This window comes from Cyrtonyx montezumae, unplaced genomic scaffold, assembly GCF_038088225.1.
Source record: "Cyrtonyx montezumae isolate F1298 unplaced genomic scaffold, pur_monq_1.0 scaffold_2, whole genome shotgun sequence".
In the NCBI taxonomy this organism is placed as follows: domain Eukaryota; kingdom Metazoa; phylum Chordata; class Aves; order Galliformes; family Odontophoridae; genus Cyrtonyx; species Cyrtonyx montezumae.
In genome coordinates this window covers 61,159,641-61,303,819 of record NW_027071936.1, presented here as the reverse complement: position 1 = coordinate 61,303,819, position 144,179 = coordinate 61,159,641, and the positions used below count along the sequence as shown (strand labels likewise).

The following is a 144,179-nucleotide window of genomic DNA, read 5'->3' as shown; positions in this document are numbered from 1 at the left end:
TTTTCAGGAGACAAAAGAAAACACATTTTCTGAAGTGTTCCTTGGAGATATTTTGTTTTGAAGTGGTTAAAGAATTTTGAATGTGAGATAAGGGGTAGACACTGGCATGGAGCTAGGATAACAGCTTGTTCCTCCAAGGCTGGGATTAAATTGCAGGGAATGCTGGCACTCAGCCCAAGCTCAGCTCCCCCAGCCCCAGTGCTTGCTTAAAAAGCTAGAACTTGAAACATGTGCCTTGCACTCACTTCTTATCTTCGCCCTCCCAACTTTAACCATTGTTCATGTTCTCTGGCATTCACAAAGCCTGCATCTGGGTTTTGCTCAAGACAGTGTTGATAAGCCAGATGATGAATGTGGAAAAGTCCTCCCAGAGAGGGCTTGACTGAGGCTACCTTTGAAAACACTGGCAAAGGACTCCTTTGTTGTATTTTGCTCATCTTTGCCCAGCATGAGGGGCAGTCCCGTGTTGCAGAAGTCTCACTAAGTGAAGTTGGGATGCTCTGCTTGCAGATGATCCATTATTGGGTTGATAGTGTTTATTCTAGATTATGTCAACCGTTGTTTTGAGATAGCACAACACAAGACCTGTTCCACACGCAGTTCCCACTCTCTTTCCTTACCTGCTGTTCCCCTTTTTTCAGCTTGCAGATGATTGCAGTTAAACACTGAGCCAGAGGCTTGATGCAAATCACTCACAAAAACCTCCCCTCTCCATTTACAAGCACTGTTGACAGATACGAGATGTTTCACCTGTCTAAACCTAAACACACAAGCTCTCACAGCGATGGGTGAGTGAGGACCTTTATGTACTCTGAGTCAGCATGGAGTCACAGATTCAATGGGTCTGCAAACCAGAAAAGGCTGTGAAGCTCTTTATGTATGCCGACAGTGAGTGTCAGGACCTGTGTTTTCCTACATTAATTTATCACAGCTTATGTTCAAAAATGTTTTTCTTATTCATTAACTCTTTCATCTGTAAAAGGCCAGGATCTTCATGAGGTATTTGCTGCCACATTCCTGGGTCTCCCTGATTAATTGATGAATGCAGTAGAACTCGTGGCATCTGTGATAGAGGGGGCATCTTGATTTAATGTAGATACAACGGTGATTATCACCGGAGGTCTGTGGTGAACACAGAGGCCTGGTATGCAAAAAGGAAAAGATAGTGCCCTGAAAACCTTTGGTGCTAAACAGTACTTTTAAAAGTAAGGGAGGAGGCAGGAGGTGATGGAAATGTGGGTAAGAAATATGCAGTGACTTGTCTCAGATTGTTTAAGGCAGTGGGATACCTAAGATTGAACACAGGATTTGGCCACTCTTTAGCCTCAAAAAAGTCAGAGTAGGTGGACATATCTTGATAGGTACTTGAGCTATGTCCAGACTGCTGGCCTACTCACCCTGTCCTGGTAAGAAATGATGGACATTCTTGTCTCCAATCCAGCTGAACGCATGCTGAGCTGCAAAGATCCTTGGCTGGCTGCTAAACCAAATAACTCTTATGTGGGCAAAATTTGTGCTGTAGTGCATCTCATTTTGCCAGAGCAAATGCTGTAGCCTGTCTCAACTATCACTGATACCACATTCATAACTCTGCTTTGTCCTGTGATAAAGGCAGGTCCCAAATCTGGCATAGATAAGTGCAGTCAGTATCATTGCATAGGTTAGACTTTCCCAGGGGATAAAGGGAGTCGTAAAGATCACTTCCTAGTCAGCGTGTCAGAATGTACAGGGGCTGGACTGGGAAACCAAATACTCCAATAAAAAATGATAATAATAATTAAAAATTAAATAAAAATATAAAAATAAAACTGAAAGATCAGTTACAGGGTTTGAATCTTGATGTTCCAATGGTTCACAAAGAGTCCCTGTGTATGTTTTCAGTTAGATGAGTTTAATTTGTTTTAGTTTTTTCAAGACAAAATATGGATTTTAGCCTATATATTTTAAATACTTGTATCATAGAATTTGGCCTGTGTTGTCTCTGACATATTGTATATATGCAGCTTTATTTAAGTAACAGCTGGAATATGTGCACATATGTCATCAATCAAAGACTGGAGAGGGAAACGCATGAGCTGGTGCATTTTTGTATACTTGCTGTCATCACATTGGCGTAAAAAGAATTAAGGCTCAAAAAGAAAAAAAACTTGTTGTTCCATCTGACCATGGAAATCTTCTTCCTTTAACCTTATGCCCTGCATGGTTGAGCAACTGTATGGAAAAGTTTAAGTAGATAGAGCAGAGATCAAAAGGAATCCATCCATTATAAATTATTTGAGTCTCTTGCACTAAAAAAAAAAAAAAAAGGAGTCAGATTTTGTTTGTGTTCTTGTAGGTTGTTGTTGTTTTAACCTGTTAGTATTTGTTTCTTTAACTTCTTATTTTCATGTTGATCATGCCCCTCATCCAAAGCTCACTGAAATCATTAAGGCAGCCACAGTAAGTCCTATGGAGCCTGGATCCTTAATTGGTCTCTGTTGGAGAGCTGGGTAGCTGCTCTGAGAATGCAAATAAAAGTTGGAGGTTTGGGTCTCTGAAGGAAGGACAAATAGAAGGACAAAACTTAAAGGACCAAAGTGGATAGGGAAAATTGTGTGTAGCTATTCAGGCTTTGTATAAGGTGTCCAAATCCCATCTCTCTAGGTGTAATACTGGTGACAGGAATGAGTGGAGAGAATGGAGTACATCGTTTAGGAATGGATGAAATTCCACTTAAAGCAAGATGGTGTCTGACTTGGAAGTGATAACTTTGTTAAAATCACATCTCAACAGAAGAACAAGGTCCAAGTACTGGTTACAGTTCACTTTAGCCCCTCTCAGACAGCAGGGCTTTGAAACACTGAATTTAAGTTCAGATATCCTTTGTTCTTCATGCCTTACTGGAGAAATCAGTGAGGCATAAGAGAAAGACAAGAAAATTGTATTTATCTTCTGTATATCGTATCCACAAATCTACACTTTATCTTCCCTCATCCTCAGAATACAGAAGCTGACTTTTTGGAAAATACCCAAAGTTGATCTAATCCAGTTTCTTGACTCTGACAGTAGCCAGTGGCAAATACCTGAGATAGCTGCTTTAAATCAAGACTGCAGGCAAATCTGTAATAAACTTATCACTCACAATATCCATCTGCACTGCAAGAGTTAAGGAATGACTTCAGCTCTGAACCAGGAGTTTTACTAGCCCTTCAAATATACGTGCTTGTATGATGTGTAATTTACACCTTGGTATTCTTGGTATTCCTAGGAATGTGCATTTTGGGTCTGGGCTAAACAGCACCCTGCAGCACTGAGTGCCTCAATTCTTCAGTTTTAGCAGGAGACAACATTTCCTTTATACTTTTGCCAGTTCCTCAGAAAGTCATGATGCTTTTGTGTAGCAGCTTATTTTCTCATATTTATCTCCTTTTTTACAACAATTTACATAGGCACCTCTAGCTTAAGAAGCTCTGAGCTGGCAAAACAAATAGCCCCAAATGCATCTCAGCTGACTTTAAGCATCTCAGCAAACTGACCCAAGGATACGCCCCTGAGGTCAATCAAGATGTCATGGGCATGACCCTAGAAGAGCCATGCTTTCTCCATCACTGAAGGGACAGTTGAGGTTCCCAGCACCAAGTGCCATGACTCATGGCATCAAGGCACGTGCTTCACGAGCTTGCCTACAACCACCCTTACCTGAAAAGCTCTTCAGCACGTCCTCTTATGGTTCCAGTCTTGACTTGATGGAAACATTATGTCTAAATACACTCCCACAGCAGGGATCTTTCAAAAGGTGGTTATGGCAGATTGTAAGGAATCCTTACAAATGTACAGTAAAACCCTTGCAGATTGCATTCAGATTTGGTTTTGAAATGTTACAAAGCTCAGCAAGTAATACCAGCTGAGCTCTGACTTCACAACTTTCTCAAGTCCTGAAATGTAGCAAGTGCCAGATCATGTCTTTCCCTTTCCGAGTCGCTGAGTGGAAAGAGTGCTGCCATATGCTGTTCCCCATTAATACTACCACCAGTATGAGCCTCACACACAGACTTTCTCACAGAAATCCAAGGCATTGCATGGTCTGTAGGTGGATTTCTAGGACCCACATTTCCCTAGATGCATTTTCACTACTTGTAAATAATATTCTGTAACTCACTCTCTAAAAAGACTCAACATGGATGCCACATATTTCTACATCTCTATCCCAAACCTTTTTCTGGTAATCTGCTACAAATAACATCATTTCACTTGCGTGCAAGACTTTTCAGCCAAAACCTTACTCTGAACTCTGTGTACTGTTTCTGAATAACTTCCTCTCTCACTATCATCTTGATTTTATTCTTTCATGTGGAAAATGCTGTTAAATCTTTCTCCTGGAAAGAGTCCAGCACAGGGCCACAAAGATGGTGAAGGGCCTGGAGGATCTCCCCTATGAAGAAAGGCTAAGTGAACTGGGTCTGTTTAGCCTTGAGAAAAGAAGACTGAGAGGGGACATGATCCAGGTTTATAAATATCTGAGGTGTGGGGGACAAAGTGGCGAGGCCAGACTCTTTTCAGCAGTGTGTGGAGACAGGACAGGGGGAAACAGACAGAAACTGCAGCACAGGAGGTCCTGTATGAATGTGTGCAAGAACTTCTTTACGGTGAGGGTGACAGAGCACTGGCACAGGCTGCCCAGGGGGGTTGTGGAGTCTCCTTCTCTGGAGATATTCAAGACCCGCCTGGACACCTACCTGTCCGACCTGATGTAGGGAACTGCTTTGGCAGGGGGGTTGGACTCGATGATCTCTTGCAGTCCCTTCCAACCCCTATGATTCTATGATTCTATGAAATCCATGACTTGACTTTGCCATCACCAGCATGTACTGGCCTTTATCCAGTGGCAGAATGCTGCTAAATCATGTGTGCATGGACTTTTTCTGTCACTCTGCCTACAGTGATTGATAACATTGTTTAATTTAGTATATAGTTAACAATAATATGGGATGCTTTCAAAAGATAGGAATAAAAGAAAAGAAAACCTTATTTCCAGGAGGCCATGGTCATTTCAGAGATGAAATGTGAAAGAGTGTCAGGCAACAAATAAGCAGGACCTAAGAAAAGAGAGGATGAGCTCTGTGGATAACTTTGGTCTTCCACATGTCTTACAGTCTAGGCTGCAAGGCACAGCTCCTCACAGAGTTAGAAGAGCATTAGATGAGCCCAAGATCTGCGGTTCAGAGAACTAGTGTAAATTGAGATCAGTTCTGCTGTCCTAGTGTAAATGATGGTCAGAGTTGTAACCTGTATTTCTGGCTCTACCTCTCTTTGTAGCTAATGTGAGATTTATGCCAACAGAGTGCTCAGGCATGAACAGCCTCTTCAGGACAGCTGTCATGGCACTGAGCTTGCTGGTGTTTAAGAGGTGGCTGGACAGTGCTCTGAGACATATGGTCTGATTTTTGGGTGGTCCCGTGTAGAGCCAGGAGCTGGGCTCTGTGGGTCTCTTCCAAATCGGAATATTCTATGATTTTATGTTAGAGGAAAGAATTTTGAGGAAGAAGCACCCTGACTTCTAGCTGATGTCATCACCTGCATGCCTTAGCTTCACTCAAGAAAGTGAGATACATGGGGTGAAATATAAACCTATGTATTAATGGTTATATTTCACCTTCTGTACCACATACAGACATCAGCATGCTGTGAACAATTTCATACCTGTACCCACCCTCCAAAGCATGTTTCCTCTCAGCTTTTTATGTTTTAGCAAAATGTCTGGGCAAAGAGTGAGCGATGATTTCCTTCTATTGTTGCCGCCATCCTCCACCACCCTCAAAATTATTAATTCTAAAGGAAATTTTAAAAAGCTTTTGTTTTAGAGTTCCCTCCTTCTAATTGACTGCATTGTACAGAGATCAAAGCACTGTTTTTAGTGGGTCTTAGTAAGCAGGAGTTTTCTGAACAGACTCCAAGCTTTTGCTGTAGAGTGGGTCAAGATGACCTTTGCTTTCTCCCCCCTCTCACATTCATGTTAGTGATTATTAATTCATGTTAGCTGTCATGACTTAGACTTGATTTTTAGATCAATTATTCCTATATCAATATAATTTTCAGCCAGAGTGGGAGAGTAAACATTGCTCCTAAATTGCACACATTTAAATCAGAGTTTTAGTTTTGTTCCAGAAGTGAGAATATACCTCTCAAAAGCCTTTTGATGGATATATTTTACCTCTACCAGCTTTTCATTTGAGAGACCAGAGCGAAGGGGAGAGCCCACAGCAAGCTGCCACATAAAGGATCCAGATTTCACATTTGGGTGTCCCTTTTTCCTAATGCAGTACTGCCAGAAGTGAGTAGAAGCAAATAACAGTTTATTATATATTCCTGAACACAGAACTCCAATGCTGAACTTGAACAGAAATATTCATCACAACAAGGAACATGGCAAGGAATATTTAGAGACCTAAAAAGTAAGACCAAGTAAATTTTACACATTTTTATACAGATAAATATTATACATTTTATGCGGGGAAAACCTCCCGAAGTGTTAGATACTAATCTTGGCTTGACTGTTCCCTGAAACTCTAAATCACTAAAAAAGGAAAGGAGAAATCTGCCTTTATGTGCCTCTCAATCTCCAGCCAAAACCAGATGAATGCTTCCTCATTTAATACTCAGTAGAATGTTTTATTTAAATGTACCATAATGTGCTCAGTGTTTCTATTACATTCAAATGCAATTTGGATGGTTTAAATCCTGAAAATACCATCACTTCGGAGGTTTGTTCAAGCTACCCAATACATCATATTGCCTTCTACTGCTATACTGGGGCATATTTTGTGGAGGGACAGTAGTCCAAAACAGTATTCATGTCACAGTAGTTTCCCAGTTTCAGACTAATTTTTCCCTAATTTTCAAAGTCTGCAACAATCCATCTGGAATTTTACATCCATGATCTTCTTGAAGAACAGGCCTTTCTTTCTGGAAAGTTTGAAGTAAAAATGGACAAAGCGCCTTTGAGACCTGGAGGTTCAACAAATGAGGTGTTTTCATTCTTGGAAAAGTTGCCCAGTTTGTGTTTATTTTGGCTCATCATATAGTATATGGCTAAAGCTACAGACAACCGGGGAGGATCAATGTTTCTCACTAGCTTTTAGTAATGTTTAGAGACAAGGACAAGAGGCCTGGCGCAATTGATGCAGTTAAAAAAATGAGCCAACACGCTTAATTTAAAGCTGAAAATCTCCACAAGGAAGGCCTCTGGGTCCAAGAACTGAATAAATTACATTTGCCTAATTGGACATGACTCCTCCTATGGTACTCTATAGTGATTTAAAAAGGAGGAAAACTGCCACATCCAAATTAAGTGCAACACTACTTTTCCACTGATTCACTTTGTCCTTCCTCCCTGACAGAGCCATCTCCCAAGTAGAAACTGAAGTCCTGCTGGGCTGCATCTCTTCCCCTGGTGCTCCCTGTCCGTCCCAGCAGTATAGTCAATGTTCTGCCTCAGCCTCAGATTCCTCACCACATATCTTGAGTTTCATCAACATTATGCCTATTTTCTTCACCTCATGACTCACGGGGCGTCTAGTTACTTCTGACATTTTTAGCAACTCTAGGCTAATTTGCCCACTCCAGCCATCCATTTGTAACTAAGCAAAGATGCAACCTGGCTGAGGAAGTTCCAGGACCAAGAGCTGTCAAATCTTGTTTGCTGTTTACTCATTCCTACACACTTAGGCATCTACTGCTAGCTGAGATTCAGAAACAGGATAGTGGTTAACAGAATATTTGTTCAATCACTCTTATGTTCTTGCATTCTTACAATGCATAATTTGTCTATCCAGTAATAAATGTAGCTCTGCATGAGTGATGAGGCCGTATATTTCCAGGAAGAAGGATGTTTCTCCTGTTAGGTGGAGCACTGATCCATGTGTGTTTATAAGCTATCCTTCGTATCTTACTCACAAAGGAAGCGAATTTGGGACTGTCTGCTCAGCAAAAGGTGTGACTTCAATCACAATAGCTCAGTCCAGTCAGGCTCTTAACAATAGCACAGGCCAAAAGGGTGACCCTGGTTTTAGCAGTGGCATCGTGAGCAATGGTCCAAGGACAATTCATATGAGGTCCTGAGCACTACTACTATTTACTCAAAAATCTGGTGTACAGTCTCCTGCTTTCTGAAGCATTACACTCAGTGTGAGTTCCAATCTAAGGGCATTTCAATGGCTAAAGCCGTTCTACACTTCTATACACCACTTTGTAATGATTACCAACATGTAATATATACAAATGTTTATATAATGATAATAAAACTAAGAATATACTTTTCTTTTCTAATGAAAAATATGTTCATGTGGCTATGCTAACAGTATTTGCCTGACCTTGGCCCATCTCCTTCAGTAAATATTGTGCAAAGTGCTTCCTAGGAAGAGTTCAGGACACCAAAAGAGTTTGAAAATTGCTGAGATGAATGACAGATAAAACAAACCACCCTCTAAATTAAAAGCCAAGGTGATGGAGGAATACAGTTCTTCCTAAATGTGACACTTCACAGCTGCAAGTTCACCTGTGCTGGTTGTACATACATGAACGCCAGTGAATTAGCAAATCATTTACAAGGAAGAAAAAAATTCATTTCAGGTTCTGGATGGGAGTACAGACAGAAGAGGGGTGGTATAGTCAAGACCTCTGTCACTTCATCTGCAGCCTTCTAGGCAATGCAACCCTTTTTAGTTTACCACATATGCTGCCTGGATAAAGAAGCTATTTCTTACAAGTGGTAAGGTACTCTGCCTCTGGAAAGTCTCAGTCACTTGGAAAAAGAAGTGGCAAATGCTGGCTGTACGAGCATAGTCATTTTTCCATCACCTATGTTGAAATTTGTTTTCCGTCTCCAATCTCTTTGACATGAATGTTCTGATTTAAACAAACAAACAAAAAAAAAAAAGTGCACATGCAGAGGAATCCAATAGCAAGAAAACATGCTTAATGTGTTCATCTGAGTGGTGTCATAACCTCAGTATTTTCAGGGCTAGCCTCCTGCCAGCTCCATAGTTGAAAAACTGTACACAAAGCCCTTCAGATTCCTGAGATTACCTTAAGAAATCATGAGACGGTTCAAAAGTTAGCAACGGACTTCTCCTAATTTGAATTCTAATGATTAAAGTATCACAGTTTATATTTCTCAGTTTCTTGTTTGCAACTGACACTTATATTTTTGTTTTCATGAAAGATGAATTTTTGTATAGTTGCCCATAGGAAAACAGTCATAAAAAATTCATGAAGGTTAGTAATTTTGCTTTATCTTGCAATGTTCTGGTTTTACTAAAGGCCCATTGACTGTTACAGAGATGTATATGAAAAAAAAAAAAAACCCAACTTTCAGTTACAAAAAGAAAGCTTCTAGACATTAACATCATGCAGAAATACTTGCATGTGTGAAGCTGAGAACTGAATGGTGATTCAGATCTTAAATCACAGAATCACAGAACTGTAGGGGTTGGACGGGACCTCTAGAGATCATCGAGTCCAACCCTCCTGCCAAAGCAGTTCCCCAGACCAGGTTGCACAGGTAGGCGTCCAGGTGGGTCTTGAATGTCTCCAGAGAAGGAGACTCCACCACCTCTGTGTGCAACCTGTTCCATCATCCCCACTGTGAAGAAATTCCCACGCACATTTGTGTGGAACTTCCTATGCTTCAGTTTGTGACCATTTCCCCTCGTTCCATCATCACACACCGCTGAGAAGAGTCCAGCCTCGTCGCTCTGCCTCCCACTCTTTAGATGTTTATAGATGTAGATCAGATCCCCTCTGAATCTTCTTTTCTCAAGGCTGAACAGCCCCAAGTCTCTCAGCCTTTCCTCATAAGAGAGGTGTTCCATGACCTTTACTATCTTTGTGGCCCTCCACTGGACTCTTTCCAGGAGATCTGTCTTTTTTGTACCGGGGAGACCAGAACTGGACACAGTACTCCAGGTGAGGCCTCACCAGGGCAGAGTAGAGGGGGGAGGGTCACTTCCCTTGACCTGCTGGCCACGCTCTTTTTAATGCACCCTAGGATCCCATTGGCCTTCTTGGCCACAGGGGCACACTACTGGTTCATGGCCAACCTGTCATCCACCAGGAATGTATGACAGCAAAGTGTAACAATTTCTGAGCAAATCCCTTAGAAATGAAGGCCCTTGGGTTAGGACATTGGTGGTGCTCCAAAACACCCAGCTGACTGGGGAAAATCTGCTGTGCTGTTAGGTGCAAGAGCAGCATGCCCATTATACATTATACGTACTGAACAGCAGCAAGTACAGGGAATCTTGAAAATTGCTCGGTTTCAATCGTTCTGTGCAAGGTTTTTCACTGCGAAGCTGTCCCATGCCCTTGCACACGGCAAAAGGTGGGCTGAGAGAGCCACAGACATAACTGTGGGCAACAAAGTCCCCAGTTTGCATGCCAACATGGCAGCACAACCTACATACATCTCAGGCAGCTGTGAAGTCTGGACCCTAAAGCTACCTTTTAAATGGCAGCAAACAGAGCAATTTTCCAGCAGGACTGGGGCTGCAGCAAACTCCCAGTCTTATCAAGGGAAGGGTTCCCAAGCCCCAGCAGTTGGGATTGAATCCCAAATAAAGTAATCTGGGATCAAGCTGCTCCTCCCAAGTAAATACTTAATCTGCAAATTGTGTTTTCCCACAGCTATCCAGCTTCTGGAAGAAGATAAATGTCACACACTTTTGAGCCTTGCTGCGTGGAAGATGGCTGTGGGAAGCCAAATTTGGTGCTTTCAGAGAATCCAGGAGCATACAGGCAAAATAGCCTCACACACAAACCACAGCTAAGACCTGAGCCCAGGTCTTAAAAGAAGAGCTCTCACTATAAAGGCAACAATAAACTAAAGGCTGCACCACATCCTTGCATGTGAAAGCGGAGGTTCTGCTATGTGTACAAAGCACCCACAATGTGTGCTTCAAGATCTCTGAAGTCTGTTTCCTTTTACCACTCATTTGAATCACCAAACAGGTTTAAGCCTTCAGCCTTTCACTTCTTCCTCCTCCCTCTGCACTTGGCACTGGTGAGGCCACATCTTGAGGACTGTGTTCAATTTTGGGCTCCTCACTACAAGAAAGTCATTGAAGTGCTAGAGTGTGTTCAGAGAAGGGCAGTGAAACTGCAAAGGGTTTGGAGTGCAAGCCTTACGGGGAGTGGCTCAGGGAACTGTGATTGTAAAGTCTGGAGAAGAGGAGGCTCAGGGGTGACCCTATACCTCTCTGCAATTCCCTTTTCAGGAGGTTGTAGCGAGGTGGGAGCTAGCCTCTTTTCCTAGGTAGAGGCAATAGGATGAAATGTAATATCCTCAAGTTATGCCAGAGGAGTTTCAGGTTTGATATTAGGAGAAAATTCTTCTCAGAGAGTGGTGAGACATTGGAACAGGCTGCCTAGGGATATGCATGGCATCACTGACCCCAGACGTGTTCAAGAAACCTGGAGACGTGGCACTGAGGGACACAGTCAGTGGGTGTGGTGGGGATGCATTCATTATTGAATTAGATGATCATAATAACCCTTTTCAACCTTAATCATTCTCTGATTCTATGAAATGTGTCTTCCTTGAGTTACATGTACATTGCGTATGTCTCCAGCATTCCCACCAATGCAGGATTGACATGGGTCACTTACACAAATACTTCCAGAATGCAGCGTGGCACCGTAATTTGGGGACTGTTATCCTGTATCAGTGATCTGGAGTAACGTCTTTGCTTGGCACCTCATCTATAAACTCAAACTGAAGCTCTTTTGAGGCAATCACAGGGAGGGAAGTGATAGTCTCATTCTACACTCACCTTGAGTACTGTGTGCAGTTTGGGGCTCCACAGTACAAAAAGGACTTAAAAGCTATGTAAGAGTGTCCAAAAGGAGGGCAACAAAGATAGGGAAGGGTCTGGAGGAGAAGATATGTGAGGAGCAGATGAGGTCCTTTGGTTTGCTCAGCCTGGAGCAGAGGACCTGACAGGAGGACTCATGGTGGCTTCAGCTCCTCACAGGGAGCACTGAGCTCTGCTCTGTTTCAGCAACAGGGCCTGAGGGAATGGCACGGAGCTGTGTCAGGGGAGGGGCAGCTGGGGGTTAGGGACAGGGTCTGCATCAGAGGGCAGTGGGCACGGAATGGGCTGTCCAAGGCAGTGGGCACAGCCCTGTGCTGCTGGAGCTCAAGGAGCATTTGTACACTGCTCTTAGACACACAGTTTATGTTCGGGTGGTTCTGTGTGGAGCCAAGAGTTGGACTCAGTGTTCCTTTTGAGTCCATTGCAACAAATGATTTTGTGATTCTATGATTCCATGAACTTGTGTGGAGCCTAGGTATGTGTCTGGAGCCTATCTCTGAAGGACAAGTCCAGCACCAGGCTCCTGAGGCAGCAAGCTCAGCCCATGCTTTCTGAAAGCTGTGTAAATGAGTTTGCCTATGGAAGGTCAGATCGCTTCTCAGCTCCTACCTCTTCTCACAAGGACCTCAAGTGAATGATCCATGAGCTTATATGTCTTCACAGTGCAGAATCTTGAAGTAAATTGTAATATGGCTTTTAATACAGCTATGAACAGCATCTCCGTATTTACTTTAGGCTGCAGAAGGGCTGGGACTTGCAGTGTCTTTGGGCTTGTGCATTTGCAAATTGTTCCAAGCTACACTGTGGCTACAAAGCCTCTTCAAATGCAGACTGGAGCTCCTCATGTGGCCACAGGCCTGCCAGCAGGAAGGCCAAATCCTGCTGCTGAGGAGGAATGCGGTTAACAGCCATGAGATGGAGCAGCCTCAATCCATTTTCCCAGACTTTTATTTGGGGGATGTTTTTGTTTATCCAGCTCACCCATTTGCATTTTCTGCTTTGGTATTTCATCTCACAAGAGCTTGCTAGGCAGTTCTCCGGGATGTGAGCATTGGCACAGTACAGCCTTCCATCAGACTGGAACTCTTCTCCAGTTTTGCAGTGAGTCACTCCAGCACTCACTACTTCCCTCTTTTCATTTTCCCTTGTGCACAGTGACATTTGTGAGACACAAAAGGATAAAAGTCCTCCTATGAACTGCTGGGCGAGTGCTGACACTTCTTGCCATGCAACTGATAGGGCGACATTTACAATAACAAAACCTCATAATGAAGAGTTCAGGAGATTGTTAGAACTAGAGAAGAGACATTTGCTCAGCTGGGAGTCTTCTGGAAACTTCCCCCAGGGAACCAAGTTCACCCTGCGTTCCTTCTCTTGAGCCAAATTACTTTTATTTTGATCAAAGCACAACTTCCAAAAAGGCATTCAGTGTTGACTTGGAACTGTCTTGCTTCCCCTCTGCAGTTTGCTCTATGGGTTAATCAGCTTTGCTGTTTTAATTATTTAGTTGCATGCTTTATCTCCCCTGTGAATTTGACTGCCCTTAACTTCCAGGATGAGCTTCTTTCTGGTTCTTGTTGTGCTGTTTTCTGGCTGATCTGAAAAGCCGTAGTGCCCAGTATCTCTGGAATGTACTTGGACATCCAGGCATAGGATGATCACCCCAGGGGAATCACAGGTCCAGTTCTGGAAATATTACTGCATAACACTGCAAGCGTTCACTCATCTTTCCTTTTTTTTTGCAAGACAGGAGATCCTGGAGACTACTCTGGAGAGGGTTTCTATCTTCAGCAGCTCTTCCAGGAACCCATCCCTGCCCAGAGAGCATGTGGGCTGTGTTATGGAGAAACAAAGTGGCAGAGGATGGTGATCTCACTCCAGAACCAAAGCATTCATGCAGGAACCAGTGTTTGTTTTCTTAGTTTTATTTCCCTTTACGTGGTTGATCACCCTTCCCTATTTGCACAGGTACATCTGACCTCAAGGTCTGTTGCCTTCAGTATCCTGTCCTTTCTCTCTGCTTTATAGACCACATGTTCCTGGGAGAAATATCACAGTGCCACTGCCTTTACACAGCACCAGAGGCACGTGGAGATTTGCATTCCCAGCATAAGATAAGCTACCTGTTGGAGGACATGTGCTTCAAGTCCTTCCCTGGTGCATACTTTACACACATCTGCTACCTGGCTGATCCAGAAATGCTATGTGCAGGCTGGAGTAAGGCTCTGTACTTCCGTTTCCCCAGCCATCAAGAGCACTGCAGCAAGGTTATTGGTGTTTTTCATGGGAGCACATACTGTCTTGGTGGAAGTGGGACCAGAGAGTTGGGGAAGAGGTGCTCCTGGGCCTAAGCAGCATTGCTCAGATAAGAAATTGCTTTGGTTGTCAGCAATTCCTCTTCTATATTTCTTGCCCGGGATCTGACATCTTCCTCAAATTTCACAGGGAAAGCAACAGAACTTTTCCCATGGCAAAAAAGACACTTTGGCAGCAAATGCAGAAAGCTCCCCCTTTGCAGCCTATTGGCAATGAAACTTCACACCCTTTCACTCAGAAATGGACCAAGGATTCCTTGCATCAATTTCTACTGTCTCAAAATCCAGGTTGGTTTGTTGAAATAAAAAGTAAACATAATGACTTTAATGGGATGATCTTGCAGGGCTGTTGGCTGACTGAGGCCACCCAGCTAGAGTTCAGTGTAAGACAGCCTGTACCTTATAAGGCCAAGAGATGAAGGCATTTAAAACAGAAAAATAAAGGATCTGAACGTGTTATTTAAATCATGGTACAGGCTATTTTTTTAATTCTTTTTTTCCCCTTCTGGTTCATGACAAAACCTGAAATATGTAAGTGAATGTAACGTCTAACATTTGTTAAATCCAGACTGAAGGCCAGCCAGATAGCACTGAAAACAAACTGTGAATATTTTAAATGGAGTGAGATATACATGATGGAGTAAATAAAGGGCACATACCATGTAAGAAAAATTGGACAAAATTCAAATGCTATTTGTCTTGGAGAAAGGTTTCTGAGTAGAGCAGTGCAGCTTAGAAACACTTGCGTGTGCATTATGGTCCATTGTGGTCCACCAGCACTGGGGGCAAGGGGAACTGTATTATTAAAATACAAAAAGAGAGAGAAAGCACCCAGGTATTTCATGCTAGTAGGTAATCCTGACTCCAACGTGCTAGGAAAAAATAACAGAGTTTGTATTAAGCAATAGGTGGAAGTTGTCCAACATGTCAAGATTTCAATGCTACTTCTAGGTCTTAAGCACCAATAAAACAAGATTCTAAACTGCTGAAGGCACGTGTCTAGCCCAAAATGCTTTTCATTTCCTTATCAGCTCTTATTTTTACTGATATGACACTTTTAGCTCTACATAACCCCAGTCCAGAGATAGCTCCATTTTTTTCTTGTTTTGTCTTTCTTTGGGTGCTATTTTAGTTGACTCCACTCTGAAAATTGAAACCATTGAACTACCATTTCTGCTGTGCACAATACCAGTTTTCCAGTATTTAAAACCTCTCTAACTCTGCTGTGAATTCAGAATCTCATCTATAATAAAAGATAGCATGTAAGATGGAAAATAATTGACTGTATTTACCCATAAATCAGGAGTTTGCTCTGTGCATGCAATAACCAAACTGTATGTCTGGGGATAAATTGCTCATGAGAAAAAAATGGACATTAGTTTTAGGGAAATGTTAGGATCTGGGTTTGGAGCTGTCAAATAGAAGTGATAGCTCAACGCTCCACTGTTATGTCAAAACTTCCATTGGTGGAAATTTTGAGGCTCTCAGTGGAGTTGAACAAGCCACCTTGGGAATTTTGCAGGGAATTTTATTCTTGCAAGTACTTACAGATCAGCAAGAGGCTTGACACTGCTCTACCCATGAACCCCAGCTCGAGGCCTAGTGACAACCCTTTCCTCAAACCTGCTTCATCAGTCCTCTCCCTCTGCCAAAAACTGACAGCTCCTGGCAGCATGGCTCAGTGTGGCTGTTGGTTTTAATCACGCTGTTTGATTTCTGTTTTCACTTCATGTTCATGTGTCTGTTGCCCATGAACTCTGCATTTTAATAGCACGTCACAAGAGGCGTTTAGATGCACTTTGGTGTGCGAGCAGGGAATGCTCATTTGTCATCTTCCACAGTTTCGTGCATCTCTCGCCTGTCCGGCCATCTCCACGGGACCTGTTTGCAGGGGTGGAGGGCAACAATATTTTTCCAGAGAATTTTCTCTCATTCAACTGACAGGGGTCTTTGTGCCCCCTCATGGGAGTCCCTCTCACCCCACACTGCCCTTGGAATGAAAAAGCAGAGAAGCACACTGCTTAAATATGCATATAAAGCTTTGCTGCACAATAGATTAACTGCCATCAGCTTTCTATTTAGTGTGAGGAAAAACAGTAGAGATTTTTAATTGATAATTCAGAAAGACACCCCATTGAATGGTGTTAATAATTACATCTGCCTATTCTGAGCTCTTCATCTACGCTGGGGTAATAGAGCCTTGTCCCTCAGGGACTGGAGCCCAGCTGAGAAGGCGGGACACCAAGCAAAGGAGTTGTAATTTGTATTTTGTCAACAAAAGCTGCTTAATCCTCCAGAAAGGCATCCTTCAGAGAGGCAAGCCTTTGTCCCAGGGTTTTCAGAGTGGAAGGGGGGGTTGGGGAGGAGAAAAGGGAGGGAGGGGATGGAGAAGGAGAAAAGGGAATTACTGGCCACATGTAATTTATGGCTGAAAAGGTTCATTTATAGCTATCCCACCGTTGTATGCTTAGCCTGAGACACCACTAGTTTCTCATTCTCTCATCAAGTTTGCCTTTTGTGGCTATACGAATGGTAATGATTTGAGGAGAGGTTGGTCATGGTTGTTAAGAGTCATCTAGTGTGATCAGAACTGAAGTCTCAAATTGATATTCATGTTTAAATACATTTCAGCAGCATGAAATTTGGGATCTCTGCAATAATCATCTAGGATCAGCCAGTCATAATTCAGACATATGCATATATGTATTTATTAGTTGCACTTCATTTTGTTTTCAGTAAATTTCAGGTGGCACAAAGGATTTTGAACATCTGTTAGAAACAATTAAGTGTACATAAGGAATAAATAAATAATAAAAAGATTAAAGCTGGAATCCCAGAGCTGAAGTCCTCTGAGTTTTGGTTATCTTAATGTAACATTTGTTTTTGCTTTTGGGTCAGATATGAACCAGAAGATACTTTGGTATGTACATATATTGTATGTTGCAGTATCAGTCTACTGATAGGTGCTTGGTCAAGCTGGAGTTAGTAACACGTCTCTCATTGTAATCAGCTCTCACAGACTTTGAGCACAAGCTGAAGAAATATCTATGGAAGCAAAACTAAAAGAGGAAGTTTTTCTTCAGTATGGGAAAGGAAATAAGTAAGGAGAAAGGGAAGTCCATATAGGCATGGGGGAGTAGTGAAGGTAACATACAAGATTTGAATGTAAAACACAGCCTTGACTACAATGGGTTTTCTCCCATTTCTCATGAAGAAAGTGACCTTCTTCAGGAGATCAGATCAAAATGTGCAGGGCTTCTTTCCTTTCATTCTCCCCTTTTTCTCTTCATCTTTCTAAATGAAATTGCACACCCCACCATTTATACAGATGATGTCTTTTTTCTGCTTCAGAAGGAAATTTTCATAGAAACTGTAAGTAATATGAAATCACAAGCGTTAAGTTCAAGACTAGCTGACAATTTAGTTTGCAGGCTTCCATTCTCTACATGATCTTCAGGTTAAAGGAAGAGCGAAAGCAGCAATGAAGTTTCTGTGATATAAAATAAAAGGTTCTTTACAAACCATGTCAGTAAATATTTATGCAACTGCCTAATCATTAATTGATTCACATGACATGTCCCTGCTACACACATTCAACAGGAAACTCATGATCCAAGCAATTATTCTTCTCCCTATAATACATACTATGGATGGTATTTTTTTCACTTGAAGGCATTTTCTGGGAGTTCGATGGGAATTAACAATTGTCTCATCACTCTCATTGCACTACCATCATTGAGCACCCAACCCTTAAAACCTCATGAGGTTTTGCTCAGCCTGTAAATCTCTAACGTTAATGTCCTGCTACCTACCCAGTCTATAAGAGGATTAGAGAACCTGTTCATCAAATAGAGAGTTTAAGGCTGTTTCCACATCTCTGAAGTCTGTCTAGGATTTTCTCAAGTTTCAGCACAGACTTGAGCTTCATAAATGCAAACAGGCACAAATAGTAGCAGTACATGCACAAGGACAGTGCACAAATCATTTCCGGAGTCAATCTACTGAAGGAAAGTACTAAAGTAAAATCATTACCCAGGTAATGAATTCATCCCTTCTGCATCATCCCTGCAGTTCAGCAGGTATCTCTTTGGAGCAATTGGTTGTCATACACTTTTAACAGAATATTAGAACAGCAGATTCCTGCTCCAAGCATTTCTAACCACTTTTAAATCTTTCATCTGAGGCATTTGGGGCAGGTTACTACCTAGTTACTAACCTTGGGATTGAGTAATCTCTCCATGTCACTGCCTGAGTCTTAACTGGAAAAAAGAGATCATGATGCATCTCACTTTGGTAACTGAAATGGATGCTTGAGACGCTTTTGGGTGCCTGCGGTGCATATGATATTTGTTCATGGTAGAGTATTGACTGATATTGATGTATGCTTGTGTTGATAGGCTCCAACCCCAGTACCTGGCGTTACACGTCTACATCCAGACGTCACTCTTTGTTTAATCCCTTTGGTTGTTTGGTAACTATTTGCTTTACCTTTCTTTGCTTTTATTATTAGTGAAAGGGGACCAGTACATCCTTAATTGTTAAAAAAATAAGAGTTATTTTGTACCTGAGAAATCAGAAAAATGAGATAAGAACAGTATATTGAGGGAACCATTCTGTGTTTACAAAGACACCAATCACCTGGTAGAGGTGCTGAGATTGGACCATGTCTAGACAATCCCCAGTCACTTGCTGTGCTTTTTCCTGGTTTATAAGCAAATCCAGAACAGACAACATTTTTCTCTTATTGTTCACAAGATGATGACCATGCATCAGATCATGTACAAGCCAATTAGCCAAAAACCTTTCACTCAAAAGATCAGATTTACCAAAACATGGTGCTCTACCACCTGAGCCTGTGAGAGGATGACTTGGGTTTTACTCACAGAACAAAACCAGCTAATGTTTCTGTTGAGCCAAGTCTGTTTAAGGATTTCACATGCAACAAACCAGCTTCAGCTGCAAGGACTGCGACAGACTGGTGAATTCATTTCAACATTTCAGTTTGTATAATCAGAAGGGGAAAAGAAGATACTTTCAGCAAGGGAATTACATAGCTGTGCTTATTTGCTCCGTGTTCCTTAGGCAGCATGCCAAAGGGAATTCTTTGTCTGTGTTTTACTTTTTTGGTCATGGAGGAGATGAGGAAGAAGACAAAAACTGGTTTATTCTTTCAAATGTTGCTCATTGCTAGGAGCTGGAGTGGTCATTTCCCAGGCTTACAGGACCTTGTCCACTACAACTTTTCTGGGATTTGCTACATTTCAGGGAAGAAAGCATATATTGTCATGAAGAAATCAGGCTTAAGGTTATTCCCAGTTCTCCTATCTGCTTCCTGTATTAACCAGGAAAACCATTTTACTCCTACTACACATTTCATAATCAGTTCTTATCTCACTGGATGACATTTTTTCACTGGTTATTTCTGTTCCCTGAGAAGTGATTTTCCACAGAAGTAGCCTGTTCTCACCAAACTGCCAGCACTGCTGCAACTTTCCATCTTTTTTTCCTCCCACACTCACTCATTATGAGATCCTTGTGCTGGGACCACCGGGCACCTCCCTGATCTCTGCATTCACTCCTCACATCTCAGAACATGCCATCTCTGCCCCAGATTACCCAAGCACCATTTGTGCTATGCCATGCATTGGCTTCTGCTGGAAGCCCATTTCAGAGCCACACTGCTCAGGTGTTCTATTTTCCTGGCAATGTCTATCAGTGACCAGCTTGTATCTATTTGTTCTCATGCCAGTCCTGCCTTTTGCTTTAATAGTTCTTTTCCCTCCTTTGAATTTACCTCCCCAATGTAATTACAGACAGCAATCATGTCCCATTCATCTTGCAAGGCTTAACAAACCCATCTCCTTTAGTCTCTTCTCATAAGACAGTCTTTCCAGGCCCTGGTTATGCTACATCCTTGTTGCTTTCTCTGCACCTGTTCCTGTTTGAATGTATCACTTCTGATAAAGTCAAAACAGCTTAAAATCACTGAAAAATCCTCCTGTCTGAAGTTCTGGGCTTCATTAGTTTTCAGACAGAGACATTACAATAGGCTTTGATATTGTATTATAAGAGCTGTTAACAATATATTTCCAATTCGGGTATAACCTAATTAGTACTCGAAGGACCAAAATACTCAATAAAGCGGCTGTTCTGGCTGCCCTGGAGACATGTGGCCATGATTGGCACGAAGCAGATGGTTGCTCTGCCCACAGCATTGCTCCATTCACTGCTGAGGGAGAATCTATTTATTTAACTCTACAAGTTAACCTTTATTTCTTTAGGTTTGCCATATCATCCATCAAACCGGGAGGATTGCTTTTCACAGGTGCAAATGAGTCATCACACATTTTCAAGCTTGGAAAGCATTCAGAAAATTAGGGGCTAAAAGTAAAAAAGAAAATAAACAAAAAAAGAAAACACACACACAAAAAAAAAAAAAAAAAAAACAAACCCTGAACTAAAAAAGAGAGTGAAGAAATTACAGTCTTATGGCCCTCAATGGGATGTGCAAGAAGCAGGGATGGTTTTTCTTCTACAGCAGGTTTTGTGCTGCCTTCTGAGATCCTTGTCAGCAAACGTCAGAGGCTCTAAAAGCTGAGCCCGACTTGCAATGAAACAGTTATCCTGTTCTTAAAGACAGGATTAGCTCCCCAAAGTGGAGCAGAGAGCCCCTCTGCACTTTTTAACACCTCATGAAGAGATCTGGCTGCCAACAAAAGGAAAATCCTAATGTGTAAAAAATGCATAATAATAAGGACTTTGGCTGAGTGGAATTCCATCACGGATCAGATGAAATTGCCTTGTGCAACTCGCTGAGGGCTCCGTGCTATGCTAAATGACCTTTGTACCATGTAAAATGGGCACTGCACAGGATGCGGGAGGACCAGGGGCTGGGCTGCTCTTTTCTTTTCCCCCCCTATGGAGTTCAGGCTTGTCAAGAATACAACAAAAACGAGAGGGAGAAAGAGAGGGGAAGAAACGTCCCATTGAATTTTTCATGAATGATTTTTGTCAGAGGAGAAGGAACATCTGTGTTTATGAAGGGTCTGGGGTGTGGGGTGGTGACACGGCAAAGATGGGATGTGACTGACTGGTCCTGGGTGCCTGAGAGCATCTGCAATGCCCAATATGAGCTGCAGTGTAACCTGGGCTGCAGTTTTAAAATGCCCTGCCCTTGCCTACCTGGACTTAACTGCTCAGCACTTGTGAATGGACAGCCGATCTCCGGAAGATTTAGGGGTGAGGTTTTGGAGTTCTGGAGTAGGTGCTGATGCTTAGCATACTAAAAATCAAGGCTTTGATGCCTCAAAATGATGAAAATTCTGCAAACATCCTTTCCATTGGTGGTCAAGGAAGGGCTGTTGGATTTTTATGACTAGGTAGAATCATGTCAAAAGATGTTGAGGCCCTGGAGTGTGTCCACAGAAGGAAGGGTGAAGTGTCTGAGCCTCCCTTGACTTAGCCTGGTAGGAGCCCTCTTCCCTTTCACCTGCAGGCTCTTCTCTTTCATCTACAGTAAGAGCTGTGATCCTTTTCATAAAGTTGAGGGGCAATTTTACCTAACAAATTTCCTCTTACTGCATGGCTGAGGATGCCTTTGAGTTTTCCTGCATTTTATAAGATGGCTTTGGGTCTTTTACGATAAGCCTGAAGTTTGTTATAGGGAGTGGGGGAAGAGTTCCATGTTCCATAGCATATGGCCATTGCTATTGAAGGCATAACTACTGGAATAGCTATTTGATTGTGGCTTTGGGCCTGGATATATGGTGCAGAGGTACGGGTGGTTAAGGGGGACTGGGATTAGAAGTGAAGTCCTTATTGCCAGTCATTCCTCCATCCCATTTACTTCACTAAGGACTGGGACCAACGTCCTAGGAGCTGTGCAAGCACATTGCAAAAACTTCTACCTGCCTACGCTGCTGCTAATTAAGTGAGTAGTACAAGATGCTCCCATAATAAGAGAAAGAATAAATAAATGTCCAAAAGTGATGAGAAGATGCCAAAGATACCTCAACGTGTTATGTATATCTATTGATGTGGAATATGGATATCTGCATCATTTGCTCAGTGGCTGCTCATTTGATCTGTCTATGCATCAAGTTTCAGCTTTCCCAAGGATTCACCACTCAAACCATGGTCAGATTTCAAAATAAATGTTTTTCACCAGAGCTCACCGGGTAACAGCCCCTGTGAATTTGCCCAGAAGGTTGGTGAAGAGCTCAGGAGGAAGCAGGCCCATCACTGGCACAGAACACCCAAATATCAGCCTCTGGGTAGCTGTCAAGACTTGTAGTCTTGATGTTGCCTGTTGTTCCCAAATAATCCCATACTGCCCCACACCTACACACCTGCATATCCCGAAATGTGAACAAGCCTGAACAGGCAGTGATGAGTATCTGATCAGTGGCATCAGATACTCAAACTGCTCCAGCCTCCTGCCTCAATGCCTCTATTAAGCTCTTCAAAGATGCCCCTAAGTAGAGTTAAAATCTCTTATCATAGCACAACCCTGAACGTCAGGTGGCACAAGGAAAAGTCAGCCAGAGAATAGAAGTGGAGCTGGTCTCCTAGCTGATTTTTCTGCCTGCTGCACTGTCCTTGTGCATGACTTGAAGCTGTTTATTCACTCTGACTCCAAATCTCTTCTTGCCTATCTCTGGAATTCATACTGACCTGCCAGGAATTTTTCATGAGTTAATTTGGTTTGGGAGCCTTGGAAGAGCTGCTACTGAAACATGAAGGGGAATTTTTTTTCTAATATTATTTTTATTTTGTAGTAAACCTTGTTCCTTCCCCTACCACTCACTCTCCACCCACTGCTCATGACCAAAAGGTAGCTCTACTCCTTCCAGGATGAGCAATTCCACAAACCTCCCTTGAACTTTCCTCTTGAAGGGCTAGTATCAGATTCTGTTGGAGATCTGATCCATCTGGAGATAACAGGAATATTTTATCCTTTCCAGCAGTTCATGCTCTCTCCCAGACATTCTCAGTGCTGAAGAAGGGAGAAGCCTCCTTCTTGTAAGACAAGCAGGAAAAAAATGCCCTGATTCATGGGAGACTGCTTTAGAAGGGGGGTTGAATTAGATGATCTCTAGAGATCCCTTCCAATCCTTATAATTCTTTGATTCTTTTTATGATGATATCAGCAACATTTGACCCATGTGACATCTGGTGCCCATTCCATAGTTGAGATGGCCACTGAACAAATACAGGGAGCCCAAGCACTGTTTTTGCAACTCTTCCTTCCATGCTGGGAAGCATTTTGCTGTTAATGCAGGGCTTGATCTGTAGGCAAAAGCTAAGGAAGATGGAAATACCCTCTACTCCACCAACGTTGCCTGTGGTTGCACACTCAGACTCATCCTGGTAGCATCAGAGTGCTCCACCTCCCTGATCCTATTAAGTGGTCCTGATACCTCCTGGTGAAGACCTGAGAACTGTTCCCAGATCCACAGCAGGACATGAACACCCTTTATTCACCATGCTAATGGTGCTGCTCTGCAGACACAGAACATTCACCCACAGGCACTGCACCGGGCAGTGCTCCACAGCACCTTCCCCCATACCAAGCAGTCCCTGCACAGCAACCCCTTTCTTCTTCAGTTCAAAGTGCCCTGGCACTTCATCTGGAAAATCCTTTAAATCTACATTACCTCTGCCTTATTTAATCTTTTCGGAAGCACTGACATCCAGTGCATGAAAAAGAGATTTTAGGTTGAAAGGAAAGCTGCCCCTGATCGCTTCTTGGGGCTAAGTTACAAACTGAATTGGAAACTGGAAGGTGAAAAGAATATGTTACCTTTTAAGTGTCACATTTTCCTCAGAAAAAAAAAAAAAGGCCTGTTAACTGAGTTGTTGTAGAAGGAGTAGAAATAGCATCAAGCCAGTATTCTGTGCTGTGTTTTGAATGCCCCTAAACAGGTGCCTTTGGGTCTGGATTTGTTTTTGCAGAAAAAGGGGCCACCAGACCCATACTGTGGTGCAGAATGTGAAAATCTCTCAAACTGCAAGTAGGTTAACCTCTTTGTGGCGTAGCACTGAAGTGCAAGCACCCAGTCATTGCTCACAGCCCTTCACAGCACAAGCCAGATTCATCCTCAGCATCAGCAGCACAGAAAGGACCCTGGACTCACTGCAGATATCAGAAGGAAGAGCAGAGGGGACTTCTTAGGCAGCACCAATGCAGAACATTATATTATTATAGCCAAGGAATGCAAACCACAGTGCTCATTTGTTTTTAACTTGAGGTGGCAGACTCTATGCATCCCATTTGAAGGCTGTGCAGTGATTTGTTGCAGAAACTGCCCTTCTATGCTGAAGGACCCACAGCAGACAAAATACAGCACGTTTTCATCCCTGTTCTCATCTCTGATACTTTCAGCAAAACTTTCCTTCTCCCCAGACTCCAACTGCCAGTTGGTATGAGAGAAGCAAGCAATAGCTGATCTCTTGGATCAGCTCTCCCATGCCAGGGACAAGAGACAGCAAAGAAAAGTGAAACCACAGAGACTGGTTTCTTCCTAGGCTTAGTGCAAATGGCGCTCAAAGATTGCTTTTCCTTTGACATTGATCGACACATCTTCAGGAACCTTTCACGAAATCATAAAATCACAGAACCATCGAATCCTTACAGTTGGAAAAGACTTCTAAGATCATCTAGTCCAAGTGTCAAACCATCACCATCTTGCAATTTAAACCATGTCACATTAAACCACCTCAGTGTCACATCTACCCTTTACTGGAAAATCTTCAGAGACTGTGCCTCCATGACTTCCCTGGGCAGCCCGTTCCAATGCCTTACCACTCATTCTGAGAATAATTTTTTCCTGATACCCAACTTGAAAAGGATGGTGGATGGGTGTTCCTCCATGGCAGTTGCATGGAGATGAATTTTGGAACCATGTCGCTACTCACCATCCCACCTTGTGGAGGAGGTCCTGTTTACGCATACTCTGAACCTGCAACTCATGATGCACAGTGTGATGCTGGGTGGCAGCAGACCAAAACCAAGGGACCAATGGCACACAAAAAAATGGTGACACAGCTGGAAGGTCAGCATATGTCCCTGGAAATAACACCTTCTACAAGGGAAAGCACTCCCACTGAACACCCATTTTTCCACTCTGACATTTACCAGTGCTTCTTAATACCATCACCACAGCACCTCAAACATAAAGCTCATACCTGAGGCTGCTTGAGGCAGGACAGCTTTGCTCTGACACCAGACAGACAGGTGAGCGCTGCTGGTACCACTGCTCCTCCAGGGCAAGGACTGCCTGATTTATCTCCAGCCAAATCCTCCCTGATGTAAATTGTAGAAGCTCTCTTGGCAGAGAGCCCCTTCCCCTTATATAAGCTGAAATATTGCCCTGTGAGATTTAGCTGTGACTGTCAGACTGCTGAGCTGTCTGTCTTTAGCAAGGGCCCCAGTAGAGGAGGGAGGAGTTGCATTTGGACTGTTTTTGCCTCTCAAGGTGAATAACATAGGGCATTCTGAATAGAAGTACCTCTGCTCTGCTGTGCTGAGACACTTCCTCAAATGCAAGGAATTTGATTGGACTCTATAAATGATTTTCACTCTTGAATGACTGAGACAGATTTTTTAAGGAGAGGAAGTTTATGTTGCTTACACACAGATATGCAACGTGGGTCCAGGTGAACCTCATGAGGTTCAACAAAACCAAGTTCAAGGTCTTGCACCTTGGTCAATATAATCCCCACTATCAATGCAAGCTGGAGGACAAAAGGATTGAGCACAGTCCTACGAAAAAGGACTGGGAGGTACTGGTAGATGGCAAGCTGGACATGAGCCAGCACTTCTTACAGCCCAGAAAGCCAACCATATCCTGGGCTGGAGGGTGAGGGAGGTGATCCTGCCTTTCTGCTCTGTGCTGGTGAGGCCTCACCTGGAGTACTGCATCCAGATGTGAGTCCTCAGTACCAGAGAGACATAGACCTGTTGGAGAGCATCCAGAGGAGAGCCAAAAATAATTCAAAGATGGAACACCTCTCCTGCGAGGACAGGCTGAGAGAGCTGGGGCACTTAAGTCTGGAGAAGAGAAGGCTGTGAGGTGACCTGATTGCAGACTTTTGGTAACTGAAGGGGGGCTATAATAAGAACAAGGACAGACTCTTTGGCAGTGTCTGTTGTGATAGGACAAGGGGTAATGGTTTCAAACTGAAAAAGAAAGAAGAGAGATTTAGATTGAATAAAAGGAAAAATTTTTTATGATAAGGGTGGTGATGCACTGGAACAGGTTGGCCAGAGATGTGGTGGATGCTCCATCCCTGGAGACAGCCGAGGTCAGGCTGGACCAGGCTCTGAGCACCTGACTGAGCTGTAGGTGTCCCTGTTCGATTCAGGAGAGTTGGACTAGATGGCCTTTAAAGATCTTTTCCAACTCAAATGATTGTATGATGCTTCACTGGGGTAGAGTCTATATCCCATCTCACAGTACAGCTGGGATGCTCTTTTCTCTGCCTGTCAGTGCAGTGAGGAGGCAAATTGCTGACTGTTCTCACAGCCTTCCTCAATGAATGAAGTCATTGCAGACTCCATTTCCACCAGGCTGCAGACACGATCCTTACCTGCAGACTAACCCCTCCCCCCAACCAAAAAAATAAAAAATAAAAAAAAAAAAGAAAGAAGGGATTTAAATGTGAGATGCTGAGCAGGGTAAACCCTAGTTTTACAGTAAAGCAGTCCCCCACCATTGCTGTCATGTTTCTCAAGGGCTGAGTACCATTGTTAGAGAACAATGCAGCATTTTTATAAAAGAGGAGAGCACAGTTAATAAGTTCACTAACTGAGAAAAACGCAGCCTTTTAATATCTTTCTTTGTCGTTCATGGTGTGAGAGCCAGCTGTTACTACTGGAGTGAAATTCCTTGCTGATTAGTCTTTTAAAGGGCTTCCCAGATAATTAAATAATGATTTCTCCCCCCATTCATTCCAAGTGACAGGAGAGCCTAGCAAACCTACTAAGCACGGAAGGGCAGCATGTTTTCCCAAGCCTTATAGGAGCTTAGCTATTCCGTGGCTAATCCGGTCCTTAAACTTAGTGCAGATCCCCATACCAAGCAGAGGGCTGCTCGCCTTCATGGTGCTGCAGGGGGTACTTGGGTTCTGCTGCCTGAAACTATGAAAGCTGGAGGCTGTTTTGAAGTAGCATTCAAGAAATATCACAAGAAGAATGTCCTGAGCTGGGCAAACAAATTAAGATTTTTTTTGCCTGAGTCTGTGGTGGAATCAAGCCTCTCCTGGGCTCTGTATGAGCTCAGTGATCATAGAATCACAGAGAGGGGTTGGAAAGAACCTCAAAGATCATCTAATTCCAACCCCTGCTGTGAACAGGGTTGCCCCCCACCAGGGCCCATCCAGCCTGACCTTGAGCACCTCCAGGGATGAGGCAACCACAGGCAGCCTGTGCCAGAGCCTCATCACTCTCAAGAAAAGAATTTCTTCCTAGTATCTAGCCTTAATTTCCCTCAAAGTTTAAAGCTATTACCCCTTGTCCTACCACTATCAGACTGAGTAAAAAGTTGGTCCCACTCTTGCTTATCAGCTCCCTTCAAGTACTGGAATGCCGCAATGTCTCCCCAGAGTCTTCTTTTCTTCAGGGTGAACAAGCACAATTCCACCAGCCATTCTTCATAGAAAAGGTGCTCCAGCCCTTTGACAATCTTCGTCACCCTCCTCTGGACCCAGTGTCTTTCTTGTGCTGGAGGGCCCAGGCATGGATGCAGTATTCCATGTGGGGCCTCACAAGTGGAGGGTTACTCCCTCACCATGCTGACAATTCTGATGCTGTCTGGTCTGCAAGAGCTCACATCCAGCTTTTCATCCACCAGGACTCCCAGGTCTTTCTTTACAGGGCTGCTCTCAATGAGTTCTCCCAGTCTGTACATACATCAGGGATTGCCCTGACCCAAGTGCAACACACTGCACTTCACCTTGTTGAACCTCATAAAATTCATGGGCTCACTTTTCCAGCCTGTCCAGGGATGGCATCCCTTCATTTTGCTGTCAACTCCACCACTCAGCTTGGTGTCATCAGCAGATTTACTGAGGGTACACTCAATCCCACTGTCTATGTCACTGATAAATAACATGGTGATGTTGAAGATGAATTCACCTCTCTCTTTCCCTGACCTTACCATCAGATTTCCAATTTCTGATGTTGAGGTTACATCACCATTTGTCTGAGGTTGTTACTCTGGATTTCCACCACAGCATAAAGGTTGAAGAAGAACTCACATGTTCAGCAGTGTAACAATGGGGTAACTGCTGATAAATGCAGGATGCAGAAGTAGTATGCTTCTCCTTGGATAGTTGCACCCTGACTTTGTTTCCACTCACTTCAGTTTTAGAAGCTTTTTATCTCGTACTTTATTAAATCAGCAGGATATTTTCAGGGTTCAATATCTCTGGAAAAAAATAAGCTCAGAAATTTCTTATTTTCACCACCAACATAGAACACTTTTCCTTTATACATATTTTGCCAAAGAACAAGACTGGTTTGTAGCCTCAGTTCTGCTGAAACATTTTTTCCAGTGAACAGATGCTTGTATTTAATTGAAAACCAATCAGAAATATCAGCTTAGACAGAACAACATTGACCAACCATTTAAATATGGGAAAATGAACTAGTGAGGTTTGCCCACTCATAATTAATAATCTGTTCCCATAATTGAGAGTCTGTTTAGGGGCAAGATAGGGGTGGGATGGATAGAAGGGAGCAAATATTTAGGAAGTTGTTATCAGCAACACACTTTCATAAGAATCTAGCAAAAAAAAAAAAAAAAGAAGAAGAAATAAATAAACGGTATGAATTTTATTTTTTAGCTGAGAACCATCTGGCTTTCTTGGCAAGGAGAAGACATACACTATTAGCAAAAGAATTTTTCTGAAGAAGTTGTTCCAACCTAAATCCAAGCCACAAGGCAAATCTGGGCATTTGGAAATGTTATAGGTCTATCAGCACTGTTATAACCTCTGGATTGACAGGTAAACTGAGGCAGAAGGTGGTTAGGTGACACTAGCATGGAACAAAACCTGTCTGTGGTAGAGGTACAACCACTTCCCTTCTCTTTGCTTTGATGGAGAAGGACGCATCACCCAACTGTAAAGGAAAATGGAGATGGGGGGTGCTCTCTGATGGCAGATTTTGGATGAACTTTCCCCAAACCTGCAGCCTTGGAAGCAATGGGCATGGCAAACCTCATCATGAAAGCCTGCCTGGGGGAGGATTCTCCTTTAGAAAACTTGCATTTAAATAACACTGAGCACTTAGCCTGACAAAAGGCAGGAAATTCAAAGCAAAGGGTGACACTCTGTCCTTAACTTACATTTTTATGCCTTTTATTCCTTTCTTCCCCACAGTGCAAATCAAGGACAGGAGGTCAAATTGATCCCCCTCGGAAACTCCCCACATTCAGCGGTGCTCCTCCAGAAATGTTTGGTGGCCCAAATCACCAACTGGAAAACCGTGGTTTTCTGGAAATAGGAACCTTAGACAATAATGTGCAGATTGATGCAGCAGAAGACTTCCGCAGACACCCTTCTCTGGGGGACACGGGCTGCCCAGCATCACGGGTCCCAATCCCATACCCCCGGAGGAAAGGTTAATGCCAGCCAGAGCTGCTGGGAGAGACAGGATGCTTTGTAAACCGATAGTGTTCCCTTTGATCTGAGAGTGAGGGAAGGCAGAACCTTTTGCCGATAACCCGTGGAAAGAGAGCATGAAGGCTGAGCTTCAGCAGAGGTGAAAGAGGAACTTCTTTTTAAAGATAAGTGTTTCGAAACCCCTAAGCTGAGCTCCCCGGGTAAGAGATATCTTCTCTACTCGCAGTTCTCTTCCAGTGAGAGATGGGTTTTACGTGTGAAACCATTTGAAATTTAAAATAAATAAATAAACAAAAGCATGAAAACGAGGCAAATTCGAGGAGCTACAGAGCAGAGTCCCAAGAGGTTCAAACCGAAGGTCAAAGTGCTAATTCGTTTTTATTAGCTGTGTCCTTAGGAAAAAGAAGGGAAAAAAAATGCTTCTAAAGCATCACACTCAGCCCATCAAGACAGTGCTGCAAGGAAGGTCCCTATCGATCTGCCTGTGCATTTCTGAAGACCTGCAGTGCAGGGTCACAGTGGGGGACACCATACTGGAGCAGTTTGACTCTCCTGAGCCACAGGACAGCATGAGCACCTCTCGCTCTGCACTGGTGCAAATGCAGCTGGAGACCACTCTGTGATAGCTTTGGAGGAAGAGTGGAAATAATCCTCCTTGTGCTGCGAAACACTGCCGTGATGAAGTCAATCCAGTCTCAGCCACCACACCCAACTCCTGTGGCACATACATGGCACACAGCAAGGTCTCATGCACAGAAAAGTGGCTGTTACCAGCTGTAACCATCTCAGTGGGGAGGAATTTATTCAACCATAGCAGTGTTGCCCTAAGCATGATCCACATCAACACTGTCCTCAGGCTCAACTCCTGCATCAGTGAATAGCCATCAGCTAAGCAAGGGGACTTTCATACAGAAAAAGAAACTCTCCAAAGGGGTTGCATTGCCTTTCCAAAATGAGCCTCCAGGTAAATAATTATCCCGGGCTGCATCTTGGCCTTGCCAGTCCTTTTGATCCCTTTTCAACAGCACCAGGAGGGGAGTGCCAGGATCACAGTGATGCTGTTCGTGTTGGCAGGCAGAGCTGCATGTCCACATAACTCCCCTTCTGTTCACCCCCCCAGCACAGCCCTGACACTGTGGCTAACAATAAAAGGCTGGTTTCTGGTGCCTTCTCATAGCCAGCTCCCAGCAATCTCAGCTGGTGGCATACTGATGAAGCAACATAACTCCAGATGTAGGGGAAAGATATTGTCTTCAGCTTGGGGATTTGGGGTGTGTTTGGGGTTGATTTTGCCTTTTTTTTTTAACTACTAGGGGAAAAAAATGATAATCAAATCTCTTTGCAGCTCTTAATTAGCAAAGCGAAGTAGCAGTGCAATAAATAATTAGCATAGGGAACTTCCCTTTAATATGAGACCACAGTTCACTACACAGGGAGATTCAGGCACATCAGATCATGCAGGGGCATTCAACAATCCACCACAAAAGCAGAGGGACTCCTCCACGTCCAAATGTTACTGCCGTCCTTATATTGCACTATAAAACCGGGGTGTCAAAAAGGCTAGAGATTTTACACTTCGTGTCAGAGTTTTATAGTCATTAGACTAATTATGTTGGTGTTTTTACCACCTTTATTCTACTAATTAGCCTAAAAGCCAAACAGGGACATCATTACTTTACACAAACAGGCAATTATTGGGCTATAAACACACCCTGGTCTGTGTTTGGTGCAAGGAGGGAGCGCTCCTAATGCTCTCTCTGTGGTGTCTGCCACAATACCAGGCATTACAGATGCACTTGACTTCAGTGCTGTTGACAAAGAGGCCTCAAAGCTGCTGATACACGAGAGAAACGGGATATTTGTTACCTCCCTACGAACAGATTAAGGAAAATGGCAGAGCTCCAGGTTCAGCCCATGCATCGCTCTTTCAGTGCCAGGGTAGCTTGGCTTTGTTTTGGGTTGGGCTTGGTCATGTATTTGCTTTCCTAGAAAGGGACAGCTTAGCGAATGGAGCCAGAATAATTTGTTTATGAGACACCCATGAGAAATGTTTTATTTCCAAGAAATTTGGTCTCCTTGCAGGCTACTGGGTGAAACATTAGCTAGGAGTTTCCGAGACTTGTCATTGCCTAGAGCCCTGTGAAATACATCTGCTTTGTCCAAAAGGGCAATACTGTCCCAGGTTGTACTCCCTGGCAGATCCTACTGCTGTTTTTCTCCAAGCTGGGCTGGTTCAGTAAATGTTTCCAAAAACCAGTGACTGCACTTCATTCCTCCTCACTGTATCTGCTGGCTACTGAATTTTGTTCTATGGCTTGATGCTTTTTGTTTTTAAGCACCGCCTGCATTTGAAATTAGTCTAATTTGCAGGAGGAAAACTAGTCATTGTTAGGAGAAGCAGAATGTGCGTCATCTGGCTGTGGTCACAACCAGCAAATCTCTTCAGTGCTGTAGCTCCTCATGGAAACCACAGCAAACCTACTTCCAGCCACCCTGCGTGCAAGGGATTGATCAAGAACGTGTGTGAAATCCCACATGCATGCCCTGATACTACCACACTGATAAGATCAGTAGCATCAAGGTCTAATCATTTTACTTTATTTTGCCTCCACAAAGGTAGAATCATGTATCCATAGAGTTGTTTGAATTGGATGGAACATTTAAAAATCTTCTAGTCCAACTCTCCTGCAATGAACAGAGACACCTATGACACCATCAGATGCTCAGAGCCTGTCCAGCCTGACCTTCAATGTCCCCAAGAATGGGGTATCCACCATTTCTGTGGGCAATAGCTACGCCTCAGATGAAGTTGAAGACTTGGACCTATCTTCGACGACATGTAAATCCTAAATATTGACAGTTAATTGTCTTAAAGAGGCCACTGGGGTTCTGGTGACCTTTGGGCTGACAGGAGAAGACCAGGGCGTTTTGAAAGGGGGATCTCAGGCAAAGCTAGGAAAGATGTGGCACCTCCCAAAATTCCCCCCCAGTTCCCTGAGTGTAACAGTTCTCAATTGTGATATTATATTGAAACACAGCATTATTATGAACTGTTAGATAATAAATGTGCTTAATCTGAGGGAGCTCTTGATTTTTAATCTCGGTTGAAATAATCCATGTAATTAGTCTGACTTCTAAGGCTGAAAACGTCTGTTTTTCCCTAAATAAAGTGGTGGATACTGAGACCTCTCTAGGTTGCTGAAGGACTCTGAAATCCTCGTGTTTTCACCATACCATCGGTTTTTTAAGCCCTTTCCCTGAAAGACTTCATCAGGGACTCCCACTTCGAAACTGATGACACAATGTGGTTCATTAGAGTTAAATTACACTTGAAGTAAAAAGTCAAATACTCAGTACTTCACTAATGTTTTCTGCAGAACGACTCTGGCTGCCTTTACAGAGCACGTCGGATCTTTGACTCTAGAGTTCCTTGAACTAGCCAAGTTTTTGTTTGGTTTTGTTTATGCTCCATAAATCCATTTAAACCGAGCTATAATGGTTATTTTTAAGCTATCTCTGAAATGTTTTTAAGTGACTTCTGTAATACCCAGCAGAGCTGGCTGCTCTCCTTTGGAAATAAGAAACTGCATCTCCAGGGAGAAAGGCGAACTGAACAATGTCTCCTTTAAGCAGCCCCAAAGCACCACATTTCCAACTAAAAGGGAATTTAAATGTGTTTCGGCATCAAAGGTGGATCCGACCCTATCATCCAGGGACTGTCTTGTTATCTAAGCGCCCGCATATCAGGAGCACGATAACATTGTGTGGTTCACAACCGCTGCGGGAACGACATATTTTCTGAATTAACCTAGGCTTGGATTTATATAAACTGCCCGTGATAACATCTGGCCAGGACCCTCTTTTGAAAACGCACAGAGATCCTTCCCTTCTCCTTACAGGAGCCTGTAGGATATATTAAAAAAAAAAAATCAAATCAAAACCGGGAGGGGGTGGAATAAATAAGGGCAAAGTGTACATCTCTCCCTGGGAACCTTGCGCTTGGTTTTGGGATGCCCATCTCGCGAAACGTTCAGCAGCCAAGGTAGAACAATGAAGATGTCAAGCGGTTTCTCGTGAGCGAGCCGCTATGTCTTGTCATGCTCGAACACGAACGGGGAAAAAAACGTCTTTATTACCCAGAATGGTAACCTTGAAGTGCAGCGGCTGCTCGATCCTATAACTTTCCCATTAGAAGAGGGCGCCCGCAATCCTAATGAGGCACAATAAGTAGATTATGAGAGTGCCTTTGTTTTGCTAAACAGCAGCTTTTCTGCACAGAGCATCACAAAGGTGTGCGGGGGCCTGCTGCTCGGGGCCGCTGTGACCGATACGCCGATTTGTTAGTAGGGCCGGGGAGAAGAATTGAAGAAGACAGCACCAGTGTGCAGCGGAGCCATGGGGGGCGGGTGCCAGAGCTGCCGAAATTAGACTCATCGGTACAGAGGCTCTGCCCATTGTATTCGGGCTATAAAGCTGTCAGAGCAGAGCCCGGTTGAATGTTCCCTTATTCCTTCTCTGGCGCTTCCTCCGCTCTCAGCAGAGCTAAGCCCCAGGATCTTTTGTTTGCACGAGAAACCACTGGCATCTTACATTTATAAGGACTTTCAAGGCCTCTGCTCTGATAAATAACTTTGTCTAGAAAATACACGGGATTTGGTTGTTTTTGGGCTTCTTTTAATTGCAAACCAGCTAGTGAGCTTGTGCGCTCCTCAGAGAAATCACTTTGCACATAGATCATAGAGCCGTTTGAGTTGGAAGGGACTGTTAAGGACATCTAGTCCAACCCCCCTGCAGTGAACGGGGGCACCTACAGCTCGGCCAGGTGCTCAGAGCCCCGTCCAGCCTGACTTTGAGTATCTCCAGGGACAGGGCATCCACCATCAGGGCAACCTATGTCAGTGTCTCACAACCCTTATTGTAAACAACTTACTCCTTATATTTAATCTAAATCTCCTGTCTTTTAGTTTGAAACCATTTCCCTTTGTCCTATCACAACAGACTCTGCTAAAAAGTCTGTCCTCTTCCTTCTTCCTTTGATACTGAAAGGATCAGTGTCATTTAACAGGCAAAAGAGAGCCTTTGGCCAGGCTGTAATCTTGCCACCTTCCATATTCATTTCAATGTATGGATGAGGAAACTGCTCCAGGGGAAAAAGCTGGGTCAAATTCGGAGATGTGTGAAAGGGCTGGCTGTGGGGGAAAGATGAGAGGTAAACGGTGGAAACAGCAAGTGTGCCCACCACCACTGAAATGGGCTTTGTAGTAATGTTACTGCTGCCATTGGAACAGTCTGTCCAGGGAAGTGTGGATTCACCATCCCTTATGGTTTTCAAGAAAGAGGTAGATGTTGCATGCGTGGGGTAAATAACTCCCAAGGATGGTACTCCGCAAAGAAATAGTATAGATGATGGTATATCTTGAGCAGTTCTATATAGATAGGATACAAATAATACGAAAGAGAGGATTGCTCACCTTCAGGATGACAAGGCTCACAGAGGACTCCACGTGGAAGAGATCTCCAAGAAGAAATCCTTCCCTGGTGGTGGTCAGCCATTAAATGGGGTTTGGGAGAGGTGGAGCCAGGCTCCATCCCTTCCAATCACACAGGTATATCACCTCCACCTGTGTGCCCATGGCTGACTTGGTGCTCACCTCAGGTGACCAATCAGTGGTTCAGGTTGTGATTCAGCAGTTCCCATACAGCATGTGGTCAGGAGTAGTCACAGACATAGGTTTCTGGTTGGACTAGATGATCTTATTGATCTTTTTAACCTTTATGATTCTGTGATTCTATGATTCCTGCGCCATATGGATAGGTAGTAGGTATCGGTAGTGTCTGGACCAACTTGCATACTACCCCTCACCCTGCAAAATTTCATGCATTCAGTTCTTTTGATGGATGTGTAATTACTGCTGGGGAGTTTCCCTGACAGATATTGGTCTAGAACTGCACCTGAAATTCTGTCTTCCTGTTGATTTAATATGTTCTGAGTTTTCTAACCCCTCAGAACCGATGCAAGTGTTCCTACTGAATGATGGCAGCAAGAATGAGAGGAGGATGTTTAATCTGCAGTTTGTCACTAAGAGTTCCTTCTTGAGTACAATCACTGATAACTATTTTAATGCTAGTATTAACCCATTATGGTCTAAGATCCCAGTATGTGAACTGCTGGATCGAGGCAGGTGGAAATTGGGAAGCTTGCTCCTTTCCCAAAAAGGCTGAGCCAAGGCTCCGACAGCCAGATTTTAGATCCAGACAGTGGAAGTCAGGTAACCAACTGTGCCACCTTAAAAAGCAGACGTTGTCATATATCTGGTCATTTCTCACAATTCAGGGAAGAAGACTTGAGTACTTGGTCATGTCATTCAACATTTGAACCAGTGGCTGAGATCATCCCTGTCAGCTGAAATAAAATACAGCAGAAATGTAATGGAACTGACTAAAGTTATACCAAAACTGATGTACACATTCAAAGATTTTAGATGTCACATATCTTCAGTCTTCATAAAATGGTTTGTGTTGGAAGGGTCCTTGAAGGTCATCTGGTCCTAACCATCCTGCCATGGCAGGGACACTTTCCTAAAGCGCCATCCACATCGAAAACCTCAGAGATGGGACATCTACAGCTTCTCTGGGTAGAATATTTTCTGTATTTGTCAAAAAAAAAAAAAGAAGAAAAAAAACCAAAGCAATGCTTTCACACCTGATTAAAGCAGCTAGTAATGGTTTCCACCAACATTAAGGCATGTTACAGGTATACTGCTGGGGCTTGCCAGTCCTATGTTTGCTTGCTGCAGTCTTGGTTTGGACCCAAGTTGTAATGAGTGACTGAAAATGCCTTTCTGGGCACATCTTCAAAAAATTAACCCCACGGTCTTTTCTATAGACTGTATCCAATGACATCTGGAGGATTTTCCAGAAGATTTTCTCCTTGATCTCTGCAAACCCTGGATGATTTTATTTATTTTTTCTCCCACTGCAGCCCCTTCCTTGCTCTGTAAGAGGTCTCATTCCAGCACTTGGCCAGGGATAAGGGCCATGGCACAGCCTCTACATCTTGGCAAATGCACTGCTGAACATCACAATACAGACAACATTATTTTTCAATCCTCTCTTTCCATGTGATCCAAAGAAGAAAATAAAATATTACAGCCTGATACTGAGAAACCAGGGCAGAACTCTTCAATGTTATGATGACCAAGGTCATCAGCATGAACGAAGACACCTGCATTCTACAACCCTGCAGTCTACATCCTTTGCTCATGAGAGCTCTTGCTGAATCCTTTGAGAGAGCAGGAGCTGCTGGCACCTTCCAACATAGCCAAGTGCTGCCTCAGACTTCCCGAACTTCTCTGTGGAGCATCTAGGGATATTTTTAGATAAAAGATATTGTGGAAAATAAATCTTTCTTTACAACCAGTTTTATTCTTGGCAATGGGTGGGCTGTTGGAAAAGGGACTGTTAGAAAACAAATCAGAATCTGCAGTTTTGTCCAACAAGGAAAATTATTGTCCAAAATCAAGCATAAAACTTAACAAGCAAAGAGCACTATTGGATTTAATGGCAACAGGAGCAGGCAAAAAAATTATGACAACTTGCTCCAAGCTCCTGAATGCAGCCCTTATTTACCAGAACCTTTTCATTTTCTTTATTTTCATATTTTAAATGGCTTTGTTTTATTTTTAGCAGCGATCCTGTCTTTTTCTGTTTTTCTGATATTTTCCTCTAAATAATAATTGGTTCCTTTGTGGCAACATTTCCATGCTGGCAGTGGTGTGTAGTGCTTTCTTGGAGGTGGCAAGAAAAAAGGGAGTGATTTGTTTGAATGGCTTATTGTTGAGTGAATGCAAATATCTGCAGCCACTGGAGCAAATAGGAGCAGGGATTAGGCGCAGGAAGCTAGCTGAGTGGCACAGGCCATCTGTCCCGGTCCTGAGAAAAGAGGAATCTCGTTTGCAGTGTATGCTAATTAGTTAGCTGATTGGCTCAGCTGTCACCCTTGCAGAGTGAAAGTGCAAGGACACAATTAAATGCATGTCTATCTATGTTTATCAAAGCACGTGCTTCTAGGCTGCATTGGTTTTTAGGTATAATTTTGTCTTCTCAGGGACCACAAGCATTCTTTGCTATTGTGCCCACAAATGAAAGAGTAAAAAAAAAATAGAGAAGGAAGAAGAAGAAAGAAAATACCTTAATTAAGACATGAGCTGAATTGTTTGCTGAAGCATCTCTGGCTGCATTCTTTAATGCACTTGAAATTACCCATTTGCATCAATAGGCGTTAGCTGAATTTATTTCTATTCAAATGTATTCCCTTGATGTTTCTACAGAAAGTGGTAGGTTTGGAAATACATGTATGACAAGTTTGAGCTCCCAAGGTTCCCCCATTCAAACACAATGTCAATATCCTACACTTAAAAGGGACCCGTTATTCAAAGTAAAACACTCCCTGGTTTGAGGTGCGTTTTGTTTTTGTTTTCATTACATTGACATCTCCAAGGCAGCATCCCCAGTAACTTTCCTTGGGAATAAGTTGTCTGCTTGCAAGCCCCAGGGAATTATTTCTCATGGTGTCATTTCAATTATTTTTGATTTATTTGTTTACTGTGTTCCAGCCCTTGTCAATGCACAATGGGTCATGTCTCCCCCTCCACCAGGGCCCTGCCTGCAGGGTTTGGGGATGTTGTCAGAGCCACCAGCCCCTGTACTGTACCTCATGTGTTTTAGGGTCTCCCACAGAGAGGGAAGGCGAGGAGAGAAGACAACAGGTCAGGGGCGTGGGACCCTCCTTGGTACAGATGCTGGCACTGACATTCACCCAGAGGCATGAAAGAGCTGCTGAGGTTTCCAGTCACAGAGCTGGAGGAACAGCTAGGAGCTGCTCTTCTGAGCTGATCTGCAGCAAGGGAAGATTTTTCCTTACTTGCCCTTAGAAGAGGAAACTGTCACCGAGCCCACTTGGCTCAGGCAAGTCCCAGGGATAGAAGCTGCACAACCAGGCTGTGCTCACAGCCCTGGCTTCTCAGGGCATGCTTGGAAAGGAACATGAGGGGAGAAGACATATACATCTGTCCTGTCCTTCTGATGCTTTGGTTAGATTTGGCCACTGTAACCAACCATCTCCAAAGGGAGATGACCCCTTTGCTGTGCTGTGCACGTTGCCTGCATGTGCTTGCCTGCAGGGACTGCCCAGAAGGCAACAGGCTGATTCACAAGGGAAAAGAAAGTGCCAGGAAATACCTTAATTGCAAAAACAAAAGCAAATGCATTTTAAGGTTCACTAGTCAGATGAAGGGGAGATGTTCATATCCAAAAATTGAAGATCCCAGTTGTAAGCGTTGTAAAAGGAATACCTGTATGTCAACAGCTCGTGTCTTGCCTGGGAAAATGCACTCTGCTAGGAGCTTGGAGCAAGGCTATAGGGTATCTGCATGGTGATAAGGCTGTTCCCAGCTAATGGGCCAATTTAAAATCCTAGGATGTTTGAATATATGTGCAGAAATTGCTAAAACATGTAGCAACCTCTGTGAGAATGCTTGTGATACATTCTTTTCCTGTTTCATGAGAGTCACACCTTGATAAGCTGTGAGTTTTCCTTCTTCCCTTCCTCCCTTCCTCCCTTCCTCCCTTCCTTTCTTCCCTCCTTTCCTCCTTCCTTCCCTCCTTCCTTCCTTCCTTCCTTCCCTCCTTCCTTCCCTCCTTCCCCCCTTCCTCCCTCCCTCCCTCCTGCTGGGATTGGTAAAACCACTCTTTCAGATGCTGGATCCCAACTGGAGAGACACCTAGGCCATGTCACCAGCGTGACCTTTGATGGGTGAGGAAAGCTGTCTTGGAAGGATGCTCAACTCCTGGCAATATAAATCAGACACACACACTCCCTTGGATATATTCCTCCTTTTCTGCTCCTGGCCACCAATACCTTTTATAAGTCTCATACTCATCTGGGTTAGACATATATCCTCTTCTTTTTTTAAGACAAAGGTTTAAATCAGATATATTTATGGAGGATCAGCAGATGGCCAGCAAGCTGTGAAAAAAAAAAAAAAAAAAAAAAAAGGATAACGATATCTGTTAAGCTTACAAATTTGAAAGGAGAGTTCAAGCAAAGCTCCACAACACCTGATATAATAAGTTTCTGGATGTCTATTTTCTCTCTGTGAAACTATTCTGTGCCTCCAGTGCACAGAGGGCGCAGGGGTTCATATGGGTGCCATCATATCAGCATCTAGGCACTTCTGAGGTGCCCTTGCATTCCCCCAAGTGCCCCTTTGATAACCAAGGCTGTACTGAAGATTTTGTATCAAAGAGGGGAACAAAGGCTTGGGTTTGGGTTCAGTGTGGCAGGGGAGACAAGCCCCTGGGAGCCACAGGGTGAAAATAAAGAGGCAAACTAGTGAGGCTCAAGAGGGCAGATACAACTCAGGACCATGAGACAGAAATGAGGAAGAGGAAGAGGAGTGAGAAGACTGGCTCACATCGTGGTCCCAGAGGTGTCCAACCAACGCAGGATTGGGATTATTCCTTTTTACTTAGCCACTTTACAGTGTATCCTGGCAAAGGGATTCACGTCATGATTCTGCAGTACTGTTTCTGCGATCAGCACTGGCCTATAACCAGTTTCAGCTTTTAAAACCCAGTGAGCACTTCCACCACAGTAGGCAAAGAGTGTGACTAAACTGGGCTCAGAAATGCATCAAAGGGCTGACAGAAGCCCTAGTTAAGACAGGTAACATCGTGTATTCACATCAGCCAGGCAGAGCAGCCTCTGAGACTTCCCCCTCACTAACACAGCAAGCACAAAAACACAACTTGTCCTCTCTCCAGAAGCCTTTAGGACACATTAGTCAAAATGTTTTAAAAATACACTTTTCCTTCTAATTTAAAGCAGCATGTTGCATCAGGTTGCTTTGGAGTCAGAGTTTTTACAGGCAGAGTCCAAACCCCTGTTTTAATAAGGGATTTAACTGATGGTGAAAGGCCACAGAACAGATCAGCTCAGCACTGAGGCAGGGTCCCAGCACTGTGTGACACCTCCTTGCCTGCATCCCACTGAGGAGGCAGAGAAAGTTCATCTCTAGAGCTAGTCAGCCCTTTCTGATCGTTGCTCTTAATTGCACTATAACTTGATTCTGGACTTCCAGAAAATTATCCTGATTTTCTACTGCCTTTCATGGACATTTATATCAGCACAAATTGAGTGCTAAGTGGGTGTAAATCAGTACCAACTCCTGTGCTGAGATTTCTGGAACAGGAGCTTTTCCATACATTTTTCTGTAGCTATCTAGAGCATACAGCTTTTCCTTCTTTAACATTACCTGCAGGACTCCTAGCACAGGGAGCATACCATTTCCCAGCCTGTCCCCAGCAATGAAACTCATGCCCACACATGATTTTCCTTGTAAACCATTGCCACCTCAATTTTTAATACTGTTTCCAGCACTAGTCAGTAGCTCAGCATCTCCTTCATCTTCCAGGGCAATTGGCAGCACTCTGCATTTCATTTAAGAGCCCTCTTGTAACAGCCAGGGTTTTCCTCTGAAAAAATAAATAAAGCTCTGCTCCTCACTCCTGGGAGACAAACTAACTCTTCCCAGAACACAGTGAGAATCAAAGCTATCTGGAAAAGCTTGTTTCTTAAAGAGGACCGGTGAGGTTATTTTGGAAGATAACCGCCGGAGGTTTTGCAAGGCTGCTAATATCCAAAGCTATCATAATATTTGAGCCTCAGAAAATAGGAACGTCTGATCCTGAGCAAACAGCCTGCAGTAATACTGAATGGGGAAAGGGAAAGAAAACACTTGTTGTCTTTTGACAGAGGGAAGTGGAGCTGCAGTAGCGCTCTCCTCAGCTGAGCACATGGGCACAGCAGAGATCAAAAGCTGAGGTGCAAGTGCTCCCAGTGAGGAGCCTTTCATCTGCAGCAGCTCTGCAAGCGTTAAATGATGAAAGTCCTGCAGTTTGACTGGGAGCGATGAAAAACTTTCCTCTGGACCTTGCTTGCAAGTGTGGCTGTTTGGAGAACAGATTGAAATTTGGGGTTTGCTTTCTTTTTCTCCCCCTCCCCCCCTCCATCTTTAGGACTTGTTATGCGTGTTATGACAAACAGAGGTAAGCCAGCTGTGGGTGGAGGAGGCCTCTTGGTCCCCTTCACAGCTATGTGGTGTGAGCCTGAGGGTTGCAGCCCAGCCCCTTCAACCAGGCATATTTCATCTTGATAATTCAGTATTTGTATTCAGTTTGAGGTCCTTCACTACAGGAAAGGACATGGATTAGTGATGGGACTTGGTAGATCAGGCTGATGGTTGAACTTGCTGATCTTGAAGGTCTTTTCCAACCTGGAAGAATCAATGATTCTACATGTGCAGGTAGAGTGGTCTTATTGCTCCCAAGTAAAACATCTTGCATTTAACCTTCTCCTTCCATTGCAGACCTACAGAGACATGTGGAGGTCTCCACGGGTGCAGCCAGAGAAGGAAACAGCCAGACCATGGCTTCTGCAGGAAGAAACAGGCATGCAGCTATTCAGTGAATTCTCGCAAATGATGGTTCTGTTCTCAGAAATCAGGATCTCTCGACATACGCCTCACAAACAGGAAAAAAAGAAGGCAGAGAAGGGGGATACATTCATGGGATAATTTATTCACGATGAATAATTCAACCAGCAGAAGTGACTACTCCAAAGACCGGGTCAAAAGTTGAGTGCTTGAATAAATGAATTGCCCTTTCACAAATATAAAAAGCAGTAATCTCAATATTTATCATTTGCAGACACACAAATATTCCAGAACAACATTTTCTAGTGAGGTGGGGAGGGGTGCTAATAATAAATTCTATTGATAACAGGAGTTATAAAAACAAATAACAACTGACTGGAACATGTTTATATATGAAAAGTGACTTTTCAAACAAACTGTCAACAGTGGGCTGCATTATAAGACTATTAGGAAATAGGAACTCTGTAAATAACTTGCCGACCCAGGCAATTACTGAACCTACTGCCAGTAAATAAGCATTACCTTGGAGAACGAAGCAAGCTGTCGCAAGCTTGGAGACATATGGTGCAGGCTCAAGCAAAGAGGTTGGAGATCCCCAGCTGAGACCAGACGCACAGGCGACCAAAGTGATAAATGGGAACCCTCAGAGGGCTGGAGGGTGGTTCTCGTGTTCTGGTCTGGTGTCACAGCCCTAGAGGAGCTCTGACCTTTCCTTGGCTGAGCGCAGTCAGGGTTTTGTAGCCCCCATTGTCCAAAGACATGGAGTGAACACCCTCCAGCCTGAACAGTGTGGCCACCACATTGACTTTTCACCAGGATCAGCCACATCCAGTCTGCTTCTGCCTGGGCAAACACACATTAAATGATCAACTTTTAATGTGTTTTCCCCATCTACCCTCTCAGTAAGCCACCCATGAAGGCTTGCTGTGCTTTCTTGCAAAGACATTGTTTATAGTTTCTCCAGGATTTAATCCCACAGGGGGGCATGACCACTGTCCCTGATGCTGTTATAACTTGAGTAGATGTTGAGGCCCCACTGCACTCTCCAAAAGGATTTTTTGATGGAATTAGAAGCACTCCTGCTATAATATCACAGCAAACCTGATCATTTCGGGTAATTATGAATGCAAATCAATACAGAGCTCATCTGAATTCACCAACTCATTTCACCTGAATTAATGTCAGTGTTGCTTGTTCATGGCTGATGAACATAACCATTCTGAGGAGTTCTCTGCCACCTTGCTGCCAGCAGTGCATGAGCTTCAGTTAAACATAGGGGAATGTTCTTTAGTGCAGTTTGAATTGATCAAAATGCGGGTGCAGGTCCTGTGGGCTTAGTCTAATGCTGAAGTCATGCCTTGAGATTGCATGAAGGCACTAGGTGGGGAGTGAAATGGAATTCCCAAAGTGGAGAATGAGGCTGATGAGAGACAGAAGCATAACCAGCTTGGGTTGCAGCTGAGGTGCCCCTCCCCATTTGCAATGTCGGTGCAGACTTGAACCCCCCCAGATTCTGCATTCCTAATACTTCCTCAAAGAGAAGCCACCTCCTCCAGTCACCCCTGAAAAACAGCTTGGTTTTATTGAACTACAAAGGACTGCAAAACACCACCCAGATGGTTTGACAATGCAGCCAGGGTTTATGGCCTCTAGCAGGACAGAGAAGCAACTCTGCTGGGGCAGGGGCCTGGGAAGGCTACTGGGTTGAGCTGAGCTGAGCTGTGCTCTGCTGCCAAGGAACATGAGCCATAATTTGCTAGCCAAGGTAAGACTTTCACCCCACAACTTATGCAATCACAGCACAGTCTCTCTGTCCAACTGCAGGCCTGGATTACAAGAAATTGACTTGAATATTTCTATTTTTGTGTATTTATTAATTATTAATTATTTTATTTTTTCCAACTTGGCCTCAGGAATAACAAACATAACAGTATGAGAGCTGAGAGCCTTAATTTCTGATTACATTTCTACAGCTTTATCTTGATAAGGACTGTGGATACAGGGGAGGCAAATAGTATTCCTACGCTATAAAAGAGGTACAGGGGGGGAAATGTGCTCCAGTAATTATAGAAATGGTCTGGAGTCAGAAGGACTCCGCTATGAGCAATTAAAAGGAAAATTAACTATAAGAAAAGTTTTCTTTTGGTTTTATAGCTAAACCCACAAATAGAAGAAATACTGTACACACAAAACTCCAACAAACAAGCATGCCTGATTTTAATGAGCAAATTGAAGGGCTTGTTTTATGGGAAATGTAACATAATAGTCCCATGGTAAGGGAGCCTATTTCTCCTCTGCTCTGCACTGCATGCAGTTATTCAAAGCAGTGTGAAGAGAGTGTAAGATGCTACTGACACTGAATTTCTTTCTTGCATCCTCCTCTGGTCATATTCTTCAGCCCCTGAAGCTTTTCTGCAAGATCTGCAGGCTCTTGAGGTCTTCCCATATGCCTTTGGTTTCCATCTGCATGAGGGTCATGCAGCACCAGCCATACGAGTCAGCAGCTGCGTCCCTCACCATCCCTCCCCATACGCACTGCTGTCATTTACTGAGCTCTCACTCACCAGTCCAAAATACAAACGATACTTACAACCCCCACCCCCTCACCCTTTGCCCCAGAGACTAATCTGTTCTTGCTTGCTCAGACTTACTGAAATGAATAGGCAACTTGGTGTTTATAAATACAAGAGAAAATAAATAACTCATTTGACAGGGAAAAGTTCTTAGGTCTATATAGCAAAAGTTATTTCTAACTGATGCCTTCCACCCCATCAGTTTCAAAGAATCAATTTGTTGGCAACTTTGTTGCTTCACACAAAGAAAAAAAGACTTTTTCTTTAAATTTCTTGTTTTCATTTTTCATTTCATTCTTCTTGTAGGCAAAAGCAGAGCAGAGACAAGAGCAGCATAGCGCAGAAGAGAGAAAGGTCTGAGCCGCAGCCGAGAGTGAAAGCAATAACCTTCAACGCTGGCTTTCATCTCTCATCCTGTATGATACAAGACAGTGATCTTAGTCAGATCCACACTTCTTCTCCTTCATTTTCCCTCTTGTCCTCCTTCCATCAGATCAAGCAACCATAGAATCATAGAATCATTAAGGTTGGAAAAGACCACTAAGATAACGCAATCCAACCATAGGTTCATAGGTTCATAGGTACATTAGGTTGGAAAGGACCTACAAGATCATCTAGTCCAACCATCCTCCTATCAACTCCTCCCCACCACGTCCACTAACCCATGTCCCTCTGTGCCACATCTACATCAGTGATCTCACTGACTGTGTCCCCTTTCCTGTATCCCTTTGGATCTCTGGACTTTGAGCTAGTAAGCAAGATCCTACACTCATGGGATATGCCAGAGCCTTGGATTGCTGAGTGAGAGGACAGTAAAGCAACACCAATTCGGCACAGCAAGTATGCCAGAAATCAAAGAGTTTGGAAGATAACATTTGGATTGCAAATTCAGGGTCATCTGAGCTAACGATTTCAGTCAGAGAGAAAAGAAGAGAGAAAAAAAAAAAGAAAAAAAAAAGGAAAGAGAAAAAAGTAGGAGGGGAATTCTGAAAAAAATTGAAACATATTGTTTCAACATCTTCTAAACAAAATAGATTGTTTTCTTTCTCAAACACAAAGATGTTTCATTTCAACATCTTCGCATTCATATCTCAAAACAGCTTTTTTGTTAAAAAAGAAAAAGAATATAAATTAAAAGAAAACAAGCTTGAATGAAAAGGTTAAGAAACCCAATAAAATATTTTGGGTTTGGATTGAAGAAACTATTTGAGTTTGACCCTACAATAATTCTTTCCTTTTTTTTTTCAGTTTCTCAAGAAATCTCAAATGGTTTGCTTTGGTTTGACCTAAAGAAATGTATTTATCATTCCTGAAACCCAAAATCAATTGTTTATGTGGAACAACAGATAGCTCCCTGACACCTTTTTCTTGGGGGAATTAGGAAGACTAAGAGGGTTAAAGATAACATTGAATTGGCTGTGAAGGGAGTTGAAATGGGGTCTGGAATTTTTTATCAGTCAAAGTGGTTTGGTGCCAACACAGCCACAGTGCCCTCAACACTTAAACCAGAAACTGGGAGACATGCAATCTTCTATTAGATCAAAATAAAAGATCTATTAAAAAATGATCTGTACACACAAGACTTACTTTGCTTGTACACACAAGACTTAGTTTGCTTGGAGGATGGAACCTGGTCACTGCTGAAGCACAGCCCTGTCCAGAGGGCATCATAGCATCCTCACCAGCTTTTTTGACATCTTGGAACAAAAAACAACAGGACCACGCTCCTTGGCTTGCCCTCTTCTTGTGAAAACAAGGAACAAACTCAATTCCTGCCAAGCCTATTGAAGATGTCAAGCATCCCGTCCCAAGTATGGTGATGACGTGGAAACCCCAGAAACGGGACCCAGCCCTAGGTTGCACTCCTTGCTGTGCCATGCCAGGAACTCTTGCATACATGCTATTCATTTTGATTGCGTAATGCTGAGCTGTAAGATCTCGTCAGCTGCTATTCATTACACAGGCATAGCCCTTCTTGAATAGAAACCATAGCAGAAAATAGATCTTGGGATGTAAAAACTGACATCTTGAATTCATAAACTGAGCGACAGCATTCTTGTTTAGAGTCTGAGGGTGGCCTGTTCTGAACTTGCGTACCAGATGAATCTAACCTCAGAGTCAGGATGACTCCAGCAAGTATCATTACCCTCAAGCAAAGAAAAGAACATGACTCAAGTTGACATGATAGAGTCGCTACAAAGCGCCCAAGCAGGGATACCAAGTCTGATCCTGACATCCATCCAGCACCATCGCCCTCCATCTCCTCAGTGCCACAACAGCAGAAACAAATGGCCTGGGCTGCAGGCAGGCTGCTTTGCTCACATATGCAGATTTTCTGAATAGGGAAGTGACTTGGAAAACCCCAGATGCTAGGAAGAGATGGACAAATAAACCAAGCAACCATTCATTTCCACCAACCCCACTACAATCAAACCAGGTCTGTGCCTACTCCAAGCAACTACCTTGGATTGGTAGGCCAGTGGCCCTTTCTGCTAACACAAGGCTTAAGGAAGGAAAGTTCTGAAGCAGCCTTCATCCGAACAGCAGGCCTATAGACACAAGACCTTGTGAAGCTGCAGTATGTCTCAACAAAGCCGTGACAACTCCAGCCCCATCACCGAAGTTGCCTCTTTTTCGCTGATATATAAAATGAGATAAAGGAGATAAATAATTCCTCCCCAGGTAGATAGAAACCCAGCTGCACTTTTCAGAGGGCAGCTGGCATGAAGGAAGAAGAGCAGCAGGAATCAATACCCATTATATCCTTCTCCCAGAACTGTGTAAAAGAGAGGTGCAAGCTAGCTGATTTTCATTAGGCAATGGGAAAGCTGGAGGAAAGACTCAGTGACCTCTCGAGGACATTTACAACTTGAATTTTACAGTTTTATGAACCTGTTTCATTAAAACATGGGCTTGGAGAGATTGGAGTACTATGCCAGACTTCCTGTATGAGCCCAGACAAGATATCTAACCTCTCCCTGCCTTTACAAAGCCAGCATAATGTGTATTAGTAGTTCCATCCATGTTACTGAGGTACTTGGACAACTGTGCTGGAGACACACAGCAATGCAAGTCCCTTTCACACCTACTTGGTAGGAGGGAAGAAGACAAATATACAACATAAAAACACATCCTGTGCAGCAGCCTGGATTAAACATGTTGCCACTGGGGTCTGTCTGTTTATTCTTTATCGACTCTCTCTACGTGCTCCATCTTTCCTCACATATTTTAAATCTGCATCTAATCCAAGTACTGAATCTATTTATTTTCTGAATACTTTTATTCCTCTGAACAGTGTTTTTTATGGTGGGTAGCCGTTGCTGCAAGCAGTGCTGAAATGAGGCACTTATTGGCTACAGCTCCAGGGATTTTAACCGGATATCTGCCTTTGTTTAAATTAAGTAAATCAGGATGTTTCCCAAACACCATACGGACAGAAGTTTAGACTTCTACTGAAATAAACTTTTTGACCTCATTTCAGTTGGGGATATTCCTCCAGCAGCAGCTCCCCTGCTGGAGACACCAGTCTTGCTTCTCTTGAGGGAGATGCCTACCCTTATCGAGGTTAAAGATACTGCTCGAAGACTGAGATACATCCCACCTTGCAATTTTTTATCAAATGCTTTGGTACAAGACTAGTTTATGTACTTAAAGACATACTCATCCATACTCTCAGACGAAAAAAACCTGCAGCCATGATGGAGCACAGCTTCAGACATTGCTATAAACATATCTTTGATATGATATTTGATTGAGCTATGAGTTAGTGGATATTGCCTTCACTTTTTTACTTGGTGAGGAGTTTCTAATTGCTCAAAGCCGGACATAGAATTAAGTCAAAATAGAATAGCAATTACTGGATCCTTTCTTGCCGTGATACCTTTCTGGAAGCCCAGAAGTTAGTCATGTAACTTCTATAAGGAAGAACAAATGTCAGATGGACAAATCTTCCAAGTCAACCCATGGCCTTTGCAGACTAGAGAGAAAGTCCCAACAACTTTATGAAGGATCTGTGCATCCTGGGACATGCAGCCTGATTTCATTCAGTGTAGCCAACTGCAGTGAGGCAGCTGTAGTACACACACACTCAAATGAACCAGCTGGGGAGTTTCAGCTCACCCAAAGGAAACAGAGGCTGCTTCAAATATTGATGAATAAAGCCTATCAGAAATTGGCCAAATTATTGGGAATGCTGATGAAACTAAATGCAAAATAAGCTGCAGTTGTGCCCAGCACTGATATGCTCTGAGCCAGCAGGAGTTCTAGTGTCCTTCAGGCAGAGGCCACTGACAGAAAATAGAAACTGCTGATGAAATTAATCATTAATTCCCTTAATTAAACAACCAAGGAAAAGCTTTGTCATCAAAGGTCCACCTTAGTCTTGTTAAGGAAGCTAATATTTATAATACAAGGTTGGGAGAAGAACAATCTCCCAAGGCCAGATTTGGACAGGTTTCTTAAACCTATTCCAATTTGAGCCTTCAAGGTGCTCAACTCAGTCATCTCAGTGCTTCACTCTCAAACTATTTCTTGAGTTTTAGACTTTCAACCACTCCTTAAAGTTGTCTGGTCTATGTAAGACACAAGGTCCTTTGCCTTACAGATGATGTTAGTAAAATAGGACCAGCAGTGTTTACTTTAGTGTACCTACAGAGGTCACTTGGCTTTGAAGACCTTCTTAAACATGCTTTATCTCAGCTAATACCATTGTGGTCATTCAACCTGGAACATCTCATCGTGTTCTTCCATCCCAGCAAAATGAATGAGTGTCATTAATGCTTTAAATGAAGGTGCAGAATTAATGTGATGTAAATGCTTTCACACAGGTACTGACATCACAAAGGATGTTTTCCTTCACGTCTCCTCCTTGGCACTACCCAGCACTTCAGTGAGAAAAAAAAAAAGAACACACAAATGCAACCCAGGTCTGTTGTGGCTCACCAGTATTTTCTTATATTGCTTAGGTTTTACTAGCAGTGCAGTTTTCTAGATGAAAGCAGTACTGACATATAAGCATGCTCAAAATGTTGTACAGATCAGCAAAAAAGGACGTTAAGGAATTAGCTATAAAAAAGTAAACTTAATGAGAATCCAGGTAATGCCTAACTCGACATGATATTATAAAGCAAAGGAATCACAGTGAGACAGTTTACATATCTTGGCAGCGATGTGCAGCTCAGTAGGAATGTCTGGAAGGAAATCACATCCACAGTCAGCACAGCAGTGTTAGCAATGTTAACCAAGATGTAAGCCTCAAAAATTCACAGCCATAAGTACCACCATTCTGGCTCTTGTATGTTATCCCCATGTTAGCAAATGGGTAGAAAACCAGATAAAGCTTTCAGAGGTCCAGCCAGCTAGCCCAATGACTTTGGATGCAAATGCCTTGGGAAGAATGGTGTACCTGATTTAACTGAGTTTATTGAAGAAAGTGGAGAACTTCATCAAAGGCTCTTCTGTAGAGGAGATAGCCAGCAAACACACATTTGAACATGCTAAGCACTGCATCAGCAAAGCCTAGCTCGGCAGTATTGTGCAGTAACTGCCCACATCCTTCCTATGTTCTTTGGGTGGGTTCTGCTGCTGCTTTCCCTGCATCTGCTGGTATGGATGCCTGGTTTGAATCTAAGGCAGAAGTGTCTGCTCTGTGTTACGGACACACCTGTGATGGCAGAGTGGGCCCTGAGAATTCAACAGAGCTGAGTCTCCAGCATCACCCAGTAAGGGAAAAGCATGTACCCAATGTGTGCTAACACTGAAAGCAAAGCGTCTGCAGAGGCCATCCTGCCACCAGACAACTGGAAGAAAACACAGATGGAGGCGGCTCTAAGCCACTCAGTAAAACAAGCTGGGAGGGAACATTTATGATGCTTGAGTAACTCAGACACGCAAAGAGCTGATCAAGCTAGAGAGGGGTGACCAAGAAATTGCCTTAAGCCTCTGATGGTGAGAGAAGCATTCAAATTCAGATTTTTCAAAGTCTTGTAAGTGGACAAGCAGAAGAACTGAAGACAAAAAGAAATAATTCACTTTTTGGCTTGTTTCCACTACTGTCCTTCAGTGTTTTCTGCGCTAAAAGTGACTGAAGCTCAGCTGGATAAGCACAAACCAAATCCAAAACCAGACTGCTTTATGAAAATATGTCTACTAGCCTCTCATTTGCAACTATTCTGATGCTCAAGCCTATGCTGGATTTTAAAACCTGACAGAACTGGGGACAGGGAGCAAAGGGCTTCCCAGGCTCAGCACTGCCCTGCATGATAGCCCTTGAGCAAACATGCTTTCAAGGGCAAATGCCCTATCTTTTTCTTTCACTTCTTTAATCTTATCAGTACCGCCTAAACCTGGTCTAACAGGCCATCCAGGGGACAGCAATTGCCTCAGGGGTGGACATGCAACTGGAGAGCACCAGCCAAGTATGCAGATGGTTGTTATCTGCAACAGCCTTGCTGTACAACAGACTGAGCCAGGACTCTCTGGCCATCTCCTGAGGAAGAGTGTGCCTCAAGAGCACGGCATTTGTCTTCACCCTTTCAAATTTGGCCTCTGCAGAGGCTGCCTTTGATCACAGCATCACCGAAGCCTCGCCAGATGAAATTCTACCAGCCAGACCCTCAGATGTGGCAGATCAGTGCAGCTCCCCTGAGTGACTGGAGTTACGGCATAACCCCCCTGCAGAGGATCCAGCCCTGTCTTACATTCAGCTTGAGCACTAGTGATAAATGCAGTCCATTTTGAATGCCTTTGTCCATTTCTCTGGAAGAATGCTGATTGTGAAATGGGACTTTGAGATGCTAACAAAATCCTGAGACAAGCAGAGAGAAATAACTACAAACAAACTAGGCCAAAGTGTCTCCTCAAGCAGAAAATCCACAGCATCCCAGGGAAGTAGAGAGAACATGTGAATCCATCTCATTGCTTTAAGAGGAAGATACATGAGCAAAGGCCATCTGGTACTACAGAGGGCAACTGCTGTGACAGACTCTGCAGCACCAAGCCATAGTGTTGCGTTGGTGGGTGGAACTGATCCCCTGTAAAAAATATACCCGTTCCTCCTCTGCCTGCTCAGTTCTCTGTGCTTTCTTGAACCTTCTCTAATTTCTGAGAAACTTGCCCCAGGCTCATTTTCTACATCTGCAGTGTCTTTCACCTGGAATTAAAAATGGAGCTGATGCTGGCAATTCCTTAAACTCAGCGTGAATATGAAGAGGTGAGAAGTGAAAACTAACTTGCCATCAATTCTAACGCAAACAAAAAGAGTCAACTTCATTGCTTGGTCACAGAGGTATATTCCTCAGGCCCTGCTCTTTAATGCATCCTTGGAAAACCAAAATAGTAACGCAGACCAAGGTGACACACATAGAAAATGACAAGGTGATCTGGGCAACGCAAGACCTCACTGTTTTAGAAACCACCACATTCTTCTGCAGATCTCAACATGGAGATCCCATACCTCCTCCCCCAGGTCCTCTCTCATAACAGGCCTTGTGCTCCCCATAGCCATGGGGCAGGTGATGCTCCCTTGCATTTCTTTCACCCAAACAATGCTGTGCCTTCTGACTTATATTTGCAAATAGATCTTCTACAGTTTTTCATCATCGGGCAAAAAGATAAACACTCTTGGTTGCAAACAATGTGCGTACCCTAATGTGCAAGCCATGTCATAACACAAAAACCTCTCTGCCTGCTAAGTGTGTGGTGTGAGATGATGAAAGACTCTCCTTAATTCAGCATTACTGGAGAGGAAAGATAGAGAATTAGGATGGAGCAAGGAATCCAATGGCAAGCTATTATTTGTTCCCTTTTAGACTACCATTGGCCTGAGGTCATGGCCCTACACTGTGGCTTCTACCTGGATAAGCCATTGACAATGTGAGCAAACTACTTGTTTCGTTTAATTCAGATATTTCATAGAATTATAAAATCACAGAATGATAGAATCATTATGTTAAGCCATGACATCTTATTTTAAAACGTGCTTACATTATATTAATATTATTTTTCCAATCTGTTAACTACATGTTCAGCCCCAACAGGACAGGTATTTACAAGGTTTCTGAAATCTGCCCAAGTCTATTTTCATAAGGAAAACATATTTTTCAAAGCTGTGGTGAGGTAGGAGCACATATAACATATTTCACACATTGTAAGAGACCGAGAGAATTAGAATTTGAAGTTGGAATATTATTTCATTTCCTAACACAAAACTCATGTATTCTCTTCTCCTTTATCTGAACACAAAAATCTTTCTGTAAAAAATCCTTCTCATAACCAGCCATTGGTCTGACTTCAGACCTCTCAGTAATGCATATAATTTCCTCAACAGTCAACATTTATTTTCAACTGAGTGAGTCAGGCTACAGTTAATTTATTGGCTGAAATCAACATTTAAAGTTGGGTATTTTGAAAGATAATGTATAACTGGATGAAATCCATAGTGCCATGATTTGTCTGTAGATAGTAATAATACTTATGACCAATAATTGTCATCATTTGTTGTGCTTATCCCTCAATTACAGTGTTATGTCATATATTTCTGCACAGCCAAAACTTGTATTTTAATTTTAGAACTGTCTCACAGCATACCGTGAAAGAAATATATGAGTAAAAAAGTAGCATATTTTAGTCATCTAGCATGTTTCTCCATCGACCTTATCTTTAAAGAAAACCATAATTGGATAATCTTTACTTAATGTAAACTTCTGAAAGCTGGAAGCCATTTCAAGATTGCTCAGATTAACTGCGGCTACCTGTGAGAACATGCATCGACATTTCTATGAATTCAGGGAGGATAAAACCAAGTATCTCTAGTATTTATGAAACTATTTTGGCAAAGAAGTGACTGGAAATTTGTCACAAAGCCTTCAAGAAAAAATGATAATTTCTCTGTGTGTCCTTGTCTTTCTTATTACCCTGTGAGTTGCTCAATTTGCTGGGAGCAAATGCTTGTTCTCTTTTTCTGTTGGTTTGCAGACAGAGTGCTGCCTGGCTCCCAGCACAGAAAGGAAGATATTTTCAAATTTTGGACTGCTTGATTTAGATATGCTTTTTACATCTGCAGATATCTCTTGTAGCCTGGCTGCACAGCTGTCTGGAGAAATCAGGCTGGCAGTGGATCATCCATCCCCCTTGCGCTGTGTAGTGAGATACAAACTATTACAAATATTTTCATATTTCTATGGTTTGAGGCAACAACAGCCACAGTGAAAATATGCCCTTTTCAACCAACTTCTTACTTGTGTTCTCAATTGTAAGAGAAGCTAATATATTCCTGGCAATATGCAACCCTTTTGTCTTAGCCATGGCATATTACTAATACTATGCTTGAGTTTTGGGAAACAACACACATTTGCAGTCCCAATTGAGTGACTTGTGTGAACATAGAGGACGCTGCAGCTGTCCCTAGTTGCTCTTTCTGTAGTGCTCACCTCTGCATCCTCCCCCACTCCCACACTGAAATCAAGGCTTGCGCTCCAGAGCCGGGCTGGAGACATTCCTACGATCAGCACTGTTCGCATGCTGCCTCCCATGAGTCTACCAAGAGCAATTAAGAAGCAATTAAGCAGCCATTTATGTGTAAACTACATTAAGTCTTTCAACAATTATTGCTCTTCTCCCGATTCATTTAAACTCTTCTCCACTCCTTGCATCAAGTTTGGCAACAAATGATTAAGTGGAACGACTTGATTTGCTCATTAAAGTTCCCAGTTAATGTCATAGTTACTGTCCACATAGGGATATCACTAAATAAATTGAAAATACCTAAATACTATTTTGATTATGCCTTGGAGCAAACTTCTGTCACCCTCACCACCAGGCCCACAGATTCCAGACACTACAGAAGATGAAGTAGACAGTCTGTATAAACACATGGGCGAAATATATATATATATATCATATTTAGTTACAGAAAAACAAATACATAGCAGTTTTCAGTCATTTTCATTGTAGTCTGTGGGTCTCTGGGGTACCCTGACTTCTTCTGAATGGTCTACAAAACTTTACAAGAAAAATGAGCCTATTGTCAGTAGGCTTCAATTTAAGTATACAAGGGGCTGAACCTCTGCTGGAAAAAATGTGGATGTCTGCAAATGAAGAAGATGGAAAACCACTGACTAAAAAACACTGGTTATTCTGGCTGCATTTTTTCGTTATATTTTTAAGGAAGACTAGGATTTTGCTGTAGATATGCCTTCAGAAGTACCTATTTGCCTCCTGGTAGTACTGAAGGGCATACTTGGGTATGATTTGCAAAGAAATTGATATCTTTCAGATTTAAACATGTTGCGTCAATGTGAAACAGTGGTGGGCACTGAGCTTGACCTCGAGCATGTTTGGAGAAATGAAGCTTTCAGTGTCAGCAGCTCAGAATCAGAGAGACAGAGGTGAAATCTGCCCCTGTCATTCCCAGCTCTTTTCCTTGCTCATAGCCAGATCCTTTGGACGTTGAGCATCCAGGATCTCTCCATTATCAGTGTAGAAAGACAGGCACCATGAGAACCAGTTTAAGTTTAAAAAATTGTACATTCAAAGCATCTCTCTCTCTCCATTGGCCATAGAGATAGCCTAAGTCCATCAGGTTCCTGACCCATGCTTTGCTAACTTCACCTTTTCAACTCATGCAGAGAAGGGCAGCAAACTGTTGCATGGCAGGAGATGCTCAAAGAAGGTGTGAAGCTTCCAGAGCTATGCAGTTAATGGTAAATCTGAGAGTAAACTGTGGTTCTTCTCCATAAAAACAAAATACACCTTTGACCAGCTGGTCAATCGTTGACAAAGTTCTCAAGACAGGAGGAGGTACCTGGCATCCTGTGCTTCCAAATGCTCATCAATGATTCATCCGATCTATTGACTTAAACAGGAATTAGTGAGACAAGCATGGCAAAGTCTCACGGGGTTGATCTCAGAGATACATTTGTCCCCTGGCACTTTTCTGGACACTTTTGAATGACTCAGTGTTTCTTTTCAGAAAAGATAGAGGTAATCTGTGTCAGCAGTAGATACAAAAAATAAAAAATAAAAATGGGGCAAAATCCAGCAGATGAAGGAGAAGAACCAATACGTTCTGGATAGATGAACAATTCTATCATCTATGATATGGTGATAGAATCACAGAGTCAAAGAACAGCTTGGGTTGGAATGGACCTTAAAGGTTATCAAGATCCAATTCCCTCTGCTATGGGCCAGGTTGCCAGCCACTAGGTTGGGCTGCCCAGGGCTCCATCCAACCTGGCCTTGAACACTTCCAGGGATGGGACAAATGATGGAGGGATAATACAGAAGAGAATTTCTCAGGAGGAGCTTCCAGTATTGAACTTGCCTCTCTTCTAATATGCCTGCAGGATATTTTGCAGGGGGGAAATCAGTCCTTTATTAGAAGTAGCCACCTGCCCATCTCCAGCAGAGCCACCAGGGCACTCTCAGCAGCCTCATGGTGCAGCATGTGCTGCCAAGGCTGCTCACGCACAGCAAACCCCGATATAGCTTGAGCAATCAATTACCTTCCTAAGAAACCCGCTGCTAGAGCATCGCAGTGTTCCTGGAATGTTTGGAAATACTTGTCAAAACACGACTCTGGTTTCATTGTTAGTTCTATTAACATTCAAACATTTCCCTTGTTGATTAAAGGCACTAACTCCACACAACATCTTAAAGTCAATACCTACCTGCCTCCTATCCAATTTCTTATGTAACTGCCACTTTCCACACCGCAAATGTTTTTCTCTTAATGATGAATGAAATGATTTCTGCCACAGTTACTACACAGAGGCCCTTCATGGCTGGTGGAGGCCAAACCCTCCCCAACCACAGGTTGCATTCTTTGCAGTGTTTGATCTGGGCATCAGCATGCTGCAGGAGGGGATCACATTTCTACAATAGCACAGGGTCCCTGAGCTCAATATCACTTTGCTAAAATGGAGCTTGACATGGTCTCACAGCCAAAAGCCACCGACCAGGAGTTGGCTTTCAGGAAGGCTGCTCACCCTCCTGGGTTTGGCAGTGATGGTTTGTGATAGGACAATGACACTCAGCCATCACCAAGAGCAGCTGCAGGAGTTACCTCTGTAAACTATCCTGAGACCCTTGGTTGCTCTTCCACTGCAAAGCTGCTGGATGCGCACATCAAAGCTCGAACATGTGTGCATGTAAGAAGCTGCTCAACACTACAGTACAACTTATATGCTGAGCGCAATAAAAGAGTTAGAACAGAAGTAATAGATTTAAGTTGCACCAGTGAAGGTTCTAGTTGGATATTAGGAAAAATTTCTCAGAAAAGATGATAATGCATAGGAACAGGCTGCCCAGGGAAGTGATGGAGTCATCATCCCTGGAGGTGTTTAAGAACCATGGAGATGTGGCATCGAGTGACATGGTTAGTGGGCATGGGGGGAATGGATGGATGGTGGGACTAGATGATCTTAGAAGTCTTTTCCAAACTTAATGGTTCTATGATTCTATGAATATATGGCTGATCTGAACTGCTGCACTCTGGAAAGATAAAGCCACCGCGGGGACTACAAGGAGATGGCTGTACAAGTGGGCCTGTCAGCGTGGCAGGGCTGGAGGCAGGCACTGCGTCAGCTCTGCCCTGTGGAGCACACAGGCAGTATTAAGATAGTGCAAAGAATGAGCAATTTGTCCCTGTGTTGCAGCCTCTGCCTGCAGTGAGTTAATGTGCCATCCCCATCTCCTCCCCTCTAGGCTCCAGAGCGTTGCTGTCATTTACTCCATGGACTGGGAAAACCCAGTGACTGGCATCTCAGAGGAGGGGATGCTCGGGGACTGGCCCTGCTGAGTCAGCAGTATTTGGGGATCAGCTGGAAATCTGTGCTTCTCACACCCTCCTCAGGCACTCTCCAGGCTTTTTCTCACCGCTCCTCCAACTGTTTGCTCTCCAGACTGCCAAATTACTGTACCTCTGCCAGCACCTCCCCATACACGATTATTGCAGCACAGGCATGAATCTCTACGGCTCGCTCTTCTTACTTCACTCCAAATTTCTCATCCCTACAGCATTCAGACTCATGCAACCACATCTCTCTGTAATTCTGATCAAACTCGCTCAGCACATTAAATCTTATACTTAAAAGTTTAATCCACCAAGCTCTGCTCCAGCTTGTGTTGATTTGGGCACTGCTTTCTGCAGCACACACTCTGCATGCCACCCCCACTTGCATCAGCACACTCACTAGGACCAAGGGCTTTGGGACATCTCACAGCCCAGCCCGTCCTCATATTCTGGATGAAGAGGAAGAATGGATGGCTCCACGCACTTGCAAGGCTCCCCCAAACCCCCTCCCAGGTCAGTCATGGCGACAGGCTCAGATACTGAGAGCATCACTAGTATGTGGCTTATGGCAAGTGCTAAAAAACGACAAAGCACTCCCAGAGTCTGTACTTCATATCAGTTCTACACGTGCTGCCTGGTGGTCACATAGCAGGAAACTTAAAATGTCCCGGCTCCAAAGGAAAGCGTGAACCTAAGTCCTTCATCAGGAGCACCCCAATCCCCCTTTGACTTCCAGTGGAGATAAGATCTCAGCCTCATTTTTCCAAAAAGCCACCTCGGTGACAGCGTCATAACCATGTGGTATTTCCACGTGTGCTTTTCCCTCCATTGTTTTCCTTTAAGCATGCTGGTGTCACCGGCCAGGGTCTGTCTGACATGGAGCACTTCCTCTCTGCACTCACACAATGCGGTGGTATTGAGATGTCAGACCCCCGCGCTTTATGAAGGTGTCAGGACAGAGCCTGTGAGCGCTGAGCTATCCCCAGCTCCATGCGCATCGCCGGGACCCAAGCAGCCTGGAGCTTAGCTGTTACGCTCAGCTTCTCGTGTATTTGGGCTCCCGATGCCAAGCGTTCCCATCTCTGATATTTGCATCTATTTTTGGTTGAGTGAGGCGCTGCGTCAGGGGATTAGAGCAGCGCCGTGATTCCTCCTACAGCAGCGCTGTGATTTCTTCGCGCGTGGAGGCAGTGAGCGGCGTGCATCGCTCAGGTGGGGTGGCTGTGGTGGTGCGGGAGATGCCCACAATACCCCACAAGGGAGCTGCTCAGACGCCGGTAACACTGAATCAGATTTTGCCACAGCGCAGAGCGCGAGAAGGTCGTGATTCCTCCTGTGGGAAACAAACTCCGGGTCCTCGGTGGGAGGAGTGCTGGCGGCTTCACTTTGGGGTACAGAGGACGAGTCCCCTTTTCACCACGCTGAGCCCGAGCGTTGCCCTCCCGGGTTGCCCCGACTCACAGACCCCTCTCCAGCTCAATCCCCCCCCCCGGCCTCCCTTCAGAAAGCACACCCTCGCCGTCACAGGGCCACGAAACAAAAACAGCGCGCGGACGTGTGTCCCGGCACAGAACTGCCGCGGCACCCGCAGCCAACCCACTGCCTTTCGCTTCGCTTCACCCCCGGAATAAAAAAAAACCCGCGGGCTCCCCCTCCCCGCTCCCGCCTCCCCCCACGGGCCCCCGCTGGGCCAGGCCGCGGAGCGGAGCGAGCGGCGGGCGCGGCCCCCCGCGGCGGCAGCGGGGCGGGGCGGCGGGGCGGGCGGCTCTGCCCGGCGGGCGGGGACAGCGCGGCCGCCCCGCTCCGCTCCGGAGCCGCCGCGGGCAGACGCAGGAGCGCCGCGGCGGCGGGCGGGAGGCGGCGGCTCCTCCATGCGCGGTGCGCGGCCGGCCGCGGTGCTTGCGCAGGTAGGGGGGGGCCCCGCTGGGCTCAGAGCCTCCCCGGGCGCTCCTTGGATTTCCTACTTTTTTATCGCTATTTTTTTTTTTTCCGACTTACTACTTTTTCTCTTCCTACTGTTTTTCTTCTGTTTCTGTTTCTTCCTACTACTAGTTTTCTTGTAATTACTTTTAAAGTACTGTTTTGTCCTTTTATCACTTATTTTCCCCTTTTATCACTCATCTTCCTCTTTTCTCACTCATTTTCTCGTTTTTAATCACTACTTTCCCTTCATATCCCCGTTTCCCCCTTCTGTCCCCGTTTTCTCTTTTTATCACTTATTTTCCCTTTTCATCGCTTATTTACCCTGTTTATATCACTTATTTACCCTGTTTATATCACTTATTTACCCTGTTTATATCACTTATTTACCCTGTTTATATCACTTATTTACCCTGTTTATATCACTTATTTACCCTGTTTATATCACTTATTTACCCTGTTTATATCACTTATTTACCCTGTTTATCACTTATTTACCCTGTTTATCACTTATTTCCCCTTTTTGTTGTCACTAGTTTCCCTTCTAACCCCCGTTTCCCCCTTCTACCCCCATTTCCCTCTCCTAATCCCGTTTTACTCCCGTTCTCCCTTTTTATCCCAGTTTCCCCATTTATCCCCATCTTACCCCCGTCCTCCTTTCCATCCCCTTTCCCCTCTCCCTCCCACCGCTCCAACCCCGGGAGGACCGTGCGGAGCTCCTCCCGCCTTCAGCTCCTCTCTCCCTCTCCCGGCAGCACAGCAGCGGAGCGGAGCGCTGAGCGGCGGCAGCATGCGGCCGGGGGATGTCTGAGGCGGGCGGCGGTGCGGCGGCGGCGGCCTCGCTGCCCCGGAGCCGCGCCGGAGGGATGCGGGCGGCCTGGGGCTCCGTGTGGTGCCTGTGCCTGGCGGCGGCCGTCGGAGCGCTGCCGGCGGCGCGGCGGCGCGGAGCGGAGCGGAGCGGCGGACAGACGGCAGGTACGGAGGGCAGCGTTGGCGGGGCGGATGGGAACCGCCGGAGCGGGAGTTATGAATGAACGAGGCGGGATCGTGCGTGGTGGTGCTCGGGAGGGAAAACGGTTTTGGAGCGGTTGCTGAAAAGGTGCTCGCGGTGCTGAGTGCCCTTCGGGGATTTGTGCCTCCGGTTCTTCGCGGCGTTTGGGGTAGGGGATGCTTTTTTCCCACCAGCAGTCGCAACTCATTGACTTAGGGAAAAGAGGCGATGGGGAAGGGACCGCTAAATGTTTCCTCTCGAGGAAAAGTCGGACAAAAGCTGCTTTAAGGAAAAAAATCTTTTAGGGTGGGTTTGCGACTTCTTGCTGATCCGACTCAGCTGCTCCCTGAGCCCCTGTTTATTTTTCGAAGCCCCCTCGCAGCCCCCTGGCTCCGGGGTTGCATGTACCCGGCAGAAAGTTTCCATTGTTTGCCATTGGGTTTCAGAGCCCCCGTTGCCAAAAAAGTGACAGGGGAATAAATGGGCTTCGCGGAGGCCGGGGGTGGGGGCATTACTTCCATACTCCTTTTGGTTAAAGCCATAAATCATGCCGGGGGTTGGTTTTGTTTTCGAGAAAGTCCTAATAAAACCCCAGATTCTTAGTGTAACTCGTTTGGCTCATTTTTCACAGCCAAAAGAATTGATTTATGGGGCAAACACGGCAGAGAGCACGTTGAGGTGGGCGTCCCAGAGGAAGCGAAGGGGCAGGGAGCGTGTGTCAGTCTCCCCATTGTCATTTGGGGGAGAGTTTGGGGGGGTTAACCTGGAGGAACATCACTGCTTTGGGATTTCCAGTGGAAATCAGAGAACTGTAGAATTGCTTGAGTTGGAAATTGTCGGGATGAGGCTCTTTCGCTGCTGTCGGTGACCATATGGGTGTCAGTATCAACCTGACAGTGGCCATGTGGGTGTCACTGTCAATCCCAGGGAGTGGGATGAGGATCTGAGCTATCTGGGCTCCATTCCCCATGTGCCACCCGATGATGTCCCAGAGGGTAACACAGGCCACGTGCACGGGGATGTGGGAAGCCCGGCATGGCCCAGCCCGCAGCACCCACTGGAGGGGAAAAGGTTGTGCAAAAGAAACTGTAAAGAACATAAACCCTCCGAGCTGGGTAAAAACACATTTTGCTTTTCAGCCTTTGAATGGAATGGTAAAAAGCAAATTCTTTCTCCTGGTCAAATGGGCCATGGGGTGTTGGCTCATTACTGAGGGTTGTTGTTTGCTGGGCTTTGCGTTTACAGTCTAAGGCCTTATTTTCCATAAAGGGGCTTGGAAGGATTTTTCCCCAGTGATCTAATTCTCCACACGGGGCTGTGAAGGCTGTAACAGCTACTGCTTTGTGCCTATCCCCAGCTCCATAAAACACACATTGAGGGGAGGCGTTCTGGAGGTATGTGTGTGTTTGCTAATACGGACGCGCGCTGCTGGCGGAGGTAGAGGGGTGCAGGTTTTAACATCTCCGCGGGGAGGTGTTGGGCTGCTGGCAGGAAGGAGGCAGATGGCGGGGCTGTTGCTGAATAGAAGCTCAACTCAAAACACCAGGGGCCTCATCTGGGCTGAGTTTCTCCCCTCTCCCTTTCTCGAGGCTGCCGCAGGAAGAACAATGTCAAAATTTTCCCCCCTCCCCGTTGTGTTTTTTCTCTTTTTTTTTTTTTATGAATGAAAGCGGAGAGGCAAGGCAGGACTGAATGTGTGTGTCATTCAGGGGCTATGGCAGAGATGATTAGGGAGGTCAGTGAACTCCTTTGCAGCCCTGAGCATGCGGTCACTCTATTCAACAGTCACAGAATAGACATCCCTATAAAAAAGCCCGTCCAATTTACATTAGTATTCAGATAAAGATATTACTGGGTACGATTTGTGCATGTCAAGTGACGCTGCTTGCTCTGAGAGCAGGGCTGACCAACGGCAGCGTTTCGCTTTGCAAAACTTGTCATACCCATCCCATTTCCCAGAACTGTGTACAGGAGAAAAGGGAATTTCTGGGATTCTTGGTACCGGTGCTATGGAGCTGTGTGTGCGCTTTGAACTCTGAGGTTTGTGCAGAAGGCTGAGCTCTATTAGGAGCCAGGACTGATGGTCCCCTGGCTGTGGTCACGTTGTCACTGAGCAGAATATGTGAATTCAGGTTCCAGCACAGCAAGGGCACACAGGAGCTCAGGTGACTTTCCCATTTGAAAGTGACTGGGGATGCACTGGTTGGGGCTGATTTGGCGATGGCAGAGGTTCAGGCTGCTCTGCTGGGCTTTGTGTACCCAAATGTTCCAAAGTTCACCCTAAATTGCCATTTTGCTGAGTGAGTGCCACACGGCACCGGTGCAGTTCCCTTCAGGAAAGTGTTCTGAAACCATCTACAAAGGGCCCTTTGTAAATTGGTAGTGCACCCGATCTTGTGCCCGAGATCTGACATCCTTCAGATCCAGTGCTGTGAGGGATACGGTGCTGAGATAAAAAGTTGGTCCATTTGTTCTCTAAGAGTGGCTTCAAAAAAAAGGTAATGAAGTCCTTAATTTTGAGTCTAGCATATTTTACTGAGGAATGAAATAAGAGGACAGAAGAAAAGGTGGTGAAATACGGCTTTTTTTGGTTGTCCCTGACCTAGCAAATAGTGAACCAGTGAGCCTGTGGCCGTGCAGGGACTGACTCATTATGGCACCTGATAGCTGCTGTATAGCACTTCATATTGACAGGGGTCACTCCAATTAAATCCGAGGGGTTTTTTTTCCTTTTAATTAAGACTTTATGAACAGCTACTGGGTAGGAAACGTGATGAAAGTAAATCTGAAGGTTGTGTAGCGAAGTGCTGATCTGCTAATTAAATCCTACAATTAAACTAAGCCACTCTGACCAGCACATTCACTTTTATGACTCTCCCCAGCACATCGGAACTGTCAGGAAGTGTCCCCCATCAGCAGCTTCAGAATGGGTTTTGGGCTCTGGGCTGCAGCACCCACTGCCCCAGGACCCATCCAATTCAGTTCTACCTGGACAAAGCTGAAATGTTGCGGGAAGCTTGGAGAGTGCTTCACCATCTATAACTCTGGGAAACAAAGTTTTTCTTCTTTAGTGAACTGTGATGGCCAACTGGGGGACATTTGAGAGGGCAGGAGCCCATGCCAGGGTTTCAAAGGAGCAGGAGATGTGGTCGCATCGTCCTCAGTGTCTTTGGTGCTTTGTAGTATATCTGTGGATACTGATCAGGAATGCTACAAATTTACAGTAGTTCTATTAAGGATACAGTGAAATCCCCTCCTAGTTGGATGACTTTTTTCCCAGCTGGGCTGAACCCAGAAGTCAATTAAACCCATTTGATTTTTATTTCCTTTCCCCATCTGAGAGGACTTCCTTTTCTCCCAGTGTGCTGCACGCTCGTAACTTTCCCCATGCCCTACCAGTCAGTCGGTCTGGCTCTGCATTCCGTTTTGTCGGCTTTTTGAAGCAGCCTGCTGACTCAGCACCCTCCAGTGGGGAAGTCCCCCGGCATCCCCTGAGCAAACTGCGGGCTGAACCACGTCTGAAGCCATGTAGGAGATCTTTCATTGCCTTGTGACACCCAGGCTTTTTGTCCTGGGCCTCCTCTGTTGCTTATCAGCTTACTGGTGGCCACTATTGGGGCTGTTTATCTGGTGATCTGGTGTAAAAATGGTGCTTTTTCTCTGAATTGGAGCTGCTGGCCCTTTTGCCCCTTCCTGATAGCTTGGAGCTCAGGTTGCCAAGTGCCAGAGATAGGTTATAGAACTCTGGGTGAGTGGAGAAAGGTTTTTATTCTCGCAGTGACAGCACTGAGATCCCGATGTGCCTCCCCTCGAAGTATCAGCTCCTTGGCTCAAATGACCAGGAAGTTTCCATAATATCAAAAGCAAACAAAAACTGTGTGATAGCAGCGGAGTAAAACCTTCAGTAAACTTGGTAGTTAAAATGTGAAAGGTAATGAGATGTAAACGTGCCCCATATCACCCTGATTAGGAGGGGTTGCACTGCCCAGGTGGACTGAGAGGTTATATCTTATTTTTTTTTCAGCTGCGACACTCAGGTTACACAATTTAGCAAAGTGTTTTTTTTAAGAATCACAGTGCAGCAAAGCGAGAAAACACTTCTCCAGTAACTGCTTCAGTTTCAGATGTATTCATCTAAAAAAGGTGCGGTATTCATAGCAGAGGGGGAGTCAGCTTTAGCAAGCTGGCATTGTGTTCCCAAAGCCACAGAAGTGGGGAAGATAAAGTCTTGGTAGACTAAAAAGGTTCTATTAAAACTTGGCAACACCTTGGAGTTTCTTTATCACGCAGAAGCGTATGCAAAACAATTACCATGTGCTTACATGCTCAGCATCTGTGAGAGTTTGGGGCTGTGCCATGTCCGCAGGTTGCGAGGGGTTAAACGTATTAATGACTCAGAAGCAGAGGCTTCCAAGGCTGCCGGTGAGAGAAGGACGCAGGCTGGGGCTGCTCTCTGTGGCTGCAAAGCTTTGTGTACTGCCCCACAATGAGTGCCTGCACCCGGTCCTAAGAGTTGTGTAACGCATTCTTGCACATTGCAGTGTATTTTTATTTTTATTTTTATTGCTTTTTTGGTGGCATTTTCCTTGGGAAAAAAACACGTATGCATCAATCGAGGTTTTTATCTAGGGGCAGGGAGATACAGAAGATGCTTCTGGATCTAGATGCTGAGGTCAGTTCTTACCAACTCCATGCTTCTCCTGTTTAAGGGCTGAAAATATAGAATCGGAGTTTTTATTTTTTTTTTTGTATGCTTGGCAGAGTTTATAAAGACCTTTCACGGGCAGAAGTTTCACTGTCCGCTGCTGCCTGTCATCCAATGTAAGTCATATCAAGGTCCTCATCTTGTGCCTGTTAAATCCCAAGCAGAAGTTTCCAAGGAAGCAGGTTGGAGCCCTTCACAGATGATGGTTGAGCAGAAATAGAGGTTGTTTGGAAAGTTTTCTAATGACCCAAATGAGGAAACTCAGGTAGTGGGGATGTGCATGGCTCTACCCGACTGGGGCTGTCCGCATCCCATCCCACCCTCGCTGTGTACCAAGTGAGGCTAGCTCTTGTCTCCAGCTCCATCCTGGATACCAGTGGGTGGCATCACAGTGATCTGATGTCATCTCGTGGGTCTGCAGGAGAGCAGGAGTTGGTGACATTTATGGTAAAGCAAAGGCACTCAGCAGTAAACCCACTAGGAGCTCCCCTTTTGCTTTGTGCAGGCATGGAAAACCACTTTTCTCAGAAGATTATGGTAGGTTTTTTTTTTTGTTTTTGTTTTCCCTTCTGTTCTACTCCCTTTCATGTTCAGAACTCATGAGCAAGAAATTCCCTCCCAGCAAAATATCTCAGCAGCTTATTAGGAGACTGTAGGTCTTGAAGTAACCTGGTGATTGGATTTTTTTTTTCCCTAAATTTTTTTAACTTCTCTGTATAGATCCTCAGGGCGAGAATTTTACTGCTAACCAGTAGCAGGATCTGGGCAAGATGAGCACTCTGCTTCCCCAGCATGTGCTTGGGGTATCAGAGCTAAAGATGAGGAGGGAAACCAGTTGCAATGGGAAGATTAAGGAGTTCGGTGTGTGCTGACAACTCATGTGCAACCCAAGATAAACCCTGCGTGAGCCCGTCTTTAATTAAAAGAATGATTGGAATTAAGCACAGCACCATCTCTGCTGATCCGTATCATGCGCATCCCTACGAATAAAGCATTTCTGGGGAGGGAGAAGAGAAAAACGCCAGATTCTTATCTTCCTTTGCTAGCCAATAGGTCTGCCTTTTGAAAGGGCATATTTCTCTGTCTTGGAGTACCCGGGCATGTTGACAGTAAACAACTGTCACTTGGCAGTTTATGAAAGAGGGGGAATGTTGAAGAAAACATGTCCAGTTTAAATAGTTATGTTAATAGGCTGAGGATTCATGCAGGAGTGAGGCAGGCGGTAAATGGAGGTGCATAACTTAGCTGGAATTTACTGTGTAAGACACGAGCTGCAAATGAATACAGTTGGAACAGTAGGGAACGCTTGCAAAATCAAATAAAAAATGCATTCATTTTACAGCCAGCGTGTTATGCATGCTCCCACAGCTTTGCATGAAAGAATGTTTTTTTGTTTGTTTTGTTTTTCCAGGGAAAACTCAGAAAGCCTCTTTTTATGCAGCATGGTGGGTTGGGTGCCTGGCGAGTGGAACCGCAGGGCTGGGAGCCCAGAGCTCCTTGGCTATCACCTTCCTTGCTCCTTGCAGCCTCCTTCCTAAAACTGAAGGAAGAGCAAGCTGTGAGGAAACTCAGCCTCCCACTTTGAAGACTGATAAATAACATAAAAGAAGGCAAAAAAAAAAAAACCCAAAAAGTAAGAAACAGCAGATGGTGTCCTCTCTGTGTCCCTTCCTGAAATTTCTCCAAATTCATCACCCAGTTTCTTCTTGCAAATGGGATGAGTGATGATCGAGCATGAAGCGTTCCTTCCTGGTCAGCCCAAAGGCATCAGTGTCAGCAGTGTAATGGGTGAGTGCTCAGTGTCGAGCACTGAAGATCTGTAATCAGGCATAAGAAATAAGTTTCAGGCTTTCCAGGCTGCTGGTTTCCCTGCCTTGGAAGCAAGGGTGTAAGCCACTGTTTTAGTGCACTGATGTTGGTTTTTGGATACCCTGTAAACTCACATTCCTGTCCTGGCCCTCCTGTACCCCTAGCTTTCAGCCCTGCTGGGATACAGTATAAATACAGTAAATACCACAGAGCTTAAGAGTAGACACTGTGTTACAGTTACCCCATGTCTTATTTAGTGCTGGGGCACCTTGCCCCTGGAACCTTCTCTTGCCATCATTTCTCCTGGGTGACCCCACACTGGATAAATGCTTCCTTGGATGAGGTGTTAAATTGTGTCAGGGGAGGTTCAGGTTGGATTTTGGGAAAAAATTTCTTCTCAGAAAGAGTGGTAATACAGTGGAACAGAGGGAGATGGTGCAGTCACTGACACTGGACATGTTCGATAAAGGTGGAGACGTGGCCCTGGGGGACATGGTTAGTAGGCATGGTGGGGATGGGTTGATGGTTGGACTAGATGATCCTAGAGGTCTTTTCCAACCTTAATGATTCTGTGATTCCATGAGTCTTTGCATCTGCGTGCTGTGTAAGGGAATGGCGTCGGTGGAATTGTGTTAGTCCTGGCAGAAAGTGCCTGAAAGCTGCTCAGGCGTTTTCAAAACCTGTGTCAATGTTTGAAGTGAGATTTTCATTCCCTCTGCTCCCCTGCTCTCAGTGCATAGCAAATGAGGTGCAGACAAGTGATGCAGCCTTTTTTGGAATGGCTTCACCCATTGCGTGGGCCTGGCTGTTTTGGGGTGAGGAGGAGTAGCTGTAGGAGCAGCACACAGCAGGGAGGAGGACATGACTTTGAATTAGCTGCTGATCCTCTGAAAGGAGCTTGAGTCCAGGCTTTGGGTCACTGTATTCAGAGGCCTCACTTCTTAGGGGAAGAGATGTCTACATGGAGAAATAAGTGAAAATATGAGCAGGTTGTCCAATTTTATGTCTGTGCAAGTGCTGCCGTATGGTGGTTCATCCACCCATCGCACCCATTCTGCCCAAGGCACCCCACATGGAGCTTGCTGTCTGTGCCTGACTTTCTGACAAATCCAGGCTGCTGGTCTTGGTTTTTATCTTCCAAGCTTTTTGTCAGTAGAAGAGTAATGGCTGTTGGCTTCTTCCTCCTCCTTGCCCATTGCAGTGCTCAACCCTGCTGCCACATCTCTCAGGGAACTGTGGGCACTTGTTTGGAGAGAGGAGGTTTTAGACATGTTTTTGTTGGTGAAACAGAAAAGCAGGGAATGTCACTCTGTGGAGGATGGGGACGGGAAGAGAGAGCCTGAGGAAGGTCCCACAGGCATGAGGACTAGCCATGCCCCAGTACAGGACCCTCTGCAAAGCATGCTTTTCCTTACAGTGGCATTAAAATAGCTGCATGTGGAGGTGTTGAACCTGCTGCTGGCTTTTCTGGAGCCCAGCATGGCTCAGTACATGGTGGACAGTGATTTGGGAGCGCTAAAACTGTTTGAAGGGAGTGGGAACTGAGACATGCATGACTTCCTTGAACTCTCCCTTAATTTATTACGTGCAGTCCAAAACCTGCTGTAATAGATACGGTTGCACGAGACCATTAAAAGTCCCGTTCTGCTGAACCTGATGCCCTGTTGTTGCTGCTGGAAATGATAAAACACCACTCTTGGGCAGGATGGTATGCAGCCCTGTGTGTGTGCCTATGCATGTATGCTGGTAAGTCCTGCTAATTTAGGGATTGTTTTCCAAGTCTGTTTTCTATAAGTCTGTAGACTTAATACAAATAAAGAGCTGAGCAAGTTTCCTGTGAGAAGCACAGAACAAACGCTAGCGTGGGATTCAAATGCACAGAGGTGAAAACACAAATGTATACAGAAACAGCAAGTCAAACAAGCTGAAAAAATACTGTTAGGTTGATTTAACAGAGCAGTGAACTCCAAACCTTCTACTCCCTTCAGCAGCCTTCTTTACAGAAGAGAAATAGAAGAATTTTTGTCACCCACTGTTTTTACCGTCTCTGAAGGGCAGGAGTCGAGTTTAGTGCAAGGACAAAGCATTGCAGTATTAATGAGATGTGCTTTCTAAATAATAAAATCTGGGTTTGCTGCTCGGGATTTCAGACTGAACTGGCTCAGACTTCATGAACAGGAGATTAGTGTTGGGCTCCTGCAACTTGGGTACCTGGCACTTCCATCCCGCTTGAGGCACTGAAATAACAGGCTTGTGTTTGAAAGATGCTGAGCCAGATCAGGCTCTGCATTTCAAGCTCTTAAGCACTCTTAAAATCTGGTTATTCATTTTGATGCCTAGATATGGATTTCTGGGCTTAATCACCGACCTTTGCATTTCAAATGTTTGCCCTTTGTTTTCTTTGCTAAGTATGCAGACAGAGTGGCCCCCAATTTTTTTTTTTTCCTTTACAGAGCTTAAGACAGCCGCCAGAGAAGCCTGGAAGTTCTGTCTTATTACTGAGAAATAGGGATCTTTGAAATATACCATTTTATGTAACTCCAGGGAAGCTTACAAAAGGGGGGAGCATTTACTTATTCATGTAAACATGATCCGTAATATATCTAAACCTCACAATCAGTTGGAAAAAAAAAAAAGCCCACCAAAACTACCTGAAACCTTTGCCCTCTCTTAATCCATGTACAAGAGGGTTTTTTTTTTTAGATGTGCTTTTTTTTCCCCCTGAAATAGAGGCAATTGATAGGCTCATAAACAAATACCAAACATAAAGTCCTAATCTCCATATAGCAGGGCCTGACCCTTTTTATGGAGAGAGAAGGTAGAGGGAGGAAACAGGGCCAGGAGTTTGAGGTTTAATGCTTATTAAAGTTTTAGTGGGTGGGAAAATGCAATCAATAAATTTTGTTTAATGCCTCGAAACTGGTGTTGGTTTTCACTGGCTACACTGGAGAGTAGTTTTCATTTTGAAACTAGGACACTCGTAGTTGGAATGACAATTAATGTGAAGTGAATATGGTCCCAGTTGGAAGCCGGTTTTTGAATAGCATGAAAACTCCCCCAACCTCCCATTGCTGGCTCAGGAGTATGGTAGCTTCCGTTTTTAATTAGCAGGCCAGGCAAAATTTAGCTCATTGTGTCATTCTGTTCCTTTGGCCAAATGGCTAGCTTGGGTTTCTCCATCTTGCTGTCACGAGGCTGTTCTTTTCATTTTTCTTCAGTTTTGGTGCGGGGAGGAAGGGGGGCTTCAAGATCCTTAAGATTAAAGCCATTGTTCTGGGGTATTTACAGCCAGCTGCCTGCATTAAATGAAGATTAGAGGAGTGCACATTGGAAGTGCAAGGGAAATATGGAGGAGCTGGGATTTGTTCGCTGCATAGCTGTGAACCGAAGGGGAAAAGTTGGAGTGGGCTTTATGGCAATTATTTTTTTCTGCCGCCGTGTGATCTCCAAACCCACTTCAGGGACTCATTGCATGTGACCGGGCTGAGGGTTGTGGTGAGGCTCCAATCCTTTGCATCCTGTACAGGGTTCTTCTGTGGTGAGCCTCAGCTGGTGGGCCTGGTGACTACATAGCGTGTCAAAAAACTCATCTGCAGAGGCACTGAGAAAGGTGGTGAATGTTTGGCAAGAATTCACTGAAGTCTAGAATTCAGCCAGGAAGCTGAAAACTTTCTCCAAGCTCAAGAACTCCAAAAGCGATAAATTTTTATAAGTTCATAAGTTCATAAGTTCATAAGGTTGGAAAGGACCTATAAGATCATCTAGTCCAACCATCCTCCTATCACTATCTCTACCCAACTACTAAATTAAGTCCTTAAGCACCTCATCTAAACGCTTCTTGAACAGCGCTAGGGATGGTGCCTCAACCACCTCCCTAGGCAGGCCATTCCAGTGCCTGACCACTCTTTCAGAAAAGAAATGCTTCCTGAGGTCTAATCTAAATCTTCCCTGGCGCAACTTGTGGCCATTCCCTCTCGTCCTGTCATTACTTATCAGGGAGAAGAGGCCTACCCCCTCCTCACCACAACCCCCCTTCAGGAAGTGGTAGAGTGCTATAAGGTCTCCTCTGAGCCTCCTCTTCTCCAGACTAAACAATCCCAGCTCCCTCAGCCGCTCCTCATAAGACTTGTGCTTCAGGCCCCTCACCAGTTTTGTTGCCCTTCTCTGAACACGCTCCAGGGCCTCAATGTCCTTCTTGTAGTGAGGGGCCCAAAACTGAACACAGTACTCGAGGTGGGGCCGCACCAGAGCTGAGTACAGGGGGATGATCACCTCCCTGCTCCTGCTGGCTACACTATTTCTAATACAGGCCAGGATGCTGTTGGCCTTCTTAGCCACCTGGGCACACTGCCGGCTCATGTTGAGCCGAGCATCAACCAACACCCCCAGGTCCTTTTCCTCTCTACATTCTTCAAGCCATTCTGCCCCAAGCCTATAGCATTGCATGGGGTTATTGTGGCCAAAGTGCAGGACCCGGCACTTGGTCTTATTGAACCTCATCCCATTTTGCTCAGCCCAGCTGTTCAGCCTATCCAAATCCCTCTGAAGGGCCTCCCTACCCTCAGGCAGTTTGACACATCCTCCCAGCTTTGTGTCATCTGCAAACTTACTGAGGGTACACTCAATTCCCTCATCTAGGTCATCAATAAAGATATTAAACAAGATGGGCCCCAAAACTGACCCTTGGGGGACACCACTCGTTACAGGACGCCAGCTGGACTTAACTCCATTAACCACTACCCTCTGGGCACGGCCCTCCAGCCAGTTCTCCACCCAGAGAAGAGTGAACCTGTCCACACCACGGGCTGCCAGTTTCCTTAGGAGAATACTGTGGGAAAAGGGTTTTGAAGGGTTTTAAGAAGGAAATTAGGCTGGAGAGGAGCAGACAAGGATAAATAATTTTTTTTTATCAAAACTTAAAAATATTCCCAAAGATTCAGTCTCTCTCTGTGTGCCTTGTGGATCATTCATCTGTATAAAGTGTAGTTCTGGTTGCTGATTGCCTCCTGCATGTCACCTGTAAAAGCCAGCTGACGCTTTCAGAGCATGAGTTTGCTCAGGACCTCCGCCGCATGGGGGTTTTGATCATTTCAGCATGTTGCTGGAAACCTGTTCTGCTTCAGTGCAGAATGGGGATGAGTTTTGCTCTGGCCACTGGGAAGCCCCAGTCTGTGCCTCAGTTTTCATAGGCCTCCATTTGTTTCAGAATGAGGTTGTTGTGGTTTCTTCAGTACAGTGGTGAGCTTTTTGACATTCCTCAGGCACAAAGTGTGAAACCAAGCCAGGACAGCCCTGTGCAGCCAACAGTTTTGGTTGGAAGTCCTTTCTCCCTTACCAGTTTGTCACTCCCCATTTAAAAGCAAAGGCTGAGTTGTCCATCAGTGAATGAGAGGCAGGCACCAAGGGGATGGCCTTTGGTCATGGTCTCCTCTGCTCCTCCTAGAATTAGTGCAACAAGTGTCCCATCACTCTGCATTGCACAGGAAGCTGTCAGGATTGACCATGTTTGTCCAAAAAGGTTGAGTGAGATGGAGGACATTTCACATCAGTTTTAGTTCAGAAAAAAAAATTAAAACAACAACGCATGCAGAACTGTAGAGATAGACGAGGGCTATAATTGGTAGTTGATTCTTTTTTAGTTCGTTTTGCATTAGAAACTAATGAAAGTATGGACAAATTTTAAGGAAAATATCCATCAGTGTCTGTTTCTTTAAGCCAGCAAACTCACAGCTAAAAGCTGTCTTTGGGACAGCAACGAAAGCTTTGTGTTCCTGGGGTTTTGCATTCCCATGTTTGTTGGATGTAGCCTGGAGACCCCGTTGATTTGTTCTCTTTTTTACTACTTCGGGCTTTGCCAGAGGGAAATCCTCCTGGCTAAAGTGTTTTTGTAACTATTTTAGCTTTGTGACGATTTATTTCTCCTTCTAACTCTCGGCATCTGAATTGGGTGATTTGAGAAAACAGTCCATTAAAAGGAGGATACTGTAGAGTCCCAATGAATCCTGTTTTCTACTTGGCCGGTGGAACAGAAAGCTAATTGCCAGTAGTAAATCCATTCAAAGGAGGGCTGGAGGGAGGGAGAAAAGCTAATATTCCTCCTTGAATGCCATTTAATCTCTGAAACCTTTCATGCAGATGTAAATTAGGATTTGCACAACAGAGTCAACAGTTGCTCCGTAGATAAGGCAGATTTGCAACATCTGCTTTTCCATTTGAGGAGCCCTTCCAAAGTCGCTGTTGGAGATAGCCAAGCTAAACACTAGAGACTTTTTTTCTCCCATAATCTCTTGCTTTTGAGAAAAAAAAAAAAAAAGAAAAAAAAAGCTTGTATCTTGAGAACTAACTCTGGTCATCATTCTGCAGTTTCTCTAGAAGAAAGGTTAGCTTTCCTTCTAATGTACAGATACATATATACATATATTTATATATAAGCAATGCTGGGAGGTAATAGAGTGCAGCACACTTCTTAAGGTCTTTGGAAGGAATATTGGTTAACAGTTGCGTAGATGCTGCAGTGGTAATACTAAATAAACAGTTTACCTGTCTGTTATTAGGAAAGCTATTTTAAGCTTTTCCAGGGGAACTCCCAACTCTACACCAGAGCAAACTCACACAACAGGTGAAAGATAAAAGTGACCCTTTCAAGTGACTGAGGCAAACTGTCTGCGGATGTGTTTTCCTAAAGGCAGTTTTCTAAATCACAACTTAAGTTTTTACAGGAGGGACCAAGTCAGTTCACTTCCAGAAGTGTCCAAACTTTGGGGAGAAAAAAAGAGGTTGATTCCCATTTCTGGTAACAAGGCCTGATCTTCCCAGCACAGAAGCCCTCAGCTCCCAGTGTGAGGACACACACAGTTAAAATGGCAAATACAGTTTGAATAGGAGAACACGAGCCACCAGAGAGCTTTTTGGTCTGTGTGAAAGAAAAACCTCCCTGGGATTTTTTTTGGGGGGAGGGCACCAGCCAAGGTTCAGGGCAGAGTTTTGGGGAGCCACAGGTAGTCCAAGAATACCTCCATTCACCTCCTCATCCTTTCATGCCTGAAAAGTCAAACCCCTTGAGCGTATCCTTAAGCACCTGGAGCTCTGAATCATAGAGAAAGTGAATTATCACTGGGATGAGCCAAGCAGCTACAGAGACGATATAGCTTACCCTTAGAAGTGAATTCACACAAAAGCATTTTAGGGTTGCTGGGCCAGCTGCTCCTGTTGCGGAAGATACTTCTCAAATTGATTTTTGCTCTGCCAAAAGGTCCAAAAATTGCCACATTGCTGAAAATTCCCTCTCACTGCGGTTCATGTGCTGTGGAGAGCAGTGGTAGTGCTGCAAACACAGAGCTTCTTCAGAAGTGTCTCCTAGTGATTCTCACCTCACTACTGCTTCACTAGTGCTAAACTAGTAAGTGGTTGAATTTGTGTCATACCTTGGGAGTCCACAACCTGAATTCCCTTTTCCTCACAGAGAGCCCGTTAAAGCCGCAAATCATTAATCCCATTGCTGCTGGCAGATAGCAGAGAGGACTCTTGTAACCCATAGAGGGGCTAATCCTCAGTAATTCACAACTGTGGAAGCACGTGCTGTCTGCTGTAGGTTTGAAAAAGATGATGTTACAGTCAGTTATATACCTGATGGGAGTTCCTTGTAGGGCAGTGGCATGGGGTGGGCTTTTGTAACCTGACTTGCAATAGAAACACTTCATAGAATCATAGAATGTCTTAGGTTGTAAGGCACCTTAAAATTTACCAAGCTCCAACCCTCTGCCATTGGCTGGTTGTCCCCACCAGATCAGGCTGTCCAGGGGCATGTCCAACCTGGCCTTGAACACCTCCAGGATTGGGGCAAACACAACTCCTCTGGGCAGCAGGGCTTTAGGAAGGTTTAAAGGGGTTTGCTGCTTGCGCACAGTGTGGATGATTTGCATAGGACCCAGGTCTGGTGCTTGAGTGATGGCTGTTGTAACTTCTGTCTCTGCTTTTGCATTTATCATATTTGAAAGCTGGATGAGGTATAATAATAATAGCAAATCTTCATTCTCTGAGGTTCCAGTTAGGCAAAATGCTGAAGCACATTCAACTTTTTGGAGGTCTGTGACTTGGGTCCTGTTTAGCTTTTATCTATAGAGAGAAATTTTAAATGCAGTGTAAAGAGCAGGAAAACATCAATACCATGCTTCTTTTCAAGTAGCCACTCCCTGAAATCTCTGGATATTGTACTCAGGAGGAATGAAGTCATTAGGACTGAGGTGTGCATCAGGATACCTGCCGAGGACCAGCTCATCTGGCTAGGGGCAGAGGTGTTAAAGTGAGCGAGAGATGAAGTTAATTTCCACAGAAGAAGCTGCAGACACCAATTGTTCTGAGTCTAAAGTGAATTTGCTCTTCATTTTGGTATTCCTTAGTGATGTTTTATAGAGCTGCTTTGCTATTAACGCAGGTTCATTATCACTTCAAGAAAAGAGTGACTTCCTTTTAAACAGCTAAATGGTGTCATGTGGTCTGTATTCAGTCCAACCTTGTTCCTGTTCATAGGTTTAGAGTACTGTAGGGTGATGCAGAGTGAATACCCTGAATAAATAGTACCCAAACAGTATAATGAAGGTGGACATTATATTTTTGGATGGATTATCCAGATGGTATAAAGACACCTGATAAATTAGGAAGGTCCCATCTGGAACTCCATGTAGGAGGGATCTCCAACAGGAGAGCCTTTCCTAGTGGTGGTCAGCCCTTAAATGGGGTCTGGGAGAGGTGGAGCCAGACTCCACCCCTTCTGGTCACACAGATGAATTGCCTTCACCTGTGCTCCTGCTGCTGACTCAGTGCTCGCCTCAGGTGATCAATCAGTGGTTCAGGCCATGATTCAACAGTTCCCATACAGGTACAAAAGCCAAAATACCCAAGTCTGGATCTTTGCCTAAAGAGGACAAGTAAAAGTATGCACAGTGCATAGAGGAATGGTGCAGCTGCATGGGGTTTGTTTTCCAGTAGATTAAATTAGCAGCAGCTTCCATTTGAGTCAACAAAGATCAGCACTCAGCCCTGAAAGTGCAAAGCTGAATGAGGGACTTCTAATCTAAAGCCAAAGTTGGTGCCATTGAGAAAATCCTTATAGTACAGAGAAAGAAGGCATATCCTGAAATTAGCAGCTGAAACAAAAAGTGCTTCTTTACCTGGTGCTGCAAGTTTCTTCTTCTGAAGCACATTTTCCCAAGGAGCTCCCGGGTGGGAAGAGACAGATAATGGGAGAGCACAGAACTGTAACAGAAGCTGCTCTGAAAAGAGGGAGATGCTGATGCTCCTTTGGCTGCCTTTTTTTTTTTTTTTTTTTTTTTTTTTTTTACTAATAGCATATACGTTCGGGGAAAATCTTTTCATTAAAAATAATAAAAAGAAAAAAAGAAATTGAAAAAAGAAACTCTTGTCTGTATGCACACCACAGCATTCTGGCCAAACCCAGAAATATTTGAGTTGGAATTGCTGCCAGAATGTCAGGGAAAGGTGCTTTGTGACCCCAATGTGTGTGGGCTTTGCCTACTGTGGGATGATACCTCCCATGAAATACTACATTTTCAGCCCCTTAGAATTCATCAGTTTCACCATGTATGACTACTGACTGAAGTATTTTTAATTTTGAAGTTCCACAACAAAGAAAACTTGTATGACAAGAGGAGAAAAGCAGTACATTTTTCTTTTATTACCTCCTCCAATTCTTTGTCTTACTAGCAGAAGAACAACTTGGAGACAGTTCATCATCAGAACTCCATCCTCAGATGTTCTGAGTTGCTGTAATCACATTGGTTTCACAGTTAAATTCTAATCTATTCATATATGCATATGCAGCAAAATTAAGATCTCTATTCATATCTGATTATTATCAGAGGTAAAATTGGGCCACCTGAGTTTGAATCATGGGAATAGATCTGTTTTGCATTACTTATTTATTAGTTATATGATCACAGCACCAGAGAGTCTTTGCCATGAATTAGGGTCCCTTAGTGTACAAAACCAAGAAGTCCTGGGAGAGCATAACATCTCAAAACTGGTGTAAGCTGGAAGAAAGCAAATGGGACATGTAAAGAGAAAATGTTGCCTGGCGTAGACAAGGCAGTAGTGATCACGCTGTTGGAATATCTGGGTTGAGGGCAGCTAAGGAGGACTACGTCTTTTTTAAAATGATGTAAATGAGGAGGAAACTTCTGCATATCTGAAGTGAGTTTATACATCACTGCAAAATGAGTCTGAGGACTGTCAAACTGTCATACCTCGTGTTTCTTTGTGGAAGACTTCTGAGCTCAGACCTTTCCTCTTGTCATTCTCTGTTGTAAAACGGAATTGTGCAGCCCACACACCACTAGTTTGAGAGTCTTCTGCACACATGGAAGCATCTGTAGAGCAAATAAAGACACTTTTTAGAATACTCTTTTGTTCTCTGACACATGCTTTTCTTTACTAATTTCACTCTCATTTTCCCTTTGCAGAATATTTGAGGAGTGAGACCGCCTTTCTGGAAGAGTTGGTGTTTGGAAGTGGAGATACCATTGAACTTTCCTGTAACACCCAAAGCTCTTCTGTGTCAGTTTTCTGGTTTAAAGATGGCATTGGGATTGCACCTTCCAACAGAACTCATATTGGACAAAAACTGTTGAAGATAATCAATGTGTCATATGATGATTCGGGGCTGTATAGTTGCAAGCCAAGACATTCCAACGAAGTCCTGGGAAACTTTACAGTGAGAGTGACAGGTATGTGCTGAAATAGAGTTGGTTTGCTGCTTTTTGGTGTTTGAGTTTCTTTTTTGTGTGTGTATGTGTATTTTTGCCCCTTCACTTGTTCAGCATAACTGGTGATTTGCAGGTTTTTGTCCCTTCTTATCTGGCCTTTACCTCCACAGCGAGTCCTGGCAGTAATCATTCTGACAAAACAAAAAATAATCACACAAGAATGCTTGTGTGTTAGTACCAAGTGTTAAAGCTTGGTGTTGAGATTGGGAGAGACTTGGAAATGGCACTGGTCAGATTAAATCCCACATCCCCCGTAACACTCAAATGAATGCAATGCTACTTGTGCCTTTGAAGTCTTTTGCAAGTGAGAGAAATGTGGCTCAGGGAGGTTAAATGACTTTTTCTATTTAATCTGGCAGCTCAGTGGCAAAATTTGATGTACAAGCTGGAGATTTCTAAAACTGTTTCCTTATTTTAGAATGGCTTGTGTTGGAAGGGACCATAAGATTGTCTGCTACCTCTTCCTTCCATTCCATTTGTCACAAATGACAAGTTTGTTTCTAAAGTACCTTATCTGCAAACTGTGTCTATGTAGAGTATGTGCTTCTTTAGAGGAACTTACTGCTAGCCATGGTGCATTAGCAAAGCATTTGTTCTCATCTGCGTGTCTGTATTTTCCATTATGAGGACAATAGGACAGAACAGCTACAGGCTGTACAAGCCTGGGTCACTCAACAGAAGGTGCCAGAAAAATCTGTTATAGCAAACAAGTAGTGCTAAGATCATCATCTTGATTTCATCCTGCTGCACTGGTATAATGCTCAACATCGTGAGCTGTTAGAAAGCCTTCTAATCACACAGATTCACAGCCTGAATATTTGGAAGGATTAACCTCTCGTGGGTCTAAGGTTTTGAAAACTCCTTCCTCATTGCTTCTTGCCTCCAAAAGTGGAGTTCCCTCAAACAGCACCAAGCTTTATTTGAAAAGGTTGTACAAAGTGGGGATCAGCCTCTTCTTCCCGGGTAGCTAGAGGTATGATGAGAGGGAATGGCTTCAAGTTGTGCCAAGGGAGATTTTTTCACATTGGATATTAGGAAAAAGTCTTCTCTGAAAGAGTAGTTGAGCACTGGAACAGGCTGCCCAGAGAGGTGGTGGAGTCACTGTCCCTGGTTCAAGAAAGGTGGAGACGTGGTATTTAGGGACATGGTTAACGGGCAGTATTGATGGTAGGTGGATGGTAGATGATCTTAGAGGTCTTTTTCAACCTTAATGATTCTGCGATTCTATGAAAACTGTACACAGAGGTGTCTGTGATAGCAGATCGTGTCCATTCCATAATTTTTTCTGCCAGAAATAGGATTTGAGTGAGGGAATCAAACCATCGTGAGAATAAAAGCCCGTTTCAGCAAGCCTTCACCAACATCTGCTTTTCATTGAGTGTTATTGGAGGGTGCCGTGAATGCTTCAAGGTCATATCAATTAAATGGTTAAAGAAGTATTTGGCCCTTGAAAGGCTTTCTTTAACTAGGTACGATTACTGGGACTACCCAAGGAACTGCAGGTTGTTAGAAACGTTACACTTTTTTTTTTTTTAAGTGACATTAAAATGCTTTTGAGTTCAAGGGGCAGCAGGGAGGCAGAAGAGGGCAGCTGGTTCCACATTCAAATGAAACAGCTGCCAGCCCCAAAAGTTTGTAAAGTGAGAAATTGTTTTTAATAGTGGAAGGGCTGATAATCCTCTGCTTTTAAAAAGTTTAAGCCCCTATGTTTTTCCTCTTCACTAATAATAGCTAATAACAGCTTAAGAACAGGAGAGTAACCTGAACCTGCTTTCTGACAGCATGAGGACTCTTTGATTCTATTAGCTCGCTGTCATTACCAGCGAAGTGCTGGCAATGTGGGAGTCTCTGTTTTAGCTGTCAGCAGTGCTCCTCTCGAGCTTTGAAGCCCTGCTGTATGTGGCAATAGTGGCGCCTCTTGTGCGCACAGATATTTCTTCATAACTATTATTGATTGCTCTGTGTTCCGCTGCAGAGAAGAGATCATTATCTGAGATTCGTGGTTTGCGTTCCCACTTTGTTGAAGGTAACTCCAGCAATGAGCTCAGATATCTGGTTGGGTGTTTATGTGGTTATCTGATGTTTGGGATTAGAGGTGTTCTCTGTGTTAAACTGGATTAAATCTGTACTAATGAACTGGAGTTGCTCCAGTGTGTCCTCCAAAGTGGGCAAAAGCAGGCAGGGTAGACGAGGTATAATGCTGAAAATGGACGACCGATACTTAAGTCCCTTTTTGTGAACTGCTTGCAGATCCTGGCAGGGCAACAGACTTGCTGAACAAATTCTGCAAACCCTTCTGGGGTTTGTGACAGGGACAGAGCGTGGTGGTGGAGGATGGGCTGCACAGAGCAGGTGTCAGCATTAGGAAGCGGCATGTGCCTGAGGAGATAGAAGCTGCTACTGCACAATGAAAACTAGGCTGTTAAGTAACAGGGTTTGATTTCTTCAGAACGCCTCCATTGACAGATGTAGCTTTCATTGCTCTATGAGTTTACAAGAAGAACCATTCTGCCCTTTTCAAACATGAGCACTTGGTATGCATCACAGATAGGGGCTTTATGCCCAAACTGATCTCCTGTTGACAGAATTTCTGTTTCTGCATCCGTTTCACATGCTCCCTTGGGATCTAGTGGACGAGCAGCACCCCTGCGATGAGCAGCAAGAAGATCTTCTTGGGTACCCAAGACCAAGTTCCTTCCTGCTCAAAGATAGAGCCCTTTTGGAATAGCATCCAGCAGTTCCTACAGATGCCCATACTGGTTGTCTTTTGGAAGGGAATTCAGTTTTTGTAAATGATTAGCAAATAGGTTATAGATTTTTAGTTACTTATTGAAGAAGGCAGCTTTGTGTCAAAACCCAGGTTGCAGCTTCCCTGCAAAGCTCTCATGTGAAGCAAAAGCGAAGTCAAAATCAAGGAGCAGGGTGTTGGACTCTAAGATTCTTGTGAGTCCCTTCCAGTTCAGGATATTCTGTGATTCTGTGATTCTCTCCTTTGATCTTGTGGAAGCATTTTGAATTGATTTAAAGATTGATTCTGCTGTTTTAGTCCTGATTTGTTCATTTGAAACCAGAAGAAAACCTCAGTGGCATGTTAATATACGGGTAACCAAATCACAGAGAGCAGGGCTGTAAACGTACTCATTCATCCAGTGCTGGTGGGTGTTTGGCAGGGCTTCTGCCTTCACTGGGACTTGAATAAACCTGCTGGTTCAGCCGAAACACCTCAACAGACACTTCACTCTCAGCAAGCCCCATGGCATTTCCCTGGTGCTGGTGCCAGCAGGACCTCAGCTGCGGTGTGCAGTTGGGTATATGCTGCAGGGCTGGGTGCTGAGCCAAGGAGAAGGTGCAGAGCATGATGCACAGCCATGTGATGGAGGGAACATGATTCCTGGCTTATTTGCTCCTGTATGCTGTGAATACATTTGGAAATTCCCTCCAGATTCTGCAGAGAAGTGATATTTATTATTTCCTTTCCTCCTCCTTTTGTTTTTTTACCCCTGTGCTTTTTTATTACTTGGAGAAGAGCGTCCAGTTCTCCAACCAAATTTCAGTACATCGTAGAAGGAAGAAGCACTGCCCAGCTCGTCCTGAATCAGTGCTTTGCTCTTCTGATGCATGTTAAATACTCATAAACTTTCCTGTTTGCTGCTGTTTCATGCCAAGTGCTTTTACCTCTTCTCAGAATATAAAAGCCATTGCATTGTTAGTGTTTTGCTTTTATTTAAAAAAGAAGTTCCTGGAGATTATACCAAGTCAGAAGACACCAAATCTTCTAGATGCTGAATTGTGTTAAATAATGTAAACTGAACCAAACACTATGCTGCTGTTTTATCATGGGATTCACGTCTACAGTAGGACTGAAGCTTCATTGTGCACAGCTTGGAGAAGGTGAGATGTTAGATCACATTCAAAAAATAAATACAGAAAGTTTTAGAGATACACTGATGGAAAATTCCCACCTACTAACCTGGATTCAGTTACAGCCTCGAGGTGTGTCTGCAGAAGGAATATAAGCAAAAGGAGCTGGTTCACAGAGCAGCCATCAAAATGTCTGTCTAGAGAGAGGTTCGATTTCAAGGGGAAGTTTTAAAAGCTTTAGTTGAGTCGTTTAGCAAGGAGTTAACACGGGAGGATGTAGCAGCAATGTATTGAGTTAAAAGAGTACAAAGTGCGTTGGAAATGCTGACCTGTTTGGAGACTCAGTGAAACAAATTCTCTAAGAGTGTATGCTAGGGAAAAAACAAACAAAAAAAACAACAAGCAGGGGAGAGCTTGTGCAAAAGGAAAAGGAAACCCTCTTCTTTTGGAACTGCTTTTGTATTTAGGAGAAGAGCTCTTTGCACATCGAAAGGTAGTTGGCACTGACCCCTGCTCTCTGGTGGCAGAGCACTGGCAAACTTGTGTCTTTTCTCTCCTTTGGATGAGCTACTGGATGCTCACCCCAGAATGCTGGAGCTGCAGCAAGTGGGATATGTCACCTGCACATCACCCAAGTGCCTCCCTTCACTGGAGCCCACTGTGTCATCCACAGTCTCATCCAGCCTCATCTCTGTGTGCTGTCCTCTTTCTGCTTCATGTCTTTCTCCTTCTCCTCCTAGATTCCCCTTCGTCAGGTGATGATGAAGATGATGACGACGAGTCAGAGGATACAGGTAATTTGTTTCTTCGAGATACAGAGGGGTTTTTTTTTAACAGATGTGTGGCTCAGATTCTTGTCTCCATTCATGTTTAGATGGGTGTTCTTAGGACAGGAACACCAACTCTTGGGACCTGGCACCAGAAATTTATAAATAGCTGCCAGAGTGATGTAGCTCCCCCAGTATCCTGTGGCTTGATCTTTTTGGACACTTGATTCTGTGAGTTTGACTTGAGCTTGCGTTATCAGTTCTCCTTGCATGTAAGTTCCAGAGCAGCTCAGTCTGTCATCATGGTTTTTTACTACCCTGAAGTTACACCGTTCAGTTACACATCGCAAACCTCAGCCTGCTTTTATCCAGTTTAACTCTGGTCCTAATGAGCATCTCGGCTGGAGGCAGAGGTAGCTCAGAGAATAAAATTGACATTCGCCAAGCACCAAATTTACTGCTGCCATAAGCAGGAGCTGTAAGCAAAGCCCCTCTGGATTTTCTTTAACTTTTACGGGTAAGGGAGCCCCAGAAGAGAGACTGAGTGCTTCCACACTAAACCTCATTCAATCCGAGAGCTTGTTTCTCTAAGTGCAGTATCATTAATCAGGATCATTACATGCTTCATAGGCGTTAGTGTTGTGTTTTATTATGCTTTTTATATTTCTGAAAAGCGAGCTGCCTGTGCTTAGGTGTTTTTAATAAATAAACGTCTTGCATTTGAACTCCAAATCAGCTATGTATGTTGGCAGAAGTTCAGCATGACTGGAAAATTTCTCCTGCCCACAGTGTTGGACATGGAGGACTCTTTAAAACAGGTCTCACACTGTAATAAGTTTGTGCCACTGTGTCGTGCAGCATGTGGATAGTAATTTTGAGGTACAGTGCCAGGCAGCCCATCAGCAGCAATTAGTGGTTTTCTGATAGGCTCTAATTAGGGGCAGGATGCCGTGAGTTGAAGAGCACCTTTGCAGAGGTGCTCAGTGTTCCTGGTGCCAGCTGAAGCCCATTGGAGACATGGGAAGGGGCAGCTTTGGTCAAGGTTTGCTCCTCTGCAGAGCAGCTTCTGATGAGCACAGTACATTGCTCTGTGCTTTTTTAATGTGATTTGTAGTAAACTCCATCTCTTAGCAACAGGTATCACAAAACATGAGCAGTTTTATGGTACAGAAAGACACGTTTCTCTTCACCAAGAGGGAAAACATGCATTTCACCGCATGTATTTATAGCCGGTGTTCTGGGTCTTCTTGACTTCGAGTCTCTTTTTTTAGATCCAAAGGTAACCACTGGCTGTGCTTAAAGGTCTTGCTATAAAAAGTTGGATTCTCTTTTGCTTTAAAAACTGTTGATTAACTTAACATACCAGAGAGGTGAAGCCTCATATTGTAAAGTGACATGAATGTGCTGTATGCCACTTGGTTTAATGTCAGACCCTCCGGTTAATATTGACAAATCTTTTGAATTGGAGAAGCTGTGTGTTAACCCCAGCATCACCACCACCACTGGGACATCTCAGCAGGGACGGAGGCTGCTGGGTCATCCCAAGCAGGGGGCATGTGGCTATTGCCAGTGCCATGTCCCAGAGTCCCATGTCCTTCATCTCTGGAAGGAAGAAGTACTCTAACGAGATGTATGAGCTCTTGCCTGGCCATTAGACATAACCATGGTTAGGAGTTAGAGAAGTGAGGGCAAAAAATGTCTTTCATGAAAAAGCGTGATGTAACTAAGAGTTATTCTTATGCAGAGAGATAACATGTCCAGGACTGACTTGTTGCATGTTGTGTATTTTGCACATCACTGTGTAATAATATATCCTGTTCTCACGTAACACTGTGTATATTTTCTGGCTTGCTCCTGCTGTTCAAGGGTTTCTTACCCTCTTATTTATAGAGAAGGGTTTGCAGAGCTGATTTTAATAGCATCGTGAGGTTGAAACCTATCTCATTGATTCTGGAGATTACACCCAAGATTGCTGAAATTCAGGCTGGAATTACCAAAGAGAGGGTGATGAGAGGAAATTGCACCTTAAGGAAATAAGTATTTGGTGCATCTTGGAGAGCACGGAGATGGCATCCCTTAGAGACAGGCAGACGAAGAGAAGGAAGAGGAAGCTCAGCAACTTCATATCGTCCCATTTGTTGCAGCCTTTTCACAAACTGTGATCTGCCTTTGCAAAAAGAGGCTTCCCAGTTCCTCTGTTCTTTACAGCTGTTTTTCCTGGCCCCGGAACAAAAAAAAACAAGCTCCATTTTCACACAGTGCTCTTCTGCCCCAGTGCTCCCTATCCTTCTGTATCTGTTTGTTTGGAGCCCCTGCTGTGTAGCCCCAGCACCTTCAAAGAGCCCCTATAATCTCCAATTAAATCTGACTGTGTACTCAGAGGTGTCAGCTGGGGAAATTACACAATTAGGGTTGATTCTGTCTGCTGCAAAATTTTGTGGCTGCTCCTAATTGCTAAATGAGCGCTTGGCTGTATTAATTATTCCAAGTACTGCTCTCAGTTTTTAATTGGTCATTCCAGGTGGATGGGTGGCCAGTGTCTGACAAACAAAACGGACCAGCAGGCTTAGTGCTCGATGATGGGAAAGGGCTGGAGACAGTCTTTACGGGTCCCTTTTTTCACACCTGCACATGCAGAATCATCGCTTGTCATTAATTCAGACCAAGCAGCTCAAAATTTTTTTTTTTGCTGTCTTCCATTCTTTCTCGACCCCAAAGCTCTCCAGAACTTTGCAAGCTTTATGTGAAAAGAAGAGTTGAACAAAATTTTCACCCCCTTTAAAAAGCAGTGATGAAAGAACTCTGGGGGCACAGTGAACCAAGTGCTGATGTTTTGTTTGCTACTCCTGAGAGCAAGAACAAAGGCACCGTTCTGAATGCCTTGGCACTTCTGGCCAGTTCCAGCTTGATGTGCACTATGCCCTGATTGGTGTGTTAAACTGAAGGTGCTGAGCCCTATGAGCCCCAAATCACATGGGAGAGGACCCAAATGGTGGAGATGCACTTGGGGAAGAAGCCATGTCTAATGATAGGAGCCCATTTGGAGAAGATCCCTGGATGCTCAGTAAAACAGCAAGCAGCAGGTTGTAAAATCATAGAATGACGTGAGTTGGAAGGAGCCCATAAGGATATCGAGTCCCATGCCTGGAAGAGCTTGTAGAACTACTGTTCTCCAGCAGTGCATGGGGATGTCTCCATCAACGTCTGTCCTCTCCCTGAACCCACTCTGTGTGTAAAGTCCCGGGGAAGTCGGGGTGCACTACCAAAAGGAAGCATTTCACTGAAAAATAGCAAGAAGGAGGACTGGGATGTGTCTGTCCCCATGGCCGCGTTCCTCTGATGCATGCAGGTGACCGGTGGGGTTCATGGCACATTGTGTGGGGTGGTCTGAGGGCAAATGAAAGCCCTTGGTACTGAATGTTCACCCCTGACAAGGCTGTGACACTAACAAGGCACCAAGTCCAGCAGCTTGGCCTCAGCGATGTGAAAGCAGCTAAGATACAGGAGCAGTGTACCCAGATGCCAAAGGGAAACCAGGCTACATGGAGCGCATCAGCAGGTTCTGGCATTGTGCGTGTCGGAGCTGAGCTATATGAGCCTGCCTGCAACACCCCTAGAGCTGAAGCTTGACAATGTTCTGAGCACTCTGGTCTAGAGGTGTCCCTGTTCATTGCTCAGGAGTTGGACTGGGTGACCTTTAAGGGTCCCTTCCAACTCAAATGATTCTGTGATTCAGTGAGTTGAATCCACTGGGTGGCTCTGGCGTTGATCAGGCCTGCTTCGTTCAGTCATGTTTGTCAAAGGCTTTCAAAATCCCTAATCCTTATTCATTCCTGGGAATGCAGAGTGCAGTGATATATGAGCAAAGTTTGTCATGCATTTTTTGGTCTAGTTCAAGGCGAGGGTCACTGTTGGCTTACCTGGAGTCACTACAGGCTGAGTCCCATGAAGCCAGACGTGTCAGGGCCCGCTGCACTGTGGAGCTCCTGAGAAAGTGAAAAGCTTGAGTGCATCTCAGAGAGGCTTGAAATGAGAGAGTAGACCTTGCACACTCTTGTAATGAAGGGTTGTTTACTGAGGTGGAGTTTCTTTGCTGCTTTGCAAAGCAAACACCATGTGCCCCCATCTCCTTTTGGCCTTGGCTGTAAGTGCATCACCACGGCAGGGGAAGGTCGCAAGCTTAGCTCTGCTCTGCTTCCTTAAGCGGAAATGAAAGCTTGTTTCTAAAGCTTTCTCTTTCTTCCTTTCTTTTCTGCCTTTCTTTCTGTCCGTCTTCCCAGTGTAATAAGTTTGCTGCCGCCGCTGCCCTAATTTGGAGTTAATATGTAATGTTTGTAACGATGCCAAGAAACATTGCTGTACTTTAGGCAGATTATAAAAGTATCTCATGCTAACACTGGTATTTTAAAACTTATCCCTGTTCAGAGGTAACATGAATCTTTAAAACTAAAATCACTTGAACTTTCTGAACATAAACGTGATAAACCAGTTTGGCACTGGCTTCTTTCCCTTTCATTCCCTTAAGGAGGCTGTACTATGTTTGTGCTCACCAAGAAGCAAAACTTTCCAAAGCACCCAGCTAATTCTTTTTCTCTGGTCTCTTGCTCTCTTTTCACAATTCCAACATCTTTCTGCTGTTCATGCTTCTTGGCTACTATTGTCCCAGTGATACATCTGTATCTTTTTACGCTGAGGGCAGATCCTCACTTTGATAGCTCTCTCCCTGTTGATTTAAAAGCAGCTACTCTAGATTTATACCAGCATTACCGAGACAAGAACCTGGTCATGAACCTTTCATCACAAACCTAAAATGCAAACACCCTGTCTACGTATATAAGAGTCATTTAGCTGGAAAGCATTTCTGTGTCATTTATCTTAACTGCAGCAGGTAGCAATTTAACTGTCACTCCGCACATGCCAAAGCCTCTCAAATTCATCTGCTCAGCAGCTGATATCTGCAGCAGAAATGGGCTTTCTCAGCTTGTCTTCTTTTCCTCAGGTGTTCCCTTCTGGACTCGGCCAGATAAGATGGAGAAGAAGCTGCTGGCAGTTCCCGCCGCCAACACCGTTCGTTTCCGATGTCCGGCAGGTGGAAACCCAACTCCCACCATCTACTGGCTGAAGAATGGCAAAGAGTTCAAAGGAGAGCACAGGATCGGGGGCATCAAGGTAGTGCCTCGGGTTGGGTCTCTGTCAGAGTTTTTCCTACCCACTCTAGGAAATGGTGTTTTGCTGTGATGAATGTTGGTACGTGGAAGAGCATGGTGCCAGCTGTGCTGGAAAAGGGGTGTTTCTGGCAGTTCTTGCAACTGCTCAACATGGAAGTGTTAGGTAGGGCTGCTGTCTGTTGGGATTAAAGACTAGTTGCCTGTGAGTTTGTCATAATTGGCTATTTATGGATTAGATAAAAAAAGGATGAGTGTATTGGTAGCACTGTAGACAGTAATGAGAAAGCAGAAGCTTCTGACCTTTTTTACAGAGATTAGCCCAGTACACTACTCCCAGTTTCCACGAAGAAATGACTTGCACCTTGGTTGAAGGACCTCACCAAAGGTCTGGACAGCTGTGATTCATATTCTTGTGGTATAAATCGTTGACCCTTGATATTCTGTTGTATGCCCCTGTATCCACAGTAATACCAGTCTGCTCCTTGGTTTCTTCCGTCTCCCTCTTTCCTTTCTAATGTACAGTGTTCTGGAAAATAGTCTGGTTTGAGTGCACACCAAATCTCAGTGTACTCAAGTGATTACATTATCCAGAAGTTTCTCTGCTACTGTCTATAACAGGATTGTAACTAGAAGATCAGCTGCTACAATTTTTCTGCTGTTTCTTTGTCCCCTGGAGGTCACAATCAAGATGTATCTGGGGAGAACATAGCTGGCAATTGCTGGATATAACAGTATCAGACTCTCAGCAATTATTTTCAGCTTGCAGTTTGCCAGCCTTGGCATCTCTCTGAGCTAGTTCTGAGGAAGGAAGGAAATTTTTCAGGAGGCACCTTCACCAGTACCTTAAATCAGCTCTGTGCTGATGCCTACCACATCTGTAACCCTCTGAAAGGGGCTCAGCATGCGGAGCGTGCAGGGCTCCAGAAACCAGAAAAGGATTTGAAAAAGCCTTCCCTCCCCACCGTTTTTGGGCTGTTTCTTTCCTGTTAGCTCAGGCCCATTCCTGAAAGAGACCATTGTGGTTGTTTCAGTGAAGCCTTTGAAGGTCCCACCTCAGCCCTGTCCCTGTTCCAGCCTGGATGAGGCTCAGGACACGCTCGGTTTTAGATCTGAAAATTTAAGGAGAGCAAAGATGTGGGGAAGTAACTCCTGTCTTTAAAGAGTCTTACAGCAGAAAACGTTTATGAAGCACAAGCATCTTTTACTAATTGTATGCTGTAAGGATCATCATGAAGTGTTTTCAGGCTTGCGTGCGCTGTTTAAATGGCTTTTTACAAAACTATGTGACATCAGCTGCACTAAATTATGCTTGCAGAATAAGAAGTAAAGCTGAAAGCAATTCCCCTGCCCGCTTCCCAGCAGTTTTAATCTATCCTTGAGTTTAAATTGACACATTTCATCCTCTGCAACGCGGTAGTGAGTCTTTGGCATCACTTTGCTTTGTTTCTCCAGGGGCACCTTCCAGCAACAAGCCAGTGCTTTAAGAGCTGTTGAAGGCAACGTCAGGCCAATTACAGCAAGATTGGTTTAAGCTTTCTGTCTAGTTATAGTTCTTTGTCCCTTTCATGATATAAAGAGATCTTTCTCTGTCTGTAATTTTCCTTCTCCTGTTTGCTTGCTTTTGCTCTTGAGCCACGGTTAGCTGTAAGTAGTCTAATATAAATCTCATCCAATATAAATATACTGATAGATATCAGCTGAGATTTGAACCAGAAAAAGTTGAAAACCTACTGAATATCTCATGTATTTGAGATTTAAATTCCCTGTTACAACTTAGCTTCGTAACAGGATTAGGCAGCTCGAAAACAATGGGCAATATCCTGATCTGACAGAGTTTGGTTAACTTGCTTCATCTCAAGATCTGGTCTTAACCCAGAAATCTTTGAGCTGAGATTTTTTTCATTTGTTCTCAACATGCGGAAGAATTTAATCATTGATTGTGAAAGGTCTGCAGCCAGCAGTTGAAAGTTGACCACTGTTCCACTACTGCCTCTCACAAATGGCATTAAGGTCCTGTGTGATTGTCAGAGCCCTCTGTAAAGTCTGCAAGAGAGAAGGGCAAGTGTTGAAAACATGAAGCCTGGGTTAAACTGGGCTTCTTACAGTTCATCCTTAACTGGTAAAGAAATTCATATGACTTATCATATGAAATTTCCCAAAGAGCATTAATGATTAAATCCGTGTTGGAATCTCTAATATTGTAAGCCTGTGTGTGTTAAATGACCCTAGAAGGAAAGATCCAGGGGGAGGGGAGGTAGGAGATTATCCCTTCCCCAGACCATCACACTGACTTGCATACCAGTCTGGCAGAGACTCACTGAGTTTCCAAGTGTGTCTGCAAATGTTTGTTTCACAAGAAGCCAAGAATGACAACACCAAATAAACCAGAGGGATTTCTAGTATCTCACTGACTTGATTAGTAGCTGCACTAAATCATGTCATGTTTTCAGTGTTTTATCAAGTACTGTAGCTGTCCTAAGTTGACAACATCCCTTTATATTATCCATTATATCTAGACCTTAAAAAAGCCCTCTTGCTTCTAGAAGAGGTTTCTTCCTGAGTTTGTGCCCTCAGGTTAGGATCTTCGTTCGAACTCCAAAGTCTCTGTCGCAAACCAAGTGATAAGAAGATCCTTGAAAGTAAATACATGCTAAGTAAAAGACCTAATTTGGACTTCATTTGATAATACGTTTCAGACTAGAGAGTTAGCCAGGTGCCTGGAGTCCCATTTCCTTGCAGCATCTCCTCGGGGTTTGATAGGAAAATGCAGTGCTGAAGAGTGAATTAAAAGAAGCTGCTAGATACAACTAAGAGACGAACCAGTATGGAAATAAGCTCCTAAGCAGCCACAAATTTGCATTCAAACTTTCTTGATAATCTGGTATGTTCATATGTGAATTTGGGGTTTAGCTCTTACAGCTCATTGAGCTCTTTTATATGCCATTCTGGGTGGGTAGGGGGTAAAAGTCATCTAGTCCAACTGCTCTGCAATGAAGAGGGACATCTACAGCTAGATCAGGTTACTCAAAGCCCCGTCCAGCCTGACCAATGCTGAAAAGAAATCTTATATTCACACATCTGAAAAGTGAGATTCTCAGCACTGCTATTCCCAGGAACCTAGAGGTGTACAAAGCATTGGGCTTTGTCAGAATGGCTGTTTTTTGCTAAACAAGCTGTTTAAGCTGTTTGGTTGTATGATTCCAAACCTCTTTTCAAAATTCTGGCTTTAATTGCAACTTGGCCCTTTAAGGGAAAGCATGTGGATGCAATTTATGTGTAGCAAAAGAGGTTAAATAGCTTCATATTTGAGTTCACCTGCTGCAGCTAGGAAATTCCAGGAGCAATTACATCCTTGTTTTTTCCATGAGCCTTTGACATTCTGTATCACACCATTATTGTAATCTCCAGCTTCTGTGTCCTTGGTGTCACCTCCACAGTGTTTAATAAAGTTAAATGTTCTGCTCAGAGTGGCAGAAGGCATCAAATGAATACTCAGAGATTTGGAGAGCTTTTATATGCTGTGCATCTTGAAGTCATCTTCGTGTATGTTGGTTGCTTTCTGTATTAATTCAAGATTTACTTTCTGTATCCATTATTTCCTCTGCACTTGTTAGAAACAAACATTCTATCCTGGAGTGCAGGGCAGTGGGTCAGACTGGAGACATAGGTTGTGCTTTCCCATCTGCTGCTCAACAACCAGTAACTCTCGACATAAAGCACATTCAGAAAAACAACTGGAATGAAGGCTTAGTGCAAAATGAGCCTATTTTCTCCTCAGTTCTAGACAGAAAATGTAGGGGGCTAACTGAGTTGTAGTCAACCATTTCTGTTTTGATAGCCATGCTGTCCCCATAGCATAGATGTTCAAAATATGTTAGGGTGAGAAGTATGAGCTTTAGTATTCTTAGTTATCTTTGTGGGTTACGTAGCAATTGGTAAAGATCTGCAGACAGGAGTGCAGTGCTTTGAGCTGATGGAGTCTCTGGACCTGTGGGATCTAGCAAAAGGGATGAGCACATTGGAGCTATTTCAATAGATGTCTTCTAAGCTCATTACTCTAATGGAGGTCCCACATCCAGTGCAGCAGTCAGCAGATTTCATTGCTGTTACCATTGTGGAAGCATCTACAGGCCCCATTGGAATCTCAGTGTGTTACACTGCCCAGGACTGTTCATATGTCTTAATTCCTTTTCAAAGTGCGCTTTCAGTGATCCTTGAAATGAGTACCTGTGATGTTCAGGCTAACTCTGGGATCCATTCATGCTGGCCAAGAATGCAGAAGTTCACTGCTCACTGAGTGGAAGGGTCTGGTGATGATTACACTTGACCATGGAACTGATGGTTTCATTTCTTCTTCCAGTTGCGACACCAGCAGTGGAGCTTGGTGATGGAGAGCGTTGTGCCATCAGATCGTGGAAACTACACCTGTGTTGTGGAGAACAAATACGGAAATATTAGGCACACATACCAGCTTGATGTTCTAGGTGAGATTTCACTGTTTTCCCTCAGCAGCTGATCTGTGGTGGTGCTGAATAGGGATGTAGGAAGCAGGAGCTTGGTTTCTTCCCCAGATAACTGAAGCCAAGAGGAAGCCTCCTTTTGACCAGCAGTTCAGTCTCATTGTGATGAATAAATGATGTAGCAGGTCTCAGGAGGGACCAGGGAAGGAAAGTTGTGAGTGGGACTGAGATTCCTCTTCTTTTCTGTGGTTCCCCCTTTTTTGGCTCAAGGAGCACTGGCTGATGAGGTGGGCAGGACACCTGGGATGATACTCCCAAATCTGCACCCTTTCTGTTGAAAAGCAAGGAGATTCCTTACCTGGAACAACTCTTTCCAGATCTCTATGAGCTGCTACCATTGAGCAGTGTTGTCTCTTCCCACTGTGAGCACTGAAGGATGCAGAGAGGAGTCCTTGCTGGAAGAAGAATGGATGAATTCACATTTTCCTCTCCTACGTTTTTCAGAACGGTCACCCCACCGACCAATCCTGCAAGCAGGACTCCCTGCCAATCAGACTGTGGTGGTTGGGAGCAATGTGGAATTTCACTGCAAGGTCTACAGTGATGCCCAGCCTCATATCCAGTGGCTGAAGCATGTGGAAGTCAACGGCAGCAAGTATGGACCCGATGGGACGCCTTATGTCACGGTGCTGAAGGTTGGTGCTCGCTCTTTCTTTTTACCCTCAGGGCATCCCTTCCTCTGCCTTGCTCTCAGTGTTAGAGAGCCCAGCTAGATTGTGGGGCTACTTCTTAAAGAAACCCACTGTCTGGTGGCAGAAGAGATTAGCACTGAGTGAAGGTGCTTGCTGTCAATGGAAACAATAAAATTTTATAGACATGTTCATAAATAAGGCCTAGACTAGCAGTGCAGTGCAAACCAGAAACTCTCGACAGAATATGCTCAATACCACAGTTCCTAGAAGGGTGTTTATTATTTAAATCAGATTTTTGTGAGCTCCGGGTTTCATTTTGTATGATGGTTTCATGTCTGTGAAAAAAAATAATGGGACTAAGCCAAGGACAGCTGTTGGGATTGTTCTTTCCTTTAAGTCCATGCAGTAGAATACTCTGCTTTTGGAGGGGGTACAGCAAAAATGTCCTAATGTCAGTGTTCCAGACTCTTCTGTCTGCCAGAGATAACACAACTACTGTAGTGGCACAGATAAGCAAAGTAGTTGCAAGGGCTGAGGCAACTGTGAGAAATGCAGCAATATAAAAGGGAAGCTGTCAGATTGCATTTGACCTAAAATTGTAAAAGTAACCCTTTTTTACTGCTTCAATGGAGGTATTTTCAGGGCTTATTAAAATGAAAGGCTCCCAACTAAAACACATTCTTTCCTTTTCCAAGTAAGTACACTGCAGCGCACATGTACTAAATAATGTTCAGCTCCCAGCACCTGAGAGCCAAGAGAGCCTCGTTCCAGCTACAAACATTTGTGAGCTGTGCTGTTATCCATGCTCAGGAAAGCCTATATTTTATTGAGCAAAAACTCGCTTAGTAAAACTCCACTTTGCAAATGCTCTCTAGAAAGGGAGTTTCCAGGTTGCAGGCAGAACAAAGCCAGCAGGTCTGGGTTCTCCTGAACCAGTGCAGATATAAAAGTAGGGAAAAAAAACATTGGACTTCTAAGCCCCCCTCTTTTTGTTTGATAATTGAAGGCATCCTGTGTTTGTGTGTATTAAAATAGTGCCAAATCCAGTTTTTCTGCTTCTGGAAATGGATTCTGTCCGCGCAACTTAGAGCTGAGGTTGTCCTCATGGACATCCCCTGTGCACACCCTGCTGCACACACCCTTCTTTCTCTATGTGTGAAGTTTTTTTCTTTTTTGAAAAACAAACTTATCAGACAGCATCTACAAAACTGTAACTCAGCCAGATGCATGATAATAAAAGCCAGAGACCCTGGAAATAATTACACAGATTGAAATAACAGATTGGTTGGAAGAAATGGCTGGAGACAGCTCTTCAATCCTGGCAGCAGGCACTTCTTGCAAGTTGATAAAACTTTTTATTTTCTGTCTGCGTCTCCAAATGTGTTTGAATTATGCATATTTGAATTTCTCCCTGGTTTCACAGCCCAGCACCACACTCTGAATAGCTGCCTGTGTCACATGCCATCTCGCATAGTCTCCGAGCTCCGTGTGTGGTCCCCATGGGATAAAGTGGTACCTTTTGGAAGTTCGTAGAGCTGCTGCGAACAGTGCCTTGTGTCACAAGCACAAGCTCTCATTTTGCTGTGGCAAAGAACATATAAATAGTGTTTTAAAATTACGTTGGAGCGGCACCGGGGTGGCTAGGTAATTAGAATTGCCAAATAACCTCCTCTTCTGTGGACGCATTCCTCGAAGGGGAGCACAGGCGTTTAAAAGCAGAAGTTTTGTTTGGTTTTATTTTTGCTGAATAGGTCCAGCACACGTCTATTTACTACTTCTGGTTAATCAGGAATGCTTTGAATTGTGTTAATGCCGGCATCAGCACTGGGGCACGGAGCATTTCCATTTTGGGATGCATCTTTTGTGTGCCAGTCCTGGGCCTCCACAGAGCTGTAGCAGGCCCAGCTTTCAGGGAGTCTTTTCTTTTCTTTGGGGGGTGTATGTGCTTATTTTTTTCAAAACTAAAGATGATCTCACCGTCATCTTCAGGCCAGTCCTCTGGCTGCATGGACTTGTTGACCTGATGTCATGTAGTGCCGTTGCTTTGAGGCAGGATCCTCTTTAATGGCTTTAAACAAAAAGAGGGGAGATTTAGGCTAGATGTTAGGAAGAAATTCTTTACTCAGAAGGTGGTGATGCCCTGGCACAGTCCACCCAGAGAGCTGTGGGTGCCCCATCCTTGGAAGTGCTTAAGGCTGGACTGGATGAGGACCTGGGCAGCCTGATCCAGTGGGGGCAGCCAGCCCACAGCAGGGGGTTGGAGCCTGGTGATCTTTTTAAGGTCTCCTCCAACCTTAGCCACTCTGATCCTGTGATTCTGGCCATGCTGCAGGGTCATGGTAGCAGCCCTTCTGACCACAGCTTCTCGAGGAAGGGCCCTGCACTGTCCAGCAATATGGTGCCTGCAGGGAGATAAGGCTTTTTTTTTTTATCAGCCTGCCCCTTCCCTCCTGCTTTTGGGAGATTTACTGGAGCTGCTATTTGGTAGTTTGTGTATGAGGAACATCCTGATCTCCATCAAAGCAAGTAGAGGTGCCCAGCACGTGAAATTTCCCTATAAATCTAAATTGAGGACAAAACCTAGCTCAGACCAGATGGATAAATTGAATGCTGTACTTTCAACCCATTTTTCAAACAGCTCAACAAAACCAAGCCATCACCTGCGCCAGTTCCTGAAAGCCAGGCTCATTTGTGATCAAAGGCAAGCCCTTGTTCTTTGCAGAAGAACACTAAATGCATTCCGATTTCAGAGGGAGGCTGGCAGCACAGTGCCCAGGCTTTGTCAAAGGCTAAATTGCACATTCTGCATTGAAACATGCCTGGTTTAATTATAAACAAGGCAGCAACAGCAGGCAGGCGCGTTTCCCCACTGGTCAGGACAGGCAGACCTTGTAGCCTGTGAGCCTCAGAGATGAGATCAGGTCAAACCCAGTGGAGTTTGCCATCAGCCATGGGCACAGCAGCTCCGTATTGATGCCACCTCTGTGTTTGGCTTCCACTAACCTATGAGATCCATCAGCCCTGTTGATTTTAGTGGCCTGGGAGCCCCATTGGCAGGATCAGGCCCTGAAAATGGAACAAACTGAGGTGGGGATGGAGAGCATAAGAGCAAAACTGAGAAATGCAATCAGTTTGTTTTCCTTTTCAGGACTGAAGCTGATACTTCTCTAGACTTTCCCCGAGCTACTACTGTGGCCACCCAAAATAGTTGCTTCAAGCAAAATACAAACAACTGTTTAGGAACAAACTGATGTGCAGTTGTAGCAGCTAAGGAGAAGAGAAATAAAACCCTGCTGAACAGTCCGAAGTTTGTTTGATTTATGTGTGCCACTTTATTTAGCAAAGAAGAGGCTCCTATAAGCAGTGGAAAAAATTACAGCTAATTTCTGAAAGGCAAAGTCAGCAGCGAGTTTCAGACTGCCACTGCTTATATTTTGTTTCCAAATTCTATTTTGGAATCTGATAATTGAAACCGTATTTGCGGAGCCGGGTTGCAAACACAAATCTCTGCTTAAGCCCTTTCTCTGGTGCTCCTGTCTGGTGAGTTATTGAGGAACTGCTGTAGGGTCTTTACTGTCAGATGGAGAAGTGGGAAAGTGTTCTGTTTGGGAAAGAAATGGCACGTTCCAGCAGCAGGAACACCAGCAAAGGGCAGGAGAGTGACCTGTGTGTGGTTTGGGGACTTCTTCTCCCAGGTCCTGGGTAGGTTGTTGACAGCAGGGCGATGTGGGATTGTTGCTACAGCAAAAAGGAAAATAGCCTTGAACAGTCAATCCTAGCTAATGTAGGTTCGATTGAGGTATTGTTTGGTTTACTGAAGTTCAGGTTTCTGTCTATTCCTGCAGTCTTGGATCAGTAAAAACGCTGAAGCCGATGCTAACCTAAATCTGTTCAATGTGACAGAACAAGATGAAGGAGAATATCTGTGTAGAGCCAACAATTTCGTAGGCATAGCCGAAAAGCCATTTTGGCTCCACATTCGCAAACCAAAACCAGGTAAACCACAGACTCTGTCCCAAGGCCCTGGCAACTGCAAGAATGAGCTATAACATTTTAAGAAGCTAGTGATTAAAATTACTATTCATTTTGTATTACACCCTGTCAACTGACGATGAATGGCTTTATCTTATTTTCTTGCTTTTTTTTTTTTTTTTACAAGAATGTAACGCCTATACAGCAATTGCCATGGAAAAATTCCCACAATAAAATGACTGTCAAATTTTGCTATCAATCCTTCATGTTTTTATTCCTTTCCCTTCCTTTCAATTGAGTGCTGATAACAGAGCTGCATGCTAATGACCTGCGACGTTCAGCGCTCTGGAAAACCAAGCTGTTGCAAGGTTTTTACCTCCAAAACTGATACAGCCTTTATGGACTGACTTCTGTCCCTTGGAGAACTAATTGGGAAATAAGTTGTACATTGGCTTTTACAAGCAAACACATCAAACAGTGAGCAGCACAGTGTGGTGAGCTCTCTGGTGTGACTCCAGCTGTTGTGCTCCTGGAGGGTTTGACACCCTCCTGTGATAACTGCAGTACCAAAGGCTGGATAATATGTTTGAAATGCTCATTCTGAAAATAACTCTAAAAAAAAAAAAGGGCGATGCAATATTCTTCAACGAACTCAATGTTTGTGTGTTCATCTGATCAGCACTTGAGTCTATCCCCACTATCTCTCCCCTCATGTCTTGTTTCTTTCCATCTTTCCCCATTACGTTCTCTCTCTCCCACCCTATACTCACCCTACTAACCAAAGTCAGTCATATTGTGGGGGCAATTTTTCATCTGGATGCTTTTGCTTGCATGCTTCTTTAGTGGGACAGAGTAAGAACCTGGTGAAGGGAACTTTTTTGCTTTTGACTGCAGGTTGCAGAGGGGAATGAATGAATATATGTGGAAGATGGGCCAATAGAAAAACAACAACAACAACAACAAACACTTTAATCTGCTTTTGAAATTTGCCTGTGGTGTCCTCACACTTGCTGGGAATGTGGCTTATTCTCTTGTTTTCCCTCTTTCTATATGTGTGTGTTTTTTTTCCCCTGTAGACGGCAGGTGTTAACACAACGGATAAGGAGCTAGAGATTCTGTACTTGCGAAATGTTACTTTTGAGGATGCTGGGGAGTATACTTGTCTCGCAGGGAATTCTATTGGGTTCTCACATCACTCTGCTTGGCTGACGGTGCTACCAGGTATTTCTTTCTGTGCTGGCCTCTCCTTGCCTCTCCTGGGTGCTCTGACATTTGCTTTAGAGATGCCAGGTTCCTGCAGACATGTTATCCAGAGAGGGCCCCCTCTGCAGTTTTCTGTGCCGTGGTGAATTGGCACAGCAGAAGACCCCTGTTGCATACTCACAGCTGACAGATCTTGCATTTCATAGAATCATAAAGGCATTATGGTTGGAAAGGGATATGAAACTCGTCTAGTCCAACCGTAAGATCATCTAGTCCAATCATTTCATCCCAAGATTTAAATTCTTATTGCAGTAATGATGCAGAATGGTCTGTATCTTTGATGTCAATAGCCCAGAGGTGTCCACAGCCTCTGCATTAGGAGGTTGTCATTGGGTACCAAAATAAACACTTTGGCTTCATATGCTGCGAGTGTACTCAGTGGGAGAAGGAAACTCATAGGATGGTCCAGGACATCTAAACCTGACAAGTACAGTGGACATTTTATGGAGAAACCTTTCTGTTCAAACTCATATCTGAACCTAAAATCAGATGCACAGCTGGTTGGTATGAGTACACCTGTCCCTTAGCATTATTTCTGCTTCATGGATGAACAGGCCCAGACAGTGATCTCAAACAGAAGGTCCATCAAAGTCATCCATGGTCAGAGCCCAGGAGCCCTGGCTCCCAGGGCAACAAATGCCGCAGCTGAAAACGATGAAAGCTGTTGTAGAGCTCAATTTTGTGATCCTTTCACGTGCAAAGCTCTCATTGACAGTGAAGTCAGCACAGAATATGCAACAGGAGAAGTCTACCTTCAAAAGGGGTACAAGGCTGTGCCTTCACCTGCAGGATCTCCCTCTAGTTATGGGAAGAGCCCAGGAAAGCTCCAGCTGTGTTCATATGAAAGCTAAGTGTGTGCCGTGCCTTGCAAAGCATACAGCAGTAGCTCTAGAGTATGTTTGGTAGGTCCTTACTGAAAAGGCACCTAAAATTCTATACCCCCACTGTGGCTCACCCAATTGTAGACCATACTTGTGTCTATCTCACAAACACATCTGTCTTGGGATGTGTTTAGCAAGCAGGAACTTTGGCATCTCTAATCTTGACTTTATCTGTGCGGGTGATTTGGTCTTAAACACTTCTCCTGGGGCTGAAGAGGGTTTCCTCCGTGCCTGACCCTCTGCAGGTAGGATCTGCTGGTCTTTTCTCTGTTTATTTGCCAGCTTTATAATAGCTGATCTGATCCTGTTTCTGCTTCTGCAATCCACTGGATGAGAAATCACTTAATGTGGTTAGAGCACTAATATTTCATTTAAGAATCTCCTCATCCTGTCTCATTCAACCATTAGATTGCTTTTAAAATGTATGAACCCCCGCCTCCTATTTAAGCAAATTAAAATGGGAAGGAGGAAAATCACCTGAACTTTATAATGAAGTCAGCCACAGAGAAGGACAGCCATCTGTGCAGCAGCAGGCTCCAAAGCACTACCCTCCACAGTGAGGAAGGTGCAGGATCCAGCCTTCCTGGGAAACCTCTGCTTGTGAACCCCTGTCCTCCCTAAGAGAGGAAATGGAGCAGAGATGCTGTGATCCCAGGAGTTCTGGAAACATGATTTGGAGCCGGCTGCTGCTAGTGGACAGGCTCTCACTGCCTGCAAAGCGTGGCTTCAAATGAGACATTAGGAAGCTAACCATGCTGGCATGACTTCATTTTAAAGTTTTTCACTGCTGACTGTTCCTCTGATACTGATCCTCCTTTAGGGGACTGGTTCCATCATGGCCCTTCCTCTGTTGTGGATTGTGACCAGCCACTGCTGATGGGCTCATGCCATCACCCTCCTGGCTCAGCCACCTGTCCAAGCCATGCCCTCCAACAGAACTGAATTTTCACAAAATAATTATACAGATATCTGCTGTGAGACTTTCCTTTTTGTGATGCATTACCCCTTGGTGCCCTTTGAGCCGCTTGGTCCTTCAGAAGAGGCACTGATCTGATGGAGATCATCACATGAGGTCCAGATGTGCTTACTGGAGGGGCCAGATCAACAAACAGCAGCAAACCCCCATCCTGTAATCTTTGTACATCCAAGGCACCCCGTAACATGGTTTGGATGTTTGGAAAAAGCAAGATCTGGTTCAGAGGGACAGATGCGTGAAGGTGCCTTCATTCTAGAGCAGTGGTTTTCAACCTGTGGGCTGAAGGCTCTACAGCATTATGTCAAAAGATAGTAAAAGTATCCCAGGAAAAGGCAAACCAAAATAATATCTTAGCTTCAGCTGCATGTGGAAAACCACTGGCCTAGGGGGGTTTCCTCACTGGAGTCAGTCAGAAAGTTTGTGTGGATGAGCCAATTTCTTGGCACCCAAATTCTTAGTGCTGTGTGTGTGGTTATGGGAGGCAGTGGTGACCCCACCTGACTGCTGTCTCTTGTTGTCCTGCAGCAGAGGAGCTGATGGAAATGGATGATTCGGGCTCAGTGTACGCTGGCATTCTCAGCTATGGCACTGGCTTAGTCCTCTTCATCCTGGTGCTGGTCATTGTGATTATCTGCAGGATGAAAATGCCAAACAAAAAAGCCATGAACACCACCACTGTACAGAAAGTCTCCAAATTTCCACTCAAGAGACAGGTAACAGAAAGTAGATACAAGATTCCTATTCCCCGCTATGGTCATTCCTTTTTTCTTTTTTTCTTTCTTTTTTTTTTTTTTTGTTTCCCCTTGACATTTTCTTTATAGGTGAGAAACTACCAGAAGGACATTACCCAAGAGCAACATAAGTTGGCTGCAGTGTAGGAGTTTATTGCTCTTTTATTAATATGTTTCCGTTCCAGTGGAGCAATAGCTGATGGCAGCTGCCTTGGATTCGTGAGCAACTCCCAGTGCTCACAGTGCATTTGTGGATGTCACAGAAAGCAGATCTTGCTGGGGAGCAGTTTGACTGTGCTAGAGGGGTAATTTGGGGAGCAAGAGCTGTTTTCACTGAGGTGACTGGCAAACTGTAAACCATTCTCTTTGAGGTGCATGTGGTTCCTCTTTCTCCATGCAGCTAGAGATGCTCTGCTACATGTAATTGCAAAGGTGCTGGAGCAGAAGCATCTGTGTAAAACCACGTAGGGAAGTATACAGATGTCCCAGGTTTGACTTCAGGCATGTGGTGGGCAGTTACCATGCCAGAAGAGAAGTCACCCCATAGCCTATACTTTGTGCACCCAGACACACGTGGAAGCAGACAGAGCAAATTAATTCATTATTACACAGTTGCCAAGAGTCTTCCTTGCAGGAGATCCCTGGCTGACCTGTTCCTGCTTTCTACCAGTGAAGAACCTGACCACATGCTCCTAGGTCAGCAAAATTTTGCAAGGGTGGGGGGCATTTCCCATATAGAAATTACTAGAAAGGTGTCTGTGGACGGAACTACTTCAAAACCCCCCATCTTAAGCACGTTCCCACCCGCTTGGGATACAGTTGGCAATAACACTTAATTTGCTCTACCCAAGCAGGTGTCATTGGAGTCTAACTCTTCCATGAATTCCAACACACCCCTGGTCCGGATCACACGTCTCTCCTCCAGTGATGGGCCGATGCTGGCCAACGTCTCTGAGCTGGAACTGCCTCCGGATCCCAAGTGGGAATTGGCACGCTCTCGGTCAGTCAAACCCACCAGCAGGGTCCCCATGCCTCCTGGGAGTGTCACCTCCCTGGCACCTGCTAACACAGCTGCTTGTTCCTCCTTCCAGCCTGACCCTGGGGAAGCCGCTTGGTGAGGGCTGTTTTGGACAAGTGGTGATGGCAGAAGCAATTGGGATTGATAAAGACAAGCCAAACAAGGCCATTACTGTGGCTGTCAAGATGTTAAAAGGTATGGGGAGCCTGTGGAGGGTAGAGCATCATATTGCGCTGGGGTTTCCTCTCTTCCTCCGTATTTTAAGTCTTTGATTCAAACGGATCCAATAGAAGAAAGGAAGAGCCACTCTTCCGCTTCACCCATGTAGCCCCAGGGTGAGGGCTGTCTCCTTGGAGAGGATGTAAAGGTGTAAATCCCATCAGCAGAAGGGAAGAGGAATTAACCCAGTTCTCTGCCAAGGGGTAATATGATCTCAGAGAAGAAGGGGAAGCGCCTGCATTTCCAGCCAACTCCAGGAACTAGTCCTCTCTTTACTCCCCCCATAACCAACACTGGCTATTGTAGCAAAAGCCTATGCAACAAGCTCAGCTGGAGCTTACAGAAATTCAGCTGCCAAACTCCTTTTGCTCTCTCATCAAGTAAACTCAAATCCAAAACTGCTGAGAGTTGAAAGGGAGCCCAAAATGGGCAATGCACAGGACACCTCTGTAGGAGTCCTTGTTACCTATGTGTAGACAGAATCACCAGGAGTTGCAGGAGTTCAGCTGGACCAGGCAGGGTGGACGCTCTGGCAGTGTGCAGCCCAGGTCTGAGGTTACACAGGGTGACATTTTCTTATCAGAAAAATATTCTTTAGATTTCTTTCAATCCATTCTGAAGTTGTTTTTGGAAGCAGGAGCATTTCCATCTCTTCAAAGCATTCATTGGAGGAGATATCCCCCAATTTTTCTACTTCTGTAGAAATTGTACAGTTTTCCATGAAGAAAAATACATTCTTTCCCCCTGTCCCCCATCCCAGCTCTCACCTTCCTGCATGCTGACCCTCTGGACACAAGGGAGGGAAACAATCATAGAATCATAGAAAAACATAGGTTGTAAGGGACCATTAAAGATCATCTAGTTCCAACCCTTTGCCATACAGGGACACAATGCAAGAAAATTATGCAAAGTGCCCAAACTGGGTTTTTTTCATGAATATTCATCAGGATGAAGCAGAATATGAACTGTATTATTGATTTACGTATGAGCATTTCTCTTCATTAATTCCATTTTTCTTTTTGAACTGGTTTTTATTTTTTGTGATAGTAGTTTTTGTTGTTAATTTGAGACTTCATCCCAAAAATAGAATAAAAACAAAGAATGACACATTTTGTATATTCTTTCCCCATCAATCTCTGTATGGCTATGCCACAATTGTATTAAATGCTTAACAAAGCACTCATTCCTCGCTTGTTTTCTGCAGATGATGCCACAGACAAGGACCTTTCAGACCTGGTCTCTGAGATGGAAATGATGAAAATGATCGGGAAGCACAAAAACATCATTAACCTGCTCGGTGCCTGCACTCAGGACGGTATGTGCTGGCAGGGCTCGGGGAGCTGTGTTTCACATTCCTGCATCCACAGCATTGGTCTGAGTCTCCCACATGGCTTTCTGGAGCTATTCTTGCCCTGTAAAGGACCAAACCACTGTATTTGATCAGTGCTGAGAAACTATTCCTCCTTCCTCTGGCTTGCTCACAAATCTACTGTGTGAAATTTGTCTGGGCCCTGCTGATGACCAAACAGCTCCTGCCTGTTTCTGATGTGGTTTGGCTTGAGTTGCACCTTGTCCCCAAGGTCCACCTCTGTGTCTTTCTCCTTTTCTCATTAGTTTAAAATGATGTCCTCGAGTTTTGTGGTTATTTCCATTTAATTGCTGACTGACTGCCCCCAGTGATCCAAATGATGGGATTTTAGTGGGCAGCCTAGCCCTCAGTCTCTGCTGATGGTGCTCTTGCTTGCAGGACCGCTCTACGTGTTGGTTGAATATGCATCGAAGGGGAACTTGCGGGAATACCTCAGGGCACGTCGCCCACCTGGCATGGACTATTCCTTCGACACCTGCAAGCTGCCGGAGGAGCAGCTGACATTTAAAGACCTGGTTTCCTGTGCCTACCAGGTGGCCCGGGGCATGGAGTACTTGGCGTCACAGAAAGTGAGTTGAGCAACCTCAGTTGATAAAAGCATCGGTCATAGAATCACGGAGTGATTCGGGTTGGAAGGGGCCTGAAAGCCTACCCAGTTCCAACTTCCTGCTCTGGGCTGGTTGCTCCCCACCAGCTTAGGCTGCCCAGGGCCCATTCAACCCAGCCTTGAGCGCCTCCAGGGATGGGGCACCCACAGCTCCCTGGGCATCCCGTTCCAGGGCATCACCACCCTCTGAGTAAACAGTTTCTTGCTAACATCTAACCTAAATTTCCCCTCTTTTAGTTTAAAACCATTCCCCCTTACCCTATCATTATTCACCCACGTAAAAAGTCAGTTCTGCTTTTAAGTTCCCTTTAGGTACTGGAGGATTGCATCTGAGGTCTCTCCAGAGCCTTCTCTTCTTCCTTGAGAAGAGACCTATGTGTTCAAAGACAAGCAGTACTGTGTGTGTGCAGGACAACCTCAGGCTTCTCCCTTTGGAGGCCAGATTTTTCATTACAAAGGATTTTAATTTCTTTGCTGAAGGCTTAAGCTGTAGAAACCTGTTCCCATATGCAGGCTACATGAGCCATGCAGCTGAACAGGTCTTGTCACTCTTCAGCATCTCCAAAGTGCTAACAAAAAACACAAACAGCCCAGACTTTAGTGCCTGCCCTCAGCAATTCAGCATCTGCTACATGTAGAATGAATTTGTTTTCAGAGTGGGACTCTGCCCTCAGTGAGCATCAGGGTGAGCATCACACAGAGTTGTGAGCTTTCACCTTTAAGAGTCAGGAGTTCCATGCACCCCTGACTTCCCAGCTCCCTTGTGAGATTGCTAAAGATGCAGGACACCCAAGAGGAAGCCAAGATCCCTCGTACTGCACACGTGTTTGTGGTTGTCACCAGCACATGTGGGCTCATTGCAAACAGAGCTGGCGGTGGATTTGGCACATAGATGCCCAGGATGCTCCCTGGGGAGTGCTTTGTTGGCGTTGAGCCTGCTGCTGTATTTGCTTACATCACACCCTGGGATTAGTCCTGATTTACCCTGACATCAACAAGTGGAGTATCAGGCCTTAGGGTTTACTCCAAATGTTTAGCTCCAGATTTTAGGTGTGTTGGCCCTGAGACTGCAGTTCACAATGGTGGTTCACAGTGGCTTAGAGCTGCTTGCTTCCTACACAATGCAGGCAACTTTAACTTCTTTCTCAGCTAATGACTATGATGTATTCTGGGTAAATTGGGGATGTCTTAATTAATCGGAGGTTTTTTACTCCAAATGTCAACCAGTACTGCTCTTTGTGGAGCAAATGTATTAGAGACAAATTAGTATCCCAGTAGGTGCCTACAGAAGGAGTAGGGTTTGATTTCTTACCCATGCATCCCCTTTGGAGAGGAGTGCTGCACGGCCATGTCAGTGCTGAGGCTTCTGATGAGGTGTTGCTAAGAGGTGGCTCCCACTGAGCATGCATGATGAGGCAGTGACACAGAGAGCCAGGAATTAAGCAGTACTCACAGCTTTATGAGCTTGGGAGTCAATGAAACGGCAGCTCATAAACCACACGTAGCTGTTAGTTCCAGGCTCAAGCAGCTAACAAGCCCTTATTTATGGACTTGCTCACCTTTCACAGTGCATTCATCGTGACTTGGCAGCCAGGAATGTGTTAGTCACTGAGGACAATGTGATGAAAATAGCTGATTTTGGCCTTGCTAGAGACGTTCACAACATCGACTATTACAAGAAAACCACCAATGTAAGTACTGAACTGACAAGCACATGCAGCTTTCTTTTTTGCAGGGAACTGCTATCCCTGCAGGAAGTGGCCCTCACTTCACATCTACCTTTCTAGACTGGACAAAGGGGCTTAGGATAAAGAAATCTGCTGTAGCTTCACCTGGTGAAGAGCCATAGGCAGGCTGGTCCCAGGCAGCCACTCACCATTTGTTTTCTTCCCGCAGGTGCTATCAGCTGATTGAGAGGTTCTCATCTCAGTCAGGTAGACTATAGGCTAAGAGAAACTAAGATTTTTACCAAAGAGAGCCTTTTCTAGCCTCAGCTAGTTGCTCAGCTGTTCATAAAGGTCCCAATGAGCCAACCTCTGGCTCCACCAGAGCCCTTGAGAGAGGAATATGACCTTTTTATGTGTTTCTGGAGCTACCTGGCTATCATGTATTTCTCTCTAGTTTTTAAAACAGAGCTCCATGGCTCCACTACCAAGGTGAGAATATGGTCCCAAAGCAGTTTCCATAGAGTTTAGGATCCAAGGACAGGAGAGAAGACCAGTGTCTTGGTTCAAAGCCCTACAGCAGCCGTTGAGCTCAGAGCAGTCCGTGATAAATCCCTCCTCATCACTGTCGCAGTGCAGACATGAAGCACATCCCAGTGCTCCACAGCTTTGTAACTGCAAAGAGTCTAAATGCTCAGGCAGTTCTCAAAGCCCGTCAGCCCGTACTAATCCCTTGCAATATCATAACATTTAATTTTTAGAAAACATTGAGAGTTTTGATTCCAGCTAAGATGGATTTCCCGTTTGAACTGCACTGTAGATCTGAGAGCATTACCCGATTTGTGCACCCTGCTTATGTCCCATCTCTAGCTGCCTACCTCAGTGAAATGAAGGATAAGAGGAGTATAAAACCCTCCCATAGCCATATTACACCTCAACCTAGCACTAGTCCTTTGTTGGACTCCAGGGGCTAAGAAAAGCCCAAAAGAGTAATGATTAAATTAGTATTTGTTGTCTCTTTTCTTGTATGAGACAGGCATGTTTATAACCCTGATACAGAATGGTCCTCTGGAAACCTGGGATCAGGTCTCTTTTTCACTCCAGTGGGATCAGGATTTGATTCTTGGAGAATCTGACCTTGGAGAATGCTCTCGGAAGTTCCCCTTGTAGTTCAGCCTAAGCAAGATTTGGGCTGGGCATCACATTGTTTCTTCCAACCAAAGAGATGAAAAGTGTTGTGCCATGATCTGCTTCAGTGCTAGCTGCATATGTGAGCAATTGGTGCAGTTCCCATGCTAAGATTTAGATGCTCTGATATGTTAAACCTGCCTTGGCAGAGAAATACAGTTCTCTGCAGAGAGCATTTACCACAAAGATTGTCAGCAAAGATCCAGGGATCAAATGCTGTAATCTGTTTATATGCGGCCACTACTGCTTTGCGCAGTGACCGGGAAGACAGATGTGATTGTTAATGAAAATGTTTCAAACTGGATTAGAAAAGAAGATTCAGATGGTGCCGTTGTGGCTGGGGGAATATGCTGATGGGATGTTCCCATTGTCTTTCTAATCACAGGGTCGGCTGCCTGTGAAATGGATGGCTCCAGAAGCATTGTTTGACCGGGTCTATACTCACCAGAGCGATGTGTAAGCATTACCCACATTTAAAAAAATAATAATAAAATGACAGCAGAATAAACACTAATACTATCCCAAAGACAAACGTACTGCTAAACTCAAGCTCTGTCTGGGACACCGGGGTCTGAAAATGCAAATGAATCAGTTCCAGGATGCAGCTTTGCACACGTGGTTCTGTTTTACTGTTATCTGGTTGCTTTTAACCACGGATCTCTAGTAAACTGTTGAAAAATTACTGGAAGGCAGGCAGGTATTTCTTGTGTGGTTTATAGATGAGGAGATTCATTCCACAGGCTGCTCTCTTCAAGTTTGCTTTCGTTTTCCTGACTTAAATGGAAAGCAGAACAGTCTGGGAAGTAGTTTCAGCAGTTTTTTATCGTGTCTGAACTTCACATGGACCAAAGTAGCTCAATATGCATACACTTTTTATTTCAATATTTGGTTAATAATAGTTTTTCACATTAATTTAGCAGACGGGCTGCCTGTTCCCCAAGGGTTGCCGCTTGCAGTTGGACAAATGAATCATTTCTATTTCTGTAAATTTCACATACTTTGGCTTTATTGATCTTAAATCATAGTTTCCATGGTTAGGTAATGCTGCATTGGGGATGACAGATAAATCAAAGCTAGAAAACGGGAGAGAGAGCATGCCTGAAAGGGAAACAGAGACAGATAATCCCTGTTTTTAAAAAGAAAATGAAGAAGGCGAAAGATATTTTTGAAAAGAGGACTTTTAACCAGAGCACAGCTGCAGGAGTGGAGTGTGTAACATTAGTGCTCTGCTGATTTTTGTTGGGGTATTTTTCTCTCAGCTTGGCCAGTGAAATGAGTGTTGTAACAAGCAAGTTTTGGTATCAGCTTGCACAATTAGTGGCCTGTGGTTCCAAGCCTGCGATTCAGTGAAGCTGTGCATGAATAATTTGATTTGTTCCATTCAGTGGAGCTGGTGGAAGACCTAACAAAGAGCTGGGGGTAATAGATGGGCTGTCACCTATCTGATTAAATGCTCATTTCAATTTCAGACTTGGTGCCTGGGATTTCTTTGCTATTGAGTTGGATCAGCGGAGATCTCCAAGTAACTAGTAAAAATGGCCTAGGCAATTAGTCATGCTATTGATGACTTTGTTAGCTATGCATGGCTGCACAGAAATAAAGCAGAGCAGGGGGAAGGGGATATTGGGGGGGGCGGGGGGGATGTGGAGGGAAAAAAAAAACCCAAAACCTCATTGAATTTTAAAGATCTTTCTTTGGTTTCCAGCTGGTCTTTTGGAGTACTACTATGGGAGATCTTCACTTTGGGAGGGTCTCCATACCCGGGAATTCCTGTTGAAGAACTCTTCAAACTCTTGAAAGAAGGCCATCGGATGGATAAACCTGCCAACTGCACCCACGACCTGTGAGTAGAGGGTGTTGACCCCTTCTCCTCTTCCCACTTCCCCTTCCCTCTGTGGCTACAGACAGCCAGGGCCATGGCCAGGCCCTGCTTCAGGCTGCTGGGGTGTCACGCTTCTTCCTCATTCATTGGGTGGCAATTTGGTGTGCAGCTCTGGCATCTCTTAGGACAGGACCTCGTCCTGCTTTCAGAGCCTGTATGCACATGAGGTGATCAGTAGTGAGGGCTCCACAAATCCCTCCTCCCTGCTCCAAGGTGATGCTGTAGTCTCACACCCTCCTTGCACCATGTCTCAGGGATGCTGTCCTTGGAGTTATGGTCACAGCCTATTTTGTATCCAATTAAATAATTACACTCAGTTTTGTAACTAAGTTTTCATAACTTCAGTGACTCCTCAAGTCAGCCTGAGCACAGGAAGCTGTGCCTGCCCATGCTCAGTGGGGAACTGCACTGGATTGGAGCCCTGTGGAGAAGGACCTGGGTGTCTTGGTGGATGACAGGTTGGCCATGAGCCAGCAGTGTACCCTTGTGGCCAAGAAGGCCAATGGGATCCTGGGGTGCATTAAAAAGAGCATGGTCAAGGAAAGTGATCTTCCCTCTCTACTCTGCCCTGGTGTGGACACATTGGGAGTGCTGTGTCAGTTCTGGGTTTCCCCAGTTCTGAAAAAAGATAGAAGGCATCTAGAGATACTCCAACAGAGGGCCACGAAGATGATTAAGGGCCTGGAGCATCTCTCTTATGAGGAAATGCTGAGAGACTCTCGGCTGTTCAGCCTGGAGAAGAGAAGCCTGAGAGGGGTATCGTAACTGTTTGTAAGTGTCTAAAATGCAGGAGTCAAGTGGATGGGACCAGTCTCTTTTAGGTGGTGCCCACAACAGGGCAAGGGGCAATGGGCACGAACTGGAACCCAGGAAGTTCCGTATAAAACATGACGAAGAGCTTTACTGTGGGGATGACAGAGCCCTGGAACAGGCTGCCTGGATAGGTCGTGGAGTCCCCTTCTCTGAAAATACTAGACACTTTGCTGCTTAACCTACTGCAGGGAACCTGCTTGTGTGGAGGGGGTTGGACTTGATGATCATCTTCAGAGGTCCCTTCCAACGCCTGTGATTCTGTGCCCTGCAGGTACATGATCATGCGGGAGTGCTGGCACGCTGTCCCCTCGCAGCGACCCACCTTTAAGCAGCTGGTGGAAGACCTGGACAGAGTTCTCACCATGACATCCACTGACGTGAGTATGATATTGGTACGGGGATACGGGGAGGGGTGTCTTGTCCCCAAGCACACTAACAGCTCTGTCCCCTTTCAGGAGTACCTGGACCTCTCTGTGCCCTTCGAACAATACTCGCCCGCTGGCCAGGACACCCACAGCACCTGCTCCTCAGGGGACGACTCGGTTTTTGCACATGACCTGCTGCCTGATGAGCCCTGCCTGCCCAAGCACACGCCCTGTAATGGCGTCATCCGCACGTGACAGCCTCCCTGGACAGACAGATGGATGGACAGGCAGTGTGCCCACCCTGGTGCAAGCACAGAGCCAAGAAGACAAACACATAGTGAAGGAAGTTTCCATGAAACTGCTCAGTGATGACGGAGGATTTTTGTTGTTGAGCTGTTCAGGGTTTAAAAAAAAGAAAAAGAAAAAAAAGAAAAACAGGTCTTTTTTTTTTCTTTTTTTTTTCCCATTTGCTGTATAAAAAGTCAAGAAGCACTGTTTGGCCTGAAGGAACTCATCTCTTGCCAAGATGATCTATCGTGTATGATTTTATTTTATATGTAGTTTTTAATTTTTTTTTTCTGTTTTCCTAAGCAGAATGTTAAACCTGGGGGCACTGCCCTCCTGCCTGCGCTTGCCAAGCGCCCGAGTAGCCAATCTGTGCCTACAATACAAAGAAGAGGAAAAAAAATCTTCCTTTTTTTTTTGAAACAAAAAGAGAAAAAGAGAAGCTAACGAAAAAAGAAATGTAAAGAATGTAGAAATTCTTTGCTTATGCAATCTGTACATGAACCTTTTTGGTGGAGCTGAAAAGCCACGTTGCCTGCAGGGATTCATATATTTATAGAAATATCTATATTTTTGTTGTCGTCGTTTTTATAGCTTCGTGACCTTATTTCCCAACTACATAGAAGGAATCTTTTTTTTTTTTTTTTCAGAAGAAGAAGAAAAATAAATAAATAATACGCAAATCAACGTGGAGGAAGAATTAAAAATAAAATAGAAAAAAATAAAAAAAAAGACATTCAAGTCATCCTGTTGGAGGAGAGCACCGCCCAGCCGCTGGCCGTGTCCTGTAGGGATTGCACGTCCGTGTGGCATCTTGAGCTGTGACCCAACCTACAGGAACAGCCATCTGGGGAAAAATCTTGCTTTTTGGAGATGGGGGGGGTTGCATACTTCTGCTTACAAAGGGCGAGTTGTAGGGGAGAAGCTCTCCCAGCCCATGGCACCAGCGGTTTGGCTCCATCTACGTGCAGTGATGTGGAGAAAGAAGTTACGGGTACCTGTAGGCAAGAGCCTTTAACTTATATCAAAAAGGTTTATTCCAGAGAATCTGTGTATATATCTATAAATATATCCTGTATATATATAAATAAATATATGGGGAAAAAAAAAAAAAAGAATGTATAATACTAATTCAACATAAAGCAGTACTGAGAGAGAGTCTCAAATATGAGCATTGCAATCTAGGATATACTGATCTGGGTGAAAGAGAAGAGTTGTGTTTGTTTTATATCTTCACAGTTTTGTTTTAAAAATTGTATGTTAACGTGTATATTTGTAAAGTTATTTATAGACATTAACATATCTGTTCTTTGGTTTAAATAGCGTAGCATTACTGTAAACTTTAAATTTCACCAAGTTTAAGGGTGTTTTTTGTTTAACTTATTAAAAATGGAGAAAAAGTATATTAATCAAGTTTTTCTTTTGTGTTTATGGGAAATACTGAAAGAATGTATAGATGTACAGTCCTTTAACAAATTACATTTAATGTTTTATATATATATATATGTGTGTGTGTGTGTGTGTATTCGTTAAAAAAATATTAGTTTATCCTGGATTGCAGTGAGCAAAGGTAAGTTTATTTTTCAATACATCACCAGTGGTTAAAGCCAAACAAATAGTGGAGAGATGATTTTTACGTATTTCAGAAAAAGAGGGCCAAGATGGTATTTCTTCCATCACTTTAACACTGTGCATTAAGGGGGTGTGGGTGTTTATTTTTCTATTTTCGAATGAAGGCAGTCTTTGTGGTCGAGTCAATAAGAAGCACACAGCAGAGCAACGTGTTGGCTTTGGATGACACGGATTAATATTTTTTCCCCCTGTGCCAGTAACATTGGATTTTGGACTTAAGAAATACCATGCAGGCAAAAGGAGTGACATTGTTTGCGTGGGAGATGCAACGACTGCATATTTCTTTTGCATCTAACACACTGAAAACTGCCAGTGATGCCTAGTTTTCTACGTTCAAAATGCTGTGCTTTTTCGTTTCTGAATGTCAAGACAGCAGTTAAAAGCACACGAGTGAAAAAAGAACCTTCACATGGCTCAGGATGACAGGGGGGGAGGTTTGGGGTGGGCTTTTTTGGTTGTAATTTCTTCTTTATTTTTGTCCAGAAGACTTTTATCTGCTACCACAAAGAGGCAAGGAGAACTGCATCCTGAATTCCTCCTTTGCGTTTTTTTCTGGTGCATATTATATATCAAGGTTTCAGAACAGCAGGATGGCTACATCTCATTTTTAAGGGGTTTTTTGTGTTTTTTTTTTCCTTCTTAGAGCCACAAAATCCTTATCCTAAAATAAATAATTTATAGTTTGAGGTTATTTCAATGGAAGTTTGAGAAGGTAGATTTCTATAGAATTCTGTTTTGTTGGGATTAAAAAAAAAGAATTTTTTTGTATTTTCTTACAAATGTCTGCTAATTGTGTACATTCCAAGTACTCGAACTGTTGAGTTTCGTGTACTGAAAAAAGAAAATGTACAAAACTGTGCATGATTTCAAATGTTACTAGATATTATAAATATATATATAATTTATTGAGTTTTTACAAGATGTATCTGTTGTAGACTTGTTGACTTAACATTTCTTATTCAATGCTTATATAGTTTTATAGCCTGGACTATTATCTTTAAAAGCTTAAAAAATAATTAAAATCCCAATTTTGTTACATTTTATACTGTTGATGTTACAATCCACAGGTTTGCATAGTGACTTTTCAACGAGCAACTCTGTTCAGTTTATTTTAATAATGTACTTCTGTGCCTGACAGCTGCAGCTGTCAAAGGTGTGAGACAAACACTAAATAAAACCATTCTGCTTTTGTTAACATGGCAAACTTAATTTTACCAGAAAAAATAAAAATAAAAAATAAGTTAAATTCTGGGGTTTGTTCCCAGTTGTGAGGGTCCAGTGGAAAAAAAAAATGCATCCCTAGCAGAGGGGCAGGTTTGATAATGAAACCTGGGTTTATTCGGAGCAGGAGCTCTCCCAGTTTGAGAGTGATTGCTGGGAAAGAGAGAGAGCACGTGAGCACCCAGAGCAGGCATTTAGTGAACTGTGGGATGGGTACACCAGCCCCATCCTGCCCAAAGGGCAGGTGTGTTTGATTCCTTTGTGTTTGGGAGTGTGCAAGGGAGCCCTGTAAATCTGTGCTTTGCTGGCAGCAGATGGGGTGCACTGACTGTATGAAATTAACAGACTCCTATTTGTGATCTTTTGAGCTGCTTCCCAGAAACCTTCTAACTTTTGTGTTCAAGTCTTATGGGGAGTGGCTGGGGGAGCTGGGATTGTTCAGTCTGGGGAGACCTTATCACTCTACAACTGCCTGAACAGAGATTGTGGTGAGGTGGAGGTCAGGCTCTTCTCCCAGGTAGCAGTGATAGGATGACAGAGAATGGCTCTATGTTACACCAGGGGAGATTCAGGTTGGATATTAGGAAAAATTTCTTCTCGGTTAAGAGTGGTAATGAATTGGAACAGACTGCCCAGGGAAGTGATGGAGTCATCATACCTGGAGCTGTTAAAGAACCATGGCTCTGAGCAACATGGTTAGTGGGCATTGATTGAGATGGGCTGACCGTTGGACTCGATGTTAGCAGCCTTTTTCAACCTTAATGAGTCTGTGATTCTAAATTTATCTCACTACAAGGTATTTGTGGTTTAAAGTAAGTGGCCAGGCAGGAAAGCCTTTAGATTGGAGAAGAGAAAGCTCTGGGGAGACCTCATTGTGACCTTCCAATACTTGAAGGGAGTGTATAAACAGGAGGGGGGACTGTTTACACGGGTTGATAGTGAGAGGACAAGGGGAATGGTTTTAAATTAAGGTAGGAGATTTATGTTAGATATTAGGAGGAAGTTTTTCACTCGGAGGGTGGTGACACACTGGAACGGGTTGCCCAGAGAGGTTGTGGATGCCCCATCCCTGGAGGCATTCAAGGCCAGGTTGGATGTGGCTCTGGGCAGCCTGCTCTAGTGGTTGGCAGCTCTGCCCATGGTAGAAATTAGATGATCTTTGAAGTCCTTTTCAACCCAGGCCATTCTATGATTCTGTGGAAGCACAAGGGGCTGTGCATCTCTGCAGCACTGGAAGCAATGTCACCCTGCTGCTTCCTAGCAGAATTCTTTTTTTTTTAAGAGTGATTGCTTGGTATTTAGGTCATTTCCTTGACATTGTAGGAAAAATCTTTTTTAGCACTACCAAGATGCACTGCACCATGGGTGGAGAAACCTTGCTCCTGCACTGGGTTGTTTCCATGCTTTCAGGACATGCTCTGATGGCCAGCACAGAGCCCTGTCTCAGCAGGAGTGGCATGGAGTGAAGGATGATCACTCATCACGTTCATCGTGGCACGGTGGTGAGGATGTTGCACACCGCTGGCAACCAGGATGAGAAAGCACAAGAGCTGCAGAGTTTAGCACGCCTGTGTGTTGCAGCTGCTGAGAAAAGTCCTCCAAGCTCAGAAGACAAAGTTTGTCTGAGGCTGACCTGCACATGGAGCTGGCGTGATGTTTGCTTTTCCTCTTGAGTTTCATGATGTCATTCTTCCTCTGCCAGCCTTCATGCTCTGCACTGTTTGCTTGTGGGTTAGAGAGGGGGATAATACTTTGCTTTAATTGCCCTACCGAGCAGCAAGTTCTCAGCCACAAAGGAATATTTGGCTGGCTGCAGCAGGTGATGTGCATTTAGCAACTTGCAAAACAATCTCAAGGACCATTGAAGCTGCTTGGGGGGGCCGTGTCACTGAGCGTGTCCCATCACAGCTCATCCTCCCTTTCAGTGTCTGCAGCTTTCTGCCCAAACCACGTTTCCTTTCTGCACGAAAGAAGTATTTCTCAAAACAGAACAAGTATGTTTTTTCCTCTGCGGGTGACTGCACAAACAGGGCCTCACTCTGGCCCTTCTGACCTGTTTCATAGCAACATTCAAACAAATTGCTAATACTGTAATATTTTATGTGTCCTCGTTGGTCATGGCTCCGTGGTAAGCCAGGCAGGATTTGGCAAATGGAAAGAAAAGTCTGAAGCCCTACAGGTGTCAGTAGGAGATAGAAGCAGCTAGAATGAAAATAGCAAAGTTTCCCCATTCCTGATGCCATCTAAAACTCTGCTGCTGGTGGAGGAAACTCTATGTGTCCTGCAAAAGAGGAAGGTGAAGACATGGGTTGTATTAATATTAAAAGGGAATAGAAAAGGCAAGGGATGGCTCTGATCAGTATCTCAGAGCTATCAGCAATAGGGAGATATAAGGGAATGGCCAAGCATGGAAGAACTTAGAGGCCCAAGGCCATGGTCTTGTCAAGAGAAAAGGGATTTGTCATGCTAGCCTGTGCCCGTCCTCCAATTTCTCAGCCACACTGGCTCTGAGCATAGTTTCACTTTTGCATTCTTAGATTCTCTGTTTCATCACCATCCCTATGCATTAGGTCAGACAATTGGGCAGCACAAATCAAAACTGATGCTGAGCAGCACAAGATGTGCCATGGATAATCAACTCATGGCCTCTAGAGTGATAACACACCCTGTCCAGCCTCCTAGCTAAATTCCATGCCAATGTGCCGCTGGGTCTACCTCACCATCTTCTGCATCCCCTCGGGGCGCGGTAGGCGGAGATAGGAAAGAAAGATGGTGGCACTGCCTGGCATCAAACCTGTGTCAGGCAGGCCCTGCATTTGGGTTCAGTCTGCCCTCAGCTAGAGGCAACATGGATAACAGGGTAATCAGAGACCTCCAGGCGTCAGAGACTGGATTACAGAGCAGGGGTAGAGAATCATGCTACCTTTTGACTCAAACTTCCTAATAGGAGAGGAGCAGAACATAAAGTGCTGATGGCAGAAAACCTAAGCTGAGAAAGTTAATAAGAAATGTCACTTTCCCTGAAGACTCTGCCAGACTTGTAGAACTGGGCAGAACCCAGTTCTGCAAATATCATCTTACAAGCCCTCACTGAATCTGCCTTGGGGAACTATCCAGTTTTAAGAGTAACAAACACAAGATGATCACAGCCTGCACAGATATCAGCACAAAACCTTACCCTTCCCTAGGAGCCAACTCCTTCTCCTTCAGATATCTCTGGTGCTACCAAAAATGGCTGAACCCAGTTCAAGAAAAATAGTTCTGTATCTTTCCTGGACAGCACTATGGGTATCCTTTTTCCCCCAGTACAGCCAATAATATGTTCAAGAAACATATGTGTGTTCTTTATGCTGACCTTCCATCAAACACTTGTCTAGTTGACAAGCAAAGCAGAAAACCCATTTGTTGGTTCCAACAAGTCAATGTCAATTTTTCCACTTCCACACCAGTAATACGAAAGAGGCAGGCAAACAGAATTTTCTCCAAGTAAAAATTAGCTAGACTGTGTAGAAGTTGTTTTAAACAACTTGTATTAAACAACTTGTATTAAACCTGCTTTAGTCATATTGTCATGTAATACCTTGTTATTAATAGGAATGGGACAGATGCCTGTTTTCATGCTCTTGTGCCTCCTTGCAGCATTTAGCTCCTATTCTCCATGCTGAGCAGCCCCAGCTCCCTCATCCTGTCCTTGTAGGGGAGGTGTTCCATCCCTTGGTTCATTTTTGTGGCCCTCCTTTGGATGTGCTCCAACACTCCCATGTCTCTCATGTACTGAGGACATAACCTGCTTATGACTTGTTCAAAACTGTGGTAGTCTGAATGACATCACAGGGCTCTTGTTACACAGGTAATGAAGATGTCTGGTGCTCATTCTCTGGACAGAAACCACATAGCAGCTCTATGCTGCAGATGAGAGGGTGAATTTTAGGGCTGATTGATCAAGGCACTACAAAATGCATTTGTGGAAACACCCTTAGTATAAATTCCTACCTAATGCTTTTCTTGGATGTTTATGGCTTGCACATGAAAGACTGCAAATCCATCCCAAAGGCATTTTTGGTCAAATTCCTGGTGAACACCTAGAAAATTAAGAATCAGACCATCTTCATGAAGCCCCGCACAATTGCACAGTCTGCCTGTTCAAAAAGGTGGTTCTGCTTAGAACAACCAATATTGCCTCAGCTTGGGGTGTTCAAATGCCCAGTTAAAAAAATTTTCTGCCAAATAGCCCTTCAAACTACCCATTGAAATAGTCCTACCCTGATATAAGTGACAGAAACTCCTGAAAATTTAGATTGTCTTTTTGCAAGCAGTATGGCCTTCCAAATAGCTCAAGAGAGAAAAGGAGAGGCTATGCAATACACTCCTAACGACCAGGGAAATTTGTCTGGTAACGCAACCACTGAGTCTGAAACCATACTTGGCTTCTGAACAGCACGGTGACTACTAGATAAAAAATGCAGATAAATACATCACGCATAATGAGGCTGATGCTGAACATTGAGATCCAGATGGGTGCAGGTCCTGGGCTGCAAGTGAGAGATGTTCAGGGTGGAGTGAGTGGAGATGACCAACGTCTGGAGTTCCTCCAGTCCAAGAACGAACAGTTTTGCTAATATATATGCTTTTAAAATCGATGCTTTTAATGTTACCTATCAGCAGGACAAGGGGAAATGGTTTTAAGTTGAGGGAAGGAAGATTTAGGCTGAATTTCAGGGGGAAGTTCATGATGAGAGTGGTGAGGTTCTGGAACAGGCTGCCCAGAGAGGCAGTGGATGCCCCTTCCCTGGCAGAGATTGGATGGGGCCCTGGTCAGCCTGGTCTGGTATTAAATGGGGAGGCTTTCACTCTTCAAGAACGATTTGAATGACATTTTCAGGAATTAGGTTTCCAAATCAAGGCTGTTATTGGATATCCAGAAAACAGAAAGGTAAGTGCTGTATTCATTACAACATTACAGTGTTATGTTGGAACAGAAAGACCTGAATTTTCCATCAGCCTTGTACTTAAATATAGAATCTAAGAAATTTTTACAAGGTAGAGGAAGGACAAGAAATTGTTGGTAAAAGGAGCAGTTCTGAGGTTACAGAATATAAAACAATTTCAGTTGGCTGATCCAAAGCCAGTTAATTTTCCTGAATGTGCCACAGTCTTCATGTAGGTGATACTAGCTCCTATTTGCCTTGCCCAGATCAACATAGCACACAGATGATGTGAACAGGGAGTAACGTTAAGTGTACTGTGAGCCCAAGGAGGGTGAGCAGGTCTCCAAAAGGGATACATTTGTTTTCATCATCAAAGTCAATCTGAAGAAACCACGTGAAAGGCGACATTTGAATTGTTAGGCAGAATTTCCAGCAAAGCCAAGGGAGCTTTGCTTGTGTGGGAGGGACCAGAGAAGTAGGGCCTCTGTGCATGTGTGAGCATGTAGAACAGGGCAGAAAAACAGTTGTTTATGCAACACTGAAATCAAGAAATGAAGCAGTCAAGCGATGCAGTGCTAAGGTTGAATGCTCAGCTGCAATGTTGCCTCCCAGTATACAAGGTTCAGGAGTGGTATGTTTGCACATCGTTATGGATCCATGCAACCAAACAGTCTTCTTGAGGTAGGGAAAGATCTGTGAAATGTGCTGGTTTGTTCAGTGACAAGACAACCTTTGATTAACCTGCCAAAAAAAAAAAAAAAAGACCCAAACCAAGATTTTAATATGCACCAGTAATAAGCTGATACCTTGCTCCAGAATGCTCCTTGTTGCTGATGCACACCAAGCCAACTGTCCATTTTTGTAAGCACAGGGCTGTAGAGGCTCATTACAAAAGCCCACATCATCCTTCAGGATTCAGTTGTGCAATACAGCCAGGTCATGCACAGCCCAGTTCCTTCTGGCAAGAGTTTTTTGAGAAATGAGAGTGTGCAGCTACAAGTAGCTTACATGTTCTATGTGCCTTTCAAACTTCCCAATGGATTAAAGGATACGTTGCTTCCTAAGTAAAATTCAATTCTGTTCCTCCTTATACTGTTCTGATGGTTCACAGAAAAAAAATATCGAGGCACTGGAACACATTGCCCACCAGGGAAGTTGTGGATGCCCCACCCCTGCAAGTGCTCAAGGCCAGGATGGATGGAGCCCTGGGCATCCTGATCTGGTGGGGGCCAATCAGCTTGTGGCAGGGAGTTGGTATTGGATGGGCTTCATGGCCTCTTTCAACATAAGCCATTCTATGATTTTCTGATTCCCAGCATATTTTGCATATTACTCCAAATGATCAAATCTAATGCTGTTTATTTTTATTTCCTCAATGTCTGAGTGATTCATTTGGCTCAGAAAACAGATTTCACTATCATTTCAAGCAACTGCTAATTAGAATTACTGAAAGCTAGTACTTAATTCCAGGCTCAAAGAAGCCACGGTTCACATTAAATATCAGATAAGGTGAAACATCTCAATTTCATCTGGCTATACATTTGTCAGATTTCTCTGTAGAGTTCAAGCATGAGTAAGATACAACCAACAAGAAGGAAATTAGATATCACCAAAATCTGAGTAACAGACATGGAGCATAATTCTCTAAATTCAACTTAGGTACAGTGAAGCTCAAAGCTCTGATGAAGCAGATTTTTTCGGGGGGAGAAATAATGCATAGAAGTGACGAAATAAAACATTAATCATCCCTCTCTCTATTTTCATGTCAAAGCATTCCATGGAGCTGAGAAAGACTTTTGCAAATTCAGCTGAGCGAGAGCAATGCAAGCTCAAGGAGCAGGCTGAGTTGGTGGCATATCTGCCAGGTACACAGAGATCAACAGGGTCTGGTGACAAGAGGGGCTTCTCAGATCTGCACACTCTTTTAGGATGGTGATAAAGCTGCTGCTCTTGACAGATAACTGATGTAGTTTACAGGCACAGATATGAAGGCAGGTATTTTTGGAACATCTGCCTTAATTTTAATCTGAGAGCTCAGGCTCCCGGCAATATCTTCAGTAACTATCTGGTCATACAAACGCACTGCAGTAATAACCCTAGGAGCTGGGGGGTGGTAGGGAATTAACCTCTTGGCTTCTCTCAGTCCTACCATTGCTAGGATCAGTCAGACAGCAGAGGTATTTAATATTTTTCACCACTCCAATAAAAAATATAAAATGTACAAGCCAAAACAAAAAACAAACAAAAAAAACCCCCAGCATTTTACTATTGCCAGCTAACACACGGATTTAGCTGTCTCATCTTCAAGCATGCAGTATGAACCAGGGAAGTGGCAGAGTTACTGTCCTGGAAGCGTTCAAGAGATGTAGATGTGACACTGGGGGATATGGTTAGTGGGCCTGGTGGGGATAGGCTAGCAGTTGGACTAGAACTTAAAGGTCTTTTCCAACCTTAATGATTCTGTGATTCTATTCTACGGACCATTCTCCTGCCTGACATTAAACCTCCCATTATTTAGTATTTGCCTCTGAAAGATAAACACTGTACTTCAAGGAAAGCTGCAAACTGGACGTGGTTCATCCAAGTGTTCCATGCACAGCCATCCCCACCACATTTTGCTTCAGGAAACCCCCATATACATCATTTAAAGGTTTTGGGCATAATCCAGCAGTTATTTTTTCTACATTTTGGCTGCTTCTGCAACTCTCACTTTGCAGTACACCTAGCACTCAGTTGCCCCCGAGCCAGGGCTTTACCTGTGCTCATTCACCATAAAACCCTGTTGTTCTGTGGGAACATCTGCTTATTTGAGCTCCACCCAAACACCCCACACATTCTTCAGAAATTTCTCTTTCTACAGGTCTAGTTGCTTTTTGCCAACAGCAATATACACACTTGACATGCTAAGAAAAAAGTATTTAGTGGGGGGGAGGAAAACGCGTTCCTCATAAATTATTCTCACTGCAGGATGAAGAGTCACAAACTAACACTCCTGTATTTCAGGAAACCTGTTTGCAAAAGTAAAGGAGCCTGACTGAGTCAGTTAAGGTGAAATACTTGTCATTTCCTCTACATAATACCCTTCAAAAAGCATTTATGGCAATTTACCCATGTACTGTAGTGAATGCTGGTTACTATTGGTTTAAGCAAGATGGAGATCCATGCAACAGCCCAGGAAGCATACCCACATTTGAATCCATACTTGGTGAGAGATAGAGGAAGGGATTTCCACAAATGCTTCTGCTGTGACTTCTGTGAAATGGGCTGTGAGTTTGAGGCTGTTTTCTGGACAGCTTCTGTTCCTTACCTCCCTGGGGATGATCCATCTCTGATAACAATGGCTGAATTAGCATGGAAGACCAAAGCCCTGATCTTGAGGATGTGGAAGAAAGCACAGACAGATACAGGGTATGGAGATTTTAGCAATTTTCTGTCTTGATAGACACCAACATTTGCAATTTCAACACACACAAAAAAAAAAAAAAAAGAAAAAGAAAAAAAAAGGAAGAAAAGAAAAAAATATTTAGTTCATTTAGTTCTTTTTGCTTTTCAGTATAAATCACCAGTTGGAGCTCTTTCTATTTGATTTCTCATTTTTGAATCTGAAAGGTTCTAAACTCAGCTTTTCTTGACAATGAAGAAGTTTAAATATGATTTAATGTCATGACCCCAACATCTGAGTTTTCCAAGACAGGAAGCAAAGATAACAGTGACCAGCTTCACTTCTCACTCACATGACTGAAAATCTTGGTAATTTTCAGACCTGAAAAGATGCATAAGTTTGAAAAGTCTGGCTAATATTTGAGCTCTGACTGCACTTCACCAATTCCAACTTGCCACCACTGCTGTGATGGTGCTGGTGTTACTTGGAGTAGGACAACCTTTTAAATGTTTGGTGCTGACTGGCCACTAAAACACCCTGTGAGAGCCAGTATTTCGGCCATTCCTGTGCTTCACACTTGATCTTCAGCCACGTGGCTAATCGTACCAAATTTGTTGCTAAAATTTCCTGTCCCAGATGACCCAGTGCTCTTTGAAGCTCCACGTTGAGTTTGCAGTGTCCTAGATTTTTCCTTGTCAGAATGCAAACAACAATCTCTGTCTGAGAAGACAGGGTTAGAAAGCTTTACCCAAGCTTCTTATTTCTGGTCACACAGTTTTAGTTAAATTTCAGAAGGCTGACACCTCATGGCATTGAGCACTGCACAAAGGCCTGGCATCTGATCCCTGCTATTCTGGCATGGACTGAGTTAGAAAACCAAGTTGTAGACAGGTCAGGCAAAGAGCTTATGTCCTTTAGCGTCAAAAAAAGCCCAATCTCTGACCTCCAGATCTCTCCAGTAATGTCTCTGCAAAACCAATGCAAAAGAAATACCCCTTTTCTTAGTCCTTTGCAGAGTTACATGACTGGTCCTAGTGTTAAGAGAAAGAGGCCGTTTGTAGAAACTGCCTTCAAACCAGCTGGTTACTCAAGAGCTCCCTCTGGTTGGATGCTCAGTGCCAGGAAGGTGGACGGAGTTTCTGTAAAACCTGTTCAAACTGCAGCACTATGTTTATTCCCTTTGCTCCTGCAGTTTCAATTAATCCAGTTAGATTTAATCTTTTGTAATTGTGCAGTGTGTTTTTATTTAAATTTGCCTCCAGTCTTCTATCAATTAGTACACCCATGCATAATGGATGGCAGTACCTCAGATCTTACCGGACTGCCTCCCTCACTTCTTCAGCTCCAAAAACACTCCAGGTGGCTGCTAGAAGCTGAGTATTTCTCCCTCCAATTCCAGACCATCTTGTAAGAAACCTGTTTGCAATCACATGAGCCTTGCACTGAAATAACTCCACATGTAAGCAAGCCCTTTAAAATCATCCACATAGCCATACTTTTCCACTTTGGCCTTCAGAAGTGGTTCCCATATAAAGCCATGCACTGATTTTGACTGCTAGGAGAAAGTTAAGATGGAATAAGAGTTATTGAGTTGTATGAACTGGGTTCTAGCTCTGTCTCTGCTGTATTTAATAACCTCCAAAAATTGCTTAATTCATCTGTAAGAGTGAATGGATATTTATGCCTGGTGGTCCCTGGTTTGCAATTATATCAGTAGTTATACTGGCATATCTGATGTGAATTGGGTTGACCAACTGATAACTATTAGAATCATTAAGGTTGGAAAAGACCATTAAGACCATGTAGTCCGACCCATCCCCACCATTCCCACTAACCCATATCTCTCAGTGCCACATCTCCACCTTTATTGAATGCCTCCAAGGGTCAGTGACTGCACACCTCCCCAAGCAGCCTGTTTCAATGAATTACCACCCTTTCTGAGAATATATTTTCCCTAATATCCAACCTGAACCTCCTCTGTCATAAATTGAAGTCATTACCTCCTGTTCTACTATTCAGGTATAATCTGCAGATGCACCTAGGGGCCACCTTTGGCTTTGGTTAGGGCAAAGGTTTGTCAAATCAGTCTTCAAAGCCCACTTTTCTGATGTAAAGTAAAATAAGTATGTATGCACAGCATAAAGTCATGCCAACAAAAGTAAAGAATGAGAAGTCAAGCGCACAACACTTACACTTCTTTCTATCTGCACCAACACTGGAAAAGAAACTGAGGGAACAGCAAGTTTTCTCTAAGTTCCCCCTTTGTTCCCATTAACATCATTGTTGAGATAAATGGGTTCATGCTCTCCTCTTTAATGATAATCTTCATGAAAGTGGATGGTAGTTACAACTAACAAGCAGACACCAACTAGAGATTAATCAATTCTGTGCTCTTCACTTGTCTGTAGCTACAGATTATGTCTACAGTGGAAAAGTTCATCTTAGAATATGTATTTGTTAGCATGATTAAATCACCACAATATTCAATATTATTTTGCCTTTGGCAGCAGCAAGGACATCTGGGCAAAACAGTATTTAGTACTATGCTAGTTAAGGCATGTCAGACAGTATACTTTCCAACACGAGGCACTCTCCCACAACAGACAAGCCATAGAAAACCAGTTTCAGTGGTCACTGAATAAAACAAAGCCTTTGTGAGGTTATATGAGACAAGTCAACACCCACACCAGCAAGAGCTGCTCACAGCAGGGGCAATCCTATGCAATGGTAGCTTTTAGGTACAAGCCCACCACACCACAGTTCTATACACTCCCAGTAATGCTTGAATCATGGAACTGGGCAGTGCTGGGAGCTCTCACTCATCTTATGTTTGGCTTCTGGATGAAACAACCACTCACACACACTACAAAAGAACACTAGATCTGTCTGCATCTGTGCTGTGGTCACAGCCACACTCACAAGCATGACCTATCTGGACCTACCTTGCTTCCTTGTTGGCTTCCCCATATCTGGGGACACTGTCTGCATGCCATCTTCTATCTAAATGTGCTCCTTTCACTCTTGCCATGCTTTCTCAGGACTCACATGAAGGTTTCAGTTGCATGTTCTGTTTCATGTTATTCACCTCCAAAGCTTCCTCACTATCCGTGTTCTCTCTCCAGAGATCGCAAGCCTTGGTGTGCCTGTAGGATGTTTCAAGATGCTGTTTATGCCCTACACACACACATGACATCTGTTAGGTCAAAGACACACACATAAACATATTAAATAATTCAGGAGATGTAGGGAGAGATGGAAGTTCACAAAGGTGCATTATGACAACAACAAAAAAACATGTTCTTCAGCCATGGCAGAGCTCAGCAGAGGCCAATCAGCCAAGCAGCATTAGTGCAGCGCTGGAGACCCAATCAGTGAACAACACAACTCTTTGGGCATCACTCAGTGAGCTACTGGCTACACAAAGCCAACTCTGGCAACGTGTAGTCCACTGTTAGAGGTTTCTGATGGTTGCTGGCATTGTCTGTACTACGTCTATGTAAGCTCACTTATCACGCACCTCAGCACAGGCAACGCTGGCATAGTCCCCAGTTATCATCCAGTCCAGGAGTTGGAAATGGAGCTGTCCTGCACTGTTTCTGTCCTGCCAGGGGATTCTCCAGTGCATGGGAACTTTTTCTCTTGTCAACTTAACCTGTTCTTCTGGTTTGCTTTGCATTGCAATAGTGGAACATAGCAGCTGGCATGGCTGCTTTGACCTACTGACTCCTACCTAGCTGCCTAGAAGAACTCTACCATGGGTGCAAACATGAAATCCAAAGCTACAGAAAGATTAGCCCTGGCAAAGAGTCTCAGCCCACAGCCTAAGAAGACATTACCTTTCTCTCACAGTCAGGATTAATTTTTAACCAGCATTTCAAACTTTGGCTTGTCTGCCAGCCCAGGTTTCTGTATAGGCTCTTTCACCTACATTTTGCTTTCTCTTGTCCCTCACTGAAAATATGGCGAATGAAAGTAAAGGCTAAATAAGATAAAAGACCAAGGACTCCAAAAGAGCATGCAGCTGTAGGCGTGAGGATGGGAGCTTAGCTGAGCATCACATCAGGACTCCCACACAAAATCTGTCATTGTTCCACAGCAGAGTGGCTGAGCAAGCTGCTTAAATACAGACAAGATGAGCCTCTGCTTTCTTACATGCACTCCTCCTCGCTGTTCTCTCCATATACCAGAAGCCCATCTGTAGACCCAAAAGAAAAGAAGGTCCTCACAAGCCTTCGCAAACTATTTCTGCCTGTAAAAAATGTGACTTCTGCATTCCTTGCTAATAGAAGACAAGGCTCAGCTGTGTGGATACAGCCTCTGCAAGCAATTATCTCCTTTTGCTCACTGCAATTAACTCTTTTTATACCTGCTAGTCCTTTCCCCCCATAACAGGTACAAAAGCTTTCTTAGAGGTCCACAGAGTTATCCATAAGCACGTGCTCTGAAGTTACAATGCCAGAAGACAAAGCTGATATAACCACTCATAATCTTTGACACCCTATTCTAGCTCCCCTCTCTGGACCACATGCCTTTACTATCTTCCCTATTAAGAGACTCCTCCATGTGTCAATTCACAGAATCATCATAGAATATCCCAAGTTGGAAGGGACCCACAAGGATCACCAAGTCCAATGCCTGGCTCCACAAAGAGCCACCCAAAATCCAAAACATATGTCTGACAGTGCTGTCCAAGTTCTTATTTAACTCCAACAGCTTGGGGTTGTGTCCACTGCCCTGGGCAGCCTATTTCGTGCCACCATCCTCTAGTGCAGACCTTGTCCCTAACCCCCAGCTGCCCCTACCCTGACAGCTCAGGCCCTGTCAGTGTCACAGAGAGCAAAGCACAGTGCTGCCCCTCCAGTCCCTGTTGAAGAGCTGTAGTTGCCATGAGGCCTCTGCTAAGCCTCTTCTGCTCTGGGTCCAACAAATCATAGAATAATAGAATCACCACAGCTGGAAAAGACCTACCGATCATCCAGTCCAACCGTCCATCTATCACCAATCGTTCTCTCTAAACCATGTCCCTCAACACATGTAAAAATATTCTTTGAACACCTCGAGGGTCAGTGACTCCACCACCTCCTGGGCTGACCATTCCAGTGCCTGACCACTCTTTTGGAAAAACAGTATTTCCTAATGTTCAGCCTAAACCTCCCCTGGCACAGTTTGAGGCCATTCCCTCTAGTCCTATCACTAGTTGCATGGGAGAAGAGGCCAACTCCCTTTTACTACAACCTTCCTTCAGGTAGTTATAGAGAGAAATAAGGTCTCCCCTGAGCCTCCTCTTCTCCAGACTGAATCGAGGGCCCTCAGCCACTGTTCATGAATCATGTCCTCCAGACTCTTCATCATGCAAATGGACAGCACAGGTTTGCCATCCCATACTGTTAGCCCCATGCCAGGGGCAATGTTCCATTTCTCAGTCTGAGGACAAAAATGGAGGCAAGAAGACCCACACTCCAGGGGTTTGCAGCCTGAACATGATATACAAAATATACACAGTAGAGTCATGAGCTATACGAAGACAGAATCCTCACACCATCAGAAAGAGCAGTACTGCAACAGAAAAGCCTTCCCAGTCACAAGTTTCAAAATTATTTTTCTTTGCATTGCAATGAATTTGCCACTGGCAGGGGTTGAAACTCAGGAGTTAATGTACTGCAGGTTTATGGTAAACGAATGCTTCTGGAGCCATAATTCATGTTAATTGACAGAAGCTGTCTGCAACACTGTGAAATATGCACATCATGACTGCAAAACAGGAATCCCTGTGTGCACTGAAAAACAAACAGTGCCTTTTGCTTCTGGGCTCTGATTACTTCTCTTTTTTCACTTCAAATAAAAACTGCTAGTTACAATTGCATCTGAAATGAGGTGTGAAAAGTCAAAGATGCATCTGTAATGAACTAGCCAGTGCAAGAACTAGAAGAGGAATGTACCTGAGAAACAGTGCACCATTCCCATCCTCTCCACACTTTGATCATAAAACACACTGAGCAAACAGTGAGCTCAGGGCAATGAAAATCATCAGGCAATTACCATTTGTGTGACCCATTTTCATCACTTCATTAAAAAAGGGGGCCAGTGGGGGCAAACTGGCTTAGCTCCATTGGCTAGAGCACAATCAGCCCCCTAAGATCGATCTGCTTAGAAAATACGTTTATTTTGTGAGTAGAACCATTTTTGCAGTCTTACGGACACCTTTAACAGAGATTCAGTTCCTGAATGAGAAAATCAGTTTGAAAGTGATGAGATGTACCCAAGGACTTTTGCAGGGAGAGCTAAGCAACAGATAAACTCACAAGACATACAGAGAGAAGTGAGATCTGAAAGGTTCTGTACCAAAGATTCTTCAAGACAGCAATGGAAGCACCCTGAAAATTTCCATTTTGTCAAAGGTGTCATCACAGCGAAGCACAGCTATCCTGTAAAGACATTTGGGAAAGTGGAAGTCTGAGGAATCTCTGGCCAAGAGAGACATCATATTATGGCATGGAATTTCTATTAAATGAGCTCTTTGACCCCAACCTGATAATATTAACTAATTACAGTTGAAGAAAAAATTCTAAAAAAATTAGTTCCTATGACAAAATGAAAACTATTTTGGAGGCTATGAAAGCTGTCACGATCAGAATTATCTATTTACATCAGTAGCTGTACAGCTTACCTACGAATATCTGGTTTAGAGCAACAAACCCAGCTAATGGCAGTTAGCTCTCACAGTGGCTCTAAATGGTTTTTCCCCATTCCTTTCCCTGTTATGTTATTGAACTTTAGTAATTTTAAGGAAATACATTGAGAACCAAAGTTAATTACCCAAATTACACACAATAAAGTTTTCCTTGCCATCACTGAGGTTATTCAAATTTCTCATGAAATCCTACGTCATGCTGAACAAATCAATGTAAGAGCACGTGTAAGAATCCCAGGGTGGCTCTCATGACTGCACATTCTCAGGTTTCTTGTCTTTCAAACTTTACCTAAAGTGCTTTTCCATCATCTCCACTGACATCAGGGAAACCCCCCATGGACTTCCCACACCCTCACCTCCTAGTATAGCCCATCATACTCTTGCTCCCACTGAAGCAAGGTGTTATAATTCTGGCTGACAAAGCAAAGTTTGTACAGGCGTAAGTTGGGGCATGGAGTGCAAGGGGAGAATCAGAGAATCATAGAATAGTTGGAGTTGGAAGGCACTCTTGAAGATCATCCAGTTCAACTCCCCTGCAATGAACAGGGACACCTGCAGCTCCATCAGGTGCTCAGAGCCTCATCCAGCCTGACTGTGGATGTCTTCAAGGATGGGATATCCACCCCCTCTCTGGGCAACCTGTGCCAGTGCCTCACCATTCTTAGCTTAAAAAGCATTTTGCTTACGTCCAGTCTAAATCTCCCCCCCCCCTTTTTTTTTTTTTTTTGGAACCATTTCTATTTGTCCTGTCCTGGAAATCCCCAATAAAGAGTATATCATTTTCTTTATTATAGCCTGCTTTCAGATACTGAAAGATTGCTCTTGGGTCTCCCTGAAACCTTCTCTTTTGAATCCTGAACAGCTCCTGCTCTCAACCAGTTTTTGCTGGGGAAGTTTTCCACTCCTTGGACCATTTCTGTGGCCTTCCTTTGGATGTACTCAAAGATATCATAGAGGAGGAGATGAGCGCCAGCATTACTGAACAAGGGAGACAGCAGAAGGTTCAAGAGACACAGGTTATACTGTTTTTCTCTGAAATAAAATTTTACTTAGTCCTGTCTATTTTGTTGTTGTTGTTGTTGCTTTAATGTCTCCATTTTATGCTTTGACATGACCTAGTGTCCAGCTTTGTATTTTACACTCCCTTTGCGCTTGGAGGAGTAGTTGGTGTCTCACTGTTCCATCACTAACTAATGGTAGGACCCTATCACTCTTCCACACATCAAGCTGCTCCTAAACCCCAAGAGGGACCCTGGTGTACTCAATACGAGCACCCAAGGATGGAGGCATTGCAGGGCAGGACACAGCAGGCAGGTTTTGGCCAAGGACATAATTACTGAGCCTTATGAGGCTCTTAGCCCAGCCCCGCAGTCACCACTCCCACAGCTCTTGCTTAACTTACACATCAGCTCCACATGTGGATGAGGTTGGAGGATTGTAGCAATGAGTCCTCAGGTAATCCTGACCTGACCTGACTCATGAGGGGGAGGAAGGAATTTAGTCCAGCTGGCTCCAGAGGTGGTTCACCTTGCCAGAGGTACCTGATGCCAGTTCTTTTGAAAATTAATTATTAATCATCTTTCTGATTAAGTTTAGATACTTCTAGATGGGCAAGGAGAAAGAAGTCAAAGCTGAAGACACCGTCAAAAAGGAATGGAAGAGGAACAGTAGGTACTGAAGCAAAGAGCCCACATTTGAGAGCTTCAATGAAAAGAGGTGTACACTGCAGTAGTTTGGTGTTGGTAGATAACAGCCCATGAACTCCCACCCCAACTCAGATGCTGAGTGAGTGCAAGCAAGGCTTTTCATTTGTTCTGAACCTGATCCTGTACCATTCAGGTCAGCCAGGCTCTGTCATTAGCCCCACATTCACAAATGGGGAGTGAACACAGACTCCTACACATCCTGCCTGTTCTGACTCCAACGAAAAGAACATTTCTGAATCACGTCAGCTGAAATATTTGAACAAGCAGGTTTTCAAATCCCAGTGTGGACAAAAGGAGCTGACTCCTAGCAGGTGTTAGCTGCGAAAGATAAAGCTGCTTGGTTGAAAATCTGTCATTTTTCATTTGGAAGAGTGTCAGTACAAGCGTGTTAGCACCTTCACGCCAAGTCTGGACAAGCCCTGGAGGAAGAGAATGAATGAACAGTGAGGCAAGAGAGTGGGAACTCATGCTGGGGTCAGCACAGTGCTGCAAGGCTTTGAATAGGGGAGAAAAAGCAATCCTTAACAGGAAAGTTTTAGAGCCAAGTTGTTTAGGAAAACCAATTGCATCTGCCAGCATTTTACACCTGCTCCAAACAGTGTCTGAGGATAGAGTTCATGGCAGCTGTGGCCATATGGAGTTTTTTCTGCACTAAGATTCCTAAGGTTGGTGCTACTGTGGGAGATAAACCAGGTTCGGTGATGGTAGGACCAGTACAAGAGCCAAAACCTGAAAGATGGATCCAGAGAGGAAAAGGGTGAGAGTTAATTAGCTCAAGCTCTTCTTGTGCTAGCCTCTGCTGCTGTGGCAGCTTAAGCATCCAAACCATTGGTATTCTGGATCCTGCACACATAGGGCAAAATCCAGCCTAGCCATCTTCACGTCCCTCCATTGATATATGTAACAGAGCTTCAAGTGCAGAGTTTGCCTGCTTACATTTCTCCATTCAAAGCGGCCACACAGTCCTGTTCACTTGGCAGTTACTCAAGCAGCTGCTGATACAGCCCCAAAGAGACAGAATAAACAGGGCTGGGGGAATGTACAAGTACAAGTTAGTGTGGAATGAAGGACCAGTTAATCTGATCCCTGAGGAGCATGTAAATATTTTATTTCATGATAATGTTGTGTCATGTGTGGCTCCTATTTCAAGACAAGAACAGCTCTCATCCCTTGGATCCAAACTCCCTCTGTGCAGGTCTGCCCAAATGGACAGTTTTTAAGCCAGTTCCCAACTTACTTCCTGCAACCAAATTTTGTATTTTGGGCCATGTCTACATTTGATGTAAAGAAATGGGTATAAACACAAGCTGCAGAGATATTTAACAGCAGCAAAGGCAATGTGAGTGGTAATGCTGTCCATCCATGCTGTTTCTCGGGCACACTGTGTTCCCATCATAACAAATCCAGTGTGACACTTCAAGTGGAGTTTCCTCTTGAATGGCTCTAAAGGATTAACAAACATGTTCACAAGGTTTGAAATGGAGTTATAAGAAATAAATTGTCATCAATGCCAATGCCACAGTATCCAGATTTCTAGGGCTATAGCTCAACCTGAAAGTTGGAGGAATGAACACTTAACCTACATATAGGGAGAACAGAACTATGAGGATATTAATCCTACAAGTTCCCTGACTGTGAACATCAGTACTAATTACTATTACCAGGTCTGTCCATTAGCTCTCAGCTTGCTGAGTGAAGGCACTGCCTGCTGCCGCTCCCTGTTGGGTCTCTCAGCCCTCCTCTCCACACCCTGTGCCCCAGGTATCTGGATCCTGTGCTGACCCCGTGCTGAGACAGCTGTAATTGTGTTGCCACAATATTGGATTAACAACACAGAGGTTCAGAAGGTTCATTACATTTTTTATTTCCTATGTGATAAAAAAGTGGTTGCTGAAATCAAATTTCATCACCCAGTTTAAGCGGGTGATCAAAGCTCTCCTACCATGCATGAGCTGAGCTCTTGGATAAAACAAAATAAGACAACCTTCTGTCCAAATCAATTTGTGGTACACAAAGTTCAGGGACAGCTGATCTTTCAGTATCTAAAGGGGGTCTACAAGAAAGAATGTGACAGACTGTTTAGCAGGGTCTGCTGGGACAGGACAAGGGGAAATGGTTTCACACTAGAACAGGAGAGATATAGAATGCATATAAGGAGAAAGGAGTTGGACTAGATGAATTTTAAGAGACTCCTCCAACTTAAGCAATTCTGTCATTCTTGACTTCCACCACCATGTTTTTTCAGGGGCAATAGAACAAGTTGTACTGGTGTAAAGCACAGCAGCCACTGGCACCTTCAACCCAAAACATTCCAGAGGAGAGGTGGGAGCTCTCAGCACCATGGCACCAGGCCAAGAAACAGCGAATTTGGATCCAGCTTCTCCTTCAGGATGAGGAGACTCAAACTTGCAGCTCCCACAAGGTTGCCCCAACCTCCACCCAGAGAAAAAGCCTGAGAGAAAACCTCCAGAACTTGTACTGGGGCCTCTCTGCAGCCAAGAAGACCTAAGTGACAGTCAGGAATGAAAGCAGACAAGAAACAATCTGTCTTTAGCCCTCCAGCTGCAGCATCCAGTTCTGAAGAAATGGGAGATCAAAATCATTTACAAATCAGCCCTTTAGGAAATATAAGACAGCCACGATTTTTTTCCCTCTGGTTATTTCACTTGAATTACTCAGATGCTTTGACTCCAAAATCCACTGAAATGTTATGTAAAGGTGAGGTGTGGAGAAGTAGTTTTCTAAGAGCAGACAGTGACTACACTGTGAATTTAATCCTTTCCAGCAGTTCTAATGCACTGAATATATTCTCAGTCAGACATGTCACCTGTTTCCAAGGGGCTTATAGTCCAGATGTGTGTCCAAAGCAAAACTGTGAAAGGTCTCAAGCACAAATCTTATAAGGAGCAGCTAAGGAAATTGGGATGGTTCAGTCTGGAGAAAAAGAGGCTCAGGAGAGACCATATAGCCCTCTACAGCCATCAGAAAGGAGGTTGTATCAAAGTGGGGGTCAGCTTCTTCTGCCAGGTAGCAGCGAGAGGGCTAGAGGGAATGGCCTCAAGTTACACCAGGGGAGGTTCAGGTTGGATATTAGGAAAAATTTCTTCTCAGAAAGAATGGTGAGACCCTGGAACAGGCTGCCCAGGGAGGTATGGACTGAAGGTTGGACTAGATGATCTATTGGTCTTTCCAATCTTAATGATTCTGTGATTCTATGATTATACATAAAGGCTGAGTTTCACACAAGGATGTAGTTGGTTCTAGATTGCATGCTGAAGGATGAGAAACTCAAAGGAATTCCCTTCAATCTCAAAGAGTTTCCAGAACATGTAACAATTTTAGGTCAAATTATAATAATTAACTTGAGATAGCACGTTGACTGGAGAGGGACTTTGCCAAAAATAATTTTGCACATCACTAAATACTGATGTTTGAATTCAGAAGGGAAATTTACTTTAGCTCACCCCAAAGTTTATACAGGTTTATACAGCCATTGAGAGGGAGGTTAGTCCTTACAAAAAAGCAAGAGCTGAAAGTTGCAACAATTTCCAAGTCAGATGGGGAGTAGTCCCAAGAGCAGAATGTATAACGTAGAAAAAGAATGCTTAAAAATATATGGGCTCATGCTGCTGTTCAGATAGACGTGACCTCTTAACACTCTGATAATTAATCAGCAACAGGATTGTTAATCAACACTTCTATGTTCTTCAGAGATCCTTGGGAAAGACAAAATGTAAATATCAGACTTATTTTCTAGTAGGTAACTTATCTTTGATAACGAATAGATGGACAATTGATAGGAAAAAAGAATGATCTCGGCTCAAATTTGAAGTTTTGTGTTCTCAATAAGAGCTGAAGTATTACAGCTCAGGGGGACGGCCGTGCTGCAGAAGGCACTGGCTGATAGTACACAACCTGCATCAGATTAAGAGCAAAGCAATATTAATCTGAATAATAGTAGTCCCAAAGGCTGCAAGCAGCTGGCTTTTAATCAGAAAATAACCATCCTTTGTTGCTCTATAGTCAAGTAAATAATCAGTGGTGAGCACAATGATCCTCACCAGCCAGATAACTAGCCAGAAGTTACTTTCAATTGTATTTCAACCCATTTTCCTCAAACTTCAAATCATTATTGCTCTCTATCACCCTGCAGGATGCTTTAGCCCTTCTGAGGAGGTGAGGCAGCTGGAAAAGTCATTTCAATTTAAAAAAATAAATAAATAAAAGGCAAAACCAACAAAAAGCTGGCATCTAGGCTCAGATTTGAAGAATTAGTCTAACAATCACCGGGTCAATTCACATTAAGCTGTACAAAGAGCAGACAGCAACACGAAGATGAGCTGAGCGGCTCAGTGTCCACCGCCTGTCCCTAATTCTCTGTTGACTTTCGCCAGAGCCTCATCAGTGGGGGCTGCAGTGTTTGACCCCTGTTCCTAGGCACAGAGAGGGAGATGGGGACACATGCTGCAACTTTAAATAGGATACTTCTTCCCCGCATGCCCCAGCCCTGCTATGGGTGACTGCTCCCCCAAGCCAGCCTATCAGGAATTTATTGCCTCTTCTCCATTACCCAGCAAAGAAACTGTCACACAGATGTTGGCATTGTAACTCATTCAGTGTCACCGTGGGGTTCTCCGCCATTGTGTCCCCACACAATGGGACAGCATTCAGGGAAGGGCATGGAGGGGATACAGAGGTAGCCCCGGGCTGGGCCATGCTGATGCGCTCTTTGTTGGGCTCCTGCTCCGAGGGTCTCGCCTGCCCTTGCACTCCCGTGAGCTGAAGGCAAGGCCTGAAGAGAAGCCGGCAGGAAGGAAGGATTTTCTGCCTTTTGTGGGCTCTTTCTGTGTTATTTTTGTTCTCTCGGAGGGCTTTTGTTGCCCAAGGTAATGATCCTTGGCCCTCATTCATAACTCTGCTTTTGTCTGGGGACCTTTGTAGGCAATGCAGCATGGATAGAGGCTGCCAGGCACAGCACCAGGGCCAGCCCCCGGTATCGATACAGCTGCAAATACCCAGCTACAAGTTATAAAGTCAAAGAATAGCCTATGTCAGAAGGGAACTACAAGAGTCACTGAGTCCAGCTCCTGGCTCTACATAGCGCCATCCAAAATCCAAACCCCGTGTCTGAGAGCATTGTTCAACTGCTCCTTTAGCTCCAGCAGCTCAGGGCCGTGCCCCCTGTACTCTGGTGCAGATCTTTTCCCTAGCATCCACCTGACCCTCCCCTGACACAACTCCATGCCTTTCTCTTGGGCTCTGTCACTGTCACTAGAGAGAAGAGATCAGCCCTGTCCCTTGTGAAGAAGCTGCAGGCCATCATGAGGCCTCCCTTTAGTATAAAATCATCACTGTCAGAGTATCAGGAACAGGTTATGCAAAGAGTTTCACAAAAATATGTGAAATGCAATCTGGCTGCAATCTGTAGAGTATCCTCAAGAACACACTCCACCACTCACAGAGGTGATAGTGTCTCAAAGCACCATCAGGTGAAGCATCTTCACAGGCTGTCCCACAGCCACATACTGTGGTCCACCAAGCTTATTTAAGTGTGCAACACTCCTGTCTGTAGAAAGAACAAGAAAAATGGGCTTCCAGGAGTGATGTAAACCAAAGCAAAACTCTCCCCTTGACTCTCTGCCAAGTCTTCCAGGATGATCCTCATCACACTCAAGACAGAAGGGTAAAACACAGATCGAGACAATCCATGGCGGCACTGCTCCACATTAAAGTCTCTCCTGGTGCCCAGTGTGAGCTTTTCTCCAGCTCCCTGTGCTGAGCTACCCCAGGCTCCAGATCTGCAAACAGTTATGCAAGTTCTCACATGCATAATATTAAGCATATTTGGTTTGGGTTTTTTTTTTTTTTTTTTTTTTTTTTTTTTTTTTTTTTTTTGGGTTCAAGGCCTTGGAGTATAAGCTCCAGAGGGTAGGGAGGCTCTGCACTTCAGACATCTAAAGAACCACACCCAGCCATGAGGAGGAGGATTTCATATTTATAAATTTTTTTAACTCCCATCCATCAGCTCAACAGCAACAATGGTGCCAAATGAAGTCTTTCCATTCGTGCAGTTTTTGCGGTCTAAAATTCACTGCGTGTTTAACCACGACTCTTTGGCTAGTCCCTGCAGCACCCAGGTTCCCAGGTGGTCCCAGTCCCAGCACCAGCCAAGCCTGCAACTGTTTAGTTTCTAAGCCCAGGGCAGTCAGGCCAGAGTGGATGTTGGCCAAACATAATATAGACACACAGGCCTATATTATATAAAATATACATGCACACTTACACATATTTTATACATATACATATACATATGTATATAAAAATATATAAACTCACATACAATGTATGCCTTTAAAATAAACCCCCCCTCAACCAGAAAATATTTTTTTTTACTGCAAAGTGAATGGATTTGTTTTAGTGCTTTAAAAATGTGTTAAAATATAACTAGAACATTAATGAATCCCTGCTTGAATGCTGATGAAATACAGTGGTTCTTACTGACTGCATAATTCTTTTTTACTGTTTATTTATATCACTACTAATGCAAAAATCTCATTTGGAGTGAAATATTATACTTGGTACAGAAGGGGCCCACCACACTGTCCTCAGCAGAAAATCTATGGTAAAGTGGACTTGAAAGACCATGGCTTTACTGAGTGCAAGCTTGAAAATCACAAATGAACAGAAGAACATAAAGTGGACTGTGAGGTGGGCTCCATAGGATCTGATATACTGTTCATGATGCCTGTGTTTGAAGAGAGGACCACCTTCACTTAACACACCCTGATATTCAATGGAAAGACCCTACTGGGAATTAGGCACCCAGCCAAGGAAGGGTTTCTTAATGGAAGTAGGCTTTGAGAATTCAGACTTTCAAACAAAAGCCACGAATTGTGTGGGCAGGTTTTCTGAATCATTACACCCTCTTATTAGGGCATTCAGCTGGGAAGGGGAAAGACCTGGACTGTTCCAGTGGCAATTTAATTATGTTATACAAATGGGAACATCTTTAAAAGTTTCAGAGGCTGGGAGAGGCTTTGAGAGCTAGGTTTGGACATTTCTTTGGGGAAAGCAAGTTCAAGTCCCATCAAGCAGAGGAAAACCACTCATGGGAGTCTCCCATATATTAGATGAATACTTTAATTATTGGTCTGGGTGCAGGGAGGAGGGGGGAAATACAGTATTATGGCTTTCTCCAGTTCCTCCCCTGAGAAAAGTGATTAAACTTTCTTGGGCACCTGACCAGGTCCAAGCTTTGGGCCTCCAGTTTCATGAGGTACCTCTCGACCGTGTGGAGGTAACATCCAAAGCAGAGGTTGGAATGAGGGCTCCATCAAGCTACTCCTGTGGTTAGTGGGCAGAGATGTTCTTCTCCAGAAGGAGAACAATCTCCAAAGATCCAAATTTCCCTCTAGGGAGATCTGTCTCTCCCTGCTGAAGGAAGAGGTAGCCAGGGCTCCAAGAAAGGAAAATTCTCTAATTGGATGACTCCAGACCCTAAACCTCAGTGTTTTCTCAGTCATTCCTCTTCTGACATCTATTAATCCTGTCTCATATGGTACCCAGTGTGTTGCATGGATGCTCTTTTTTCCCTGCATAAAGATGATTCATGCAGTGACCATTAACTTTGGCTGGATGAGAGCATGAACGTACATGAAGATTTGAGCCAAGCTCTTGAAAAGCTGAAAGGAAAGAAAACAAACTAATATGCTGACATAGCACAGCAATATGGAGTAATCAAGAAAAAGAGCAATGTTAACATAGCTTAAACAATGCATGACTTAATATAATAATGGCACTGAAAATGCTCTGAAAATTTATGGGGTGAATCTCTTTTCCTCTGAAAAGGGATCATGTCCATCCATCTGGACATGGTTGACCACACTGCTCTGGGTGGCCCTGCTTCAGCAGAGTGTTGGAATAGACTCCTTCCAATCTCAATCATTCTACAAGTTCAGAAGCTCACATTACCCTGGACTAGCTCAGGGCAGTAGCTTGCTGAGACAAGAAAGCAGACCCCTTCCAAGTCCAATGAGTAAGTAGTTTAAGCCAGACTTAACAAAGGAATTTTTCAGCATGAAGATATAATGATGACACAGCCCATGGAGATTAAAGAAGAGGTCTGATGTTCACAGTCAGAAAAGGCTAGTCTGAGTCTTTTTGTTATGGTGGACATATCTGAGCTCAACCAAAGATGATTTTGAGATTCCTTGAGTAATCTCATGCAGCAAACCTAGCTAATGGCTGTATTCTGGTTTCATGTAAGTAAAAGTTCATAATCACCACTGCAATTTGAGAAAAATACTTTAAAACCATTCTGTCTTATTCAAGTTATCTTAGAACAATAATTGGAGATCCCCAGGGAAAGGGTTTCTTAATCAGATTTACCGGGCACAGCTAGCATTAAATAGGTACCTCCTAAATTCCAACAGCAGATCTAGGTTCATAACTAAGGCCATAGATACCACTGCTTCTCATCACTGGCTCTTTTCCACAACCATCATGCAGCCCAGATCAGCACATGGTACAATGAGAGCAAACGAGTCCTTTCTGAGAGCTGTGTGACAATCCTCCTGACATGCTCCATCAGTGACCATCAAAGGCTTACCAAGTTGGCAGAAAGAATCTCCTTCTCTTCAGTGGTCTCTGGATCCTGTCTCAGAGGGAAAGTAATTTCCATCACAGAAATATGCATGCCACCTAGTTCATTTATTGCTCCTTTGTTAAATTTACTATAAAAACTCACAAAATAAAGTTCCAGAAATCATCCAACATCAACAAGCTTTGGCTGGAGTGATTAACCAAAGCCTAGGAACTTGGAGATCAAGCATATTAATGTCTTCTGGCCACTAAATCTTTCTTGCCAAGCAATAAAAGAGCCAGAAAAGCAAAGTAATTGGGAAGTTATCACAATAGCTCCATGTCCCAGAGAGGGTTCACTAATTGTTTACAGAAGATAGGCTGCAATGAAGGGATGATTAGAAATATGTCAGCTGCAGGACTTTGATAGCAGCAAATTTGTTTTGGAAGCAGGGGGAAGAATAGGTTACAAACAGCAGTCAAATAAGCAGAGGGTGAATTACTGACAGCTCAGCCTTGGAGGTTTCACAGTTCTGAAATATCTTCTGCATGAGTCTATATGAAAGATGGCATCAGACAAGCCTGATATTTTGCATAATGGGAAACAAATTAAAAAGAAGTGGACACAGCAAGGATCCATGGTGTTGCCTTTCAAACAGCTGGGACTGTCCATCCACTGATAAAGTAGAGATATCCCCAAGAGCAACACTGCACACAGCTGCTATTGGAGCAGCTGCTGTGCCATGGTGACCCATAGCAGTTAGTGCCATTGCAGCCCTGAGAAATGAAGCCAAACTCATGCAGATCCCATTTCTGTTTTTTGTTTGTTTGTTTTTTTGACCCCTTGGTACTGTTGGCTTTAGAGGGCATGAGGACAGACAGAGAACAAGTTTGTGACCTGGGGAACTTGCTCAGTACCACCAGTGACTACGTGGTAATGTGAATTTTCAAAATCACTCTCTTATGTTTGGGGCAGTGTGATATATCCATTTGTCTCTTGCATGGGTGTATCCACTGGTAAGTGAATATTAACATCTGTAGCTATATGCCAGATCATACATACTGGAACACAGGACAAAGTGTACAGGAGCAAGTGAAGAATTCAAGACCTCTTGATCTATAGAAAAACAACACCAACCACTATCTGTCACTTCAGCTTCTCTGACTATTTTCTCTCCCCACTTCAGCTGTACCGGGCACCACTTGCAGAACCTCAAGTCAGCCACCAGAAACACAACAGATCACATGAAACACAGCAAAACCACATTAATTTCCCATGATGAAAGACTGATCATATTTTGAAATATAAAATAAGAAATCCTTTATATTTTTAATTGCCAATACTACTATAGGGCCTGTTCTGTAGCTGTATACCCTAGGACTCAGGATTATTCTCACAAGTTATGAACAGGCTCTCAAATGAGGGAGGAAACAGAGATTGGTTGCAACAAATACTAAAGGGTGCTCTAAGGAGGCCTTGAGGCACAATTCAGTGAAGCACTCTGCACGTCTGCCTGACCAACCTAACCTGTGTGCTCTGCAGGGTCCTCCCAGTCCAAGCCGTCCAGTTAAACTGGTCAGCAGAAGACAAGGCACCTTGCTCGTCTGATGCTCTTCCAGACTCACATTGCTCATAGCCAGTGCGAGGAACTTCTGCCAATGACTTCAAAGAGGGTAGGATTCAACTCACTGTTTGAAGCCCAGCCCCGTTCCCTGTCCTTAGGCTAGTGGGGCCATGAGAAAAGCTCAGAAACCTCAGGTGCTTCAAAGCGCATCTGCTTAGCTTGGGAACCCTGTGCACCTGCAAGGCTCTGGTGACCTGTTCTCACTACCTGAGATGAAACAGATGTCTGTGCCCTACTTCCCAACTGCACTGTTATGAAGCACCTACGTCCCTGCTACTTCACATCACTTCCCACTATGTACTGCTACAAAATCTGCACCAAGGCTTTTCCTGAGTCAAACAACCATAATCAAATGAACAAAGGCATGATCACATCTAGGATATGTAGCTTGATATTTTGACTTTCCTGAAAGCAGTGCTGGAAAAACAGTATAGGAATATTTTCTGTAACACTGTTGCATTCTCCTTTTTAATTAATACTTTACTACACTACTTCAGGCTGCTTTGCTGCTTCCCAGTCATCAGTATGAAATCATTCACCCCCAAAGGTACTCATAGACTGGATGTTTTCCCACAGCATGGCATTCCTCTCTCCATCCTGTCCCAGCAAAAATGAGCACACACTCCCTCCATCCCAAAGGATGAGCTTTGGGAACAGCCCTGTGCCCCTGCATTCCCTCAAACAGTTCTATGACATCAGCTCAAAGAGTACATTATAATTCAATCCAAGTCTCTGCCAAGATATTTGCTAACATCGAAATTGTGTACAGTCACAGGCCATTGCTCAAGATCATGACTTGGTCAGGTGCAATGTCCATGTAGAACAGGGATCTGCTTGCACTGACCCTTGTGCTGCCCTGTCAGTGTATGGCCCGTTACACACAGAATCTGGAAAGAAAAAATATCTATATGCATATATAATCTTTTTTTCAGATGAAAGAGGCCTGAAGAGAACTTCAAAGGAAGGCTCTAGACACTGAATGACTCCTTGGAAGGGCTGGTTCAGGATGACACTGAATGATGAGGCACATAGCCTTGGGAAGCTTCTTTTTGTCTCTGGGCTTCTGTTACTCATCCACCCAATGGGAAAAACAGCATGTCTCTTTTCCACAGGAGTGTTGTTAGACTTGGTACATCAAAGACCACAAGGTGCCCAGGCTCTGTAAGGATGGGAACCGCTTGGGCACCCAACATGACATGAAAACACAAAAAAAGGCGTTTTCAAAGTAGTAGTAGAAGTAATCTAAATCAATTTTGTCATCTCTGACTTCAAAGATATAAGCTCTATTATTTCGTCTGTGCAGGAAATGTAAAAAACATTCTTCTTGTTCCAGTAAAAATTTGTGCCGAGAGTAGGCAAAATTTTGGCCTATTGAATTAATTAACATCATTTTTAATTGAAGTACCAGATTTTACTCAGCCTGGCTTAGGGCATGTCTACACAGATGGGCAGACACATTCAGGCTCTTCTGTCTGCCTTCCAAGCCATCTTGACTGGAGCTGGTTTCAGCATCACACTGTGCTCACACGAACCCTCTCTCTACTTGAAGAGATTTAACACCCACTACTAACAACAGCATATAATATTTATGTCCAGCACTTCATGAATGTAACTTCATGGCTTCTAGATGAAGTTGGCTTGTACTCAGTTGGCTTGGGCAGCAAGACAGGAGCTCGCATCTATTTGCATCCATTTGTGCAGGCATGCCCTTATATGCCCGTTTTCATGTTTACTAAATACCTTTTTATTTGGCCACCCACTAATGGAAGAATTTTCATGGCAGCTTTTACAAACTGTACAGCTTTCTGTTTTACTTTTTCACTGTACTGTGCAAAGCCAAAATATCGTGTTCGTGACAATCAGCAAAATCAGGAATAGAAACATACATTATTATGATATCACTAATAGCAACAAATTAATTGCTTTTGTAAAATGTTTTTGTTTTTCTTAATCACAGGTGCTTTTTTGCAACACAGGCTTTATTTTATACATGGGTGTGTGCAATAATCTGTTATTCTGGCAGATTCTTTTAAAAAAGCACATTCATCAGTCCTTTCTTCAATAAAGCAGTCAACCAGAGTAAAATCTGTTGGACATGGAATGGGTGCAACCATGGGAAAACAAACCATCCCCATTTCATCTGTATTAGGGTTCAGCCAAGCTCAGAATAAATACACACAGCCACAGCTGAAACAATCTCAGAATACTTGCAGTGATCAGTGATCACCAGTCACAGATAGGTTCAGAGTGAGCCCAGTCAATGGAAGGAAATTTTCTGAAAAGGGAATAATGGGGAGTTTCACAGAGTGTACAGAGGAAAAAGGTTTTCACAGAAACACAAATAATTCAAAATTTACAGGGACATAATTTATAATGAACATAGTAATTTATCCAGGAAAGGAGGAGACTTGCAATGATTCATTTGAAGTGTCTTTCTTTGCATAAACATTGACCAAGATAAAGCTTATCAGAGGCATTCTTATAGCTTTTCTATGCAGTTGCAGTAGTCCACGGAGTATTGGATATTTGGCAGTTAACACATGTTATTCGATATAAAATATACAAGCCAATTAATTTAACTATTCACTGTTCACTGCTGGAAAAATATTAGTGCTCCTCACAACTCTCTAAGTCTTTGCTTATGACACTGGTATTGTTATAATGTTGCCAAGAAAATGAAAAATGAAAGTTTCTACTAAAATAACATTGTTGTTAGGGAAAGAAATTCTAGGTTTGCAGAATTTGATCAGTTGTAAAAAAAAAAAAAAGGACAACAACAAAAAAAACACACATAGCAGCACTAAGAGTGCTAAATAGTAGAGTTTTTAGGCCTTTACTCAAGAAACCTCCTAAATTCAGACAAACTGACATTCCCAGGGGGACAGCAGTGTTCAGCAGTGCTTTGTGAACTAGAGAGGTTGGGTGGATCTCTCTGACAAAATGGGAATATTTTCACTGCTTGTTTCAGTGCTGGATAACAATAGCGATCAGGAGAATTTGCCATAAATCATTAGGAATGTCAGTAACAGATCAAGGCCATGCCTAGCTTGTTCTGTTGAAAAGAAACTGATGTTTCATCAAAACTTATGTATTTTATAGCTTTCCTGTAGTCCATTCCTCTGTTGTAGTATTCATCCTACCATAGTCCTCCAAAAGTCAGTAAGAAGCTTCCACAACTAAAATGCAGTTCAATTAGATCCTATGTGAGATCTCCATCCATTCTTAGATGAAGTACGGACCAGAGGTGGGGAGGATTTATCATCCAAAATGCAGTGAGGAGGAAGGAGGTGTTTCAGCAGCACCAAGCCCTGTTATGCTCAAAACCACTCCAGAGAAATCAGACAGAATTTAGGTAACTTACAAATAGAGAACTCAGTCTGCTCTGATGTGTGTTTTTTAACATCTCTTCATGCTCCTTCCAGCAAAATGAGCCTTCCTCCCTTAAAGCCACCATGACATACAGCCAGTGCTGTTAGCTGCCGTGTGATCATGGCAGAAGCTGATTTAAGACTTTTGAGCAGCACTTGCAATGGTGATGTTGAGCTGCTAAGGGGATCACATGAGGTTAAAGGTGAGATGGGAACGTCAAACCTAGTCACGATACTCTCCAGTACCTCCAGTATACTTTTTGGAGCATAATCAGCTCTTTAGAGTGCAGAAAAAAATTAACAAAGTTGGATAGCACAGGTGACAAAATAAAAGATTGTATTCATAGGAATCAAAAGTACTCATGAGTTCAGTCAAAATTTCTTAAGGGAAGAAAATACCCTGTTCTCATTGTCATTTGCTTGCTGCTGATCATTACAAAAGGATAGAGGAACTCTGAAAACCAAAGACATAGAGGACTGTAACTAACCAGTTATTCAGGTTGGGCTTAAAGGATTTGGCCTACAGCAATAATTGACTCCTTGTTTAAAGACAAAATGCCTTGCAAGATTGAAAGTTCAAAGAGATATCAGGCTATGTGAGCCAGAAGACTGGAGCAGTTAAACCAACAAGGTGACCACAGGACCTGCTCTCTACACTGACTGAAGCTGAAGGTGAAGTAACATCTCCAACTGCCATGGGATATCTGTAGGTTAGATAGCTTTCAGATTCTAGCCTTAGGCCCTGAATGGTGGTTTGAGGCAAGATGAACAAAGAGGTATTTACTCAACCAAGCTTCTCCTCTGAGGGCCTGTCCCTTAGGCTTTTCCTTTAGGACATTATTAGCAGCAGTATCTGTATTTTCATTGGCTTCACTGACTCTTTAGTCACATTCTTCATCTGCATTTCAGCTGAGTATCAAGCACAGACTGAAGCCACCACAAGGCCAAGCCCATCCCTACACAGACTCTGGCTCACATTTAAGGTCAAGACAATATCTGGGAACCAAAAGCTCC

At 44.0% G+C, this 144,179-nt stretch overlaps 1 protein-coding gene across 5 annotated transcripts; it reads left to right on the top strand.

Annotated features, from left to right (window-relative positions):
- The first annotated feature begins 60,252 nt into the window (after positions 1–60,252).
- FGFR3 (fibroblast growth factor receptor 3) lies at positions 60,253–112,859 on the top strand. 5 transcript variants are annotated; one of them, XM_065735886.1, is made up of 17 exons: positions 60,253–60,540; positions 77,549–77,812; positions 82,453–82,506; positions 87,479–87,648; positions 92,008–92,131; positions 92,612–92,802; positions 96,645–96,795; positions 100,417–100,604; positions 101,474–101,622; positions 101,714–101,835; positions 103,064–103,174; positions 103,607–103,797; positions 105,404–105,526; positions 107,073–107,143; positions 108,393–108,530; positions 109,654–109,759; positions 109,838–112,859. In XM_065735886.1, exons 1-17 carry the CDS (start codon positions 60,369–60,371, stop codon positions 110,000–110,002), a joined length of 2,490 nt encoding a protein of 829 aa, XP_065591958.1. In that variant the 5' UTR covers positions 60,253–60,368; the 3' UTR covers positions 110,003–112,859. The 5 variants fall into 5 exon arrangements, with proteins under 5 accessions (XP_065591958.1, XP_065591961.1, XP_065591962.1 ...); XM_065735889.1 differs by lacking the exon at positions 96,645–96,795 and adding an exon at positions 97,848–97,992 and having other exon boundaries at positions 60,329–60,540; XM_065735890.1 differs by lacking the exon at positions 96,645–96,795 and adding an exon at positions 97,848–97,992 and having other exon boundaries at positions 60,330–60,540; positions 101,477–101,622.
- Positions 112,860–144,179: the final 31,320 nt, after the last annotated feature.

Excerpts from the sequence above, each read along its gene's own strand:
- FGFR3 (XM_065735886.1), top strand. The coding sequence starts at position 60,369 with ATGTCTGAGGCGGGCGGCGGTGCGGCGGCGGCGGCCTCGCTGCCCCGG. Across the intron at positions 101,623-101,713 it reads TGGGAATTGGCACGCTCTCG|CCTGACCCTGGGGAAGCCGC; the intron begins GTCAGTCAAACC and ends TCCTCCTTCCAG. Across the intron at positions 108,531-109,653 it reads GCCAACTGCACCCACGACCT|GTACATGATCATGCGGGAGT; the intron begins GTGAGTAGAGGG and ends TGTGCCCTGCAG.